Source organism: Salmo salar, chromosome 12 (assembly GCF_965601325.2).
Source record: "Salmo salar chromosome 12, fSalSal1, whole genome shotgun sequence".
Lineage (NCBI taxonomy): Eukaryota > Metazoa > Chordata > Actinopteri > Salmoniformes > Salmonidae > Salmo > Salmo salar.
Genome location: NC_138302.1, coordinates 70,195,640 through 70,328,007, shown reverse-complemented (window position 1 = coordinate 70,328,007; position 132,368 = coordinate 70,195,640). Strand labels below are relative to the sequence as shown.

The 132,368-nt window shown below is 44.8% G+C and overlaps 8 protein-coding genes, 1 long non-coding RNA gene and 1 pseudogene across 16 annotated transcripts; 6 read left to right on the top strand and 4 right to left on the bottom strand.

Moving 5' to 3' along the window:
* Positions 1–11,992: 11,992 nt before the first annotated feature.
* Positions 11,993–15,052, bottom strand: LOC106565689 (uncharacterized). Its single transcript, XR_001319715.3, has 3 exons — positions 14,950–15,052; positions 13,510–13,624; positions 11,993–13,080 (listed from the first exon to the last, which is right to left on the bottom strand). It is a non-coding gene; the product is annotated as an uncharacterized LOC106565689 (long non-coding RNA).
* Positions 15,053–15,380: 328 nt separating this feature from the next.
* c12h1orf50 (chromosome 12 C1orf50 homolog) lies at positions 15,381–19,798 on the top strand. The gene is given in 5 exon segments (NM_001141517.1): positions 15,381–15,489; positions 16,080–16,195; positions 17,973–18,059; positions 18,177–18,308; positions 18,944–19,798. Coding segments are annotated over 5 exon segments (570 nt in total). The 5' UTR covers positions 15,381–15,440; the 3' UTR covers positions 19,130–19,798.
* Positions 19,753–23,576, bottom strand: ap5b1 (adaptor related protein complex 5 subunit beta 1). 3 transcript variants are annotated; one of them, XM_014132962.3, is made up of 4 exons: positions 23,480–23,576; positions 23,068–23,223; positions 22,089–22,892; positions 19,753–21,932 (listed from the first exon to the last, which is right to left on the bottom strand). In XM_014132962.3, exons 2-4 carry the CDS (start codon positions 23,203–23,205, stop codon positions 19,980–19,982), a joined length of 2,895 nt encoding a protein of 964 aa, XP_013988437.3. In that variant the 5' UTR covers positions 23,206–23,223; positions 23,480–23,576; the 3' UTR covers positions 19,753–19,979. The 3 variants fall into 3 exon arrangements, with proteins under 3 accessions (XP_013988437.3, XP_013988435.3, XP_013988438.3); XM_014132960.3 differs by having other exon boundaries at positions 23,352–23,562; XM_014132963.3 differs by having other exon boundaries at positions 23,412–23,562.
* Positions 23,577–27,255: 3,679 nt separating this feature from the next.
* LOC145859543 (uncharacterized) lies at positions 27,256–30,015 on the top strand. The gene is made up of 3 exons (XM_082959272.1): positions 27,256–27,396; positions 27,536–27,577; positions 28,038–30,015. Exons 1-3 carry the CDS (start codon positions 27,308–27,310, stop codon positions 28,489–28,491), a joined length of 585 nt encoding a protein of 194 aa, XP_082815398.1. The 5' UTR covers positions 27,256–27,307; the 3' UTR covers positions 28,492–30,015.
* A 1,699-nt stretch (positions 30,016–31,714) lies between these two features.
* Positions 31,715–32,406, top strand: necp2 (Adaptin ear-binding coat-associated protein 2). The gene is given in 1 exon segment (NM_001146474.1): positions 31,715–32,406. A coding segment is annotated over 1 exon segment (105 nt). The 5' UTR covers positions 31,715–31,760; the 3' UTR covers positions 31,866–32,406.
* LOC106565639 (adaptin ear-binding coat-associated protein 2) lies at positions 31,734–45,525 on the top strand. Its single transcript, XM_014132964.3, has 9 exons — positions 31,734–31,861; positions 32,543–32,559; positions 39,090–39,190; positions 42,479–42,583; positions 42,730–42,811; positions 42,922–43,030; positions 43,127–43,268; positions 43,396–43,480; positions 44,413–45,525. The coding sequence occupies exons 2-9, from the start codon at positions 32,552–32,554 to the stop codon at positions 44,450–44,452; spliced, it is 672 nt and encodes a 223-aa protein (XP_013988439.3). The 5' UTR covers positions 31,734–31,861; positions 32,543–32,551; the 3' UTR covers positions 44,453–45,525.
* Positions 45,526–46,122: 597 nt separating this feature from the next.
* crocc (ciliary rootlet coiled-coil, rootletin) lies at positions 46,123–95,824 on the top strand. Of its 5 annotated transcripts, none has more exons than XM_014132968.3 (38): positions 46,123–46,296; positions 51,671–51,797; positions 52,469–52,614; positions 53,877–54,068; positions 54,428–54,511; positions 54,636–54,736; positions 54,832–54,997; positions 55,110–55,216; positions 55,320–55,571; positions 58,335–58,425; positions 58,527–58,613; positions 58,800–59,012; positions 59,261–59,460; positions 59,652–59,834; positions 60,015–60,159; positions 60,322–60,468; positions 62,239–62,469; positions 62,659–62,852; positions 62,947–63,074; positions 64,414–64,583; positions 64,825–65,004; positions 70,961–71,095; positions 71,188–71,331; positions 71,419–71,657; positions 71,796–71,955; positions 72,155–72,322; positions 72,497–72,938; positions 73,034–73,200; positions 73,433–73,553; positions 74,325–74,488; positions 75,370–75,585; positions 75,761–75,985; positions 76,143–76,292; positions 76,521–76,721; positions 79,615–79,746; positions 91,876–91,917; positions 94,396–94,569; positions 94,657–95,824. In XM_014132968.3, the coding sequence occupies exons 3-38, from the start codon at positions 52,480–52,482 to the stop codon at positions 94,741–94,743; spliced, it is 5,973 nt and encodes a 1,990-aa protein (XP_013988443.2). In that variant the 5' UTR covers positions 46,123–46,296; positions 51,671–51,797; positions 52,469–52,479; the 3' UTR covers positions 94,744–95,824. The 5 variants fall into 5 exon arrangements, with proteins under 5 accessions (XP_013988443.2, XP_013988441.2, XP_013988440.2 ...); XM_014132966.2 differs by lacking the exon at positions 46,123–46,296 and adding an exon at positions 50,709–51,047 and having other exon boundaries at positions 55,320–55,547; XM_014132965.2 differs by lacking the exon at positions 46,123–46,296 and adding an exon at positions 50,709–51,047.
* A 71-nt stretch (positions 95,825–95,895) lies between these two features.
* mfap2 (microfibril associated protein 2) lies at positions 95,896–100,673 on the bottom strand. Of its 2 annotated transcripts, none has more exons than XM_014132915.3 (9): positions 100,552–100,673; positions 98,516–98,595; positions 98,315–98,365; positions 97,774–97,800; positions 97,460–97,543; positions 97,288–97,323; positions 97,084–97,171; positions 96,909–96,982; positions 95,896–96,786 (listed from the first exon to the last, which is right to left on the bottom strand). In XM_014132915.3, the coding sequence occupies exons 2-9, from the start codon at positions 98,544–98,546 to the stop codon at positions 96,683–96,685; spliced, it is 495 nt and encodes a 164-aa protein (XP_013988390.1). In that variant the 5' UTR covers positions 98,547–98,595; positions 100,552–100,673; the 3' UTR covers positions 95,896–96,682.
* Positions 100,674–101,327: 654 nt separating this feature from the next.
* Positions 101,328–108,326, bottom strand: sdhb (succinate dehydrogenase complex, subunit B, iron sulfur (Ip)). Its single transcript, NM_001141694.1, is given in 8 exon segments — positions 101,328–101,825; positions 101,950–102,072; positions 102,215–102,316; positions 102,449–102,565; positions 102,689–102,825; positions 103,457–103,542; positions 105,513–105,646; positions 108,244–108,326. Coding segments are annotated over 8 exon segments (852 nt in total). The 5' UTR covers positions 108,316–108,326; the 3' UTR covers positions 101,328–101,744.
* Positions 108,327–114,454: 6,128 nt separating this feature from the next.
* LOC145859665 (uncharacterized) lies at positions 114,455–116,481 on the top strand (annotated as a pseudogene).
* Positions 116,482–132,368: the final 15,887 nt, after the last annotated feature.

Sequence of the window (132,368 nt, the reverse complement as noted above, 5' to 3'; positions counted from 1 at the left end):
TGATTTATCAGGGGGTGCACCCCTACTTCCCACAGCTATTACTATCCGTCCCAAACTTTAAATAGTATTTCGAGGCACTAGCATTTTGCCTCATCCTAAATTGATTTATACATGATTCTTCCACCCCCTGGCTGAGTATAGAGATAAATATGGTGTCTCCTATTGCCCTGGAAGAGGTTGTCTTCACAGATATATTTTAGAATAAGGCTGTAACTTAACAAAATGTGGAAAAAGTCAAGGCGTCTGAATACTTTCCGAATGCACTGTACGCATGTATAAGCCATATACCCACTTTTTTATCAGTGGGCATTGCATATACTCACTTCTTAATCCCTATTGATGCATACCAAAGTAGTGTAGTGTCGGTATAAGACTTATCAATTCTGTAGTACAATAGAGAAACCATGCGCAAAGTAGCCTACACATTTGCAAAGCACGTGAAATATATTCACATGCGCGCCGCACACTAGTCTCAGCAGAAAATCATCTGCAGGCAGCAAGAGTGTGCAGCTCTCGAATGGTTTTGTGATGGAGCAAATAAAATCAAATGTTATTAGTCACATGTGCTGAATACAACAGGTGTAGACCTTACAGTGAAATACTTACTTATGAGCCCCTAACCAATAATGCAGTCTTAAAAAATACGGATAAGAATAAGAAATAAAAGTAACAAGTAATTAAAGAGCAGCAGTAAATTAACAATAGCAAGACTATATACAGGGGGGTACCGGTACAGAGTCAATGTGCCGGGGTACCAGTTAGTTGAGGTATATGTACATGTAGGTAGAGTTATTAAAGTAACTATGCATAGATGATAACAACAGAGAGTAGCAGCAGCGTAAAAGCAAATAGTCTGGGTAGCCATTTGATTAGATGTTCAGGAGTCTTATGGCTTGGGGGTAGAAGCTGTTTAGAAGCCTCTTGGACCTAGACTTGGCGCTCCGATACCACTTGCCGTGCGGTAGCAGAAAGAACAGTCTATGACTTGGGTGGCTGGAGTCTTTCACCATTTTTAGGGCCTTCCTCTGACACCGCCTGGTATAGAGGTCCTGGATGGCAGGAAGCTTGGCCCCTGTGATGTACTGGGTCGTTCACACTACCATTTGTAGTGCCTTGAGGTCGGAGGCCGAGCAGTTGCCATACCAGGCAGTGATGCAACCAGTCAGGATGCTCTCGATGGTGCAGCTGTAGAACCTTTTGAGGATCTGAGGACCCATGCCAAATCTTTTCAGTCTCCTGAGGGGGAATAGGTTTTGTCGTGCCCTCTTCACAACTGTCTTGGTTTGCTTGGACCATGTTAGATTTTTGGTGATGTGGACACCAAGGAACTTGAAGCTCTCAACCTGCTCCACTGCAGCCCCGTCGATGAGAATGGAAGTGTGCTCTGTCCTCTTTTTCCTGTAGTCCACAATCATCTCCTTTGTCTTGATCACGTTGAGGGAGAGGTTGTTGTCCTGGCACCACACAGCCAGGCCTCTGACCTCCTCCCTATAGGCTGTCTCATCGTTGTTGGTGATCAGGCCTACCACTGTTGTGTCATTAGAAAACTTAATGATGGTGTTGGAGTCGTGCCTGGCCATGCAGTCATGAGTGAACAGGGAGTACAGGAGGGGACTGAGCACGCACCCCTGAGTGGCCCGTGTTGAGAATCAGCATGGCGGATGTGTTGTTACCTACCCTTACAAACTGGGGGCGGCCCATCAGGAAGTCCAGGATCCAATTGCAGAGGGAGGTGTTTAGTCCCAGGTTCCTTAGCTTATTGATGAGCTTTGAGGGCACTATGGTGTTGAATGCTGAACTGTAGTCAGTGAATAGCATTCTCACATAGGTGTTCCTTTTGTCCAGGTGGGAAGGGCAGTATGGAGTGCAATAAACATTGCATCATCTGTGGATTTGCTGGGGTGGTATGCAAATTGGAGTGGGTCTAGGGTTTCTGGTATAATGGTGTTGATGTGAGCCATGACCAGCCTTTCAAAGCACTTCATGGCCACAGACGTGAGTGCTACGGGTCGACAGTCATTTAGGCAGGTTACCTTAGTGTTCTTGGGCACAACTCTAGCCTTTAGCTTAGTGCGGATGTTGCCTGTAATCCATGGCTTCTGGTTGGGCTACTGTCACTGTGGGGACGACGTCATCGATGCACTTATTGATGAAGTCAATGATTGATGTGATGTACTCCTCAAAGTCATCGGAGGAATCCCGGAACATATTCCAGTCTGTGCTAGCAAAACAGTCCTGTAGCTTAGCATCTGCTTCATCTGATCACTTTTATATTGATCTATTCACTGGTGCTTCCTGCTTTCATTTTTGCTTCTAAGCAGGAATCAGGAGGATAGAATTATGGTCAGATTTGCCAAATGGAGGGTGAGGGAGAGCTTTGTATGCGTCTCTGTGTGTGGAGTAAACGTGTTCCAGATTTTTTTGCTTCTGGTTGCACATTTAGCATGCTGATAGCTCACAGAAGAATGACATCGGTAGCCGGTGGAACTATTACTTCCCATTGCAAAAAACATTTCACGTTTAGCACACAAAGTAACCGGTGACAGGCAACTGCCTGTAAACACACAGTCCAGTTCAAAGTGAATGATGGTAGGCTCGTGTAGTAAATTGCTTGTTTGTATAAAGGGCAACTGTTGGTCTGATTGGCTATAGCACATCGGTCTGTGTAGACTCCAGTCTTGGACAAAACAGGTGTTTTTATTTGGTTTTATTTACTGCAGTGTCTATTAAATTATCCAAATGGACTGCCACTTTCCCATTCTATAATGCTATAGAATTTTCACAAATGCCTTAGTATACGTAATTCCCAAACGTTCTAAGAATTTATGAAAAAGTTAAATTGACCATATCTAAGTGGTCGCTTGTCAAATATTTTTTTTTGAATGCCAAACACATATTACCAAGGAAATTCTTTTTTTCTATATTTACAATTTATGTCAGCAATGCTGGCCCGTTGTTTCCCTTGGGAAATCCAACTACCGAACCATGCAATGATGGGATTTATAAATAAATTATCTGGGCTCCCGAAACTGATCTCTATAATATATAAACACATTTTGAAAAGCCCATTTTGAGCTAGCCATTAAGAAAATATGGTCCACAGATCTAAGTGAATCTTATTAACCCTTTAACTGATAAAAGATGACCTTGGCATCCCGTAATCTGAACCATTAATTTGAAATGTGGTCACAGTCTGTATATAAAACCCAGCAATAGTTTTATGATGTAATTGGACCCAACTCATAGCTGTTCACTGTGTCCCCTAAATCCTTCATATGATGTAGGAGTGCCCCACAATTAAATGCATCTGGAACAAATTAACAAAATTAATTTCGAAGTGCATAAATGTAAATATTCAATGTGTTACATCTACTATGTTACTTAATGATGACCTCTCCTTGAATCTCTCAATCAATCAGAGATGATTACTTCTGGCAGACAGCACTGCCACAAAAATGATGTTGGCTCTTAGGTGGCAAACATCCCGCTCTGTCCCACAAGTGGACATAGCCGCAGGAAGTAGGGGTGCTGAGGGTGCTGCAGCACCCCCTGATAAATCAAAAAATATAATAATTAAAATATATATATATACACATACAATATACAGTTGAAGTCGGAAGTTTACATACACCTTAGCCAAATACATTTAAACTCAGTTTTTCACAATTCCTGACATTTAATCCTAGTAAAAATTACCTGTCTTTGGTCAGTTAGGATCACCACTTTATTTTAAGAATGTGAAATGTCAGAATAATAGTAGAGAGAATGATTTATTTCAGCTTTTTTCTTTCATCACATTCCCAGTTGGTTAGAAGTTTACATACACTCAATTAGTATTTGGTAGCATTGCCTTTAAATTGTTTAACTTGGGTCAAACGTTTTGGGTAGCCTTCCACAAGCTTCCCACAATAAGTTGGGTGAATTTTGGCCTATTCCTCCTGACAGAGCTGGTGTAACTGAGTCAGGTTTGTAGTTCTCCTTGCTCGCACACACTTTTTCAGTTCTGCCCACAAATGTTCTATGGTACTGAGGTCAGGGCTTTGTGATGGCCACTCCAATACCTTGAACTTGTTGTCCTTAAGCCATTTTGCCACAACTTTGGAAGTATATTTGGGGTCATTGTCCATTTGGAAGACCCATTTGCAACCAAGCTTTAACTTCCTGACTGATGTCTTGAGATGTTGCTTCAATATATCCACATAATTTTCCTACCTCATGATGCCATCTATTTTGTGAAGTGCACCAGTCCCTCCTGCAGCAAAGCACCCACACAACATGATGCTGCCACCCTGTCACAATGGGTGGCGTGTGGATTCAGGAGAGTCAGGCGCAGGAGACAGAATGATTCCGTGAATGAATTTAATAAAATATCAACACGGAAAATATGCAAAGGTATGGAGTGCAAAGTGTGCAAAAAGAAACGCACCACCCTTAAAAGAACGTAACCAGGGACGCAGCCCAAACGAATAGCGTGACTCCAAAAATACAGAACCTCATGACAAACACACCCTGACAACACGAACAATCCCGCACAAACAACAAACCTAACTAACTAGCCTAAATACCCCTCCCCACTAACAACTAACACAAAACAGGTGCGCAACTAACCTAGGCCTAACTAACAGAACGTGAAACATAAATTGATGGCAGCTAGTAGGCCGGCGGCGACGACGCCCGCCGAGCGCCGCCCGGGCGAGGAGGGGCGCCACCTTCCGTAGGTGTCGTGACACACCCCCGTGCTTCACGGTTGGGATGGTGTTCTTCGGCTTGCAAGCCTCCCCCTTTTTCCTCCAAACATAACAATGGTCATTATGGCCAAACATTTCTATTTTTGTTTCATCAGACCAGAGGACATTTCTCCAAAAAATACGATCTTTGTCCCCATGTGCAGTTGCAAACCGTAGTCTGGCTTTTTTATGGCGGGTTTGGAGCAGTGGCTTCTTCCTTGCTGAGCGGCCTTTCAGGTTATGTCGATATAGGACTTGTTTTACTGTGGATATAGATACTTTTGTACCTGTTTCCTCCAGCATCATCATAAGGTCCTTTGCTGTTGTTCGCGGATTGATTTGCACTTTTCACATCTCCAGGAGACAGAACGCGTCTCCTTCCTGAGCAGTATGACGGCTGCGTTACCCCATGATGTTTATACTTGTGTACTATTGTTTGTACAGATGAACGTAGTACCTTCAGGCGTTTGGAAATTGCTCTCAAGGATGAACCAGACTTGTGGAGGTCTACATTTTTTTCTGAGATCTTGGCTGATTTCCCTATGATGTCAAGCAAAGAGGCACTGAGTTTGAAGGTAGGCCTTGAAATACATCCACAGGTACACTACCAATTGACTCAAATGATGTCAATTAACCTATCAGAAGCTTCTAAAGCCATTACATCTTTTTCTGGAATTTTCCAAGCTGTTTAAAGGCACAGTCAACTTAGTGTATGTAAACTTCAGACCCACTGGAATTGTGACACAGTGAATTAATTATAAGCGAAATAATCTGTCTGTAAACAGTTGTTGGAAAAATGTCTTGTCTCATGCGCAAAGTAGATGTCCTAACCAACTTGCCAAAACTATAGTTTGTTAACAAGAAATTTGTGGAGTAGTTGAAAAACGAGTTTTAATGATTCCAACCTCAACTCTGTGTATATATAAACCGTGGGGTGTTGGGTTGAGCGTGCAGAGATTAACAGAGACAGGGAGGTTTTAGTCCGCAAACAGAACTTTACTTGGCCATAAAATAAACATAACAAAGAAAATCACATAGGTTTGGCTTGGTCCTTCTTCTCAGCTTTGGCTCTGTGTCGGTCTCTCCCGGTTCTCTCTCGCGGTGTGCTTACACGGCGGGTTGGCACTTTACCCTAATTACCTCCACTTGGAGCTATCCATGTCGGTGTGCCCAGCTCGTGTACCACCGGGGTAGTACTCCAGGGATACCACCCCCCCCCCCCCCCCCCCACCCCCCCATGCTCAGGGCTAGGTTTGCATCCCTCCTGGCATGCTCAGGGCTAGGTTTGCATCCCCCCCTTAGCCCTGACTGGGAGTGAGGCATGCTCAGGGCTAGGTTTGCATCCGCATTGCCGTGCTGGGCCCCCTGACAGAGAAAGATAATCGTTGTAAGAACAGGAACCAGCGGGTGACAGTCATTTGTGTCCTTACCTCTTGCCATCCACACAAGGGTGGCATGGTCAGTGATCAGGGTGAAACTTCTCCTGAGGGGGTAATACTTGAGGGTGTCCAGTGCCCACTTCACGGCGAGGCACTCCTTCTCGACAAACTTCAGTTAGTGCTAAATACGGCTGCTAGAATCCTGACTAGAACCAAAAAATGTGATCATATTACTCCAGTGCTAGCCTCCCTACACTGGCTTCCTGTTAAGGCAAGGGCTGATTTCAAGGTTTTACTGCTAACCTACAAAGCATTACATGGGCTTGCTCCTACCTATCTTTCCGATTTGGTCCTGCCGTACATACCTACACGTACGCTACGGTCACAAGACGCAGGCCTCCTAATTGTCCCTAGAATTTCTAAGCAAACGGCTGGAGGTAGGGCTTTCTCCTATAGAGCTCCATTTTTATGGAATGGTCTGCCTACCAATGTGAGAGACGCAGACTCAGTCTCAACCTTTAAGTCTTTACTGAAGACTTATCTCTTCAGTAGGTCCTATGATTAAGTATAGTCTGGCCCAGGAGTGTGAAGGTGAACGGAAAGGCTGGAGCAACGAACCGCTCTTGCTGTCTCTGCCTTGCCGGTTCCCCTCTTTCCACTGGGATTCTCTGCCTCTAACCCTTTTACAGGGGCTGAGTCACTGGCTTACTGGTGTTCTTCCATGCCGTCCATGGGAGGGGTGCGTCACTTGAGTGGGTTGAGTCACTGACGTGGTCTTCCTGTCTGGGTTGGCGCCCCCCCTTGGGTTGTGCCATGGCAGAGATCGTTGTGGGCTATACTCGGCCTTGTCTTAGTAAGTTAGTGGTTGGAGACATCCCTCTAGTGGTGTGGGGGATGTGCTTTGGCAAAGTGGGTGGGGTTATATCCTGCCTGTTTGGCCCTGTCCGGGGGTATCATCGGATGGGGCCACAGTGTCTTCTGATCCCTCCTGTCTCAGCCTCCAGTATTTATGCTGCAGTAGTTTATGTGTCGGGGGGCTAGGGTCAGTCTGTTACATCTGGAGTATTTCTCTTGTCTTATCCGGTGTCCTATGTGAATTTAAATATGCTCTCTCTAATTCTCTCTTTCTCTCTTTCTGTCTTTCTCTCGGAGGACCTGAGCCCTAGGACCATGCCTCAGGACTACCTGGTATGATGACTCCTTGCTGTCCCCAGTCCACCTGGCCGTGCTGCTGCTCCAGTTTCAACTGTTCTGCCTGCGGCTATGGAACCCTGACCTGTTCACCGGATGTGCTTGTTGCACCCTCGACAACTACTATGATTATTATTATTTGACCATGCTGGTCATTTATGAACATTTTAACATCTTGACCATGTTCTGTTATATTATCCACCCTGCACAGCCAGAAGAGGACTGGCCACCCCTCATAGCCTGGTTTCTTCCTAGGTTTTTGGCCTTTCTAGGGAGTTTTTCCTAGGGAGTTTTTCCTAGCCACCGTGCTTCTTTCACATGCTTTGCTTGCAGTTTGGGGTTTTAGGCTGGGTTTCTGTACAGCACTTTGAGATATCAGCTGATGTATGAAGGGCTATATAAATATATTTGATTTGATTTGATTTGACAATCGAGTACTTCTTCTCCCTCGGGAGGAGCTTCCTGCTGACATACATGATTGGGTGCTCCTCACCTTCCTGCTCTTGGGACAAAACGGCCCCTACCCCTGTGTCAGACGTGTCTGTCTGGACCAGGAGGTTTTTTGAGAAGTCTGGGGTGACAAGTACCGGGTGTGAACATGGTGCATCCTTCAGGGCCTGGAATGGCGTCTCTGTGTCCTCCGTCCATCGCACCGTCTGGGCTAGTCGTGCCTTCGTTAAGTCTGTGAGGGGAGAACTATTGTGGCAAAGTTAGGTACAAATCGACTGTAGTAGCCTGCTAACCCCAGGAATGACTTCACCTGCTTCTTGGTTCGGGGGACCTGCCATTCCCTAAGGGCAGCGATTTTTTTCTTCTTGGGGCTTCACATTTCCCCTCCCTATCAGATAGTCCAGGTACTCCACCTCGGCGTAGCCCAGCTTGCACTTGTGGGGGTTTGCGGTCAGACCTGCATCCGTTAGCGCATCCATCACTGCCTGTAACCTACAAAGATGGGACTCCCAACTGTCACTGTGCACAATTATGTCATCCAAATAAGCAGCCGCAAGACGTGGTACATGAGTCGCTGAATGGTCGCTGGTGCCCCGTGGAGCCAGAAAGGAAGAACCCGGTAGTGGTATAGCCCCCCCACCCCGAGGTGGAAAAGGCCGTCTTCTCCCGGGAGGCCGCTGCCAGCAGCACCTGCCAGTACCCCTTCGTCAGGTCCAATGTGCTGATGTATCTCGCCCTACCCAAGCGGTCGATCAGTTCGTCCACCCGGGGCATTGGGTAGGTGTCAAACTTAATGACCTCATTCAGGCCCCGGAAGTCATTGCAGAAGCGGACGGTTCCGTCCGGTTTCGGTACCAGCACTATAGGGCTAGACCACTTACTGTGGGACTCCTCCAGTACCCCCATCTCTAGCATTATCGTCACTTCCCGTTGGACCACCACCCTCCGGGCTTCTGGTATCCGGTATGGCCATTTACGCACTTTTTCTCCCGGACGTGTGTGGATAGAATGTTCCACGAGATCCGTGCGCCCCAGCACCTCTGAGAACACGACCGTATTCTGCTGGACAAACTCTCTGAGCTCTTGTCGTTGGGTGGGGCTGAGGTCTTCCCCCATTGCAACTTTGACAGAGGGCAGGCTCTGCTGTGGCCGGGTCTATTTCTTCAGCAAGTTCACATGGTAAAGCTGGAGGAGTTTTCTCCGCCCCGTTTGGTGGACCTTGTAATTGACGTCGCCTACCAGCGCAACAATGTCGTATGGCCCATGCCACGTAGCCAGGAATTTTACTCTCCATTGTAGGGATCAGCACCAAGACCTTCTCACCTGGGTGGAACTCTCATGGTTGGGCCCCCCAGTTGTAGACACGCTCCTGGGCGCGTTGCGCCTGGGCCATGTGCTCCCTCAACATTGGCCAAATTGCCGTCATCCTCTCCCTCATTTCCTCCACATGTTCTACTACGCTGCGAAGGGGGGGGTCGGCTGCTCTTCCCAGACCTCTTTGGCTAGGTCCAGCAGTCCGCGGGCCGACGGCCATACAGAAGCTCAGAGGGGGAGAACCCAGTGGATGCTTGGGGTACCTCGCGCACTGAGAACATCAGGTGGGGCAGCAGCTGGTCCCAGTTCCTCCCGTCTCTCTTGATGACCTTCTTCAACATCTGCTTTAGGTTCTTATTGAAGCATTCAACTAGCCCATCCGTTTGTGGATGGTACCCACTGGTCCTCACCTGTTTTATTCGTAATAGATTGCAGACATCTTTCATCACACGAGACATGAATGCGGTGCCCTGGTCCATCATGATTTCCCGTGGAATACACATCCGGCTAAATAAATGGAAGAGCTCCCGCGCAATACCTTTTGCTGCCACCGTGCATAACGGGATTGCCTCAGAATACCGGGTCGGATAATCCACGATTACCAGGATGTATTGGTGTCCCCTCGCGGTCTTCACCAATGGACCCACCAGATCCATTGCCACCCGCTCAAATGGCACTCCTATAATGGGCAAGGGAACCAAAGGGTTCCTTTCCTGTGGCTCAGTTGGTAGAGCATGGTGTTTGCAACGCCAGGGTTGTGGGTTCGATTCCCACGGGGGGCCAGTACAAAAAAAAAAAAATGCATGTAATTAAATGAAATGTATGCAATCACTACTGTAAGTCGCTCTGGATAAGAGCATCTGCTAAATGACTAAAATGTAAATGTATAATGTACCCTTGGAGCTGTGATCTGGCACTCCAGGCAACTACAGCAGTAGTCCTCCATGGTGCGCTTGAACCGGTTCCCGATCCGCTCCCTGGTTTTCTCCATCCCAAGGTGTGCCCCAAGCAGGTGGGTGTGGGCAAGCTGCAACACAGTCCTAACATACTGGCTGGGTATGAGTAACAAGTCTTTGTACAATACATTTTGCTTGATGGCGAAGTGGGGGTAGCGCCACTCACTTACCCCAGTTGGTAGAGCATGGTGTTTGCAACGCCAGCATGGTGTGTGCAACGCCAGGGTTGTGGGTTCGATTCCCATGGGGGGCCAGTACAAAAAAATTATTATAATAATAATAAAAATGCATGAAATGAAATGTATGCATTCACTACTGTAGGTCGCTCTGGATAAGAGCGTCTGCTAAATGACTAAAATGTAAATGCAAATGTATCAGCATGCCATCCACCACAATCACCTGGCCCCTAGCCTTCTGGAGATTGGGGTCTTCTAACTGGGCCGTCCTGAACTGACCCGTGAGGATTACCGTGTCGGGAGGTCCATCTGGGGCCTCCACCTCCATAAAGGGGAGCCTGAGGTCTTCCTCGCACAGTGGCTCGCTTGCCGGAGTGGGGTCGTCTCCCTCCTCCAGGTCCGACTCGGGCCCAGTGGACACCTCTCGAGGCGGGGAGTGGGTTGTGCAGGCCACTGTCCTTTTTCCTTTTCTTCCTACCTCACGTGCGCACCACCCCAGGTCCCTCCTCCACAGTGCCTGGAAGAGAGTGCAATCTCGACCGAGGAAAATGGACATAGGCAGGTTAGGAACAGCCCCCACGTGCATCTGGCACCCCCTTGGGGTGGTTATCCTCACCGGCACAGTTGGGTACCTCTTCATGTCCCTGTGTAGACAGGACACTCACCTCCTCGTCCTCTCTTTGTGTTGTTCGTCCCCCTCACCCCATCCCCTCTCTCCGCTCGGGCCCCTCTCAGCAGGTCCAGGGTGTTCTGGTGAGTTTCCACAGCGGTCAGCAATTCGTGCAGGCTCTGGGGGTTCTGCATGCACAATGTCTTCTTCATCTCGTATGGCAGGGCCGAAGGTATCGATCCAGGACGAGCTTGTCGATCATCGGGAGGGACGGTACTTCTGTCAGTAGCCAGCCCTTGGTCAGGCGCACCAGGTCACTCATCTGAGCACAGGGGAAAAGGGTGGGGTCAAAGGCCCCGTCGTGGACCAGTTGTGCACGGTGTGCGAGGCTGAATCTATAACGGCTCAGGATCTCACGTTTGAGTCCTTCATAATTCGCGGCCTGGTCAGCCTAATTTTAGGAACTAGGCCTTTATTACACTGGTCCAAGTAAAACTACTTTAAACTGCTACTTAAGTAGTTTTTTCGGGTATCTGTTCTTTACTATTTATATTTCTGACTACTTTTACTCCACTACATTCCTAAAGAAAATATGTACTTTTTACTCCCATACATTTTCCTTGACACCAAAAAGTACTTGTTATATTTAATGCTCAGGCAGGACAGAATTATTGTCCAATTCACGCACCTATCAATATAACTGTAATGGAAATTCTATGATTAAAGGTTTGACTAAATGATTTCACTCAGAAACCCTATAACCTGTTGAAATGTATTCGAAATAAGGCTATAATAATGGGTTAGAAACTATATTCTAATACTGTGTGTAAGTAAGACACTGTTACCACTTCAAAATGAGCAGGGCAGAGTTGATAAGATGACCTTGGGAAAGGAACAGGAGAAGAGGTCTCCCTAAGTTAGGGAGAGAAACAACGGCCTGGGAACAGCTAGGCTGGCAAAAGATAAGGAGACAGGTGGTCTGGGTACTGTGGAAAAATACAGCCGCCTAAAGCTGGGTGGAGTTCTCTACTGATGTAAGTTAGTGTGTGTGTGTGTGTGTGTGTGTGTGTGTGTGTGTGTGTGTGTGTGTGTGTGTGTGTGTGTGTGTGTGTGTTAATATAAAAGGCTTTGTACATTGTAAGGATTTTCAGAGCTGTCATAAATAAACATTTTGACCGTTGTGGGCTGGTTCTCCGTCTGCTTCATTCAACCAGAATCTTACACACTCTGGGGGGGCAGACTGAGTAGTTTAATTGAAGTTCAGTTTAAGAACATTGATAACTTAATTCACATAACAATAACGCATTGTCATTCCTACTGCCTATGATCTGTCAGATTCACTAAACACAAATACTACATGTCTAAATTATGTCTGAGTGTTGGAGTGTGCCCCAGTCTCTCTGTGAAAAAAGAATGAACATTGTGCCATCTGGTTTTGCTTAATATAAGGAATTTGATGTAAAGCATTTACTTTTACTCAAGTATGACAATTGAATACTTTTTCCAAATGTACTTAAGTACATTTAAAACAAGATACTTTTAGACTTTTACTCAAGTAGTATTTTACTGGGGGATTTTTACCTTTACTTGAGTCATTTTCTATTAATTTAAAGGTAAAGTATATTTACTTTTACTCAAGTATAACAATTGAGTACTTTTCACACCACTGCTCCAGTCGTTGTGTTTTTTTCCAACAGTATTAGTGAACTAGGCCTTTATTACTCCAGAAGACAGCACAGTCTGAGCGAAGAACCTTTCCTCAGCAGTTCCTTAAGTTTTCAAAAACGCACTTGAAAGACTCAGAGCATAAGGCAAAATATTCTGTGGTCTGATGAAACAAAATTTGAACTCTTTGGCCTGAATGGAAAGCGCTATGTCTGGAGAAACCAGGCACATCTCATCACCCGTCTAACACCATCCCTACCGTGAAAAATGATGGTGGCATCATCATGCTATGTGGATGCTTTTTAGCAGCAGGGACTGGGAGACTGGTAAGGATAGAGGGAACAATGAATGGAGCCAAATACAGGCAAATCCTTGATGAGAATCCGCTTCAGAGCGCAAACGACCTTATAGTGGGTTGAAGATTTAACTTCCAACAGGACAATGACTGCAAGCATACAGCCAAAACAACACTGGAATGGCTTTGGAACAAGAGTATGAAAGTCCTTGAGTGACCCAGCCAAAGTCCAGACTTGAATCCCATTGAAAATCTGTGGAAAGACTTGAAGATTGCTGTTCACTGCCACTCCCCATCTAATTTAACTAATTTAAAATCTGCAGGGAAGAATGAGAGAAAATCCCCAAATCAGTGCAAAGCAGATAGATATACCCAAGACGACTCAAAGCTGTAATTGCGGCCAAAGGTGCTTCTAAATAGTATTGACTCAGGGTGTGAGTCAATTAATTTGCAAACATTTCTAAAGACATGTTTTTCACTTTATCATTATGGGTAATGTATGTACATTTTGAATTCAGGCTGTAACACAAAATGTGGAATAAGTCAAGGGGTATAAATACTTTCTGAAGTCACAAGAGAGGAGGTAGGCCCACCTCTTTTTATTTCACTTTTCTTTACATAACAATTGTATTATTACAAAGTCCTGTGTGATCAATATGATAAATTCTCTGGATTTTTATATTTTTTATTTGTGGCAGTCTACAGATACATGTGGTATAAACTGTAAATTGACATTAATATTGTACCTGTAACTCTCCCTGTGAGGTTGACCATGCAGTTGGATTGGAACAGTGAGGAGGCATAAGAAGATGTATTTTTTCTTGACAAAGTTGGGCTTCTTATTAGCAGGTCTCATCTCGTCTAACAAACAAAGCAATGACAAGATTATTGTAGCAATACCCATAATGCATCACAAACCCTACCAATTACCCAATTGACAATACAACTTCAATAAAGGTATGAAAAGGTATACAAACACATTGAGGTAATATATTCCACATGATAAATATCCCACATTATTACTATAAATAAATGTGATACTCACCCAGTAAATCATGTCTGGACATTTATAATTGCAAGTCCTTACAACAAGTGACGGAGGACATAAGGACAATCCTCAATCCCCCCCCCCCCCCCCCCCCCCCAAAATGTTTTATTTATAATTATGTTCCGGTTATGTACCATCCGCTCAAGAATTATGTACCATCCGCTCAAGAAAAAGTCGTCCCACAGCTGGATCTAGTTAATGATCCCTGGTGTAGGTCATCAAGAGCTTTGTGGTTGAGAGGGGACATTTGCGGTCAGCTTATTGCTGTTACAAAGATTCTGGAGGTCGGAGTCAGTTACATATGATGTAGAGGGGCTTCCTCCTGACTAGGAGGTAGCTTAGTGGTTAAAGCATTGGGCCAGTAACCGTAAAGGTTGGTGGATCGAATCCCTGAGCTGGGAATGTATAAATCTGTCGTTCTGCCCCTGTAAATAAGAATTTGTTCTTAACTGACTTGCCTAGTTAAATAAAACATATTCTTTTCACAAAGCTGAAGCAACCAGAGGAGCATATACAACTGGGAATGTGTATATGGCAGGCCCCTCAGGTTCGACAGCAGCTCCCATCTATTTTTGTGCAGTATGACTAACCTCACCTAGACTTTTGACACTTGTTACTACCCACAACCAAAATAAATGTTGGTGTCCATGACCTGGACCCGAATCTGTCACAATACACCTATGGGTTTAAATGCATAATTTGGAATGTTTTGAGTTTGTGATAAGGTGACACCCATATTATGCCATACTCTTCTGTATAGCCATATAAAACCTTTTTGAAGGAAAAATAACAAAAACTAGCACAACCTCGTCAAGAGGCAAAGCTCCCTTATAGCCTATAGACCTATTGTCCAAAATGACTAATAGGCCTATATGTTCAGTTAGGCTACATGTGGCCTTCCTACAATAGGCTGAGAAATTAGGCCTGTCAGGATGTACCATCCCTAATATTTTACATTTCAATTTTAAAGTAGATTTCTACTACATGTGCATTGAAACCTAGGAGAGAAGAGGACAGCAAATATTTTTTTCCTGTCTGGGAACAGTTCACGTTTCCACGTTCTCCACACCAGTCTCAGTCATGAGTCTTGACCACACTCATGTCAGATCCTCATTCTGTGTTTTTATTGGTTGTTTACCTTGCAGGATTTCGGTCCCACACATGATATATTTCACTGAAATTGAATTTCGTAAGATCTTTCTCCACGTTCCTTCCAAAATAGCCTATGTATGTAACAATTTTGTTACACAAGTTACACCTTCCCCTGTGTTCTAAGCCCTACAATAAAAGCCTCACTTTCACTCAATAATGACAATAAACATCCGCCAGCATGGCAATTAATTATATCTAGCGTTTAATGTGATATTTAAATTATTATTATTATTATTATAATTGTTCAACAATTATACTGAAATAACGTATTGCAATAATTTTCAGACTGGCAACTAAATAGCCTACTATTGTAGGTAGGTGGAGACGCAAGACCTTAAAACAGCCCCTGCTGGCCAGTCAAACTTTCACACAGCACAGCACCCTGGTTACAAAACCTATTACTGAGCTCCAGTTGCAACTGGTTATTTCTGAGAGCATTTTGCTACATTGTACACCAAATTAGCTACTGTAAAGAAAATGGACAGGACAGTTAGCCTCCCGAATCAACCAGACAAAACAACCACAGGTAAGACTTCCTGCAGTGTAGCATTGATAGCTGTTTTTAATTGTTCACAATCAATGTCCTGTATAGGGTGTGAATGGAATGTTAACTTAAGTATAATTTGATACAATGTTGTAGTTGAACTCTTGAGTAGGCTTTTAATTTAGCTTGACTATTATTAGTTCTAACATTACTCCAGCTGTCCACATTCAAAGGGAATTTCTAATTACCACTAACTTTTTTTACATTACAGTTTCACATTTTACAATAGGATATTCCACAGTCCTACACCTCATTCGGTGTCAGCAATTTTGCCTACGTTTTAGCAGATGGCTTTTGCTAAACGTGAACAGAAAGTGCTTGCTTGAAGGTCAGGAAGCAAGGCACGAGTCACCCAAAGCATGAGATGTGGAGCCGGTTATGTATTCTAGTCAGTCTGGGTGAGATTATTTGGGGAGGAGAGGCCAGACATTTAAGACTTCAGGCCTACGTAAATGGGTGTTGCAATCAGTAAATCCATGTAGACTAGCAGAAAGCTTCACAAAAATGTCTAGCTTTGTCACCTTTCCTCAGTTTGTGTTATGCAAGTTTCAAGTGTCCCTGTGTGTTTGCAGTGCAGTTGGTGGAGAGCAGCAGCAATCCCAATGGGCTGGAACTAGTCAGCTCCTACCAGACGAACAGGGTGGGAGACCCCATGGACCTGGTTGCTCTGGCAACACAAGTACAGAGGGTAATTAAATGAATGGCATTGCAATGATCCTAATGGAATAATGATAAGGATGATCATAGTAAGCAGACTGTCATGTACAGTGGCCTGCGAAGGTATTCACCCCCTTGGCATTTTTCCTATTTTGTTGCCTTAAAATAAATGTTTTGGGGGGGGTTGTATCATTTGATTTACACAACATGCCTACCATTTTGAAGATGCAAAATATTTTTATTGTGTAACAATAAGACAAACAGAACTTGAGCGTGCATAACCATTCACCCCCCCAAAGTCAATACTTTGTAGAGCCACCTTTGGCAGTATTTACAGCTGCAAGTCTCTTGGGGTATGTCTAAGCTTGGCACATCTAGCCACTGGGATTCTTGCCCATTCTTCGAGGCAAAACTACTCCAAGTTGGATGCGTTCCGCTGGTCTACAGCAATCTTTAAGTCATACCACAGATTCTCAAATGGATTGAGGTCTGGGCTTTGACTAGGCCATTCCAAGACATTTAAATGTTTCCCCTTAAACCACTCAAGTGCTGCTTTAGCAGTATGCTTAGGGTCATTGTCCTGCTGGAAGGTGAACCTCCGTCCCAGTCTCAAATCTTTGGAAGACTGAAAGAGGTTTCCCTCAAGAATTTCTCTGTAGTTGGCGCCATCATCATTCCTTCAATTCTGACCAGTTTCCCAGTCCATGCTGATGGAAAAACATCCCCACAGCATGATGCTGCCACCACCATGCTTCACTTTTGGTATGATCTTCTCGGTGTGATGAGAGGTGTTGGGTTTGTGCCAGACAGTGTTTTCCTTGATGGCCAAAAAGCTCAAATTTAGTCTCATCTGACCAGAGTACCTTCTTCCATATGTTTGGGGAGTCTCCCACATGCCCTTTGGCGAACACCAAACGTGTTTGCTTATTTTTTTATTTTAAGCAATGGCTTTTTTTTCCTGGCCACTCTTCCGTAAAGCCCAGCTCTGTGGAGTGTACGGCTTATAGTGGTCTATGGAGAGATAGTTGAATCTCTGAGGTGGAGCTTTGCAGCTTCTTCACGGTTGTCTTTGGTCTCTTTGTTGCCTCTCTGATTAATGCCCTCCTTGCCTGGGCTATGAATTTTGGTGGACGGCCCTCTCTTGGCAGGTTTGTTGTGGTGCCATATTCTTTCCCTTTTTTAATAATGGATTTAAAGGTGCTCTGTGGTATGTTCGAAGATTCAGATTTTTTTTTTTAGAACCCATCCCTGATCTGTACTTCTCCACAACTTTGTCCCTGACCTGTTTGGAGAGCTCCTTGGTCTTCATGGTACTGCTAGCTTGGTGGTGTTACAGACTCTGGGGCCTTTCAGAACAGGTGTATATATATCACTGAGATCATATGACACTTAGATTGCACACAGGTCGACTTTATTTAACTAATTATGTGACTTCTGAAGGTAATTGGTTGCACTAGATCTTATTTAGGGGCTTCATAGCAAAGGGGGTGAATACCTATGACTTTTAAAAAATATATATATTTTTCACTTCACCAATTTGGACTATTATGTGTCCATTACACGAAATCCACATAAATCCATTTAAATTACAGGTTGTAATGCAACAAAATAGGAAAAATGCCAAGGTGGATGAATACTTTTGCAAGGCACTGTACAAACCCCTGGTGTTGCCAGTACCATTCCCCTGCCAACTGAGCCATTCTGAACCTTAACTTTGGTTTGATGTCGTCCCATAAAGAATGTATCATAATGATGAAGACATTCTGTTTGAGATTTACCTTGTTTGGTTACCTGTGTTTGGTTCCTAGGGAGATGACTTTGTCAGAGCCAACGCCTGCAACAGACTGACAGTCATTGCTGATCAAATTAGATATCTGCAGGAACAAGCCAGAAAGGTGATGGCTTATATTTGACTTTATGTAACCAATCTATGTAATTCATATAGGGAAAGAATTAAGTAGCATTAGTGATGCCAGTTGGTTTGATCTGAATGTTTTTGTTCTCTGGTGTAGGTTTTAGAGGATGCCAAGAAGGACGCTGAGCTGCACCACGCTGCATGTAATGTAGTCAAGAAGCCAGGGAACATGTATTACCTGTACAAGCGGCCCTCCGGACAGAAATACTTCTCTATCCTCTCGCCTCAGGTAAGCACATCACACCTGGGCGGCTTTCAGCAGGGCACAATACTTTGGAGCGTTCAGATATTGCAACACTTCTAAAATTCCAATCACCCGGGAAAGCCCCCCGCACATACAGCAGCTGAAAGACGAGTAACTGTTACAGAACGTCTACCACCATGTGGTGCATAATGATATGAGTTGGGACATTTAGATGCTCAAAGTCTGCATGTGACCCTGAAGGGAGTTGATAATATTCTCTTTAGCCGGTTAGAGGTGACGCTGACTGACCACTTGGGTGTTTGTGTGCACGCGCATTGGCCACAGCATGGTTGTGTAAGCACAGTAGCACACACAGGAGAACATTTCATGGATATAGGAAGATTAACATAGTCCCACTTTAATTTGAATATAGGAAAGAAACAGCCCATTGGGTGTCTGCCAAACCCATAACCCTTTTAGCAAAAGATGGTGCTAATATTTACTCTACTGGTCACTCAATGACTGGTGTAGGTCCACTACAATTTCTACTATCTCCTCAGAAAAGCCTAGTGGCGCAAGGCTGGAAGTACCTTTTTTATGCTGACCCAACACCACTACACTTCTTTTTGGCTTCTTTTATCAAATTGCGTAATGGCCTCTCACCCATCTCTCATTTGAAGGACTGGGGTGCCGGCTGCCCTCACCAGCCTTGTGGTGCGTTCAAGCTTCAATACGACATGTCCTGGACCCCTATAGATGACGTGGCGAAGAAGGACGCTGAAATCGCCATCATGGACAAAATCCTGAGCCAGCAGACAGCCCTGCCTCCTTGCTTAGAGCCCAACTTTGAGAACATCTCAAAGTAGAGCTGGAACAGGACTGTCTTAAATGGGCCACATTGAGTGGCATTCAATGGTCTTAATGGACATACAGGGACAGATTTAATAGCTTGAGAAACATTAGCTAACTTGGGGAAGGCAAAAATGTGTTTTGTAACAATTCATTTATCTGGTGCAAACTTTTAGGCAAGCTCAGTAAATCTGGTCCCATTAGGGATTTAATGTGAAACTTAAGTCATACAGAACTGTTTTATTGTGTGGAATCCTTCATTGTGTCAGACGGTTGAGTGCGGTCTTCAAACTGGCCAAATGGGAAATATCCCATGTACAATAGCATTAGGAACCAATTCAAGGTTCTAAATACTTTCTAGTTTTGCACCAAAGGTCTTTCAAGGAATGCATTTGATTTACTTAAATTAAAGCATATTCCTTTTCACACAATGTAAAAATGTTGTTCTGCTATTTCACTCAAATGACCAGCTCTAATAATAGATTTGTGTCCATGTCTTAATTCTATTTTCATGGGGGAACAGGCAACCTGTCATAATTTGGAGAAAATGCATTTTCGGTTTTTGGGACCTGCAAAATAATTGTAATAAAATATTTAAGTATGGAATGTTTGTGTTAAGCATGAGGTTAACAAGCAGAAGTCAGTCACGCATTGACTTTATTTAGAAGTTAAATTAAAATGTTTTCAAAAATCCATGATTCAAATGATCAGTTTACTGAGTGCAGCTTAGAAACATTGTCATAAGTAAATGCATCACGCAACATTTCAAAAGCAGACAAAAGGAAGCACTGAAATCAGACAAGTGTTAAAAGGGCATTATTTCATAAAAACAAGCCATCTCTTTTATGGAGCCCACCACTTTCAGAATCAGACATCACCATTGACGTGCTGTGTGCTGTGAATCTCTTTGGTAATGTCCTCTAGATAAGAGTTAATATAAGGCAGAAGCTTCCAGTTATCTGTAGCAATATGAACCTGGACGGCATCCTCCTCTGTGATAACCTTCAGCAGCACGTGAGACTGGGGTGGGAGGAAGAACAGCACTTTACACCTGCCTTTATCCAAGTCTGAGACCAGATATCTCTGAAAGTGCTTCTCCACCAGCTCACCCACAGCCGACTCCTCCAACTGATCACAGAACAGGCTAGTTGCAGCATTGGTCAAATCCCCCTCAGACTGCTCTGAGCATATTTCACCCCAGATCCCCTCAAACACCCTCTGCTTCTTTTCCCTGGCCCACCCTAGGGGTGCGAGGAGGGGCAGAAACACCTCAGGGAAGGCCACATGTAGGTCTGCCAGCGGGGAGTGCCAGGAGAGGCCGTCCTCCGTGGTGAAGATGGCGCTAGCTCTCAGGGTGGTGTGGTACGGCTGCTTGGGCTTCAGCCTCAGCCTCACTGTAGGGGGCTTCCTGGTCCTGAACAGGCAAGGCACGCTGATGTCACTCACTTCCTCATAGTGGCCATCCGTGAGGTCAAAGTGCAAGCGGATGCTGAAGAGCTTGTCAAAATGGGGGTCGTGAACTCCAGTGTGTGTGAGGTGGTATTGGAGGGTGATTTCAGAGGCGAAGCTGGAACTCTCGAACTGGGCTCTGTAGTCCTCTATCCCACCCTGTCCTGGGGAACTCTCAGTCTCACAGGCTGGTTCACTGTCTGGTTTATGCTCTGGTTTGCATTCATCTGGTTCATGTTTGTCCAGTTTGACCAGCCTCAGCAGCGGTCGCTCTGTCTGGTGCACGGTCAGACCGCTGGTCAGTTCCTCGGTCTCGCCCATGATGGCAGACAGCGAGCGCACTTTGGCCTGCCGCCCCCTTTCTGTTCCCCTCTGTGCCAACACCCCAGCCAGCTTCTCCTGGGAGAGAGTGGTGAGGAGGGTGTAGTACAAGCGGGCGTGGTCCTGGATGTCTGTTTCACCATAATGACAGGTGAGGTGCTGTAGGAGATCAGCCAGCGGTGTGAGAAGGGAGTCCAAGCTGGGGTGCAGGAGCAGGCGTCGACACACCCCCAGCACACCGTTCCCCAGACGCCAGTCCCCGCTCACACACAGCGCGGATGAAGAGGAAGTGATGACGCACAGCAGAAAGTTGAGAGTGGCCCTCTGGAGGACTTCCCCTTCCTCTGCCACGCGGGCCAGGATCCTGAGGTGCCAGCGGAGGTCTTGCAGGGTGAGCTGGGACAGCGGGGCCTCTGTGATGGTTCTTTGCAGGGCTCTAAGCAGTGCCACAGCCCAGCCTGACTCCTCCAGCCGGTCCTGGGTCCGGTCAGCCAGGTTGATGAAGTGAGGGGCCAGCTGAGTGCGTCTGAGGTACAGGTCACACAGCTTCTGAGACAGGTCCTCAGAGTAGCGCTCCACGTGGCAGAAGTGAAGGAGAAAGAGGAAGGAAGCCCTGAAGAAGGTCACCACCATCTCCCTACTGGCCTGGTTCTCCACGATACGGAGAAGGGAGGTCAGGTGATCGTACAGGTAGGCCAGGCCTCTCCCCCCCTGTCCCTCCCTGTCTTCTTCTCCTTCCTCCAGGTAGACCAGAGAGAGTAGGTTCAGTCTAGCCAGCATGCTGACACTATCATTGAACACAGTGGGCACTAGGGCTGCGGCCAGCCGAGGGGTCAAGAGCACAGGCAGGCTCTCGTCGCCACTGCTGATTGGTCGGTTCTCTGGGAAGTGCAGGATGCAGTCCATGTAGAAGAGCTTCTCAGGCGTGCTCAGTAGGGGGTGTTGGGACAGGCCGACGAGACGCTTTAGAAGGAAGGCTTCATCCTCTGCGCTGAACAGGCTGTCTGTGAAAGCAGCCTTCATCAGCAGAGTGGTATGCAGAAGACACACCTGCAACAACAAGAGAGATTAAACAATGCGGTCACAAATCTTAAGATTTTACAGCTAGGTTTGATAATGTTCTACCACAGCACAAGCATGGTTAGATCTGTGGATAATCTGCCATTTCTTCCATAACTCATCCTAGACAAGTCGACTGCTACTAACCTTGCATGTGCCCAATAGACGCAGCAGCTGTGCCCTGAATATCGTCGGGGAGACGGCGGGCACCATGGCAAGCACCTCCACCAGACATCGCAGCAGGGCAGCCTGGGATAGGGATGTGAGCAGGTAGGACTCCTCTAGGAGGGAGGAGAGTAGCGATCTCAGCTCTTTACAGTCTAGGCCCGTCTGCAGGGAAGGAACCTTTCCCATGGGGCCCAGAGTGAGGGGCGAGAAGAGGGCCAAGTCTGAGTGTGACACAGAGTTCGGGTGTGCGGAGTCTGCACCCTCCCCCCACACAAACCCCTCGTTGCTCCCCAGTGCAGCCTTCAGGTCTCCAGCCCCAGCCCCTTTCTGCTGGGTGAGTAGATACACAGCATTCCTCAGTGCCAGGGCATGGAGCCCCGTGTAGGCCTGGTGAAGCCTGGAGTTTTCCTGCTGCCTCAGGCTGCTCAGGAGCTCTAAGCGTTGGGATAGTAGGCCCGGGAGGCAAGCCTCCAGCTCCCTCAGGCAGTCGCAGGCTGTTGTCCTCAGGGGGTGTAATGCAGCCCCAGCCTGCGCGTCGTTGGTGTCCTGAGCCATCTGTAAGAGAAGGTCCAGGAAGTCTTGGGAGGCGCTGGTGTGAGAGCTAACACAGCAGGAGCAGAGGAGCACGGAGGTGAGGGCCAGGAGGACGTTGCAGCGGAGCGGGAGGGATTTGGGGGAGCACTGGGCAAACACAGACATGAGCTCCAGGGCGGTCTCCTCGCCCACAGAGACAGAGGGGCACAGCAGAGTAGGGTGCTCAAGTAGCGGGGACAACAGCAGGACCTGAGGCAGGCGGAACAGAGGACATAATGCAGTTTAGTGGTTTAACGTTTAAACACTTTAATAATGAAAGTGCCTCCCTCCATAGCAAATGCTCTGGAACTTCCTGTGGATACATACATAGGAAGGGACCCGGGAGGCTTCAATACAATAATTGTGCCCTGAAAACGTAATGTACCTTGATTTGGTCACTGGCCCTGTCATCTCGCAGCTCGTGCAGGACCTCAGCGAGGAAGATGTCCGATGTCGTGCTGCACAAGAACTGGGACGGGCTGCGCAAGAATGCGGAGATCCTCTCGGGCCAGTTCGCTGACATGGTTGAACCGAATATAGCCTACAGGTAAAAAAAATACTTACTTTATTGCACAACGTCTCTGTTTAGGTAAAGTTGGTAGCCTACGACCAGAGGTACCACTACAACTTTGATTACGGTCTGCGAAATCAGGCAACGTTTTTCTAGACCTTCAAAACAATGTGTTGTGATGTCTTCAAAGCGGTTGTCATCCGTATTTCACAGCATACATTTTTATGTGCAATCACACCACACCGACGGTTGTTATTATTATCACATAGCTAGCTTCTATACGTACTCATCTGCGTATGTTCACCTCATCGGCACAAACGGTCATCACACTTTTAGAGATGTTTCACTTCCTTGTCTTAGTAGTCATGTGATCAAATATCACATGGCGCTACGTGTGCTTCAAAATAAAGGTAGCCATTGACATGGCAGCGGCCCTTGGGCTAGATAATTCGTTTTAGCATGAACATTGAGGGCTTCATTTTAAAGTTAACTGGGTGGGGATTCCTATGGGTTGTGAGCGTTCCGCCAATGATAAGAGCGTTGTCTTCTTCAAATTGGGTTTCCTAAGGTTTGTAAATGGCTTTAAGATATTGCACTGTTGAGGAGAACTTGCAATATATACACACGTTTTACTTAACTAGGCAAGTCAGTTAAGAACACATTCTTATTTACAATGACGCCCTACCAAAAGGCAAACGGCCTCCTTTATAAATAAGCATCAACCAGTGGGTCTTGTGACGGGTATACAGAGATTACTAGTTTACAGAGTGCAGTGATGTGGCCGAATGGTAAAGAACATCTAGCCGCTCGAGAGCACCCTTACCTGCCGAACTATAAATTACGTCTCCATAATCTAGCATGGGTAGGATGGTCATCTGAATCCTGGTTAGTTTGGCTGCTGGGGTGAAAGAGGAGCAATTATGATATTTATTTATTTATTTATTTATTTATACAACCTTTATTTAACTAGGCAAGTCAGTTTTAAGAACAAATTCTTATTTACAATGACGCCTGGCAAAAGGCCTCCAGTGGGGACAGGGACAGGGCCTGGGATTAAAAATAAATAATAAAATACAATATAAATATTGGATGAGACAACACAACACTACATAAGACAACATTGCAAGGCAGCAACACATGACAACACAGCATGGTAGCAACACAACATGGCAGCAGCACAAAACATGATACAAACATCATTGGGCACAGCCAACAGCACAAAGGTCGAGAAGGTAGAGACAACAATAGAACACACAAAGCAGCCACAACTGTCAGCAAGAGTGTCCATGATTGAGTCCTTGAATGGAGGGAGATAAAACTGTCCCGCTTGAGTGTTCGTTGCAGCTCGTTGCAGTTGCAACGAACTGAAAAGAGGAGCGAACCAGGGATGTGTGTGCTTTGGGGACCCCCAACAGAATGTGACTGGCAGAACGGGTGTTGTACATGGAGGATGAGGGCTGCAGTAGACATCCCAGACAGGGGGAGTGAGACCTAGGATAGAGGAAACCAAGTCTAGATTAAATCTTATCCTGCAGCTTTGATATGTGCTGAGAGAAGGACAGTGTACTGTCTAGCCATACTCCCAAGTACTTGTATGAGGTGACAACCTCAAGCTCTAAACCCTCAGAGGTAGTAATCACACCTGTGGGGAGAGGGGCATTGCACTGTTGAGGAGAGCTTGCAAGTAAGCATTGCACTGTGCCGTTTACACCCTTTTGTAGGCCTCCCAAGTGGCACAGCGGTCTAAGACCCGGGTTCGATCCCGTACTGTATCACAACTGGCCGTGACGGAGAGTCACATAGTGCGGCACACAATTGGTCCAGCGTCTTCTGAGTTAGGGGAGGGTTTGGCCTGGTAGGCAGTCATTGTAAATAAGAACTTGTTCTTAACTGACTTGCCTGGTTAAATAAATTACCCTGTGCATGTGACCAATAAACTTTGATTTGAGGACTCCAGCACTGCAGGTGGCATGAAAATCACCAAAATTAGTTTTACTTTTATTTTATTTTAATGTATTTACTCGAAGGAAGAATAAAGCCAGCTACTATAAAATGGCGATAGAGGAAAAGTGGGGGTAACATTAGCTCTACTTACTTTCTGCATACATTGTTTGTTGTAGCTTATATCCCCATGTTTCTATTCCAGATAATTTGCTCTAAAAGTAATACATACTTGAGGAGCATAGATCTGTGCTGGGAAAGGTCTTATTATGCCCAACAGGTAAAATAGTAAACCTTGAAAGAGAATAAACAAAATGAAACTTGATTGCAAACAAAATATCATTATATGTTGCTTGTTTGTTTTTTGCTTAACCTCTATGCGTCCCACCTACGTAACAGCCACTGGCAGCCTGTGGCGCGATTTTCAAAACGTTAAAAATCCTATTACTTCAATTTCTCAAACATATGACTATTTTACAGCTATTTAAAGACAAGACTCTCGTTAATCTAACCACACTGTCCGATTTCAAAAAGGCTTTACAACGAAAGCAAAACATTAGATTATGTCAGCAGAGTACCAAGCCAGAAATAATCAGACACCCATTTTTCAAGCCAGCATATAATGTCACCAAAACCCAGAAGACAGCTAAATGCAGCACTCACCTTTGATGATCTTCATCAGATGACAACCCTAGGACATTATGTTATACAATACATGCATGTTTTGTTCAATCAAGTTCATATTTATATCAAAAACCAGCTTTTTACATTAGCATGTGACGTTCAGAACTAGCATACCCCCCGCAAACTTCCGGGGAATTCGCTAACATTTTACTAAATTACTCACGATAAACGTTCACAAAAAGCATAACAATTATTTTAAGAATTATAGATACAGACCTCCTCTATGCACTCGATATGTCCGATTTTAAAATAGCTTTTTGGTGAAAGCACATTTTGCAATATTCTAAGTACATAGCCCAGGCATCACGGGCTCGCTATTTAGACACCCGGCAAGTTTAGCACTCACCATAATCATATTTACTATTATAAAAGTTTGATTACCTTTTGTTGTCTTCGTCAGAATGCACACCCAGGACTGCTACTTCAATAACAAATGTTGGTTTGGTCCAAAATGATCCATCGTTATATCCGAATAGCGGCGTTTTGTTCGTGCGTTCCAGACACTATCCGAAATAGTAAAGAAGTGTCGCGCGCATGGCGCAATTCGTGACAATAAAATTCTAAATATTCCATTACCGTACTTCGAAGCATGTCAACCGCTGTTTGAAATCAATTTTTACGACATTTTTCTCGTAGAAAAGCGATAATATTCCGACAGGGAATCTCCTTTTCGGCAAACAGAGGAAAAAAATCACAAAGGCGGGGGCGGTCGGGTCACGCGCATAAGCCCAGTGTCCCTTGATCGGCCACTTGAGAAAGGCGATAATGTGTTTCAGCCTGGGGCTGGAATGACGACATTCTGTTTTTTCCCGGGCTCTGAGCGCCTATGGACGACGTGGGAAGTGTCACGTTCGAGCAGAGATCCTTAGTAAATGATAGAGATGGAAAAGAAGTTCAAGAAATGGTCAGACAGGCCACTTCCTGTAAAGGAATCTCTCAGGTTTTGACCTGCCATTTGAGTTCTGTTATACTCACAGACACCATTCAAACAGTTTTAGAAAATTTAGGGTGTTTTCTATCCATATGTAATAAGTATATGCATATTCTAGTTACTGGGTAGGAGTGGTAACCAGATTAAATCGGGTATGTTTTTTATCCAGCCGTGTCAATACTGCCCCCTAGCCCTAACAGGTTAAGAAACTTTGAGATTTCTATTCTGAAAGTGCTATAGAAGTTAATTATTAAAATATTGTTATATTTGTTTTACTGTCAGACTTCAGCCACACCTGTTGAGTGTGGCTGGTGGCCCCACTGCCCTGAGAAAAGCCCTGACTTCTGGAGATTAGGTTTTCAGGACTGTCATGACAGCTGTCACTCTAAGTGTGTCAGCTTGTCACATGTAACTGCGTGACTGGACCCTCCTCCTGCGTAAACTTCTGGTTTATCCAGAACTCTGAGTCATACTTTGACAGTCAGTTCCCTCTTCTTCATGGAGAACTTCTTGTGATCTGTTCTGCAGAAAAAGCCCCGATGGAGTTCATGGCTTTGCATGGCCCAGAACAAGCTTGCTCCTCATGTCACCATAGAGGACATGAAGCATTGCCTTACCTCACAGGTGAGAGGAGCCTTCATTGAGAGGTGAGTCTATAGCATTTCATAATCCCAATGTACATTGTGTGAGTATCAGTTATCAGGTGTAGTTTATTGGAAGGTGGAAGCAGTAAGACAGCTGAGAAGCAGTTAACATGATTACTTTTTTTGCATCTTCGGGTTTCAGAAATAAATCAGGGAAGACAGGGATCTCTGCATTGATGAGCTGGTAAGTTGAGCTTTTTAGCTGTTGAGCTCATTAGTCAGAGCCTGTTGCATTGACACATTGTGATAATAGGCTTGTCCAGGAGGGGGCTTGGGTGGAGTTGGTTTTAATTAAAATATTCTCTGATGTGATAGTGATTTTTTTTGATTTTTACTTTGGAGTCTCTCTTGCACAGTGTTGGGAGGTGAACACTCACCTGAAGCTTCATGAGATGGAGCTGGTACAGGATGAGGTGTTTGTAGTTTGCACTGCATCGCAAGGCGACAGCACATCCTTTCAGCCACTGCATGGCCTTGGAGGGTCACTATGTTCCTCCCTTTTCTCTCTTAACCTGAGTCGGTCACTTCACATGTGTTTATTAGCTAGTAATTTATGCACATTAGTTCCTTTGTTCCCTATTTGTAAGCCTCTGTAGTGTTCATAGTCTCTAAATGTGTTGCCTTTATTTTCTGTCTTGTTGTAGCATAAACGCTGCAAGTAGAGTGCAGACTGTGGCTCAAAAGGAACCTTCTGGGTTTGCGACCAGAATCATGCTCCAAGGGGCCATTGAGGACATCATTAGTGATTTGACCTACCATCCAGCCTCACGTCTACAGAGTGCATCTGAGGTAGTGGTGGAAATCGTGACCAGTCTGATTCTCAGCATTGGAGCCAACCCTGTAAACAAAGACGCCTCTGAGGGAGAGGGATCTACCAACATGGCACTGGTCGACCTGATAATGTGGGTGGGGATCTCTGTGCTGCAAGACCTTTCTGGTAGCCTGCAGATCACAGATGCGTTCAATGATATGAAGCAGCTACAGATCCTCTACTCCAGGCCTGTGGGCGTCAGGATTGTGCATGCCATACTTGATGACCTGCTGAGTGTGGCTGGTGGCCCCACTGCCCTGAGAAAAGCCCTGACTGCTGGAGATTAGGTTTTCGGGACTGTCATGACAGCTGTCACTCTAAGTGTGTCAGCTTGTCACATGTAACTGCGTGACTGGACCCTCCTCCTGCGTAAACTTCTGGTTTGTCCAAAACTCTTGAGTCGTAAGTTCCCTCTTCTTCTTGGAAAACGTCTTGCGATTGGTTCTACAACCCTGCACAGCATTGTGACCAAACTGCTAGGAAAAATATACTCTGATGCACCAAGTGAGGATGCCACACTCATCCTTAAGGACTGGCCCTTTCTGGATGATCTGGAGAACCACCTGTCTGCTGTCCTTGGAATATCAGTGGCCAGTGAAGAAACACAGGCCAACTTCCACTTGAAACCAGCAGAGGTGAAAGAGATTGTCTCCTCTAAGAGCCAAATGGTGTCCAGAGACATCACCTGTCTGATTGTGAGAGCTATGAAGGTCTTTCCCAGTGGCTACTGTGGAAGATACCCTGTGAGACATGGTGACTGGGGAGCCACTGCAGAGTGGATGAGCACAACGCTGTGAACGACTGGACCCTAATGTCCACTGGAACTGTTCCCAATGCCCTCTTTATGCACCTCATTGACACATTTGTGTATAACATCTTTGCAATTGACCCTGTCATGACAGTGAATGGTGAAGATGTGAGGAAGCACTTTTGTTGGCACGTCAACTTTGGGTTGTTACCCAAGACAAGTTCTCCAAAGCTCCAAAGAGCAAGGCTCTCCTGCGAGCCTTGAAAAAAATGACCAGATTGTGAAGAAAACATAGGCCAGGTTGACTGAGCTGGTAGATAAGCTCTATGTTGCAGCATTCCCTGCAAACCAACTTTCTATTGATGCCTTTATGGAGGACAAGGAGCTGTGCTGATGTCACCGAAATGGTTGTAGAAAAGTTGATGTCACTGGACCCAATCAGTGTTCTCCGATCCCATGGTTGTTGGATCAGAGTTCATCAGTGAAAGAGTAAGCTCTCTGTGAATACAATTAGTTTGTCACACAAATGCAGTGAGCTACAACTGTAGTGTAATTTGTCTGTTTACAGCGTGGAGGAGCAGACATTTCTGCCTCATCATGTACACTTTGTAGATCATTGACACAGGAGGACCTCTCAAGTGGGTAAACAAATCAATTGTACACCCTCTCGAAAGAGTATTGTAGATGGAGGTGTATGCTAAAAATACTTCTTCCTATCTTTTAGTTTACCATAAATTTACCAATAACTGAGGGTTCCTCCACCGTGTTTGGAGGGCAGGGAAGCGAGTCACCTGTGGCTGCTGTAGATGTGATAGCGCTAGACCAAGCCTGGACTAATAAACCGTCATGTGCAAGCCCTGCCTTTTTCAAAATGCCTATGTCGGTTATTTCTTCACTAAAAACATTGTATCGATATGACTACATTGTTTATTCATTAGACCTACCTGTCACTCATTATTTTCAGCTGTCATGTTTTGAGGTGAAACTTTGATTTGATACATATTGGCACAGTGTATAGTAGACCTATGCTGCTGACAAATAAAGCAACATTTCATGAAAACAACAGATAGCTAAGTGTGTGACTATTTTCATTAGCTCTAAAAGCATCACTACACACTACACAGCATGATAGAGGATCATCAACATCATAGTCATCGGGAGCATAAAAAGTGTTGGGGTCTTAGTGGAGACAATTGAGGAAGCGGCTATAAAGGCCATGAAGTGCGGGTAAGTTGGCGGACAGGAAAAAAGGAGAAAAGTGGAATATGTTTTGAGTGTTGGATCACACAGAACTTTTGTAAGAGCTATATAAGGAAATTGAAAGTGACGAGAATGAGGATGAATTAACTGCGGTGGCAGGTGCGGTGAAGACTGCCGAGTTTGAGCCTTGTCCGGATGATGACAAAGATGATTCTGGTCCACTGGGAGTGCAATTTTTGGAGAGAATGGATCTTTATCTTCTGGCAGATCCATTTGTGCTGTCAAGTTGGGTGGAGAAGAAGTGAGGAAACGTTGGGTCAGTGAAAGTGACTCAATGTAGAATCGTGTAGATTTTTAGCATTTCTGCTGTCCAGAGACAGCGGGCGCTCCACACCACGCGACTGGGGTCAAGAACTGTGATTTGCTTCCCTCTCCGGAGCATGGCGCTGTTAAAAGGAGTGATAACTGGAGAGTCATTAAGTGTTGAGAAGGACCAACTGAAGTTGAAGATTCCTGGTGTCTGTAACCCCCCCCCCCCCCCATTTGGTGCAACGCAGACCCGGTGAAGAGTGTGGTGAAACAGGTGCTGTGAAACACAGAAAACACTGTGTCTGTACCATGATGGTATTTTAGGTGTCAAGCTTATGCTCATGTGGCAGCAGTGAGTAGGAGGGAGATTCATAGATGTGAGAAGTGTGCAGGAGGACATGAGACAAAGGAATGTGAAGTATCGGTGGAAAAAGTTGTGTGTAAACTGTAGGGGTACCCATGGTGCTGGAGATCAGAGGTGGGTGAGATAAAGGCAGGTTGAGGTTGCCAGGATCAGAGTAGAACAGAAGGTGTCGTATGCTTAGGCAGTGAAGAGAATAGTAGAGGAAGATGAGTCCAGGGAATGGGATCCTAATAGGATCGCTGTGAGTAGGCCGAGGCCAATAGAGAGTGATAGGAATAACATCTGCTTCAGTAAGGTTGTTGTTTTGGCATTCATGGCCATGGTTGTCAATTGAACTTCAGGAATGGAACGTAAATCACAGAGAATAGATGTGGTGGCAAATGCAGAGAAGCACTTGGGTGTATGACATTTTGCTGCAGAAGTTACAAGATGTTTTGAACGATATTGTCCCATCCTCCCAGGCTGCTGGCCTGGAGTAGGATCAGATAGGAACAAAGTAGTGGAATAGTGGTGAGGTTAATGGGTGCAGGGTTAGTTGGAAGAGCATTTTTTTTTTCACAGTGTAATGACTGCATCCTGCGGAATAGTAGGCTGATATACAACCAATGCATACACCTATAACATTTGTTTGCAAACCGCCATAATACCAAAGAAGATGATATGCGTGTGTTTTTATGTACACGCAATGACATTTGGAATGTCTTTATTCTTTTGTAAGTGTAATGTTTACAGTACATTTTTTATTGTTTATTATCTATTTCACTTGCTTTGGCAATGTAAACATATGTTTATCATGCCAATAAACCCCTTAAATTGAGAAGGTGACTGTAGTAGTCATCCTTTCCAAGAGAGGCGCTCTTGAACTAACGTTACAGTGCAGTGGGTTCATTCTCCCCCCATAGCAGTTAGAAGTTTGGAAGTTTTTACTTGCCAAAATGGCACTGGCAGACGACAGTAGTTACGAGTCAGTGATCTGTGTAAAGCCAGAGGTTCATGTGTACAAGATCCCACCCCGTGCCACTAACCGTGGATATAGGTGAGTTTTTTTTATGGACCCCACTTTGTTGATGAACTTTCTTCTAACTACTCGTTATTAGCTAGCTTGCTAATGCGTTAGCAAATCAACATGAACAAGTGGAAACTGGAGATGATCCAGGAAGACAAGGTTGTTGCTAGCTAATCTTAATTTGAAATTCTTCAATTATTGAATGCATAAAATGGCGAGTAGATGAATATTGTTTCAGGGATAAAGTTTTGTATTCATTTAGTTTGCTAACTAGGCAGATAGTTAACTTTCAATATGCTATGAGGTGGCACCTTTGTTTGGCTAGCTAACTTGCTAGCTTCTAAATAATTCTAGCCAGGTGAGTTAAGTTACCAACTAACGTTAACGAGTTAGTTAACTATAAACCTGTAACTAGTAGTTAAACTGATATGGTTTGCTCATAGTTAACAAGTTCAAGTAGGCAAGTCTGCTTTATTTTCGAGCTGTGTGCAATGCTAAATAAATCGACAATCCCTAAAACATGCCACTCGTATCCGAAGTGTTTACTAGATATTTGACTAGTTGGCTAGCCTTCCATTAAAAAAAAAAAAAAACAGACTTGTCTATAAACTTTTCATTGCGTAGCCCGGTGTGCCCTCCTGTAGACTCTTAAATGGTTTTTCACCAACATCTTCAGTGTTGTAACCAAATAATGTCTCATTTGTTTTACAGATTAATCTTATGAGAAGGTAAATAACAGTTTACTACTAACATATAAATGAGTGAATAATTTAGGTAAAAAGTTGGATAAAAAAATGGTGTGGTCTGTCACAATATACAGTGTGTCCCACAAAATGTGTAATACATTTTGAGAGTTTTCAAAAAAGTTAACTTAAACTTCAACAACAAATTGGTGGTCAGCTAGCTAGAAGGGTGTCTTTAGTTGCAAAACATACAGGTATTTTCCAAGCCATTATAAATGTTGAGCTTGAGGTGATTTAATCCTCCAACTGCCAGAGTGTCTGAAATTAGGGGGTGTCTGATGTTGGGGGAAAATTAGCTAGGACAAGGTGACTTAACAATATATTTGCCAGTATTTACCCCCCAAAAATGAATTATCATAAAGAACTACGAATGCCAAATCAAGGCAAATATAATAATCTCTGGATTAACTATCCAATGATGGCTAAATGTAGTAATTAATTAAATGTCTTTAAATGGACAATTCTATCTTGTCTTGTGCAAGTTTTAAATTGACACAATACCTGTTAGCAAAGGTGTCAGCTAGGGATGTGTAGAAGCTTGCAGGGATTTGTAGTGTTGCATGTTGTCTACTTTGATGTTAGTTACAAGGATGCAAACTAGTCACCTTTTGATGAAATTTGCCATTTTGAATCCAAAATAGGTGACCTATGTGATTCGTGTAGATCCGATGAGAAAAGTTTGGGCGAGGGGGGGGCCTTTGGATGATTATTGGCTGTATGCGAACAAGTGATGCGCATTTGGACCAATACTGGCTGTATCCAAGGCTCAGCCAATCGTTCACACAACAACAGAATGCAGCACGAGACTGAAGAGAAGAGACAACCAATTTGATAGTTACATCATCAGTGCACGCTCTGGAAAGACAGCGGGGGAGTGGAAAAGAAGTTTGCCAGATAACTTACAGCAGCGCATCCCCTGAACGATAACGAAGAGGTAGGTGGACAGATGACGCGGATGCTACGCTACAGGTCTGTTTTGCTAGCACAGACTGGAATATGTTCTGGGATTCATCCAATGACATTGAGTATACCACCTCAGTCACCGGCTTCATCAATAAGTGCATCGACGACTTCGCCCCCACAGTGACCGTACGTACATTTCCCAACCAGAAGCCATGGATTACAGGCAACATCCGCACCAAGCTAAAAGCTAGAGCTGCCGCTTTCAAGGAGCGGGACACTAATCCAGACGCTTATAAGAAATTCCGCTATGTCCTCAGACAAACAAACAGGCAAAGCGTCAATACAGGACTAAGATTGAGCTCTGATGCTCGTCTGATGTGGCAGGGCTTGAAAAATATTACGGACTACAAATGGAAAGCCAGCCGCGAGCTGCCCAGTGATGCGAGCTTACCAGATGGAGGTAAATGCCTTTTATGCTCGCCTCGAGGCAAGCAACGCTGAAGCATGTATGAGATCACCAGCTCTTCCGGGCGACTGTGTGATCACGGTCTCCGTAGGCGATGTGAGCAAGACCTTTAAACAGGTCAACATTCACAAAGCTGCGGGGCCAGATGTATTACCAGGACATGTACTCAAAGCATGCGCAGACCAACTGGCAAGTGTCTTCACTGACATTTTCAACCTCTCTCTTGCCGAGTCTGTAATACCCAATTCGCATACCACCCCAACAGATCCACAGTCTCAATCGCACTCCACACTGCCCTTTCCCACCTGGACAAAAGGAGCACTTATGTGAGAATGCTGTTAATTGACTACAGCTCAGCGTTCAACAACATAGTGCCCACAAAGCTCATTACTAAGCTAAGGACCCAGGTACTAAACACCTCCCCCTACAACTGGATCCTGGAGTTACTGACGGGCCGCCCCCGGCTGGTAAAGGTAGGCAAAAACACAGGTCAGAGACCTGGGAGTGTGGTGCCAGGACAACAACCTCTCCCTCAATGTGAGCAAGACGAAAAGGAGCTGATCTTGGACTATAGGAAAAGGAGGGCCGAACAGGCCCCCATTAACATTTAAAGGGCTGAAGTGGTGCTATCATGGTCCAAACAACAAGACAGTTGTGAAGAGGGCACGACATCAGCTTTTCCCCTTCAGGAGACTGAAAAGATTTGGCATGGGTCCCTAGATCCTCAAGTTCTACAGCTGCACCATTGAGAGCATCCTAACCGGTTGCATCACCACCTGGTGTGGCAACTGCTCGGCATCCAACCATAAGGCGCTACAGAGGGTAGTGCGTACAGCCCAGTACATCACTGGGGCCAAGCTTCCTGACACCCAGGACCTATATACAAGGCGGTGTCAGAGGAAGGCCCCAAATTGTCCGACTCCAGTCACCCATCATACTGTTCTCTCTGCTACCGCATGGCAAGCGGTACCGGAGCGCGATGTCTAGGACCAAAAGGCTCCTTAACCTCTATGGGATCAGTGTCCCCCCTTGCGGGACGGTTGAGGTAATGTGATTAGCGTGAGGTAACTAAACAAAACAAAATCCCAGGACATAGACATCTAAAGGCTAGGGCAGAAAGATTAACAAGAATTTAAGCTAACTACAATGTCCAATTTACAGTAGCTATTACAGTGAAAGAATACCATGCTATTGTTTGAGGAGAGTCAACAATTATGAACTTACATGTATTTATAAACCAAATAGGCACATTTGGGCAGTCTTGATACAACATTTTGAACAGATGTGCAATGGTTCATTGGATCAGTCTAGAACTTTGCATATACACTGCTGCAATCTAGTGGCCAAAATCTAAGTTGCACCTGGGCTGAAATAATACATTATGGCCTTTCTCTTGCATTTCAAAGACTGTACAAAAAAAAATTATATTTCTTATCTTTATCAGATCTGTGTTATTCTCCTACATTAATTTCACATTTCCAAAAACTTCAGTGTTTCCTTTCAAATAATATCAAGATGCATATCCTTGCTCCATGTCCTGAGCTACAGGCAGTTAGATTTGTAACAAGAAAATTGCATAATAATAGAGGCTATATACAGGTAGTACCGAGTCAATATGCAGGGGTACAGGTTAGATGTCGACCGATTATGATTTTTCAACGCCGATACCGATTATTGGAGGACCAAAAAAGCCGCTACCGATTAATCGGACGATTTTTTTTTGGTTTTGACAATGACAATTACAACAATACTGAATGAACACTTATTTTAACTTGATATAATACATCAATAAAATCAATTTCGCCTCAAATAAATAATGAAACATGTTCAATTTGATTTAAATAATGCAAAAACAAAGTGTTGGAGAAGAAAGTAAAAGTGCAATATGTGCCATGTAAAAAAAGCTAACGTTTAAGTTCCTTGCTCAGAACATGAGAACATATAAAAGCTGGTGGTTCCTTTTAACATGAGTCTTCAATATTCCCAGGTAAGATGTTTTAGGTTGTACTTATTATAGGAATTATAGGACTATTTCTCTCTATACGATTTGTATTTCATATACCTTTGACTATTGGATGTTCTTATAGGCACTTTAGTATTGCTAGTGTAACAGTATAGCTTCCGTCCCTCTCCTCGCTCCTACCTGGGCTCGAACCAGGAACACATCGACAACAGCCACCCTCGAAGCAGCGTTACCCATGTAGAGGAAGGGAAAAACCTACTCCAAGTCTAAGAGTGAGTGACATTTGAAACGCTATTAGCGCGCACCCGGCTAACTAGCTAGCCATTTCACATCGGTTACACCAGCCTAATCTCGGGAGTTGATAGGCTTGAAGTCATAAACAGCGCAATGCCTGAAGCATTGCGTAGAGCTGCTGGCAAAATGCACGAAAGTGCAATTTTGAATGAATGCTTACGAGCCTGCTGGTGCCTACCACCACTCAGTCAGACAGCTCTATCAAATCATAGACTTAATTATAACATATTCACACAGAAACACGAGCCGTCGGTCATTAATATGGTCGAATCCGGAAACTATCATCTCGAAAACAAAACGTTATTCCTGTTACATTGCACAACCTTCAGTGTTATGTCATAATTACGTAAAATTCTGACAAATTACCCAAAGTGTTGCATATACCCTGACTGCGTGCAATGAACGCAAAATGACACAATTTCACCTGGTTAATATTGCCTGCTAACCTGGATTTCATTTAGCTAAATATGCAGGTTTAAAAATATATACTTCTGTGTATTGATTTTAAGGCATTGATGTTTATGGTTATGTACAGTCGTGCAACAATTGTGTTTTTTTCGCAAATGAGCTTTTGTTAAATCATCCCCGTTTGGCGAAGTCGGCTGTCTTTGTAAGGAAGAAATAGTCTTCACAGTTCGCAACGAGCCAGGCGGCCCAAACTGCTGCATATACCCTGACTCTGTTTGCAAGAGAACTGACACATTTTCCCTAGTTAAAATAAATTCATGTTAGCAGGCAATATTAACTAAATATGCAGGTTTAAAAATATATACTTGTGTATTGATTTTAAGAAAGGCATTGATGTTTATGGTTGGAGCAACGTGTACCTAAGCGATTACATGCAACGCAGGACAGGCTAGATAAACTAGTAATATCATCAACCATGTATAGTTAACTAGTGATTATGATTGATTGTTTTTTTATAAGTTTAATGCTAGCTAGCAACTTACCTTAGCTTCCTACTGCATTTACGTAACCTCATGGAGTGCAATGTAAAGCAGGTGGTTAGAGAGTTGGACTAGTTAACCGTAAGGTTGCAAGATTGAAACCCTGAGCTGACAAGGTAAAAATCTGTCTTTCTGCCCCTGAACAAGGCAGTTAACCCACCGTTCCTAGGCCGTCATTGAAAATAAGAATGTGTTCTTAACTGACTTGCCTAGTTAAATAAAGTAAAAAAATAATAATAATAATAAAATCGGCCAAATCGGTTTCCAACAATACCGATTTCCGATTGTTATGAAAACTTGAAATCGGCCCTAATTAATCAGCCATTCCGATTAATCGGTCGACCTCTAGTACAGGTTAGTCGAGGTAATTTGTAAAGTGACTATGCATAGATAAACAGCGAGTAGCAGCAGTGTAAACGGGGGGGGTGTCAATGTAAATAGTCCGGGTGGCCATTTGAGTAATTGTTCAGCAGTCTTATGGATTGGGGGTGGAAGCTGTAAGTAAGTATTTCACAGTGAGGTCTACACCTGTTGTATTTGGCGCATGTGACATAAGATTTTATACATTTGGGGTTTACAGTTGGGACAATTAGTGAACAGTTGGGTGAAACTCTCAACATTGAAATTAATAAAGGTGACTGTGTACTCTAGAGAATATAGATCTAGCTAAAATGGTATTACATATCTTACATAAGAACCAAAATTGCTTTTCACAAGAAACACTTTCCCACCTTCCTCTGTAATGTTGCATGACTGTACCAACAGTACCAACCATGACTGTCTGCATGTTTGAGCCTCTGTAGAATGTCATGTGCTCCCAGCTAACGCTAACATTTCCTGTCACATTATTTGAGAGCAGATTTGTTTGAGGTTCCTTAAAAGCATGCCATTTCGATACAGCTACGACTTTTTCATATCAGGTTAGTATAATTAATGTAGCAGGTAAAGTTAATTAGGTTAAGGAGTTGCCCTATTTCCCAGGGCAAATTACCAAGTTCAGCCTGCTTTGTGGTTACTCCATTGGGCAGGTGATTTTTAGATAATTTTTTCTCCTGATAACCAATATACAAAGAATTCCAGTAGGTTAGTCATTTTGTCAGTTTTGGAAAAAGGTACCCAATTGTCATACTTGAGTAAAAGTAAAGATACCTTCATAGAAAATGACTCGAGTAAAAGTAAGTCACCCAGTAAAATACTTTTAGACCTTTACTCAAGTAGTATAAAAGTAAATGTAATTGCTCAAATATATTTAAGTATAAAAAGTACAAGTATAAATCATTTCAATTTCCTTATATTAAGCAAACCAGGCGGCCACTTAAAAAAAATAAAACAATTTTTACGTATTGCCAGGGGCATGATCCAACTCTGACATCCATTTACGAACGCAGCATGTTTCGTGAGTCCGCCAGATCAGAGGCAGTAGGGATGACCAGGGATGTTGTCTTGATAAGTGTGTGAATTATACAATTTCTGTCCTGCTAAGCATTCAAAATGTAATGAGTACTTTTTGGTGTCAGGGAAATGTATGGTGTAAAAAGTACATTATTTTCTTTGGGAATGTTGTGAAGTAAAAGTTGTCAAAAATAGTAGTAGTAAAGTACAGATGCCCCCAAAAACTACTTAAGTAGTACTTTATACCACTGCTTTTTGGTTTCTCCCCTGTGTGTAGGTGAAAGGGGTACATAACATTTTCGTCCAAGTGATCATAATCGTTAAGAAACCAAAAAAATACTCCTGACTTGACCTTCATGTCAATCCCTGCATCCCATGCTCTTTAGAAAGAGCAAGCTACTGATGTTCTTTATGTAGCCTAAGACTCCCATTCTGTTGCATGGTTTGAGATTGCAATTATTGCATTACACATGGGTTTTAGTAAGCCCAAAAGCTCTGTAGCAAAGCAGAGTCATGACATGCAGGAATGGTGCTTCACTTTGTTTTTCAGAGCTGCTGACTGGAAGCTGGATGAGCCAGCATGGACTGGCAGGATGAAAATTATCTCCATTGGAAAGCTTGCCTATATCAAGCTAGAGGATAAAAACTCAGGTAAGGTAACTACTAGCTATCAGACTGTCATGGCTACATCTGTCAATACAGCTGTTGCGCTCATGTCTGTCACCTTGCCTGCTTCATATATACATGCATACATACAGTTGAAGTCAAAGTTTACATACACCTTAGCCAAATACATTTAAACTCAATTTCACAATTTCTGACATTTAATGCTAGTAAACATTTCCTGTCTTAGGTCAGTTAGGATCACAAATTCATTTAAAGAATGTGAAATGTCAGAATAATAGTAGTGATTTATTTCAGCTTTTCTTTCTTGCATCACATTCCCAGTGGGTCAGAAGTTTACATACACTCATTTACATTTACATTTAAGTCATTTAGCAGACGCTCTTATCCAGAGCGACTTACAAATTGGTGGATTCACCTTATAATATCCAGTGGAACAACCACTTTACAAAAGTGCATCTAAATCTTTTAAGGGGGGGGGGTTAGAAGGATTACTTTATCCTATCCCAGGTATTCCTTGAAGAGGTGGGGTTTCAGGTGTCTCCGGAAGGTGGTGATTGACTCCGCTGTCCTGGCGTCGTGAGGGAGCTTGTTCCACCATTGGGGTGCCAGAGCAGCGAACAGTTTTGACTGGGCTGAGCGGGAACTGTGCTTCCTCAGAGGTAGGGAGGCGAGCAGGCCAGAGGTGGATGAACGGAGTGCCCTTGTTTGGGTGTAGGGCCTGATCAGAGCCTGAAGGTACGGGGGTGCTGTTCCCCTCACAGCTCCGTAGGCAAGCACCATGGTCTTGTAGCGGATGCGAGCTTCGACTGGAAGCCAGTGGAGAGAGCGGAGGAGCGGGGTGACGTGAGAGAACTTGGGAAGGTTGAACACCAGACGGGCTGCGGCGTTCTGGATGAGTTGTAGGGGTTTAATGGCACAGGCAGGGAGCCCAGCCAACAGCGAGTTGCAATAATCCAGACGGGAGATGACAAGTGCCTGGATTAGGACCTGCGCCGCTTCCTGTGTGAGGCAGGGTCGTACTCTGCGAATGTTGTAGAGCATGAACCTACAGGATCGGGTCACCGCCTTGATGTTGGTGGAGAACGACAGGGTGTTGTCCAGGGTCACGCCAAGGCTCTTAGCACGCTGGGAGGAGGACACAAGGGAGTTGTCAACCGTGATGGCGAGATCATGGAACGGGCAGTCCTTCCCCGGGAGAAAGAGCAGCTCCGTCTTGCCGAGGTTCAGCTTGAGGTGGTGATCCGTCATCCACACTGATATGTCTGCCAGACATGCAGTGATGCGATTCGCCACCTGGTTGTCAGAAGGGGGAAAGGAGAAGATTAATTGTGTGTCATCTGCATAGCAATGATATGAGAGACCATGTGAGGATATGACAGAGCCAAGTGACTTGGTGTATAGCGAGAATAGGAGTGGGCCAAGAACAGAGCCCTGGGGGACACCAGTGGTGAGAGCACGTGGTGCGGAGACAGATTCTCGCCACGCCACCTAGTAGGAGCGACCTGTCAGGTAGGACGCAATCCAAGCGTGGGCGGCGCCGGAGATGCTCGGAGAGGCTGGAGAGGAGGATCTGATGGTTCACGGTATCAAAGGCAGCAGATAGGTCTAGAAGGATGAGAGCAGAGGAGAGAGAGTTAGCTTTAGCAGTGCGGAGAGCCTCCGTGACACAGAGAAGAGCAGTCTCAGTTGAATGCCCAGTCTTGAAACCTGACTGATTAGGATCAAGAAGGTCATTCTGAGAGAGATAGCAAGAGAGCTGGCCAAGGACGGCACGTTCAAGAGTTTTGGAGAGAAAGGAAAGAAGGGATACTGGTCTGTAGTTGTTGACATCGGAGGGATCGAGTGTAGGTTTTTTCACTCAATTTGTATTTTGTAGCATTGCCTTTACATTGTTTAACTTGGGTCAAATGTTTCGGGTAGCCTTCCACAAGCTTCCCACAATAAGTTGGGTGAATTTTGGCCCATTTCTCCTGACAGAGCTGGCGTGACTGAGTCAGGTTTGTAGGACTCCTTGCTCGCACACGCTTTTTCAGTTCTGCCCACAAATGTTCTATAGGATTGAGGTCAGGGCTTTGTGATGGCCAGTCCAATACCTTGACTTTGTTGTCCTTAAGCCATTTTGCCACAACTTTGGAAGTATGCTTGGGGTCATTGTCCATTTGGAAGACCCATTTGCGACCAAGCTTTAACTTCCTGACTGATGTTTTGAGATGTTGCTTCAATATATCCACATCATTTTCCCGCCTTATGATGCCATCTATTTTGTGAAGTGCACCAGTCCCTCCTGCAGCAAAGCACCCTCACAACATGATGTTGCCACCCCCGTGCTTCACGGTTGGGATGGTGTTCTTCGGCTTGCAAGCATCCCCCTTTTTCCTCCAAACATAGCGATGGTCATTATGGCCAAACAGTTCTATTTTTGTTTCATCAGACCAGAGGAGATTTCTCCAAAAAATACGATATTTGTCCCCATGTGCAGTTGCAAACCATAGTCTGGCTTTTTATGACGGTTTTGGAGCAGTAGCTTCTTCATTGCTGAGCGGCCTTTCAGGTTATGTCGATATAGGACTCGTTTGACTGTGGATATAGATACTTTTGTACCTGTTTCCTCCAGCATCTTCACAAAGTCCTTTGCTGTTGTTCTGGAATTGATTTGCACTTTTCGCACCAAAGTACGTTCATCTCTAGGAGACAGAACACGTCTTCTTCCTGAGCAGTATGACGGCTGCATGGTCCCATGGTGTTATACTTGCGTACTATTGTTTGTACAGATGAACATGGTACCTTCAGGCATTTGGAAATTGCTCCCAAGGATTAACCAGACTTGTGGAGGTCCACAATTTCTTTCTGAGGTCTTCGCTGATTTATTTTCATGTTCCTATGATGTCAAGCAAAGAGGCACTGAGTTTGAAGGTAAGCCTTGAAATGCATCCACAGGTACACCTCCAATTGACTCAAATTATGTCAATTAGCGTAACAGAAGCTTCTAACGCCATGACATCATTTTCTGGAATTTTCCAAGTTGTTTAAAAGCACAATCAACTTAATGTATGTAAACTTCTGACCCACTGGAGTTGTGATACAGTGAAATAATCTGTCTGTAAACAATTGTTGTAAAAATTACTTGTGTCATGCACAAAGTAGATGACCTAACCGACTTGCCAAAACTATAGTTTGTTAACAAGAAGTTTGTGGGGTGGTTGAAAAACGAGTTTTAATGACTCCAACCTAAGTGTATGTAAACTTCTGACTTCAACTGTATATATCTCATGATTTCCAGATTTTAGTCTAACTGAATTCTGTATTTCTTAGGAGAGTTGTTTGCCCAAGCCCCAGTGGAGCAGTATCCTGGATGTGTGGTGGAGGCAGTCACAGATTCCAGCAGATACTTTGTGGTGCGGATAGAGGACGGCAATGGTAAGATGCCATCACAAAGACACCAGCAGAAATACGTCACCATGCAAACTGATATGCTGAAAATATATATTTTGGGCAAAAAATCCGTTGCCTATAAAGTATTCTAGCTAGTACATCTGTCTTCTCATGCACTTCTGTTTTTAAAGGACGACATGCATTTATCGGCCTGGGGTTTGCTGATCGTGGGGACTCCTTTGACTTCAATGTAGCTCTTCAAGACCACTTCAAGTGAGTCAACCTCTCATGTCTATCCTCTCTTTTGTTTGGGCATCAACTTCCATTTTGAAATTGGAACATTAAGTACAATCTAACAAATCTATCTGCCCCTTTTTCTACAGGTGGGTAAAACAGGAAGGTGAGCTGGCGAAAGAGGAAGCGTCTCAGAGCACAGCACCCAAACTGGACCTAGGCTTTAAAGACGGCCAGACTATCAAGATCAGCATTGGGGTGAGCATAGATGGTGGAATGAGGAGAAACAAAGATGGGATGAAGAAAAGGTGATACAGACATGCTAAGAAGGGATAGGGATTTTCTTTGTCTTAGAACATAAAGAAGAAGGATCCAGGTGCCAAGTCTAGGCCCATGGGTAGTGGCCTTCTCCTTCCTCCACCAATGGCTAAGGGCGCAGTCCTTGTATCCCCTCCTGGAGGCCAACAATCACCTCCACCTACGCAGTCTAACACAGGTAACCTCATTAGGCTATCGAGCTCAATGACCCAATGTTCCATTAACACTGCTCAAGCACATGTTAACATGGATAACCTACCTGCCTGCATTCTAAATCGACTCTGTTTTTATCCCACCCCCTCCAGCCTCTCTTTTAGATTTTGGAGGCCCGGTCCCTGCAGCCCAGCCCACTGCAGACCTGTGGGGAGACTTCACAGCAGCTGGCGCCAGGTCAGTCTTGGAGCTAATGGTTTAGACCAGAGATGGGCAACTTTGATGGTGGTGGGGGCCACACAAATCAGAACTCATCATGAGGGGCTGCAGTTGCCCGCAATTCTGCGTACACAAACGGCTCATTTCCTGTAATTATACACATTTTGCCATAGGGTGAAGGGAAATGTTTGCAGTTTTTAATATTATATCTGAGTGAGACTAACAAAATCAATGGGGTTTCCCGATGGTAATTCGACTATGATAACACGTTTAGATAGCTGGATGCAAAATTCACTTAGCAATCGGACATTTTTTTTAGCTGACATGGGCTAATTGACTGACTCTCATAACAAGAGAAACTGCTGATGCACATCCAAATTTCGAAATTGCACTTTGTGTATTCTACTATTCCGTTCCTATTTTTGTATTTATTTAACTAGGCAAGTACATTAAGAACAAATTCTTATTTACAAATGACGGCCTACCCTGACCTCCCCTAACCCGGTTGATGCTGGGCCAATTGTGCGCCAGCCTATGGGACTCCCGATCATGACCGGTTGTAATACAGCCCGGAATCGAACCAGGGTCTGCAGTTACGCCTCTAGCACTTAGATCACTGCGTCACTCGGGAGCCATAAATTACTTGGCAGCCGCTATTGCTATACTCTATTACTCTACTCCTCTACTATTTTGTATTCTACTATTCTAACTGGCAACAGTAAGTTGAGACCCTGACTGAGGAAGTTGGCAGGCCTTATGCATGGTGTTGTGGCAAGGGAAACCGACTAGAGATCACAGGGTTACTAGCTCAAATCCCTGATGAGTTTAACTCATCCCGTTGGGTGAAGCTTTTAAACAGTTTGATGGGGGGGCCCTATATCAACATTTTGTCATCCATCCATGTTGTTAACCTTCTCACATTCACACTCATCCTCTCCCCCTCTCCACAGCTCCAGTCAAGACACTGCTAAAGGATGGGTGCAGTTTTAGCTGTGAGATGGACTACACGCACACAAGCTCCTAACATTCCCTGGACAGAATGATTGTGAGAAATGAAATGTGGGGAGCTCTGTCAACTGACAGGTTGCTTGGCACAAATGATGCTCCACATTACGTACACATTGTTTGCCTACACAAATGTATAGATTCAAACTGTCACAAGTCAGTGATTGACCAGCACATCCTTTTTAGATACAAAGACAATATTACTAATTTTAGATACTTTAACTATGCAGTCAGAAGTGACCCTTCATTTTGTTGCTGATCAAGTATTTATTCCTCTTTTGCTGTCACTCTGACCACCTGAAAATTATGCATTCCATGTTAATGACACCTTGAGGTGGAGGTCTACTCATCTCTATATGTCCATCCCTCAATTTCTCTCCATTTTACACAAATCTGGATGTCAACCTTTCTCCTCTTAACCATCATCTGCCCCTTCACCTTACACTACTCCTCGCTCCAGCCCAGTACCATCATCTCTTTGAGTCATCCAACATGATTAGGTGTAAAGTTTAGTATTTGTATGCCTTATTTGTTGTTGAATAGGGTGAATATTTTTTTTTTTTTTATGTTCAAGTATAACTTGTCACTCTTATGAAGGACAGGTGCATGTCTGTCTTTTCACAAGGTTGGACGTTGTCTACTTCAATGTTGCTTTCCAACCTCCTTCAAACTGGACTCTTGGCTTAAGAGAAAGTATAGTATCTGTTCATATCAGTCTATCTGGAGCCTTCAGTATAGCAGCCAGATCAAACCAATGTCTAGTTTGGATTTTGGTTAGTATGTGGTGGTAGGTTGGAGAAAGGCAAAATAGACCATTTTTTTTATTTGTTTACATAGCATATCATGTATTTTTAGCCACCTTTCCTGTTCCTTTTTGTTGAGTGGCCTTTGTCAACCCATACTTTACCCTAGTAGTGTCTTTCAGCGAATGGGCAGTTATTGATGTTTTGGCTTTAATTTGCGACAAATATTTGCTCAAAGTGCCTTTTACGCAAATCAAAATCACCTGTATAAAATGTAAAGCAACACTTTATTGTAAATAAACCATTTGTTGTTCATTTTTTCCTTTTCTGTTTTCATTGTCAGGTTGACTTCCCACTACACAGGTAAGGAAACGGTGGTAAGCGTGTTTAACAGGTAGTTATTTTGCTTTAGACTAGGAGGCCTGTCTCCTTGGTTTCGTCTCCATGACTGGTGTTTGTTTGGTGTAGTATGACTGACACAAGCCTCTCCGCAAACGTTTTGCTTCAGTGTACAAGAGAAGGAAATATGCCAGTGTATGTCATCTGACACCAGAATTCAGGATTATAGTTTTATTAAGGTGTTAAGACTGCTTAGACTAAAACTGTCACTTTGGTAACTTTGGAGAAGGTGTCAGGGTGAGTAGAGTGGGTATTTCAATATATATATATTTTGGATAGTTTAAATTTACCATATTATACGCATTTACTTTTAGATAAAGTTGGTATCCTAATGACATTTCAAGGTGGATTGAAGGCTACATGTGTCGAATACAACTGAGTACTTTGCTACAAAACATTGGGCTATCACTCTTGATCTTTGCTTGCCCATAGAAGACATTGCCCATGATTTGCTGGACTTAGACTTTCATGCTTATGGTACAGTACAGTGCCGATCTCGGGTATCAAGTCCCTCCCCGGAAAGGGTTTGGAGGAGAGCTGGAAGCAAATCGGCGTCAGCAGCATATTGCTGCAAGTTGACTGACTTGTCTAGTAAAACATTTAAAATTCGCAACGGTTGTCCCAAGTATCCTGCTCTCGAATACGAATGGAGTTGACAACTATGCACTCAACCCGTATTCATTCTAGGTAAGGTAATGGCACTCGTTTGAATGGGCTGTGATTTTTGGAAAGGAAGTGGTGAATGTCCTTCGCAGAGTATAGGCTACTCTGTTTATTACGGGAAACGAAAGGAAATACTATCTATTTTCACTGGATGTCCGCGTTTAATTGGGACCATGGTCAATAAATTATCTAATTCAGAGAAGCGTTAAATATGGCCTCCATGAAGGCAGGCAGATGCAACAGCATCGGTGATGTGATCTTAATGCACGACGTGTTTACGTACCCGTCGTGCACGCAGGGACATCACATTTGTCACTGAAATGGTGTGTTTTGCTCTGTTTTGGCAATACATGTATTCTGCAACAATGTTGCCGATTAACAAGTAATAGGCGGGTTTTGCAAATGCGATGATTGTAACATCAGTAGGCTGGCGTTACTCTGGCTGACCTAACTTCTCGCTTTGCAACATTGTTTCCAAGTTTTTGAAACGTTGATTGGGCGCGTCAGTGGTGGGCCATTGTGGTGGTTGGTCACGGAAGTCTGGGTTTCATCAAATCAAACGTTTATTGGTCGCGTACACAGATTTGCAGGTGCTGCGAAATGCTTGGGTTTTCTAGCTCCAACAGTGCAGTAATATCTACCAATACACACAATCCCATTAAATAAATATTAACGTCATAGTCAACATAGCTACAATAACTAACGCTAAAATCGTGCAGTACACTCAGCAGCAAGCAGTTTGGCAATTACACCGGCAGGCCCCAGTGGCAATAAATTAATAAAACCAGAAGCTTACCTTGACTTGGAAGAGTTCCAGTGTTGGATGGCCATAGCCAGCTCGCTAACATAGCATCCCTCTGTGACAAAACTGCATATTTTAGAGTGGCCTGTTATCATCCCCAGCCCAAGGTGCTCTTGTGTAATGATCATGCTGTTAAATCAGCTTCTGGATATGCCACACCCGTCAGGTGGATGGATTAACTTGGCAAAAGAGAAATTCTCACTAACAGGGATGTAAACAAATTTGTGCATGAAATGTGCTTTTAGTGCGTATGGAAAATGTATCGAATCTGTGACCAACACTTTACATGTTGCGTTTATATTTTTGTTCAGGGATATAATGCTATGTGTATAGACAGTATATTAATAGAAAAGGTGTGTACAGCAGTAGTTATAGGATGAGCCATCACTACAATACAATATATACATATAAAGTGGGTAAAACAGTGTGTGTGTGTGTGTGTGTGTGTGTGTATATATATATATATATCCTTTTTTTTTTTTTATTGGGTGGATCAGCTTAATATAGTGGAAAGATTGTTGCTTCCATCAGTGTAATTGTCTGCATCATTTCCAATCCCCCATATCTTTTTTTGGTGTATATATATATATATATATATATATATATATATATACGTACATACCCATACATATGCATAGGTAAACATTCATACGTGTACACATACGTACATACACATACCTATATACATACTTTTTTTAGAATATACCTTTATTATTCCCCGCAAACCCTACCACCCTTCCCCCAATTGGAGTAAACTAATAAACAATAACACTTAGGCTTCTACCTTCAGTTTATACATCTTATACACATTTTACAGACACAATCTATTTTACAATAGTTATATTTGGTTTTTAGTCCTTCCTCTATTTCTGATGTCCATCCAGTTTGATTTCTATTTGTAACGGTGCTATTTCACAAAATTTCTGAACCTATATATAAAACAGTATGTTAACATTATTAAAGTGACCAGTGTTCAATGACTATGTACATAGGGCAGCAGATACTAAGGTGCAGGGTAGTGACAGTGTCAGGGCAGGGTACTGGGCATGGGTGGCTAGTGATGACTGTTTAGCAGTCTGATGGTCTGTAAATAGAAGCAATTTAACAGTCTCTCGGTCCCATCTTTGATGCACCTGAACTGTCTCCGACTTCTAGATGTTAGTGGGGTAAACAGGCCGGGGCTCGGAAGGGGTCAAGCAGAATTTCTTCAGCTTCCTGAGGTTGAAGAGGCGCTATTGCGCCTTGTTCGCCGGTGTGGAGGGACCATTAAGGGGGAAGCCTAGTCAGTTGTACAACTGAAATGTGTCTTCCACATTTAACCCAACCACCCTGAATCAGAGAGGCTGCCTTAATCGACATCCACGTCATCGGCGCCCGGGGAACAGTGGGGTAACTGCCTTGCTCAGGGACACAACGACAGATTTTTACCTTGTCAGCTTGGGGATTCGATTGGTTACTGGCCCAACGCTCACAACGCGCAGTGATGTGAAAGCCAAGTAACTTGAAGCTTTTGACAATACACCCTAACCGTAGCCTATAACAATGCAATATTCCGCAATATTCCCCAAAATACTATCTTAATTTATATATTCACAATAATAGTAGTTATTATTAGTTGTTTGTAATTCTGCCTGACCGATTTATATATCCTTTATAGTAGAACAGCTTACATTTGTAGAATGCAAAGACTACTCTTGCTGGCTCTAGTATAGATACCACTGTACAGTATTACATAGACATTTCAGGGGTTACAGCAGAGAGTTTGGCTATAACTGACAAATGAATGAATCCTTGTAGCCTATACATGCTTTACCAGAGGACAGAAAACAGACCCACACCCAGATTCATTACCCAGATTAAACCTGTCTGAGCTATAATAGGCTAGGCCTAGTTGGCTAACTTGCTTATTATTACAGTACCGGTAATTGCATGGTAATAGGATCACTTAGGGCCTGGAGTTTTTACTCTCATGGCCTGACCAGGAAAAATGGTGGGCCCTTTGTTGTAGACCTTAAGATATGCTTTATGATTAACCTAAGGTTTTGTTTCCAAGTTAACTTATTCACAAAGATTCAAATGCTGATCTTGCATGCTCAAAAAAGTATCTATTACCCTTGCCTCTATACAATGCAGCTCTGCCAGGACACCACAAGAGGGCCCTTAACCCAAAACAAACCCCAAAAAATGAATGTTGGGCTGTAATATTGTATAATATTTAACATTGTCCAAATATACAGTAGTTATTTGGCAGAATAAAATGGCTCAATATTTTATGCACACCTTTCAAAATGACAACATGCTGAAGGTTGTGGAGGTGTGGTTAAGGCTGAGCTTTGTGAATAGAGGGGTCTGTTATTGACATTCTGAGTCCCTCTCTTTTGTAGGCATGTCTGTTACCATGGTAATTCAAGCATTGAAGTGGTGTGGCAGGCACAGTGATCAAGCTGGGCCCCCAGATACTGAAAAGGGGAACACATTTGTTCTGCTTTTCCTTCCTTGTTGGTCATGTGTGTGTTAATATATTGCAACATTATAAACAGTGACCGAGATGTAGTCACTGTCACCAAATTTCCCATTTACAGAGGGGTGTAGGGATCATGGATGCCCCTTAACGTGGCCCCCCTCATCATTATTCATACTGTGTAGCCTAACAACTCTTCCTTGTCTAATTCTATTCTATATGACAGAAGAAACTGCTGTATGTCACTAATAGGCCTGATGAATGGACACACAGACTTCTTAAAGGTCCAATGCAGCTGTTTTTATCTCAATACAAATCATTTCTGTGTAACAAGTATGTACCTTACTGTGATTGTGTCTTTTTGACCATTTTAATTTTAAACAAAAATAGCTTCTTCTTTAAAAATCCCAGAAAGGTTCTGAGGAGTATTTCTGTCTGGGAATAAATCCCCTTTGTGGGGAAAGACTAATTCTGATTGGCCCAGTGGGGAGCCTGGCCCAGCCAATCAGAATTCGTATTTTTTTGCGAAGCTATTTTTGTGTCTTTTTGACCATTTTAATTGGCTTCACCCCTGCACAGTCATGTTAAATCAATAGATTAGGGTCTAATGAATTTATTTCAGTTGACTGATTTCCTTATCTGAACTGTAACTCAGTAAAATCTTTAATTGTTTCATTTATATTTTTGTACAGTATAGCTGTTATTGGCAGAGAAGTCTCTTTCTTATTGATCTATTAACTAATTCACCCCCTACTGATGTCACCAGGCAGGCCAAAACTCCATCCCACCAAAACTTTTCAAACGGCTTTTACACTAAGGGCATTATAATCAATTTCACAGTATTATTCCAACCTCATAGTTTGGAAATATATCACGTTTTTGTCTGCACTGGGCCTTGAAAAACCTGTACCAAGCACATCCTACAGGCACTGTGAAATTTGTGCGGCCTACAAATTTCCTCAACATTTTGTTGATAACCACTAACATTTGCAGCAGATTTAATCAAAAAATGTATTTAGTTAGCCCTACACTCAACTGCAAAAAAAAATATCTAATTAAACTGCATGGGTGGCCAGGCAAAGAATGCAAACGGAAGCGCTCCTCGGGAGGGAGGGAGGGAGGGGGATTTTAAATCTGCTAATCCCCCTGTCCTCAATCTTTCCGACAGTCCTGGAGAGAAGGACCGAGCAGGGCAGTCACCTGTGGGACGTGTAAGAAATCCTGAGATTCCAGCAAACTATCACAACTTTCTGGACTGTCTGTACAGCGTACATATGCTTTTATTTTTATAGTTGCTAATGTATCGTTCATTTAGATAAGCATTTACTCGCGTGCATCCGTTAATTGCGATCTACATCGAACGGTTAATCCTATTTGATAACGCTTCCAGAGCACCGGACTGGAGCGACAAAAGTTTATTTTTCAGGCCTGAAGATATTGCTGTTGAGATATTCCTCAATGAGCGACACAGAGAATTCCAACACGGATTCCAAATTGGAATCTGTCATACAGGTGATGTCATGACCAGTGCATGATTACACTTTGATTTATCGTTCTTTTTTTTAATGGTGTATTGGTATTCTCCTGTAAATAATTGATTTACAGAAATATCAATAGGCCACCCAATATGTTATAATTATGTAGGCTAGTTGTAATTACAATAGACTTCTTCACTGGGGATGCTGATGGTTTAACACTTCGACAGAGAATCCATACATTCTGCTCTATGTTGTGTGCTGAAAATGTGTGTGTGTGTGTGTGTGTGCACTCTGCAGAGTGTGAGGTCAGTGTTCTATTCTGAACACAGCTCTGTGGTAGACAGGAGTGACTGCTGAGACACCACCTGTCCTCATGGCACTGTGCACTGCAGGGCCCTGAGCTTTAGTCTCTAGTCTCTGAGGACATGAACTCACAAATAAGATAAGGATTGCAGAAAGGGTAATCATATGGAAGTTGGAGATTTTATTTGTCAAAAGTGTCCACATTCAACAGGATAATCAAAGTAGCCTCACACAATACTAGTAGGTGGCTGCAACAGCTGTTATCCTATCTTCAATGTACATGCTCTGTCGCTGTCTCTCCCCCTAACTCTCCTTTCTCCAATATAAATGCTTCTGTGTCTGTCTTCCTACCAGAGGCTGGAGGAGAGTGTGTTGTCTGAAGAGAAGAGGCTGACAGTCCGAGGCGCCTCCCCTGAAGACCCTCCTACGTGTTTACCTGCACGAGTCCGAGAGATCGTCACCAAGAACCTCAACGAGAGCCGTGAGTGGGATAGCGATAAAACTGCTGAACAGTTAATCAAATGGCTACCCTGACTATTTGCATTGACCCCCTTTTTATTTGCACTGACTCTCTTGCACCGGCTCTATGCACACTCACTGGACTCTACCCACACACTCACACATACTATACAGTCACAGTTCAACACACACACACACACACACACACTACATACTCTCACACACACAAAACACACACACACTCACACATAGACACACTTTCACACTCTTCACATATGCTGCTGCTACTCTGTTTATTATCTATACTGATCGCCTAGTCACTTTACCCCTACCTACATGTACATATTACCTCATCTACTTTGTACCCCTGCACATTGACTCGGTACCGGTCCTCCTTGTATATGGTCTCGTTATTGTGTTACTATTTCCAATACATTTTTTACACATTTCTCGTAATTTTTAACTCTGCATTGTTGGGAAAGGGCTCGTAAGTAAGCATTTCATGGTAAAGTCTACACTTGTTGTATTCGGCGCATGTGACAAATACGATTTGAATTGAGTGTATAACCACCTGATTATTCCAAAAAATCACAGATGTTTTCAAAATAGTGTCCTGAATATTGAATGAAGCGCTGTGCTCTTCATTAACACAAGTGGTTGTCTGCGCCTCTCTCTTTCCCCTCCCTACCCCAGCACCAGGAGCCATGTCCTCAGTGATGTCAGTCCAGGAGGAGAACCGGGTGCTGCAGGTAGAGCTGGGAAGGCTGGAGGATCTGCTGGCCCATAGCAGGGCGGACCGAGATGAGCTGGCTATCAAATACAGCGCCATCAGCGAGAGGGTAAGAGACAGAGAAGAGAAGGCAGGAAAAAGAGATTGATTGTGAGATGAGTGGAGGGAGAGAGACATAAGACAGGGAACAGTAAGTAAAAGATAAAATGAGATTATCCAGGAAAAGATAACAGGATTAGATGTGAAGTACATAAGTAAATGGAGGTTGAGAGAGGGAGAATGAATGCATTTGTTGGCGATTAGTTAGAGTTCTCTTCTTAATTATTCATTTGGGCTGGTTGTAGTACTACACTAACCTGGTTGCTAGAGGAAAATATGTGGTGGGTTTAAATTCTTGATCCACAAATGTAGTCTGAAATCTTTCCCATAGAGGACTAGTAGGAGGGTTGCCATACACCAAACACTAAAGACAAAGTAGCCCACAGAGGGGCATTTGACAGACACATATAAGGAATACCAATGTACCCCTATCTCAATTCTCCCTTTACTATTTTCTTTGTCTGCTTGGAAGAGTTTTGTCCGTCTCCTTGGTTACGGGACTGGAATGAAGTGAAGTGGCATGTTGCTATGGCGTTCGTCACCCCTGGTGATTGTAAACAGAGGGGAGGAGGGGGGGGGGGGGGAGATCAGGCCAGAGTGGGGGGGCTCAGTAGTATGGCGTTAGAATTTAGCCTAACTAAATGTGGTTGTACATGCAAGATTGTCAGCTCTAAAACAAACCGGAAATATCTCTTATGTTACCTTTGATCTTCAAATGTTCTTCAAATGGTGATTCAGATAACCTGCAGTTAAAATGACTCTTCTGACAAATGAGACTAATGTAAATGTAATGCTAAAATCCAACATCCAGGCTACTATAACATGAATCCACGTCAGTACTTTATGTAAATGTAGAATACAGAGAGGCTTATCTGTATAGACCCAATTGTTGAGACCTACAGAGGTTCCTATGGAGACAGGTTTGTGTTTACTGCTAGACTGAACTGTGGTGTTCTCCATGGAGGCCCTGAACATTCATTACAGTGCTGCTTACAGCTCCTCAATCACAGAGCCCTCGGAGAAACCATTTTGGTCAGATAGGGGTGGGTAGATGCAAATGTACTACCTTGCACCATGCAATAATTCAGAATTTTTAACATAGAATAATGGTAAAACATTTCAGCATATTTAAATATATTTATTTTCTATAGCATACCTGGCAAACCTGAAGAAAGACAGTGGTTACATATCAGTCTGAGTTCTAGTGCTCTGAAGCGTAAGGCCGCGACTCCCCCTGTGCATCATCCCCCCCATGTGTTCTCATCCACATAGCTCGAGCAGGCGCTCCGCCTGGAGACAGGTGACGGGGAGCGGGATTCACCAGAGTCTCGCAGCCAGGCTCAGCAGAACATGGACCTGCGCCGGCGTCTGGACGAGGAACAGGCAGCCTACAAGCGTAAACTCACAGCCTACCAGGAGGGCCAGCAAAGACAGGCTCAGCTGGTGCAGAAATTGCAGGCCAAGGTATCACACTATGATGCATCTGTTTCCATTCACCTCCCATTTATTTGGAGGTTAAAGGGTGTTTTACTAGTTCATTTATAGGCCAGTAATTGTCTGTCAACCCTCTCAGTTGTCAACAGAAGAACACACACATGAACGTAAAGCAGGTGATGGCAGTGTTTTCTTTTCATGGTTGTAATACGGGATGTAAGTTCATGAACCTCATAGATGTCTTTCTGTATGACATCACTGTCCTACAGACTCTCCTACTAAGAATGAAAACATTTGATGGTGACAAATGGGAACCTGATGCTGATTAGCTATTCTATGTTATGTCACCAGTCAGAGAGCAGATCACCTCACTGTGTCCTCCCCTCCAGGTCCTGCAGTACAAGAAGAGGTGTGGAGATCTAGAGCAGACTCTAGTGGAGAAGTCCTCGGAGCTGGAGCAGCACAGACTGAGTGTTCGTACTGCTCTACACCACTATGGAGACATTCTGAATCAACTAACCATGCCATTTAGTAACAACATTGAGTTAATCTACAATTCACATCTGATGCATAGCTGTCATTCTTATTTCCCTTTAGGGTCGTTGTGATATGTCCAACAACAGCCACCATCGAGACGAGGAGGATCCATGCGGCGACCTGGAAAATGCTCTCATCCGGTTGGAGGAGGAGCAGCAAAGGTTAGTGATTGGAATCTGCCTGGGCCAATCAGCAATGAAACTAATGACGTACAGAATTCAATGCAATTGATGCAATGCCGTGTTACGCTCCACAGGAGCAGCAGTCTGTCTGCAGTGAACGCCATGCTGAGAGAGCAGTTGGAGCAGGCAGGACTGGCCAATGAGGCACTCAGCCAGGACATACGCAGACTCACTGCTGATTGGTCCAAATCCAGGGAGGAGCTGGAGCAGAGGGAGTCTGATTGGAGGAGGGAGGAGGAAGTGTGTATTATAGTTTTTGTGGATGGCTGTTTTCATTTTTCTGTTTTCATTAGAAGCACTTCTCTTATTTTCTGTCACGTGACATTGACATTTCACAATTTCTATCTCTTAGTCTTTCCACAGTTATTTCAGCAGTGAGCACAGTCGTCTGCTATCCGTATGGCGACAGGTGGTGGGCTTCCGTAGACAGGTCTGTGAGCTGAAGAGCGCCACAGAGAGGTCCGAACAACTAACTCACAACACACTGCATAAATGCACTCCATTATATAGTTGCATGCTTGTGTCTTTGAATTCTTTCATATTTCCCCTTTTCCCCTGCCAGGGACTTGTCAGACATGCGTAACGAGCTGGCCCGGGCCTCCCACTCTGTCCAGTCGTCCTGCTCCAGCCTGTCCTCCACGCTGCGCAGCCGGGAGGGAGGGGCGACTCTGGCTCTGGAGCGGGAGGTGGTGCTGCGAGGGCAGCTGGAGCTGCAGCTCAGAGAACGGGTGGCTGAAATGATGAGCCTGCAGACCAGGACTGATGCTGAAAGGGCTGAGCTCAACGCCAGGTCAGAGAGAGAACTGAACACCAGGTCAGAGAGAGAACTGAACACCAGGTCAGAGAGAGAACTGAACACCAGGTCAGAGAGAGAACTGAACACCAGGTCAGGGAGAGAACTGAACACCAGGTCAGAGAGAGAACTGAACACCAGGTCAGAGAGAGAACTGAACACCAGGTCAGAGAGAGAACTGAACACCAGGTCAGGGAGAGAACTGAACACCAGGTCAGGGAGAGAACTGAACACCAGGTCAGGGAGAGAACTGAACACCAGGTCAGAGAGAGAACTGAACACCAGGTCAGAGAGAGAACTGAACACCAGGTCAGGGAGAGAACTGAACACCAGGTCAGAGAGAGAACTGAACACCAGGTCAGGGAGAGAACTGAACACCAGGTCAGGGAGAGAACTGAACACCAGGTCAGAGAGAGAACTGAACACCAGGTCAGGGAGAGAACTGAACACCAGGTCAGGGAGAGAACTGAACACCAGGTCAGGGAGAGAACTGAACACCAGGTCAGGGAGAGAACTGAACACCAGGTCAGGGAGAGAACTGAACACCAGGTCAGGGAGAGAACTGAACACCAGGTCAGAGAGAGAACTGAACACCAGGTCAGGGAGAGAACTGAACACCAGGTCAGAGAGAGAACTGAACACCAGGTCAGGGAGAGAACTGAACACCAGGTCAGGGAGAGAACTGAACACCAGGTCAGGGAGAGAACTGAACACCAGGTCAGGGAGAGAACTGAACACCAGGTCAGGGAGAGAACTGAACACCAGGTCAGGGAGAGAACTGAACACCAGGTCAGAGAGAGAACTGAACACCAGGGGTCTCATTTATAAACGTTGCGTAGGCACAAAAGAAGGTGTACGCCAATTTCGAAGCAAACATTGGGATATAAAAAACCAACTTGACGGGAGTATGTGTGGTCCTCCATGACCCATACGTACACACATAAACTGGAGAAATGAGAAACTACGACTCTGATGGAGAAACGCTTTGAAATTGATACCATTGTGTAAAATAAATGTAAAATATTACCTCTCACGTATTATATATGAAGAGTTCCCTGGAGTGCACACAACAACAACAAAAAAACTCAAATATGTTGTCTAGTTTAATCGGGAATCATATTTAATTGGATCTGTAATTACTAAACAATACTTGCATGTTATGAAATGTATTCTCGTAAATAATAAGGTGAACAGTAAGACAAATTACGTTTAAACTGATGCCGTTTTCGATGCCTCAGTCGGGCAGATACGAGTATACAGTTTCATATATTATTATCACATGTTGCGCAGAACTGTCAATGTGATGGCCCTGTCACTGTCAGTTACAATCAGGGTAATTACCATACCTGAAGGTGTTACGCAATTGGGTAGCTTTGACAATCAAATGGGTGGGTATAAAACGGCATGCAATTACAATGCATAATGACGCACAATGGCTGCTTTGGCACTGTTGGAATATTTGGCCGTGCCTGCCCCACTTCAACTCCTTGGCAACCTCGTTAATAGCGTCGATGGTGTCTCTTTGCGTTTGCAGGACTGCATCTGTGAGGACATGGCCGCTGGAGGGTTGTGAAGCACGAGGTGCAGTGGAGACGCTGGGGCTGGGCGCACTCAGCTCCTGCTCAGCTGCAGCACCACCACCCCCGTAGAACACGCAGCAACTAAAAACTATAGAAAATGTCACAATTGTTTGTGTAAATACATTTTAAAACACAACTTGAATGCATTTGGTTTACTCTTTTCAAACGAGGGAATACTAATTACGTATGTGGATCATCCGGTGCATCTTGCATGTCCGTGTCCCCCTCCACCTCCGTCACTACTCCACTCAGGAGGGATTCCCCGACAATACCGGCAAGTCGCTCATCAAGGGGGTTGAGCTCCGGTGTCCCCTTTCCCCCGTCCGTGGCACAAACACGTTGTCTGTGTGCGGCTATGCGCCTTTTGGCCTCCACTTTTGTCGGACCACTTGTTTTTTATTTCTGAGAGGGTCTGACCTGAGCCAGCAGCATTCACAGCGTCCGCCACATGCTGCCACTAACGCCTTATTAGCATTTGTAATGCTCACACTGTGTCCACCAAACAGTATATGTTTTCTTGCTTCAACCTACAAGAACTTCCATTTCACACTGGGTGAAATTTCTTTTTTCAGCCTTTCTGTCAGGATTTGTCGTCATTGTCGTCAAATCCCAATGAAAATTAATTAGGGGCGTGAAAATTAATTAGGGGCGTCTCGTTGACTGTTCATAGGCAACAATGGGCGTTAAAAGGGTGGGACAAGACGCTCGCTCACGTGCGCCAATTTTCGAGTTGATTGTGATTCATAAAGGGAAACTGGCATGGGACTTGTGTTATAGATCAGAATAGTTTTGTGCGTAAGCACTTTCTGCGTTTTGTCCGTACCCCACCTTTTGATGTGAATCCTCCGCACAGTTTTATAAATGAGGCCCCGGGTCAGAGAGAACTGAACACTGCTCAGTCACTGTCTGCGTCCAAAATGGCACCCTACATAGTACAATAGTTTTGAGCAGAGCCCTATGGGATTCAGACTCTTGTCTGTCTGTCTGTCTGTCTGTCTGTCTGTCTGTCTGTCTGTCTGTCTGTCTGTCTGTCTGTCTGTCTGTCTGTCTGTCTGTCTGTCTGTCTGTCTGTCTGTCTGTCTCTGTGTCTTTGTGTTTAGTAACTGGCAGCCTGATCTGCCTGGTGGTGGTAGACAAATCAGGAGTGTAACGTGCATCGCAGAGATTCCATGGTATGCTAAGGGGTCTGTGTGTTTATGGTCAGGCTGTCAGATGCAGTGCGAGAGGTGGAGAGGCTGAAGGGCCAGAGTGAGGAGAGAGACAGAGACGTGGCCTCACTGACCAGGAGACTGGAGGTGAGAGACTGGCCTGTGTGAACCCAGCAGAGATACTTCCTGTAGCCATTAGCCCTCCTTAGCCTTCATACCCCTCCCTTCTCACTATTGTTCTTCTGCAGGAGCAGAGTGGCAACGATGAGACAGACATGCAGGTGATGAGGGCTCATACTGAAACACTACTGGACACACTGAGAGACATTGCCCAGGTACAACTCACTCACTCACTCAGTCACTCACTCAGTCACTCACTCAGTCACTCACTCACTCAGTCACTCACTCACTCACTCACTCACTCACTCACTCACTCACTCACTCACTCACTCACACACACACACACACACACAAATAAACGGAAACTTTGACCAAAACCCTTTATTGAATCCTCTTCCCAGACTGTCTTATCCGATGGGGACTCGTCATCAGAAGCAGACCAGGAGAACACTGGGGCTCCTCTATTGGCTCTTCTCCGTGTCTCCTCCCCTCACCGCTCCTCATCACCATGGGGATCCACCTCTCCCAGGCGTTACTCCTCGTTGGCCACCGTCCCAGAGGCCAGCCTGTCAGCCCTGCGGTCTGCTGTCAACAGCAGACATCTCCAGCTGCAGGTACCCCCTCCACACTGTCCCTCTGCTGCAGCTGGACACATTAACACATCTACTACTATCTATATGGGTTTACTATATTTATTCACTGGGATTGGAAATTGAGGTTGCTTTATTCCAATGTTACATTGTCAAACTTTCCTATACAAACTTCTTCTATAAAAGTTATCTTGAGTTTCTTTGTTCCTCTGTATCACTTTCAGTGTTCAGTGTCCCACTGTCTCATCTGCCTCTGTCTCTCTGGTCCACAGGAGGTCCGTGGTCGTCTGTCCTCTGCCCAGTCATCAGTACAATTGCTGCGCAGGCAGCTAGCAGAGGCGGAGTCAGCCAAGCGGGAGGCGGAACAGCGCAGTCAGACCCTGCATGGAGAGAGGGATGGAGTTCAGAGAGAGAAGGACACCACACAGAGAGAGAGAGACCGTCTGAAACAAGACAGGGACACACTGGCTAGGTAAAACCAGGAGGGCTCAGGCAGACTTCTAACACAACTTGGGTGATGGTAAACCATTTAGGACCAGGAAGTGTCTGCTCTCAGTGCCCTGGTTAAAGAACACTTACTCTATGCATGTTAATGGTTATATTTCAGTAGATATTTCTAATGTATCCATTGTCCTGTTGTGTTCTTTGTCTCTATCCTGTCAGTGAGAAGGTGGCTGTGGAGAAGGCAGCCCAGGCAGCTCTGATCAAGGCCCAGATTCTGCAGATGGACTGTGAGAAGCTGCAACAGGCCGTGACGTCGGCCCAGAGAGAGAGGGATCACGAGAGAGAGGAGAAGGTGGACGCGCTGCAGGAGAGAGACCGGGCCAAGGCAGAGACCGACAGAGTGTGAGTGAGAGTGTGTGAAAATAAAGGTGGAAGGGAGAGAGTGATGAGGGAAATTATGAAATTATGAGAAAGGAGGAGACGAGGGTAGTAAATTATGAGAATTAGAAGGAGGAGATTGCAAGTATACTGTACATAACTATTCCTACCCTTGTCCTCTGTCCCTGGTACCTGTCCCCACAGTCAGAAACAGTGGGAGCAGAGTGAGAGCCGGGCGTCTGTCCAGAGAGGGGAGCTGTCTACAGTGAGAGAGACTCACCACCAGGCAGAGGTGGAGAGGCAGCTGCTGAAAGGAGAGAAGACCCAGCTCACTGAGGCTTTGGCCCGGGTATGACGCACACACAGATACAGATGTCACGATAACTCTCTGGCTCCTCTTGTGTTTGCTTGTCATACTTTTGGTCCCTTTAACTTCCTCTCTGTTCTATGTTGAAAGGTTACCTATCCTCTGTGTTACATATCCTTGTATGTTTTGTCCCCGGTCCCCCAGGCTGAGAGCAGTAATGCAGAGCTCTCTCTGCTGGTCAACAAGCTTCACTCTGAGGAGGCAGCCCTCCGAGACTCTCTGGCCAAGATGGGCAGCATGAATGAGGGCCTGGCCCAGGACAAGTCTGACCTCAACTCCATCATCAGCCAGGTGGGACCAACACCTTGATCAACATTTGACTGACACTTGTGGTGGATGTCATATACACTGCTCAAAAAAATAAAGGGAACACTTAAACAACACAATGTAACTCCAAGTCAATCACACTTCTGTGAAATCAAACTGTCCACTTAGGAAGCAACACTGATTGACAATACATTTCACATGCTGTTGTGCAAATGGAATAGACAACAGGTGGAAATTATAGGCAATTAGCAAGACACCCCCAATAAAGGAGTGGTTCTGCAGGTGGTGACCACAGACCACTTCTCAGTTCCTATGCTTCCTGGCTGATGTTTTGGTCACTTTTGAATGCTGGCGGTGCTTTGACTCTAGTGGTAGCATGAGACGGAGTCTACAACCCACACAAGTGGCTCAGGTAGTGCAGCTCATCCAGGATGGCACATCAATGCGAGCTGTGGCAAGAAGGTTTGCTGTGTCTGTCAGCGTAGTGTCCAGAGCATGGAGGCGCTACCAGGAGACAGGCCAGTACATCAGGAGACGTGGAGGAGGCCGTAGGAGGGCAACAACCCAGCAGCAGGACCGCTACCTCCGCCTTTGTGCAAGGAGGAGCAGGAGAAGCACTGCCAGAGCCCTGCAAAATGACCTCCAGCAGGCCACAAATGTGCATGTGTCTGCTCAAACGGTCAGAAACAGACTCCATGAGGGTGGTGTGAGGGCCCGACGTCCACAGGTGGGGGTTGTGCTTACAGCCCAACACCGTGCAGGACGTTTGGCATTTGCCAGAGAACACCAAGATTGGCAAATTCGCCACTGGCGCCCTGTGCTCTTCACAGTTGAAAGCAGGTTCACACTGAGCACATGTGACAGACGTGACAGAGTCTGGAGACGCCGTGGAGAACGTTCTGCTGCCTGCAACATCCTCCAGCATGACCGGTTTGGCAGTGGGTCAGTCATGGTGTGGGGTGGCATTTCTTTGGGGGGCCGCACAGTCCTCCATGTGCTCGCCAGAGGTAGCATGACTGCCATTAGGTACCGAGATGAGATCCTCAGACCCCTTGTGAGACCATATGCTGGTGCGGTTGGCCCTGGGTTCCTCCTAATGCAAGACAATGCTAGACCTCATGTGGCTGGAGTATGTCAGCAGTTCCTGCAAGAGGAAGGCATTGATGCTATGGACTGGCCCGCCCGTTCCCCAGACCTGAATCCAATTGAGCACATCTGGGACATCATGTCTCGCTCCATCCACCAACGCCACGTTGCACCACAGACCTGTCCAGGAGTCCGCCACCTCATCAGGAGCATGCCCAGGCATTGTAGGGAGGACATACAGGCACCTGGAGGCCACACACACTACTGAGCCTCATTTTGACTTGTTTTAAGGACATTACATCAAAGTTGGATCAGCCTGTAGTGTGGTTTTCCACTTTAATTTTGAGTGTGACTCCAAATCCAGACCTCCATGGGTTGATAAATTGGATTTCCATTGATTATTTTTGTGTGATTTTGTTGTCAGCACATTCAACTATGTAAAGAAAGAAGTATTTAATAAGATTATTTCATTCATTCAGATCTAGGATGTGTTATTTTAGTGTTCCCTTTATTTATTTGAGCAGTGTAGAACTGATGCATGAGTAACCATGTCATCTTCATCAAAACAAAGCATTGACCTTGCTAATATGTTTTCTGTAAGCCATGGTATCATGGTATGCCTATTGCCTATCAGGATCGCTTGTAGTTTTAAATGTAAGCTTTGCACACCTGTCCTGTCTCTCATATGTGTCTATGTTTCTCTCTCAGCTTGAAGAGGAGAAGGCCCACCTGCAGGCCCAGAAACATGAAGCGGAGCAGGAGAAGATGACCATCAGAGATGAGCTCGTCCGATTGGAGCAGGACAGGCTAGAGTTGGACTCCGCCCGCCTCGCCCTCCACCAATCCCTGCAGGAGTCTGAGCTGAGCAGGGTGGGGATGGAGGCGGAGCTTCAGAGCCTCAGGGCCGAAAGAGTGAAGCTGCAGGACAAAGTCACTCAGGTAAATAATGAGGGTCCTCTTCACTCTGAATGGGAATCTGGCAAGAAAGAGTGTCTGTCACTCTGGACTAATCAGTAATTAACAGTGCATGAAAATCGCTGGGTTCTGAAACCTTGTTGTTCCAGTGAACCTTTGTCTGTAAATGTGTACAGTTTTACTGCATGTACCTGTGTGTCTCTCTGCTGACAGCTGTGTGGCGAGGTGAGCTCTCTGGGGGCGGAATTGGGCATGGCCCGCGGTGAGGAACAGAGACAGGGCGTGGCTCTGGAGGAAGTAGGGCGGGGCCGGGCGGAGCTGGTCAGGGAGAGGGCGGGGCTGGTGGTCCAGCTGACTGCATCGGAGAGAGAGAACGCCACACTAACAGAGGAGTTGGCCTCATTCAGGTGAGAGATCTGTGTGTGTCTGACCGACGGTGTGTGTATTTCTGTGTGTGTGTTGACGAATTGGTCCCTAATATTAGTGTCCATGCCCCTGCAGGTCGGAACGGGAGGCCTTGGAGACCAGCCTGTTTGAGGTGCAGCAGCAGCTGGTTCAGCTCGAGTTTCGCAGAGAGCAGCTAGAAGCAGAGAACCAGAGCCTGCGGCTACTCCGGGAGACCACCACCGGTGAGAGATGGAGAGAGACAGAGAGGAGGATGAGAAATAAATGACCATTTAGAGAGAAATGAAATAAATGGGTGAGAAGAGGAGAATAGGTAGGAGAGAAAGTCTGTGAGAGTAAGAAAGGAAGAGGGGAGGATGGATATGTTGGAATGGAAGAAAATGGTTAAGGAACATTGAGGGAGAGAGCCATAGATCAGGAAATAGAAACCTGTGTTTAACCCCTTACACTCGTGGAAATTGGGCTATATGGATATGGCCAAATTGAAAAGGTTCTAACAGAACTATAAAAAGCATATGCATGACCAGGGTAGCAATTGAAAGAAAACACTTTGGAGATTATGGGGAAAGGACACAACAGTTCACCTGACACAAGACTGAATCCAAACATTATACTGTTGATTTTATGTGCATTTTACATTTACTGCACTTTTCACAGCATTTGTTAATAATGAAATCTGAAAATACATTCAGTAACATAATAACAATATTCATTGACATTTTGGAATAGGTGCAAAATAAGACAAAACGCAATCCCAAAATGTTCCATTATACTGTAAATCCCAATCTGGGGCAGTTGGGCATGATTTGAAAGCTTATTCTATTGCCAACGTGGCTAGCTAAGTTATAAAATACGATCTTACAGTGTTAGGCTTTCCAAGGCCACTTCCTACAAACAGATTGTAATTTTGTGGAGTCATGAGTGCATTCAAGTGCTTGTTCTGTGGCAAATGTTCAACACAATGCGACAAACAGGCTCATTCTGTTCAGGACAACCCGGGGTGGAGCACATGCCATAGCGATCATAAACGATGATACTGTAAATTACATGCGTTTTCTAATACGGAAATGTGAAGTAAACATTTGGACTCACGGGTGTGTGGTTTGCTTGTATGACATCAAAGCGGTATTTATTATAATTCTCAACGTCTCATCTTTCAAAACACATAGACTCCTCTCAATTTACAGCATTTCCCTCACTCGGACAACAACAAATGTGCAAAAGTAGCCGATTAGTCGGAGGGATGGGCCTCTTCAAGTCGCGCACAGTGCTCAAGTTTATAAAGGCTGTCAGCCAAAACCCATTCAGCTCTGTGAAGTGGAGAACCGGGGCTCTGGTGTCATGTATAGCATGTTACTCTACAGCCACTGTGATCCAAATGAGGTGTTTACAATGACAAAATCTGCCATTTTCAACCCATATATGAACGGGGCTGTGAGTGAAGAGGGTTACAACCCTTAGTAGAAAACTGTTGCTGCGTTTGATGGTGTATCTGCTGTATGACTGAGACTGTATGAACACAGGTGTAAAACTGGTCATCATGTTTGATATTGTCCTGTGTAGCGGAGCTGAGGCGTGTGCGTGCGGATGGGGAGAATGTGCTGGCGCAGAGTGAGAGGGAGAGAGAGGCTTTGAGCCAGGCCCTGACAACCACCCAGCAGGAGTACCAGCAGGCCCTCCACACCGCCATCACTGACCACCAGGAGGAGGCAGAGAGACTGACCGCTGAGAAGGTGAGGAGGGCTTAGGCTGGATTGTGTTTGTCTGTCTAGTCCTGTTTGGAGAGGTGTTTGTGCTAGCAGTAAGAGCACTATTTGGATGGTTTTACTGTAAAGAAATGTGTTCTTGTTTTTTCTTGCTTTGCCCAAGGTGTCTCACTGTAGGTCTTGACTCTACTCAGTTGTTCATGTTCTTTATTTGGGCTGGTTTAACCCATACAATGAACATGAACAACTGAGTGTGTTTGTTCTCCAGGAGGCCCTGCGTCGCAGTCTGGAGTTTGAACAGGAGGGGGCACTGCGACAGGTCAGACAGGAGGCAGAGGAGCAGCTCCTCAGAGCCGAGAGAGACCAAGAGGACCTGAAAGATGAAGTGAGGAGTCTGCAGCACGACAGAGACCAGAGTCTGCTACAGGCAGAGACAGAGAAACAACAGGTCAGGCACATCTGAGAGACCATACAAACACAATGCGGGCTCTATATTCAGCTAGCGCTAAGGTCTGAGGGGCAAGTGTCATGTAAAACCTGTGCACTGGCATTTTCCAGCCCTAACGCCAGGTTTGGCAATTAACCTGTCTTACATCAACTCGTTTGCACTGAGGTGGGAGGGATGGCAATATTTGAGGTGTGTCCTTAAAACCAAGCGCAAAAGTTACCATTTTATGCAGCGCTAATGGGAAGTTGTAAGACCCACAAAAAGCAGGTCTTAACGCTAACGCAGTTAAAAATGGCATGAATTATGAGAGCGGAAGCGCAGCCTATCCAGCCACGACGCACATTGCCCATGGAAGAGAGACGTGCATTCTGTGCTGGTGAATCTTGTATTTATACAGAAAAAAAATATTAACGCAACATGTTAAGTGTTGGTCCATGTTTCATGAGCTGAAATAAAAAATTCCAGAAATGTTCCATACACACACAAAGCGTATTTCTCCCAAATGTTGTGCCTAGATTTGTTTACATACCTGTTAGTGGGCATTTTTCCTTTGCCAAGATAATCCATCCACCTGACAGGTGTGGCATATCAAGAAGCTGATTAAACAGCATGATCACTACACAGGACATACCTTCTGCTGGGAACAATAAATGGCCACTCGAAAATGTGCAGTTTTGTCACACAACACAATGCCACAGATGTCTCAAGTTTTGAGGGAGTGTGCAATTGGCATGCTGACTGCAGGAATGTCCACCAGAGCTGTTGCCAGATAACATCATTTTTATTTCTCTACCATAAGCCGCCTCCAACATCGTTTTAGAGAATTTGGCAGTGCGTCCATCTGGCCTCACAGCCACAGACCACGTGTAACCACACCAGCCCAGGACCTCCACATCCAGCTTCTTAACCTGTGGGATCATCTGAGACCAGCCACCCGGAAAGCTGATGAAACTGTTGGTTTACACAATAATTTCTGCACAAACTGTCAGAAACCATCTCAAAAAGCTCATCTGCGTGCTCGTCGTCCTCACCAGGGTCTTGACCCAACTGCAGTTAGGCGTCGTAACCGAGTTCAGTGGGCAAATGCTCACCTTCGATGGCCACTGGCATGCTGGGGAAGTGTGCTTTTCACAGATGAATCCTGGTTTAAACAGTACCGGGCAGATGGCAGACAGCGTGTATGGCATCGTGTGGGCGAGTTGCTGATGTCAACGTTGAGAACATAGTGCCCCATGCTGGCGGTGGGGTTATGGTATCGGCCGACATAAGCTATGGACAACAAACACAATTGCATTTTATCGATGGCAATTTGAATGCACAGAGATACTGTGAGAAGATCCTGAGGCCCATTGTCGTGCCATTCATCCGCCGCCATCACCTCATGTTTCAGCATGAATATGCACAGCACCATGTCGCAAGGATCTGTACACAATTCCTGGAAGCTGAAAATGTCCCAGTTCTTCCATGGCCTGCATACTCTCCAGACATGTCACCCATTGAGCATGTTTGGGATGCTCTGGATCGACTTGTATGACAGCGTGTTCCAGTTCCCACCAATATCCAGAAACTTCGCACAGCCATTGAAGAGGAGAGGGACAACATTCCACAGGCCACAATCAACAGCCTGATCAACTCTATGCGAAGGAGAGGTGTCGCGCTGCATGAGGCAAATGGTGGTCACACCAGATACTGACTGGATTTCTGATTCACGTCCCTACCTTTTTTTAAAGTATCTGTGACCAACCGATGCATACTGTATCTGTATGTATCTATAAGTCGTGAAATTCATAGATTAGGGCTTAATGAATTTATTTCAATTGATTGATTGATTTCCTAATATGAACTGTAAAATCGTATAAATTGTTGCATGTTGCGTTTTTAATATTTTTGTTCAGTGTAGAAACATAAAAAAATTATTGGTTTCCATCCCGTTTAAATTGATTAAAAACCAAGCATTGCCTACCTTCCCCTTAATCAAGGCTGGTTTAGAAGCATCACATACAGTGGGGAGAACAAGTATTTGATACACTGCCAAAAGCATGTAGAGGTCTGTAATTTTTAACATAGGTACACTTCAACTGTGAGAGACGGAATCTAAAACAAAAATCCAGAAAATCACATTGTATGATTTTTAAGTAATTAATTTGCATTTTATTGCATGACACAAGTATTTGATCACCTACCAACCAGTAAGAATTCTGGCTCTCACAGACCTGTTAGTTTTTCTTTAAGAAGCCCTCCTGTTCTCCACTCATTACCTGTATTAACTGCACCTGTTTGAACTCGTTACCTGTATAAAAGACACCTGTCCACACACTCAATCAAACAGACTCCAACCTCTCCACAATGGCCAAGACCAGAGAGCTGTGTAAGGACATCAGGGATAAAATTGTAGACCTGCACAAGGCTGGGATGGGCTACAGGACAATAGGCAAGCAGCTTGATGAGAAGGCAACAACTGTTGGCGCAATTATTAGAAAATGGAAGAAGTTCAAGATGACGGTCAATCACCCTCGGTCTGGGGCTCCATACAAGATCTCACCTCGTGGGGCATCAATGATCATGAGGAAGGTGAGGGATCAGCCCAGAACTACACGGCAGGACCTGGTCAATGAGCTGAAGAGAGCTGGGACCACAGTCTCAAAGAAAACCATTAGTAACACACTACGCCGTCATGGATTAAAATCCTGCAGCGCACGCAAGATCCCCCTGCTCAATCCAGCGCATGTCCAGGCCCGTCTGAAGTTTGCCAATGACCATCTGGATGATCCAGAGGAGGAATGGGAGAAGGTCATGTGGTCTGATGAGACAAAAATAGAGCTTTTTGGTTTAAACTCCATTCGCCGTGTTTGGAGGAAGAAGAAGGATGAGTACAACCCCAAGAACACCATCCCAACCGTGAAGCATGGAGGTGGAAACATAATTCTTTGGGGATGCTTTTCTGCAAAGGGGACAGGACGACTGCACCGTATTGAGGGGAGGATGGATGGGGCCATGTATCACGAGATCTTGGCCAACAACCTCCTTCCCTCAGTAAGAGCATTGAAGATGGGTCGTGGCTGGGTCTTCCAGCATGACAACGACCCACAGCCAGGGCAACTAAGGAGTGGCTCCGTAAGAAGCATCTCAAGGTCCTGGAGTGGCCTAGTCAGTCTCCAGACCTGAACCCAATAGAAAATCTTTGGAGGGAGCTGAAAGTCCGTATTGCCCAGCGACAGCCCCGAAACCTGAAGGATCTGGAGAAGATCTGTATGGAGGAGTGGACCAAAATCCCTGCTGCAGTGTGTGCAAACCTGGTCAAGAACTACAGGAAACGTATGATCTCTGTAATTGCAAACAAAGGTTTCTGTACCAAATATTTAGTTCTGCTTTTCTGATGTATCAAATACTTATGTCATGCAATAAAATACAAATTAATTACTTAAAAATCATACAATGTGATTTTCTGGATTTTTTTGATTTTTTAGATTCCGTCTCTCACAGTTGAAGTGTACCTATGTTAAAAATTACAGACCTCTACATGCTTTGTAAGTAGGAAAATCGGCAGTGTATCAAATACTTGTTCTCCCCACTGTAGGTGCATATTGTTATCCTAGCCATTAGCCAAGTATATAAATAAATAAATTAGGTTTTAAATGGTCTACTGAAATGTTCTGAAATATTGTAGTAAAATATGCAAATGAGGCAATAACTCATTAAATATGCACATATTTGTCAATCCATTTTTCTGGACACTGGATTAAGTCACCCTAAATATTTTGGTTTCATTTTATTAAGACACTCCAGGACAGGACTGACTCAGAGCAGATTGTGGATACATATTTTTTTTTCATATTTCTAGCTGTAAAATACTAAAGCCATGTTTATAAAATGCATTTTATATTATATATTATCGAGAGATAATTTATTTTTTACAACATATCAACAATTCCCTCTGGGCAAGTCTCGAGAATATATCTAAGTATTACCACACACAATTTGGTGAAAGCAGATGCTTCTGAAGCTGAGGAAAGGAGTTGGCATGTGGGAAGAGTCTGACTCTCAGTAAATGGCAGTTAAAGACAAGTACACTGAATTTAGACTACCAAACACCTTTTTAGATCCAATCACCATCTCTTCAAACTAAGTTACTATATATATTTTCCAATTTGTTACATTCTCTATGAAAAGGGCTTTTAACTTAAGTGTAATTAAAAATTGTGAGTTTTGAAATTATGGATGTATGACCATTTTAAAGTGGTTAAGATTCATGAAACTTTGATGGTAAGATAAATAAAAGAAAATATACATTTTCATCAAGATTTTGATCATTTTATGTGTTTAAATACTAATATTAGTGAGCCAAAATACCAACAAATCTCAAAATGTATAGGTATTTGCAAAAATGTAATTTCAGCCTGTAGTGCCGGCTTTAAATCGTCTATTCGTCAGAGTGTCTTGATTTGAAAATATACAGTACTGCACATCCTTAAACATACACACATATGCCTACCTGCATACATCATTTTGCTTGTTCAAGTATCCATCCCCATCTTCAAAGAGCGCCTCTCATCCGGTTACCAAAGACGGAAAAGTGCGATGCGTAAAGACATGTAGGCTAGGCTAAGCTCGTTGATGCCGAACATAGGGCATTAAGCAAACACTGTTGCTATTAGCCTACACGTTACTGTAGTGTATGCTATTTAATAAACTGTAGTATATCAATACACAATGGACCAGGATGAAAATAATCCATGCCCCCAGCCTAATTGAAGTTGGGGGCAATGTAAATACCATCAGTAACCTACAGAACTTGAGACAAGCACATGCAGTATTAAGCCATGGAATGTGTTGATTAAAACCTCTAAAAGTCTAAGCCGTTGGGGAATGCTAAAATATGTCATTGTTTTAAGATGGTCATACCTTGGATCATTTAGCTATTTGATTTGGAATTTTAGGACCCTTTAGGTATCAACAATTATATAAAAATAGAAACACTTTGAATAACACATTCATAAATGGCCAAAAAAAAGACAGTAAAAGGCTTTGAAGTGTCTATGCTATATCTAGGAGATTTAAGAAAGCTCAGGAATATATATATTTTTTGGGACACATATTTAACCCCTTATTTTTGTTGGAACAAACTACCTCCATACATCCATTCATTTGCATGGGCAACTTTTTGGGCGGTTGTAGAGCAAAACAGAGAAGACTATCGTGAGTGTCTCATTAGTTTGTATGCCAAATCGTTCCGACACTTTCATGAGAAGACCGATTTTTGGGATGTCTCATGGTCTGACAAACACCGTTGTAGCTCAGCCACCTTCCACTGCAGATGCGGAAAGCCAATATGTGGTGGATTGAGACGTAGCCGATGCAACAACAAAAAAAATCTCTAGCTTAAATTGGTGGATTTTTTAAATTATGTTACTTAGATTGACGCACGGGTGCATCAATAGATTCTTAGGGATTTTAACCAGAGAATGGCCAAGCCCTTTTTTAATTTTTAATTTGACCTTTATTTAACTAGGCAAGTCAGTTAATAACAAATTCTTATTTTCAATGACGGCCTAGGAACATTGGGTTAACTGCCTTGTTCAGAGGCAGAACGACAGATTTTTACCTTGTCAGCTCAGGGATTCGATCTTGCAACCTTTCGGTTACTAGTCCAATGCTCTAACCACTAGGCTACCTGCCGCTAAGCCGTTCTCACACCTACAACTTGTTTATTAATCAAAACCTAGCCATTTTGAGCCACCTGCAGCTATTGCACTCTTAATTACAGCTGTGAAAATAGCAAAAATATTTCTTACACCCCTGGACCTATAGCACTACCGCCAGTGCTTGGATTTACCATTGCGTTACATTTGTCTGTAATGAAGTGCAGAGCAAATGTCAATAAGAGATGACTACTCTCATGAGGTTGTGATCCATATCCCCAGTTCTAGAGGCCCTTTCTATTTTCTCCCTCTCTCAGATGCTGTCCCAGAAGGAGGCAGAGAAGGCGGTGCTGTCTGAGAGAGTGTCCATCCTGCAGGCAGAGCTGGGTACTGCAACCCTGGAGCTGGACAGACTGGCCAGAGAGGCAGCGCATTACAAAGAACAGGAGAGGGTAATTATAGACCTTTTTAGAACTCTGTTCCCATTCTGTACTACCATGAACTTTTTTTAAAGACATTAAAGTTTCCCTGACTTTGTCGGCAGGCCACAGTGGGAGCTCTGACCAGTGAGTTAATGGAGCTTCGCTCTCAGCTGGAGGAGGCTGGCAGTGTTCATGAGCGGGAGCTGCACCGGTTGCAGGAGAACAGCTCTGACCTGCAGACACACACTGATGCTGCCCTCAAAGAGGTAAGAGGCGGTTAGAGTCAGGGATGGAGCCGGTGACCATTTCTGGTTCAACATTTCTTCACCACTCTCCCTAACTTCCTCTTCCAGTTGGAGGAGTGCAGAGCTTCTCTCTCAGCCAGTGAGGAGAGCCGAGACCAGGTGAGGCGGGACATGCTGGAAATGGACAGGCGCCTCAACCAAACCCGTGACACCGGGGAGGGGTACAGAAGGGATGGGGTAGAGCTACGGCGCACCCTCACTGATGTCACCAAGGAGAGAGACACTCTCAGCCTATCAAATGCCCAGCTGAGGGAGACTCTGAGAAGTGCAGAGACTGAGAGAATCAGGTAGTACTTAGCTGCATACCTCTGACTCTGATTGTCACCTTTCAAAAGTTAATATACTAGTATCACTCTCTGTTAGGTAGTAAAAATTCTACAGAAAGCATCTACTGTATACAAAAGGAGGAAATATGTGTGTGTCAGTGTGAAGCGTCAGTGTGAGGAGAAGGAGCAGCGGCTGGCTGTTCTGGAGGAGAGCCTGTCATCTGCACAGAGAGAGGTGACGGAGCTCCGCAGCTGTCTGAGAGAGGTGGAGAGGTCACGGCTGGAGGCCCGGAGAGAGCTGCAGGAGCTACGCAGACAGGTCAGTCACACATACCCTCACATCTCTGAAACACTTTGTTTATTCTTTTACACTTATTGGTTTACCTTACCTGCTGTAGAGAACTCAAACTTGACTAGGGCATTGAGTTCTTGCTATCCACTGGATCTTACCAGGAAAAACTCCAGGCCTGGTCTTAGACATATTGTAGAACTTGTCCTCCGTTCGATCACTCCATCAGGTGAAGGTACTGGATGGCGAGAAGGAACAGAAAGGGAGGGAGGTGGCTGAGCTGCAGACGCGTCTCTCCCTGGAGGAGCAGAGAGAGGAGGAGAGAGGGCGGGAGATCTTCTCTCTCAAACAGAAGCTGGCCGAGGCTGACACAGCCAGGACTTCCATCAAGAAAGAGGTGAGGAGGGAGGGAGAGCTTTGGGTGTAGTAGAATGAGAGGTTAGATTGTATTTATGCTTGGTTAAACATAAAACGTAATCAACTGCCCTCTACACATCCCTCTCTACTGTACTTCTCTTCCCATCTCTATCCTCCCCCCTCCTCCTCTTCCCTCCCTCCCTCCTCCCTCCAGCTGTCCATCCTCCAGAGGCGTCTGATAGAGTCAGAGTCAGGCTGGCGGGGCTGTGAGAGGGAGCTGACGGCCCAGCTGCAGGATGCCCGGGGCTGTGAGAAGAAGCTCCAGGATGAGGCCAGGAACCTGTCCCTGCGGGCCCAGACAGCCCAGGACTCCCTCACCCAATCCAGCCTGCATCTCAGCGAGGCCCAGGGCCGCCTGGCTGCCACCGAGCTAGAGCTGGCCCGGGCCGAGGCCGGACGCAGGGAGCTGGAGTTCCGCCTGGGCAGCTTGCAGTCGGCACTGACCCGTACGCTGGGCATTGGGGCGGGGGGCCGAAGAAGTGCCAGCGGGGGCAGGGGCAGGAGCCCCAGAGGGAGTCCCCCAGCAGCATCCTACAGCAGCATTACACGTCCCCGCAGCCTCTCGCCCCTACGCTGCTCACTTTCACCCCCAAAAGGTGAGGGTGAAACGCTCACATATCACAAAACATGTCAATGTGAAAGTGGGACATAAATTGCGAGGAGTTATACTGTATATATTATTTTCTTCCAGATTTTGGAGGCTCGACCCCTGACAACACATTGGGCTGCTCCAGGCCGATCTCCCCAGAGCAGGGGGACACCCCCCTCCCCATGCCCCTGCCTGAGCTGGACCCTGAGACGCTGCGCTGCGGCCTCAGAGACTTCCTCCAGGAGCTCCGAGAAGCTCAAAGAGACCGGGTACTACAGCCACACTACACGGGCAGAGCAGTACACATATTTAGATTTTATACACCTTCTCCTATTCTAACAGACTGAAGTCCATTTTCACTCTTTACTTTTAGATAAATGATCTCAACATTGTGCTGTAAACATCTCTGCAGCACTGATATGTGACTGTAGGAAATGCTAAAAGTCTGTCAGATTGTCTGAAGGCATGTTGTTGAAATGTGTTCCTGGTGTTGGTTTTCAGGACGAGGCTCGCTGCCAGTTGGGGACGCTACAGAGGGAGTTGGAGGAGGTGACAGGGGAGAGAGACTCCGCCCAGAACCGCCTCTCTCAGCTACACAACACACTGCAGGAGTGCCAGGAGGGTGAGACACATACACAACACACTGCAGGAGTGCCAGGAGGGTGAGACACATACACAACACACTGCAGGAGTGCCAGGAGGGTGAGACACATACACAACACACTGCAGGAGTGCCAGGAGGGTGAGACACATACACAACACACTGCAGGAGTGCCAGGAGGGTGAGACACATACACAACACACTGCAGGAGTGCCAGGAGGGTGAGACACATACACAACACACTGCAGGAGTGCCAGGAGGGTGAGACACATACACAACACACTGCAGGAGTGCCAGGAGGGTGAGACACATACACAACACACTGCAGGAGTGCCAGGAGGGTGAGACACATACACAACACACTGCAGGAGTGCCAGGAGGGTGAGACACATACACAACACACTGCAGGAGTGCCAGGAGGGTGAGACACATACACAACACACTGCAGGAGTGCCAGGAGGGTGAGACACATACACAACACACTGCAGGAGTGCCAGGAGGGTGAGACACATACACAACACACTGCAGGAGTGCCAGGAGGGTGAGACACATACACAACACACTGCAGGAGTGCCAGGAGGGTGAGACACATACACAACACACTGCAGGAGTGCCAGGAGGGTGAGACACATACACACGTCGCACGCACGCAAACCATAAGAAGGGCAAGAGAATCATTTACACAGTGAAGTCATTGACAGACATACAAAGACCCGGGGAGAGCATACATTAGCATAAAGACCTTGTCTGTGAATGCTTCAGTGTTGTGACTGTCTGTGTGTTTCCGTCCAGGTAAGCGTGGCGTTGACGGGCGTCTGAGCTCGACCCAGGCCATGCTCCAGCAGCAGGAGGAGACTGTGAGGAGGGGAGAGAGGGAGAGGAGAGCCCTCACTGACAGAGTCAAGGAGCTGGAGAGAGCCCTGCAGACTGCCGAGACGGAGAAAAAACACACACAGGTAGACATACATGCACACGAACACATACTTACTGTAGAATATCTTCCCTGACAAGGATTCTAGTGTCTGCTAACACACAGAGCTGACCACTGACCTGCCAACACTGCCATATGGTGACCCTGCAGGAAGCACTAGGTGGAAGCAGAAGTCATAACAACAGATGCCACAGAATAATGAGTCATTAAACAAAACTCCATGTCATATTTCTGGGCAAAGCAACTGTCCATATGTCCAGTCCTCTAAGTCCAACCCTCACACCACCCTAGAAAACACTACCCATATCCGACAACAGAGGGAGCATGGGGAAAGAGGGAGAGAGAAATGGACTGGCTGAGTGTGAAGGAAATAGAGAGATTGAGAGGGTTAGTGGGATAAAGTGCAATGGAAAAGACGAATGAAGGGAAAGGAGGGTAGGTATTTATGATTATAGAGATTATAGTTAGGAGCCACAGAATCAAATAGTAGATAATTTAATAGACTGTATTCCTGGGAAGAGACTCAAATGATTTATGTTGCTGGAAAGAGAGGGGAGGAAGTTCGGGAGCAAGGGGGGGATTTCAGCATTATGGAGAGTTGAGAGAAGGAAGAAGGGATGTGGCCATCTGTGGATCAACTGTCTATCTGTGTGTTTATGTCTATCTGGCCTGGCCTCTCTGAGAGTGGGTTTGTGGAGTGTCTCTGTTTTCCCCTCGTGTCTACTTCTATATCTCTACAGAGCAGCTGTATGGACTGGCTGGCTGGCTGGCTTGGACATGTGACTGCCAGTCTGCCAGTTTCATCTCTTTTAGCTCTCTCCTTCTCTTTTTGTCACTCTCTCATTCTCTACCTCTGTCTCCCTTTCTCTCACCTCACTCTCCCCTCCTCCCCCTCCCTACCTGTAGGACCAGTTGAGTAAGCAGCGTGCGGGCGAGGTGCGTCTGGAGGCTGAGCGGAGGCGACTGCGGGAGGCCCTGGAGGCTGCCGAGGCCCGGGGGACCAGGGTGGAGCTGGGGAGACGCAGCCTGGAAGGGGAGCTGCAGAGACTCAAACTGAGCCTGGGGGACAGGGAGGCCGAGAACCAGGCCACCCAGGAGCGCCATGATGCACTAGTCAAACAGGTAGCACACTGAATGAACACTCAATCAATCTACTATAGAGGAACAAGTACACCCTCGATAGAGGCACGTCATGCTGAGATTTAACCAGATTTAAACGGAAACACACTTGCACAATATACACACTAAGACACACTGACTTAAACCACTCACACACTGTGTTGTGCATCTGTCCCAGGTGGCAGAGGGGGAGAGCTGTGTGACGTCGCTCCAGAGAGAGTTGGACAGGCTGACCCAGGCTTTGTCTAAAGCCCAGGAGGGAGAGGTCTGTCTCAGAGAGAAGAACCAGAGCCTTTCCCAGAGCCTCCAGGAGGCCACCGTTGCCCACAGCGCCACCCAGGGGCGCCTTGTCGCACTGCAGAAGACCCTGGGGCTGGCCGAGCAGGACCGCAGGCATCTACAGGTAGGTGGAGGAGGAATCATTGATAGGACAGTGGGCTGAAATTCAAGTGTTTGTTTTTGTCAAGGTTCATCCTTGTAATTTAAATAGGATTAGAGCAAATTGTAATGAGTAGTCTAGGTTGAACCCATGAAACTGAATGTAGTGTTGCTGTTTTCAGGAGCGAGTGGATGGAGCGCGGGCGTCCCTGACGGACGGGAAGAGAGGCATGACGACCCTCACTGAGCGCGTCCAGAGCCTACAGAGTGAGCTGACTCAGAGCGACCTGAGACGAGGAGAGCTGGAGGCAGAGTTGGCTCACACACAGGAGGTGAGAGGGAGGGAGAGAAAGAACGAGAATGAAAGAGAGAGACTTTTACTCATACATAATCATTTCCTCAACACTAACCTTATACACACACACAGGAGGAGAGTGGTAAGGACATAGCCGGGGGGCATGTGAAGAATTTACATTTAAAAAAATGTAACGAAAAAGAGCGGGAGACATAGGCCTGTATCTCATCTGTATAGCTGTTCCCTCACCCTGTCTCTCCTTTAGGCCCTGCGTCAGCGGTCTGACAGTCTAACAGAAGCCCAGCGCAGTGCCCAGTCTGCCCAGACAGAGAGGGTGTCTGCAGAGGAGAGGCTGCGGGGGCTGCAGAGGGCCGTGGCCATGCTGGAGACAGAGAAGAAGGACGCAGAGAGACAGGCCGTCCGCCTGGAGAAGGACAAAAACGCACTGAGAAATACACTGGACAAGGTGAGACAGGAGTGAGAGAAAAATGAACCACACACAGAACATTAGGAATATCAAATCAAATTTTATTAGTCACATGCGCCAAATACAACAGATGTAGACCTTACATTGAAATGCTTACTTACAAGCCCCTATGATGAATATGACTGTCGAAAAAAGTTGGGAGTATTGATTTTCAAACAGTTCAATCCAGGAAGTGAATTTAAATGCAGTTCATGAATGAAAAAAATCCTCTGAAAATAATGGCCGGTTTTCAATTAACTTCCTCAATTAACTGGATTAAACATGGAAATCAAATCAAAGTTTATTTGTTACAAGCAGTTCAAGAAATAGAGTTAAGAAAATATTTACTAAATAAACTAAAGTAAAAAATACAATTTGGGTAACTGGAGTGTTTGACCATTTTTTGGGCCTTCCTCTGACACCGCCTGGTATATAGGGCCTGGATGGCAGGAAGCTTGGCCCCAGTGATGTACTGGGCCATTCACACTACCCTCTGTAGCGCCTTACGGTCTGATGCTGAGCAGTTGCCATACCAGGCGGTGATGCAACCGGTCAGGATGCTGAGGGGGAAGAGGTGTTGTTGTGCCCTCTTCATGACTGTCTTGGTGTGTTTGGACCATGATAGTTTGTTGATGATGTGGACACCAAGGAACTTGAAACTCTCGGCCCGTTCCACTACAGCCCAATTGATGTTATAGTCCACAATCAGCTCCTTTGTCTTGCTCACATTGAGGGAGAGGTTGTTGTCCTGGCACCACACTGCCAGGTTTCTGACCTCCTCCCTATAGGCTGTCTCATCGTTGTCGGTGATCACTGTTGTTTCATCAGCAAACTTAGTGATGGTGTTGGAGTCGTGCTAGGCCACGCAGTCGTGGGTGAACAGGGAGTACAGGAGGGGACTAAGCATGCACCCCTGAGGAGACCCCATTGTTGAGGATCAGCGTGGCAGATGTGTTTGTGCCTACCCTTACAACCATCAGGAAGTCCAGGATCCAGTTGCAGATGGAGGTGTTTAGCTTAGTGATGAGCTTTGTGGGCACTATGGTGTTGATCGCTGAACTGTAGTCAATGAACAGCATTCTCACATAGGTGTTCCTTTTGTCCAGGTGGGAAAGGGCAGTGTGGAGTGCAGTTGAGATTGCGTCATCTGTGGATCTGTTTAGGCGGTAGGCGAATTGGAGTGGGTCAAGGGTTTCCAGGATGATGGTGTTGATGTTTTTATTTCATTTTTTAAAAAGTAATCTTTATTTAACTAGGCAAGTCAGTTAAGAACACATTCTTATTTACAATGACAGCCTAGGAACAGTGGGTTAACTGCCTTGTTCAGGGGCAGAATGGCAGATCTTTTAACCTTGTCAGCTCGGGGATTTGATCTTTCGGTTACTGGCCCAACGCTCTAACCACTAGGCAACCTGCCGTCGTGAGCCATGACCAGCCTTTCAAAGCACTTCATGGCTACCAATTTGAGTGCTATGGGGCAGTAGTCATTTTACCTTCACTTTCTTTGGCACATGGACTATGGTGGTCTGCTTGACATGTAGGTATTACAGACTCGTGCAGGGAGAGGTTGAAAATGTCAGTGAAGACACTTGCCAGTTGGTTCGTGCATACTCTGAGTACAGCTGGTGCTCTCATGCATGCTTCAGTGTTGCTTGCCTCGAAGCGAGCATAAAAGGCATTTAACTTGTCTGGTATACTCGCGTCACTGGGCAGCTCACGGCTGGGTTTCCCTTTGTAGTCCTCAATGCCATCCTGGAACATATTCCAGTCTGTGCTAGCAAAACAGTCCTGTAGCATCCGCGTCATCTGACCACTTCCGTATTGAGCGAGTCATTGGTACTTCCTGCTTTAGTTTTTGCTTGTAAGCAGGAATCAGGAGGATAGATTTATGGACAGATTTGCCAAATGGAGGGCGAGGGAGAGCTTTGTATGCGCCTCTGTGTGTGGCGTAAAGGTGGTCTAGAGTTTTTTTCCCCCTCTGGTTGCACATGTGACATGCTGGTAGAAATGTAAGTTTGCCTGCATTAAAGTCCCCGGCCACTGGAAGCGCCGATTCTGGATGAGCATTTTCTTGTTTGCTTATGGACTTATACAGCTTGTTGAGTGCGGCCTTAGTGCCAGCATCGGTTTGTGATGGTAAATAGACGGCTACGAATAATATGAATGACAACTCTCTCGCTAGTTAGTGTGGTCTACAGTTTATCATTGGGTACTCTACCTCAGGCGAGCAATACCTTGAGACTGTTATTGACAAATAGACACACACCCCTGCCCCTTGTCTTACCAGACGTATATATGCTCTGTCCTGCCGATGCATGGAAACCCCAGCCAGCTCTATATTATCCGTGTCGTCGTTCGGCCACGACTCGGTGAAACATAAACTATTTCAGTTTTTATGTCCGGTTGCTAGGATAGTCTTGAACGTAGATCATCCAGTTTTTTTCCCCAGTGATTTCACATTGGCCAATAGGACGGATGGTAGTGTGTGTTTACCCACTTGCCGACGAATTCTCACAAGGCACCACAAACTCTGCCCCCGGTATCTCCGTCTTTTTTTCACGCGAATGACATGGATTTGGGCCTGGTCTCGGGGAAGCAGTATATCCTTTGCGTCGGACTCATTAAAGAAAAGATCTTTGTCTTGTTTGAGGTGAGTAATCTCTTCTGATGTCTAGAAGCTATTTTCAGTCATAAGAGACAGTAGCAGCAGCATTATGTGCAAAATAAGTTACAAACAATGCGAAAAAACAAACTAAATAGCAGAGGTGGTTAGGAGCCCGTAAAACGTCAGCCATCCCCGCCGGCGCCATTGGGGAAGGCTGCTGTTTTGACCCCAATATCTACTGTTGATTGATATTGAGGTGATTCTGACCATGTATGACTGTTTCTCCAGGTGGAGCGTCAGAAGCTAAAGACAGAGGAGGGCAGCATGCGTCTGTCTGCAGAGAAAGGCCGTCTGGATCGCGCCCTCACCACCGCAGAGCAGGAACTGCAGGACGCACAGAGACAGATAGCACTGCTACAGGTAGGCAGGAGACACAGAGACACATAGCACTGCTACAGGTAGACAGAGATACAGAGACACATAGCACTGCTACAGGTAGGCAGGAGACACAGAGACACATAGCACTGCTACAGGTAGACAGAGATACAGAGACAGATAGCACTGTTACAGGTAGACAGAGATACAGAGACACATAGCACTGCTACAGGTAGACAGAGATACAGAGACACATGGCCATGCTACAGGTAGGCAGGAGACACAGAGACACATAGCACTGCTACAGGTAGTCAGAGTTACAGAGACACATAGCACTGTTACAGGTAGACAGAGATACAGAGACACATGGCCACTGCTACAGGTAGGCAGAGACACAGAGACACATAGCACTGCTACAGGTAGACAGAGATACAGAGACACATAGCACTGATACAGAGATACAGAGACACATAGCACTGCTACAGGTAGACAGAGATACAGAGACACATAGCACTGCTACAGGTAGACAGAGATACAGAGACACATAGCACTGCTACAGGTAGGCAGAGATACAGAGACAGATAGCACTGTTACAAGTAGACAGAGAGATGCAGAGAGACAGCACTGATACAGGTAGGCAGGAGACACAGAGACAGATAGCACTGCTACAGGTAGACAGGGATACAGAGACACATAGCACTGCTACAGGTAGACAGGGATACAGAGACACATAGCACTGCTACAGGTAGACAGAGAGATGCAGAGAGACATAGCACTGCTACAGGTAGACAGAGACATGCAGAGAGACATAGCACTGTTACAGGTCGGCAGGAGACACAGAGACACATAGCACTGCTACAGGTAGACAGAGATACAGAGACACATAGCACTGCTACAGGTAGACAGAGATACAGAGACACATAGCACTGCTACAGGTAGACAGAGATACAGAGACACATAGCACTGCTACAGGTAGACAGAGAGATGCAGAGAGACATAGCATTGCTACAGGTAGGCAGAGAGATGCAGAGACACATAGCACTGATACAGGTAGACAGAGAGATGCTTAGAGACATAGCACTGCTACAGGTAGGCAGGAGACACAGAGAGACATAGCACTGTTACAGGTAGACAGAGAGATACAGAGACACATAGCACTGATACAGGTAGACAGAGAGATACAGAGACACATAGCACTGATACAGAGATACAGAGACACATAGCACTGCTACAGGTAGACAGAGAGATGCAGAGAGACATAGCACTGCTACAGGTAGACAGAGATACAGAGACACATAGCACTGCTACAGGTAGACAGAGAGATGCAGAGACACATAGCACTGATACAGGTAGACAGAGATACAGAGACACATAGCACTGTTACAGGTAGACAGAGATACAGAGACACATAGCACTGATACAGGTAGACAGAGATACAGAGACACATGGCCATGCTACAGGTAGGCAGGAGACACAGAGACACATAGCACTGCTACAGGTAGTCAGAGTTACAGAGACAGATAGCACTGTTACAGGTAGACAGAGATACAGAGACACATAGCACTGATACAGGTAGACAGAGATACAGAGACACATAGCACTGCTACAGGTAGACAGAGATACAGAGACACATAGCACTGATACAGAGATACAGAGACACATAGCACTGCTACAGGTAGACAGAGATACAGAGACACATAGCACTGCTACAGGTAGACAGAGATACAGAGACACATAGCACTGCTACAGGTAGGCAGAGATACAGAGACACATAGCACTGCTACAGGTAGACAGAGAGATGCAGAGAGACAGCACTGATACAGGTAGGCAGGAGACACAGAGACAGATAGCACTGCTACAGGTAGACAGGGATACATAGACACATAGCACTGCTACAGGTAGACAGGGATACAGAGACACATAGCACTGCTACAGGTAGACAGAGAGATGCAGAGAGACATAGCACTGCTACAGGTAGACAGAGACATGCAGAGAGACATAGCACTGTTACAGGTCGGCAGGAGACACAGAGACACATAGCACTGCTACAGGTAGACAGAGATACAGAGACACATAGCACTGCTACAGGTAGACAGAGATACAGAGACACATAGCACTGCTACAGGTAGACAGAGATACAGAGACACATAGCACTGCTACAGGTAGACAGAGAGATGCAGAGAGACATAGCATTGCTACAGGTAGGCAGAGAGATGCAGAGACACATAGCACTGCTACAGGTAGACAGGGATACAGAGACACATAGCACTGCTACAGGTAGACAGAGAGATGCAGAGACACATAGCACTGATACAGGTAGACAGAGATACAGAGACACATAGCACTGTTACAGGTAGACAGAGATACAGAGACACATAGCACTGCTACAGGTAGACAGAGATACAGAGACATATAGCACTGATACAGAGATACAGAGACACATAGCACTGCTACAGGTAGACAGAGATACAGAGACACATAGCACTGCTACAGGTAGGCAGAGATACAGAGACAGATAGCACTGTTACAAGTAGACAGAGAGATGCAGAGAGACAGCACTGATACAGAGATACAGAGACACATAGCACTGATACAGAGATACAGAGACACATAGCACTGCTACAGGTAGACAGAGATACAGAGACACATAGCACTGCTACAGGTAGACAGAGATACAGAGACACATAGCACTGATACAGGTAGGCAGGAGACACAGAGACAGATAGCACTGCTACAGGTAGACAGTGATACAGAGACACATAGCACTGCTACAGGTAGACAGAGATACAGAGACACATAGCACTGCTACAGGTAGACAGAGAGATGCAGAGAGACATAGCACTGCTACAGGTAGACAGAGACATGCAGAGAGACATAGCACTGCTACAGGTAGACAGAGACATGCAGAGAGACATAGCGGTGTTACAGGTCGGCAGGAGACACAGAGACACAGCACTGCTACAGGTAGACAGAGATACATAGACACATAGCACTGCTACAGGTAGACAGAGAGATGCAGAGAGACATAGCACTGCTACAGGTAGACAGAGACATGCAGAGAGACATAGCGGTGTTACAGGTCGGCAGGAGACACAGAGACACAGCACTGCTACAGGTAGACAGAGATACATAGACACATAGCACTGCTACAGGTAGACAGGGATACATAGACACATAGCACTGCTACAGGTAGGCTTGGATACATAGACACATAGCACTGCTACAGGTAGACAGAGATACAGAGACACATAGCACTGCTACAGGTAGACAGAGAGATGCAGAGAGACATAGCACTGCTACAGGTAGACAGAGAGATGCAGAGAGACATAGCGGTGTTACAGGTCGGCAGGAGACACAGAGACACAGCACTGCTACAGGTAGACAGAGATACAGAGACACATAGCACTGCTACAGGTAGACAGAGAGATGCAGAGACATAGCACTGCTACAGGTAGGCAGAGAGATGCAGAGACACATAGCACTGATACAGGTAGACAGAGAGATGCTTAGAGACATAGCACTGCTACAGGTAGGCAGGAGACACAGAGAGACATAGCACTGTTACAGGTAGACAGAGAGATACAGAGACACATAGCACTGATACAGAGATACAGAGACACATAGCACTGCTACAGGTAGACAGAGAGATGCAGAGAGACATAGCACTGCTACAGGTAGACAGAGATACAGAGACACATAGCACTGCTACAGGTAGACAGAGATACAGAGACACATAGCACTGCTACAGGTAGACAGAGATACAGAGACACATAGCACTGCTACAGGTAGACAGAGATACAGAGACACATAGCACTGCTACAGGTAGACAGAGATACAGAGACACATAGCACTGATACAGAGATACAGAGACACTTAGCACTGCTACAGGTAGACAGAGATACAGAGACACATAGCACTGCTACAGGTAGACAGAGATACAGAGACACATAGCACTGATACAGGTAGGCAGGAGACACAGAGACACATAGCACTGATACAGAGATACAGAGACACATAGCACTGTTACAGGTAGACAGAGATACAGAGATACATAGCACTGCTACAGGTAGACAGAGATACAGAGACACATAGCACTGATACAGAGATACAGAGACACTTAGCACTGCTACAGGTAGACAGAGATACAGAGACACATAGCACTGCTACAGGTAGACAGAGATACAGAGACACATAGCACTGATACAGGTAGGCAGGAGACACAGAGACACATAGCACTGATACAGAGATACAGAGACACATAGCACTGCTACAGGTAGACAGAGAGATGCAGAGAGACATAGCAGTGCTACAGGTAGACAGAGACACATAGCATTGCTACAGGTAGACAGAGATACAGAGACACATAGCACTGCTACAGGTAGACAGAGATACAGAGACACATAGCACTGCTACAGGTAGACAGAGATACAGAGACACATAGCACTGCTACAGGTAGACAGAGATACAGAGAGACATAGCACTGCTACATGTAGACAGAGAGATACAGAGATACATAGCACTGCTACAGGTAGACAGAGAGACATAGCACTGCTACATGTAGACAGAGAGATACAGAGATACATAGCACTGCTACAGGTAGACAGAGATACAGAGACACATAGCACTGCTACAGGTAGACAGAGATACAGAGACACATAGCACTGATACAGGTAGACAGAGATACAGAGACACATAGCACTGATACCGGTAGACAGAGATACAGAGACACATAGCACTGATACAGGTAGACAGAGATACAGAGACACATAGCACTGATACAGGTAGACAGAGATACAGAGACACATAGCACTGCTACAGGTAGACAGAGATACAGAGACACATAGCACTGCTACAGGTAGACAGAGATACAGAGACAGATAGCACTGATACAGGTAGACAGAGATACAGAGACAGATAGCACTGTTACAGGTAGACAGAGATACAGAGATACATAGCACTGCTACAGGTAGACAGAGATACAGAGACACATAGCAGTGATACAGAGATACAGAGATACAGAGACACATAGCACTGCTACAGGTAGACAGAGATACAGAGACACATAGCACTGCTACAGGTAGACAGAGAGACATAGCACTGCTACAGGTAGACAGAGATACAGAAACACATAGCACTGCTACAGGTAGACAGAGATACAGAGACACATAGCACTGATACAGGTAGACAGAGATACAGAGACACATAGCACTGCTACAGGTAGACAGAGATACAGAGACACATAGCACTGCTACAGGTAGACAGAGATACAGAGACACATAGCACTGATACAGAGATACAGAGACACATAGCACTGCTACAGGTAGACAGAGAGATACAGAGACACATAGCACTGATACAGGTAGACAGAGATACAGAGACACATAGCACTGCTACAGGTAGACAGAGATACAGAGACACATAGCACTGATACAGGTAGACAGAGAGATGCAGAGACACATAGCACTGCTACAGAGACACATAGCACTGCTACAGGTAGACAGAGATACAGAGACACATAGCACTGCTACAGGTAGACAGAGATACGGAGACACATAGCACTGTTACAGGTAGACAGAGATACAGAGACACATAGCACTGATACAGGTAGGCAGGAGACACAGAGACACATAGCACTGATACAGAGATACAGAGACACATAGCACTGCTACAGGTAGACAGAGAGATGCAGAGAGACATAGCACTGCTACAGGTAGACAGAGACACATAGCATTGCTACAGGTAGACAGAGATACAGAGACACATAGCACTGCTACAGGTAGACAGAGATACAGAGACACATAGCACTGCTACAGGTAGACAGAGATACAGAGACACATAGCACTGCTACAGGTAGACAGAGAGTACAGAGATACATAGCACTGCTACAGGTAGACAGAGAGACATAGCACTGCTACATGTAGACAGAGAGATACAGAGACACATAGCACTGCTACAGGTAGACAGAGATACAGAGATACATAGCACTGCTACAGGTAGACAGAGATACAGAGACACATAGCACTGATACAGGTAGACAGAGATACAGAGACACATAGCACTGATACAGGTAGACAGAGATACAGAGATACATAGCACTGCTACAGGTAGACAGAGATACAGAGACACATAGCACTGCTACAGGTAGACAGAGATACAGAGACAGATAGCACTGATACAGGTAGACAGAGATACAGAGACAGATAGCACTGATACAGAGATACAGAGACACATAGCACTGTTACAGGTAGACAGAGATACAGAGATACATAGCACTGCTACAGGTAGACAGAGATACAGAGACACATAGCACTGATACAGAGATACAGAGATACAGAGACACTTAGCACTGCTACAGGTAGACAGAGATACAGAGACACATAGCACTGCTACAGGTAGACAGAGAGACATAGCACTGCTACAGGTAGACAGAGATACAGAGACACATAGCACTGCTACAGGTAGACAGAGATACAGAGACACATAGCACTGCTACAGGTAGACAGAGATACAGAGACACATAGCACTGATACAGGTAGACAGAGATACAGAGACACATAGCACTGCTACAGGTAGACAGAGATACAGAGACACATAGCACTGCTACAGGTAGACAGAGATACAGAGACACATAGCACTGATACAGAGACACATAGCACTGCTACAGGTAGACAGAGAGATACAGAGACACATAGCACTGCTACAGGTAGACAGAGAGATACAGAGACACATAGCACTGCTACAGGTAGACAGAGATACAGAGACACATAGCACTGCTACAGGTAGACAGAGATACAGAGACACATAGCACTGATACAGAGATACAGAGACACATAGCACTGCTACATGTAGACAGAGATACAGAGACAGATAGCACTGTTACAGGTAGACAGAGATACAGAGACACATAGCACTGCTACAGGTAGACAGAGATACAGAGACACATAGCACTGCTACAGGTAGACAGAGATACAGAGACACATAGCAGAGATACAGAGACACATAGCACTGCTACGGGTAGACAGAGAAACAGAGACACATAGCACTGCTACAGGTAGACAGAGATACAGAGACACATAGCACTGCTACAGGTAGACAGAGATACAGAGACACATAGCACTGCTACAGGTAGACAGAGATACAGAGACACATAGCACTGATACAGGTAGACAGAGATACAGAGACACATAGCACTGCTACAGGTAGACAGAGATACAGAGACACATAGCACTGCTACAGGTAGACAGAGATACAGAGACACATAGCACTGATACAGAGATACAGAGACACATAGCACTGCTACAGGTAGACAGAGATACAGAGACACATAGCACTGCTACAGGTAGACAGAGATACAGAGACACATAGCACTGATACAGGTAGACAGAGATACAGAGACACATAGCACTGCTACAGGTAGACAGAGATACAGAGACAGATAGCACTGTTACAGGTAGACAGAGATACAGAGACACATAGCACTGCTACAGGTAGACAGAGATACAGAGACACATAGCACTGCTACAGGTAGACAGAGATACAGAGACACATAGCAGAGATACAGAGACACATAGCACTGCTACGGGTAGACAGAGAAACAGAGACACATAGCACTGCTACAGGTAGACAGAGATACAGAGACACATAGCACTGATACAGAGATACAGAGACACATAGCACTGCTACAGGTAGACAGAGAGATACAGAGACACATAGCACTGCTACAGGTAGACAGAGATACGGAGACACATAGCACTGATACAGGTAGGCAGAGATACAGAGATACATAGCACTGCTACAGGTAGACAGAGATACAGAGACACATAGCACTGATACAGAGACACATAGCACTGCTACAGGTAGACAGAGAGATACAGAGACACATAGCACTGATACAGGTAGACAGAGATACAGAGACACATAGCACTGCTACAGGTAGACAGAGATACAGAGACACATAGCACTGATACAGGTAGACAGAGAGATGCAGAGACACATAGCACTGCTACAGAGACACATAGCACTGCTACAGGTAGACAGAGATACAGAGACACATAGCACTGCTACAGGTAGACAGAGACACGGAGACACATAGCACTGTTACAGGTAGACAGAGATACAGAGACACATAGCACTGATACAGGTAGGCGTGAGACACAGAGACACATAGCACTGATACAGAGATACAGAGACACATAGCACTGCTACAGGTAGACAGAGAGATGCAGAGAGACATAGCACTGATACAGGTAGACAGAGACACATAGCATTGCTACAGGTAGACAGAGATACAGAGACACATAGCACTGCTACAGGTAGACAGAGATACAGAGACACATAGCACTGCTACAGGTAGACAGAGAGATGCAGAGAGACATAGCACTGCTACAGGTAGACAGAGACACATAGCATTGCTACAGGTAGACAGAGATACAGAGACACATAGCACTGCTACAGGTAGACAGAGATACAGAGACACATAGCACTGCTACAGGTAGACAGAGATACAGAGAGACATAGCACTGCTACATGTAGACAGAGAGATACAGAGATACATAGCACTGCTACAGGTAGACAGAGAGACATAGCACTGCTACATGTAGACAGAGAGATACAGAGATACATAGCACTGCTACAGGTAGACAGAGATACAGAGATACATAGCACTGCTACAGGTAGACAGAGATACAGAGACACATAGCACTGATACAGGTAGACAGAGATACAGAGACACATAGCACTGATACAGGTAGACAGAGATACAGAGACACATAGCACTGCTACAGGTAGACAGAGATACAGAGACACATAGCACTGATACAGGTAGACAGAGATACAGAGACAGATAGCACTGATACAGGTAGACAGAGATACAGAGACAGATAGCACTGACGGTACAGAGATACAGAGACACATAGCACTGCTACAGGTAGACAGAGATACAGAGACACATAGCACTGCTACAGGTAGACAGAGAGACATAGCACTGCTACAGGTAGACAGAGATACAGAGACACATAGCACTGCTACAGGTAGACAGAGATACAGAGACACATAGCACTGCTACAGGTAGACAGAGATACAGAGACACATAGCACTGATACAGGTAGACAGAGATACAGAGACACATAGCACTGCTACAGGTAGACAGAGATACAGAGACACATAGCACTGCTACAGGTAGACAGAGATACAGAGACACATAGCACTGATACAGAGATACAGAGACACATAGCACTGCTACAGGTAGACAGAGAGATACAGAGACACATAGCACTGCTACAGGTAGACAGAGAGATACAGAGACACATAGCACTGCTACAGGTAGACAGAGATACAGAGACACATAGCACTGCTACAGGTAGACAGAGATACAGAGACACATAGCACTGCTACAGGTAGACAGAGATACAGAGACACATAGCACTGCTACAGGTAGACAGAGATACAGAGACACATAGCACTGTTACAGGTAGACAGAGATACAGAGACACATAGCACTGCTACAGGTAGACAGAGATACAGAGACACATAGCACTGATACAGGTAGGCAGGAGACACAGAGACACATAGCACTGATACAGAGATACAGAGACACATAGCACTGTTACAGGTAGACAGAGATACAGAGACAGATAGCACTGCTACAGGTAGACAGAGATACGGAGACACATAGCACTGCTACAGGTAGGCAGAGAGATGCTTAGAGACACATAGCACTGCTACGGGTAGACAGAGATACAGAGACACATAGCACTGCTACAGGTAGACAGAAATACAGAGACACATAGCACTGCTACAGAAATACAGAGACACATAGCACTGATACAGGTAGGCAGAGCGATACAGGCATTGGAGAAACACTGAGACTCCCTAACCTTCAGCAAGTGGGACAACCCCAACTGTTAAGACTTGGAAACTTTTATGTGGAGACCATTGGGTCAGACAAAGGAAGGCTAACTTTAAGATAATAGTGAGGTGACATTGACCATGTTGAGCACTACCAGTGAGTGTATTTCCTCAGCTGCTGTTGATTTCACGCTTGTCTGAAAGGTGACAGGAGAGAAAATGTGGATTCAGTTTAGAGCTAGGTGGTATATCATAAATACCGTTATTGATCCACATACCGGTATGGATTCTATAACAATATTTGTATACATTGCTAAATTAAATGACAAGTTGCACTACTCATAAAACATATTTAGAACTTGTGAACTCAGCAAAAAAAGAAACGTCCTCTCACTGTCAACTGTGTTTATTTTCAGCAAACTTAACATGTGGAAATATTTGTATGAACATAAGATTCAACAACTGAGACAAACTGAACAAGTTCCACAGACATGTGACTAACAGAAATGGAATAATGTGTCCCTGAACAAAGGGGGGGTCAAAATCAAAAGTAACAGTCAGTATCTGGTGTGGCCACCAGCTGCATTAAGTCCTGCAGTGCATCTCCTTCTCATGGACTGCACCAGATTTGCCAATTCTTGCTGTGAGATGTTACCCTACTCTTCCACCAAGGCACCTGCAAGTTCCCGGACATTTCTGGGGGATTGGCCCTAGCCTTCACCCTCCGATCCAACAGGTCCCAGACGTGCTCAATGGGATTGAGATCCAGGCTCTTTGCTGACCATAGCAGAACACTGACATTCCTGTCTTGCAGGAAATCACGCACAAAACGAGCAGAATGGCTGGTGGCATTGTCATGCTGGAGGTTATGTCAGGATGAGCCTGCAGGAAGTGTACCACATGAGGGAGGAGGATGTCTTCCCTGTAACGCACAGCGTTGAGATTGCCTGCAAAAACAACAAACTCAGTCCGATGATGCTGTGACACACCGCCCCAGACCATGACGGACCCTCCACCTCCAAATCGATCCCCCTCCAGAGTACAGGCCTCGGTGTAACGCTCATTCCTTCGACGATAAACGTGAATCTGACCATCACCCCTGGTGAGACAAAACCACGACTCGTCAGTGAAGAGCACTTTTTGCCAGTTCTGTCTGGTCCAGTGAAAGTGGGTTTGTGCCCATAGACAACATTGTTGTCGGTGATGCCTGGTGAGGACCTGCCTTACAACAGGCCTACAAGCCCTCAGTCCAGCCTCTCTCAGCCTTTTGCAGACAGTCTGAGCACTGATGGAGGGATTGTGCGTTCCTGGTGTAATTCAGGCAGTTGTTGTTGCCATCCTGTACCTGTCCCGCACGTGTGACGTTCGGATGTACCGATCCTGTGCAGGTGTTGTTACACATGGTCTGCCACTGCGAGGATGATCAGCTGTCCGTCCTGTCTCTCTGTAGTGCTGTCTTAGGCGTCTCAGTACAGACATTGCAATTTATTGCCCTGGCCACATCTGCAGTCCTCATGCCTCCTTGCAGCATGCCTAAGGCACGTTCACGCAGATGAGCAGGGACCCTGGGCATCTTTATTTTGGTGTTTTTCAGAGTCAGTAGAAAGGCCTCTTTAGTGTCCTAAGTTTTCATAACTGTGACCTTAATTGCCTACCGTCTGTAAGCTGTTAGTGTCTTAACGACCGTTCCACAGGTGCATGTTCATTAATTGTTTGTGGTTCATTGAACAAGCATGGGAAACAGTGTTTAAACCCTTTACAATGACGATCTGTGAAGTTATTTGGATTTTTACAAATTATCTTTGAAAGACAGGGTGCTGAAAAAGGGACATTTCTTTTTTTGCTGATTTTATTATTCATAAACATCATATACCTCCATACCATCACCCAGCCCTAGTTCAGTTTCAGCATTTGAGTTTGTCATTCTGCTTATTTCCCCTTTGGCAGAATTATCAAAGGAGTCAAGATTGAGTTATTCATTCAGCCTTTAGTTAATTGTCAGTCAGTTGGTTTTCTGTGTGGGTCAGTATCACAACAAATTCAGTTTGAGACCAAAAAGGCCATGAACTGTATCTGGAATATGGTAATGAGATACTCATTATTTATATTACCATTTTCCCTAGTCACCCGCCAGTCTTTTTCTGGGGTCAAACTCAGAATAGCAATTTGAATCATTTGATAATGCCCAGCATTCATCAAAGTCAGGTCCAATAGACTTAACCTCTCCCCCACTTATCTCATAGTCAAACCACAATAACAAACCTCATTTACTGACGTGATTGGCTGATGTTGGAGGTGTTTATTCTTTATTTGGCTGCTTTGTGGAAGGAGGAGTTGGTGGATGTAAGAAAGAAGATCACTTTTTCTATGGTGAGTGTCTATTTCTCCAGTGATTGTTATACAGTCAGTGCACTCCTCTTTGAGTGATCAAATCCATGCAGAACAATTTTAACACTATAAGCAGTTGATCACCATAACCTCTATCACTATAAGCAGAATGTCCTGTAATAGAAGACGAGGCTAGTGTGTTCTTCTTGGTAGTTTTTACTCTGAAATTCTCAGTTCAGGTAAGTGAGGGGTTAGTCAGGCGAGACAGTGCTTTTGTTGCAGATTATTGTACATTCTTTTTCATTAGTTTAACCCTCCCACAGCGCCTTTCTGTTGTTCCCTGAGCTCCCTTTAAAGGCAGCCAAATGAAACCTCATGCAGGCTTAAGTGAGTTGGGATCAGTACAAAATGGCTGTAGCCCCGGGCCCTCTGGCTCTGAATGCATCTGCTGCTAGTTAGACACCTAATGTTGAGCAGAATTGTTTGGCTTGTTTGTTCTTGATCTGGACCCCTATGGTTTCTGTTACGGAGGAAGTTAAGAAAGTTTTACAAGAACGTGCACAGCTTGTTGAAAATACATTTAGTATGAAAACTACATGATATAGCCTAGCTAGGAGGGCACTGTTGAATAGTGTTCTGTGGGTTTTCATTTACTTTTGATTTCATTTTTAAGAGGCTACTATTCAGCATACGATGCCTTTGGAAAGTATTCAGACCCATTTACTTTTTCCACATTTTGGTAGGTTACAGCCTTATTCTAAAATGGATTAAATCGTTTTTTTCCCTCATCGGTTTACACACAATAACCCATAATGACAAAGCAAATACATGATTTGAGAAATGTTTGCTTATTTTTTCCAAATAAAAAACGGATACATACATTTACATAAGTATTCAGACCCTTAACTCAGTACTTTGTTGAAGCACCTTTGGCAGTGATTACAGCCTAGAGTCTTCTTGGGTATGATGCTACAAGCTTGGCACACCTGTATTTGGGGAGTTTCTCCCATTCTTCTCTGCAGATCCTCTCAAAGTATGTCAGGTTGGAAGGGGAGCGTTGCTGCACAGCTATTTTCAGGTCTCTCCAGAGATGTTTTATCGGGTTCAAGTCCGGACTCTGGTTGGGCCACTCAAGGACATTCAGAGATTTGTCCCAAAGCTACTCCTGTGTAGTCTTGTCTGTGTGCTTAGGGTCGTTGTCCTGTTAGAAGGTGAACCTTCACCCCAGTCTGAGGTCCTGAGCGCTCTGGAGCAGGCTTTCATCAAGGATCTCTCTGTACTTTATCCATTCATCTTTGCCTCGATCCTGACTAGTCTCCCAGTCCCTTCCGCTGAAAAACATCCCCATAGCAGGATGCTGTCACCACCATGCTTCACCGTAGGGATGGTGCCAGGTTTCCTCCAGAAGTGACGCTTGGCATTCAGGTCAAAGAGTTCCATCCTGGTTTCATCGGACCAGAGAATCTTGTTTCTCATGGTCTGAGAGTCTTTAGGTGCCTTTCGGGAAACTCCAAGCAGGCTGTCATGTGCCTTTTACTGAGGAGTGGCTTCCGTCTGGCCACTCTACCATAAAGGCCTGATTGGTGGAGTGCTGCAGAGATGGTTGTCCTTCTGGAAGGTCCTCCCATCTCCACAAAGGAACTCTAGAGCTCTGTCAGAGTGACCATCGGGTTCTTGGTCACCTCCCTGACCAAGGCCCTTCTCCCCTGATTGCTCAGTTTGGCCAGGCGGCCAGCTCTAGGAAGAGTCTTGGTGGTTCCAAACGTCTTGCATTTAAGAATGATGGAGGCCACTGTGTTCTTGGGGACCTTCAATGCTGTAGACATTTGTTGGTACCCTTCCCCAGATCTGTACCTGGATGATCAATGGAAACAGGAGGCACCTGAGCTCAATTTTGAGTCTCATAGCAAAGGGTCTGAATACTTATGTAAATAATGTATTTTTGTTTTTTATTTTCAAATACATTTGCAAAAATGTCTAAAAACCTGTTTTTGCTTTGTCATTATGGGGTATTGTGTGTCGATTGCTGAGGATTTTTTTTAAATCCATTTTAGAATAAGGCTGTAACATAACAAAATGTGGAAAAAGTCTTAGGGTTTGAATACTTTCCGAAGGCACTGTTTATTACTGATTAGTCCATTTTAAATTCTCTTTCAATCCTTCGTCAACAGATTAATTTATCAAGGTCATGCATGTGAACCATGAGAATAGCTTTTCCTTTTATTGTGTCAGCCAATCAAGAAGCAGACGTCAAGTGACCACCACAGACGGGCTATTAACCATTTGTCGTCAGACCTCTCCCAGCCCCACCAGCTGTGTGTTTATGGTATCCCATGTAGTGTTGACATACCTCTTGTTAGTGTCTAGAAAACAACCCCAACCCTGTGTTGTTAACACTGAGACATGTCTCTGTCTGGGATTTGAGTTTGTCAGTGTGAAACCATGTCACTAACACTGTGACTTGCTGTGGCCCAGTGACTAACACTTTATCTGTGTATATTTATTTCTCTGTATATCCAGGCCCAGCTGGCTGAGATGGAGCAGTCCCACAATGTGAGTGAGAGCTCTGTGAGGCAGCGTGACGAGGTGATGCGTGAGGCGGAGAGACTGAGGGTCGCCCAGAGGGAGGCAGAGAGGACCCTGGCCGCCCGGGAGAGAGCCCACCGCCACCGGGTCAAAGGGCTGGAGGAGCAGGTAGATACAGCCATGAGGTCAAAGGGCAAGAAGACATACCCTTAATGTCTGTCCCTGACCTCGTCTGTCTGTTTGTCCGTCCCACAGGTATCCACTCTGAAGGAGCAGCTGCAGCAGGAGATGAGGCGGAGGCAGCCATCTCTACCCACCTCCCTGATGTCTGGGGGGAACTGAGCAGTTCACCTGTGTCCCTCCATGGGTACTACAGCCCACTAACAGCTCCAAGAACCAATATCCAATCATCATCTCCTATGATTTGACACACGCCTCTCCTACTCAGGGAGAAAGTCAGCGATACCACAGGAGGAGACTGGATGATAGAAGTGTAATCCAGTACAACAGAGGAGGAATGAGATCCTCAGCTGCCAGTATACAGTTGGCCTGGATTCCCTCCCACACACACACACCAGCAGAACAGAATACAAAGGGAGAACTGAGTCTGAGTCACTGTTTGAGCACTAGGCAACAAATTGATCGGCCATATGAAGGAACTACTGTACTGTCCATCTTGCTAGTATTTGGTTGAGATTGAACCAACTATTTTGTCTGGACAAATAGACACTATTATATGTAGAGCAAATGATGTGACATTTATGTATATCAGTTTGTGATATACAAACACACAGGATCTATCATGGTCCACACGCACCAAGTCGTGAAGAGGGCACGACGACGCGTCTTCCCCTCAGGAGGCTGAGAAAATGTGGCTTGGGCCCTCAGATCCTCAGAAAGTTGTACAGCTGAGCCATTGAGAGCATCTTGACTGGCTGCATCACCGCTTGGTATGGCAACTGCTTGGCATCTGACCGCAAGGCGCTACACAGAGCAGTGTGGATCGCCCAGTAAATCACTGGGGCCAAGCTCCCTGCTATCTAGGACCTCTATACCAGGCGGTGTCAGAGGAAGGCCCCAAAAAATTGTCAAACAATTCAGCCAGCCAAGTCAAACGGTTCTCTCTGCTACCACATGACAAGCAGTACCGATGCACAAAGTCTGGACGCAACAGGACCCTGAACAGATTCTACTCCCAAGCCATAAGACTGTTAAATAGTTATGTATATCAGTTTGTGAATTTAGATTGATATACTTGTAACTAACTAGGAATAGCACATATCGAGGTACATTTATGATAGTTATCAGGATGATGTTTAGAGGATGGAAGCACATGCATCAATCATGTTTGTAAGGGAATTGAAACGAGAGAACAGTTGTGTATCTGTAAGAAATTAATGTTGATAAAGAATCTTTGACTACACTGCTTGTTTGTTTGATCCACATAAAGCACAAACAATCCAACTCATCAGAATTAGTCACACCAAGGTAAAGTTGTAGTAAAAAAAACATTTATTTTTTTCTCCAGTATAATGAAAGGGTTTTACAAAGCAGTAGTACAGTAACAATTTGTGAGCAGCCTTTTCAAAGCACTTCTTGCCACTGAGATGTGAACCTATGCAAGGTCACCAGCCAATGTAGCTCTAGTCACGTTGACCATGTTACACAATAACACTCGAGAGGTCAGGGGTCAGCACCCGTCTCTTCAAGTCTGATTGTCGCTGCTTGCCACCCAGTCAGTGCCAAGGCAGTGGGATGGTTATGGATGACTGAGTTTTGCTAATGCCTCTGTTGTTGAGGTCAGTAAGCAGTAGCTGTCACTCTGGCTGTCCCGTCATTACTATGACTGCTTTTCAACACAGGTATAGTAAACAACAAACATCACACAATGATTTAGAATATAGGGTAAAATTAGGCAGAAAAAACAAGATACAAATGTTGCTTTTTTATGTGCCTCTCTGATTGCTGATTTCCATTCCTTAGCACCAGTGTGGTAGTGATTTTATAGCACCAGTGACGTTATACAGTCATCAATGTTCTGTTGAGTATAAAAGAATATATATATTTATCCATACACACGTTCTACTGATCCCACTTCTCATTATGTATGTAATTCTGAAAGGGAGGAGAGACGAGAAGAAACATGGGAGTTCTTTGGTACCAAAAAGTATGTGGAATACAGTCAAAGATTAAACAGAAAATGGGATGGGAAGGAGGTGGGATGTGGACCCTAGAGATGTGGCAGTATTTGGGCTGGTGTTCTCTGATGTGCCCCATGTTCTCAACACCCTCCACAGCTCTTCCCACAGCTGCTCCCCAGTGACCCACACTGGCCACTCACCGCAGCTACACCACAACGAGAGAACTGGTCACGGCACATGTCAGCTACAGAGAGAGAGAAGTGTTACAGGTTTTGTCCTTCACAGAGGTGAATACAAAACTGAACGGGTGTGTGTGTTTCTTTAGTGGGGACAGCTGGATGTGCATCGTATACAAGAACACCTCACCTCTTAGCAGCTCTTCATGCGCACACACAGTCCTGACACACACCTCCTTGTTGATCACATACACCCTTCGCAAGCTGAGGAGAGAGGAACGGTGTGATGTTGAACACTTTATAATCCATGTTCAATGCTATCATGATAACAAGATAAGTTAAGGGTTTGGTGTGCAATATCAGACCTGTAGAAGCAGAGGCTATTCAGACACTGTTTGCATGGTTTGTGAACAGAGTAGAGTCTGGTACAGGGGTACTGCTCCTCTCGACAATCTACACAACACAAAACATATGAGCCATCCAACACAATCATCTACACACAGCATAATAGTCCAAGTCAGTCATCCATCAACAACTATACACACGGACCCTCCCTCGCTGTTTTTTACCTAGGGGGCCAGGTTCTGTGGGCTCTGTCTCTTGCGCTGAAACAAATCAGAAACTAACATTTGAATGGAATAACCCTGCTAATACGACAGAAGAACAGGACAGCGGATATAGATGTTGAACATACCAGTTGATAATAAATGTTGAATAGTAGATAATGAAAGGTGTGAGTACCAAACAGACCAGGACGTTCGGGACCAGGCAACGTTTGGGGAACCTTTAACAGAACCTGCTGCTGGACATCCGTGTCAGGATTATCTGATAGGGAGGGGTGAAGAGAGAAGAAGAGGGAGAAAAAGAGAGCAAGAAGAAGAGGGAGAGAGAGATGGAGAGCAACAAGGGAATTGCTGAATTCTCTCAAGGAAAATGAGGTACTGAGCGGGACTTTCAGTACATCACCAATGGGCAAAGAAGCTCTCTACATCAGTCTATCAAAACTAATGATACTACAGGAGTAGAATAGGTAACAAGATCACACAGTATCTTACCTGGGAAATAATCAGGGCCATAGTCCTCTGTGAAGCAAAATTAAAGGCACAGTATGAGATATTCCGTTTTTACATTGACTGATAAATGCTGATAAATACATTGTGATAAATGTACAGCAGGCAGGCTGACAGACAGGCAAGCAACCCTTTATGTGTGACAGATGAATAACAGATCTTCTCAAGCACAGTGGGGATTTCGCATAAAACGTTGCAAGTCTTGCAAGAATATAACATCGACCACCTGCTTTTAAAATTGGGAGGAAATGTACGGTAGATTGTCTTTGTGCATGACTTCATATTCAAGATGTTAGCAAATGCTGACATAGTAAGTGGTCATTGAAGTATTTACAATAGACAAATTACAATACACAGGACATTCAATGTTTCCATCTACCGGGTAAAATGGTAAATTTGACATGGAATACTCTTGGGGTGGGTAGGCAAAAGACATGAAATAATGCCCACGTGAAGAGACAGTACTGAGTCACGGTGTGTTTGTACACGTGGACAAACAGTGTAATAATGACATGGATGAACTCACCCAGGAAAGGAAATGGTTCTTGGTAGAGGGGGGGCTGAGCTAGCAGGAGGACTGTTGAGGCAAAGTTGCCTAAATGTTTAGGCAAAGGTGCTGGACAAGTGTTTTGTTGTATAGAATGTTTATTGGGTTAGTCTACTGTTTTGTGTACATTCGAGTGTTGTGTATATTATGCAGTGTTCAGTGTGACTGTGCTGGACTCACCTGGCATGGAGAGCAGTAGGAGGACTCTCATGATCGCTGTCTGTGTGGAGGTAGACTGACACTGAGGAGGAGAGAGAAGACTGTATACATTTTCAAAGGGTTACTGATTCCAAGTGATACAGAAACACACATCTGTTACATAGTCTACGCAGTGTCATAGATGTATTTCTGTGTCGTTTTTCAGACTCCCAACTGTGACAGTCTTTTACCCATGGGACTCTTGTCTTTTCCCTTCCATCTCTCTGCTATCCTGCATTCTGACCTCACCTCTTCCCTCTCTCTTTTACCCTCCACTCTGCCCTCCCCTGGCCCCAAACAGTCAGGGGAAAAAAGGAAAACTTTGACAGCAAGAATGTGTCTGTCTTTCTTAACAATCCCTCTGTTTTTCTCCTTTTCTCCATTCCACTACGAAACACTCTAAAGCAGACAGACCAGGGGCTAAATTCCAGGAAAAGAACCACTGAGCCCCTCCACCCCACCCCTCCTTCTCTCCCCATCTTCCATATTCCTCTCTCCACGTCTCTCATTTCCTCTATGTCGCCCTCTCTTGTCATTTCCCTGAACCCCTCCCCCTCTCTACTCCTCTCTCTCTAACAAGCAGAGAGCTGGCCAGGTTGAGTTCGTACAGTATGACCACTGTATGCCACGCCAAAAAGACAGAGAGAGAGAGAGAGTGAGGAAGGGGGCATTAGTGAAGAGAGAGAGAGGACTGTATTCTCAGAGGATAGCAGTACTCTGCTGCAATAAGACCCCCCTCCAATGCTTATTACAGTTTTCAAGTACATGACAATGGCACGGTAAAGTTCATAAACCATTTATAAACGGCAACAACTCACATTCAGTTGGGAACAATTGGCACAGAGAACAGTTTTTCTAACTAGACTGCTTATAAGTAACTGTGCAGACCACAATATTAGGCTACTTTCCTTGTGGAATGAACAAATACTTCTCCCCTTCTGTACTGCACACAATCAGACAGTCTAGCTTGTGTGTTTTTTGTGCACTGAGTGTGCCATCATGTGATCATCAGTGTGTGTATGTGTGAGTATCATCACATTTAAGGTTTCATACTATGAGGTCTGGCTGTAGTGTTTCAGAGTGTACGTGTATGTATGAAGGTATATGTCACCAAAGTGTGTGTGTGTTCAGATATTCCTCTTGTGCATCCCAGTGGCTATCGGAAACCATATGTTTTCACAGCACACATCTGGGAGCTATTACACCCTCCTCCTCAACCCCATTTCCCCCCCCCCCCTCCCCAGCCCTAACTGACCCCCTCCCCCAAAGAATGGGGACTTGGGAACAATGCAAACATGAAGAGGGAGAGCTCCCTCTCTTCATGCCTCCTCCTACTAAACACAGTTTGTGTTTTCAAGCACTATGTAAAAACATTTGATTTCTCTCTCCATCTCTTCCCCTGCCTCCAATCTCCTCCCCCTCTCCTCTTAACAACCCCCCATTAGTCCGCATTCTTTTTCTCCCTTGTCCTCTCATTTTATTTATGTTGGCCAGCCCCTCTCCATTGTATTGTCATTGCCCCCAGCTATAACCCCACCCCCTGGATTGCAGATTGCCCCATTCTCCACAACTGTGTAAACAGACAACAGACAACCTCATGTCAACCTATAACAATCTGAATAAATGAAAGATTTAAGTACCTGTTGAATAACTACATATGAGGCCCAATCATGTCGTGAATTGTAAAAGACAATCAGTTTAGTTGACAGGTCACCACTGCTTGCATGCTATTATTGAACTTGTAGACTTTGTATTTTATAGTTTTCTTTAGGTAGGCCTATAACGCGATACTGATGATGGATACAAATATGCATATTTCAAATAATTGATAAGTGATCAAAAATCCACACCACTCTGACACATGGTAAACGTTAAGAAATGTAGCCCAACTCCCTGGTCTTTGATTAATGGTCAAAATTCAAAGTAATCAAAATAAGCTGACATGCTTACAAATACATGTGAATACTGCAATTATTTCATATTTAAATATATTAATTTAAACAACTTGCAGTTCTTACCTCTATTTGAATTTAGCTCCGGCGATCCGCAAGTCTCATGCATCCGTCTTCAGCAACTTCTGACCGAACGCCACATTGTAGCGCCCCGCCTTCAAGCCCCCTCTCCCGCCTCTGTCGGTCACCTCGCCGACCCCCACCAACCAGACAGAAGACCATGGCACTGACTGCACATAAACCCCCTAACCCTCAATGATGGATAAATAGGGATGTTTTAAAGCAGTAGACCGTAGACACACAATTGATCTCAAGGCATATCATTTTTCGTGTATGATTTTGATTGTCCACGTCATTGTTCATGATAGGGGACAATCAATTAGCAGGGCAGTACCGTGTGACAACTTGTGCCATTTAAAAATAGTAGATACATTCATGATTCTATTTTATTGACTAATTTTCCATGGTGCATTTATGGCATGCCCAACAATAGGCTTCGGGAGACTCGCCAAATTGCGTACACTGAAGGGGCTTTTTTTGGACAGCGTCCTTGTTCTTCCTTTTCACTCAACTCCAGTTAAGTATGTGAAAGACTGACACCTAGAGGATATAGATTGAAATTACGGCGCTACCCACTGTAGCACACGTTCAGTATTTTTTTTATTTTGAGTATTTAGCTGATCCTAAAAACCCATCACCATTCAAATGCTGTACAAAGAATCCCACCACTCAATGAAGGTGCTGATAAAGCCGAGAGGTGATAACTATTACTAAAGAAATAAAGTGAAAGAGACATCTGTTCAGAAGCAGGCGTAACAACAAGGCAAACAATGACAAGCATTAAAGCATTTGATTTATTACAAGCAGAGTCCTGATAGATATAGGTATGACGGAAGAGCTGCAGATCATATACATATTTAATATCTGTGAATCCATCACATTCTGAACTCAAACCCACCCCCACACACACACACCTACGAGACCAAACAATGGGTATATGAACTAAGGAATGCACCATTTTAAGTCAGTGGGTCAAGTCTCACATACAGTATGCACCCATGCATTCTCTCTTACACACAAACACACGCTAGTGTACACACACACACCAATCCGGTGTGGACCATGCACCCATTGCCCTTGGAGTCCAGTGTCAGTCAGTAGTGCTAGAGTGTGGAGGTGTTGAAGTTAACAGGTGTGCAGGCCCAGCAGAACCCACTGGTAGGGAATCTTAATTATAGTATAATTTATAAGGGGGGGGTTCAAGCAGTAGCTGATTTCTTCTCCTTGTAAGTGGCCATCATCTTCTTAATCTCTGCAATCGCCTTCCCTGGGTTAAGGCCCTGTAAGGGTAGGAGAGAGGTGGTGCATTTGAGTACAATGAGAAAGAAGAAGTGTGCTAGTAAGCAGTGAAGTTTACTGTTAGCCCTTGGAAGGGAGTAGTGCTGTTTATTAGACTGAAGTTACCTTGGGGCAGGTCTTAGTGCAGTTCATGATGGTGTGACAGCGGTAGAGGGAGAAAGGATCCTGCAGCTTGGACAAACGCTCCTCTGTGAACTCGTCTCGCGAGTCGATCATCCAGCGGTAGGCCTGGAGGGAGGACGGACGTGTGAGCTCACAAACAGGCCAAGGTGCATACACACATTCACCCATCAGTGTCCCGTTGATCAAAATACAACAACTCTAAACAAAAAAAGTTCCCTCAGACTAGTCTAAACTCAAATACACAGACCTGCATGAGGACAGCAGGTCCCAGGTACTTGTCTCCATTCCACCAGTAGCTGGGACAGCTGGTGCTGCAGCACGCGCACAGGATACATTCATACAGCCCGTCCTGGGAGGGACAGAAACATCAAGTCATGAGGAGGAAAGGGAGAAGAGTGCAGAATGGACACAATAGCAGCCCTCAGTTCATATGTCTAAATTATGCTCAATGCTAATTGAACAAAGGTCATTTTGGGTGTACCAGTTTTTGTCTGTCCTCCACAGTCTGATGGTATTGTTCCTTTCCCTCATTTGTCTCATCTTTCTTCTTCAGGTAGGGCTCGATCGACTTGTACTGAGCATAGAAATTACTCATATCCTGCAACCAAAACAGAACTCGATCACAAAACCCACTCCAATTTTTACCATTGAAAGCCATGATGGTGGATAAAGGAATCCAGCCAGGTTGTGAAGAGCTTGTATGGAATGTCATGATACTCACAGGCACCAGATCCTTGACCACGTACATGTGTGGCAGAGGGTAGATCTTGGTAGCCTTGCCGGTGTTGGTGTCAATCTTGTTGAGGCAGGCCAGTGTGTTGCCTCCATTGATGTTCATTGCACAGGATCCGCAGATACCTGATCCATAGCAAACCCACATACACACTGTATTACTCACCTTGGACATTATATGAAGTTGTAGAAGGAACTGGCACGTGTTGAGTTCCCTAGGCTACAGCATATCCATCTGAGGATAGTCACTAGGACTAAGCTGCCCTAGTATCATCCCTGGACATCCTGTTCTTAGATAATTCCATCCTGGACACACTTTCCAACCTCAGTAGCCTTGGTGTGTGTGAGCCGGAACGGCTCAGAGGAGCAGGAGCCCATCTCCTGTTTCTGTAGCATGAGGCAACTTGATGTACAAGTTACACCCTCTGGACAGGACGCTAGTCTATTGCAGGGCCTTACCCCCAATCCATCTCCTTAATGCCGAGTGCCAAGCAGACACATCGGGTCCCATTTTTACAGTCTTTGGTATGACTCGCCCAGGGATCAAACTCCCAACCTCTTCTCCAATCTTTTTCCAACCTTGATGCTACCTAAAATCCCCTCGCATAACAGAAATACAGTAAGTCAACCTTTAAGAACACTAATCCCAGCTCTTCTCTCACTCCCCACAGAACATTTAGTGATTCATTACTAGAATCATTCCAACAATTTAATCTATTCATCAGTGTCCCAAACTAACCCCACTTCCCACACTGACCCTCTCTGCAGGAGCGACGGAAAGTCAGAGTGCCGTCCATCTCATTCTTGATCTTGATGAGGGCGTCTAATACCATGGGGCCACAGCTGTGGAAAGGAGGGAAGCAGACAGTCAACTTATTGTTTCCTAAGACACACAGGACCTATCATGGTCCGCACACACACACACACAGGACCTATCAGGGTCCGCACACACACACACAGGACCTATCAGGGTCCGCACACACACACACAGGACCTATCAGGGTCCGCACACACACACCAGGACCTATCAGGGTCCGCACACACACACACACAGGACCTATCAGGGTCCGCACACACACACACAGGACCTATCAGGGTCCGCACACACACCAACAGTCGTCAGGTGGCTGGGGGGAAAAAATGTGGCTTGGGCCCTCAGATCCTCAGAAAGTTGTACAACTGAGCCATTGAGAGCATCTTGACTGGCTGCATCACCGCTTGGTATGGCAACTGCTTGGCATCTGACCGCAAGACACTAGTAATGCGGATCACCCAGTAAATCACTGGGGCCGAGCTCCCTGCCATCCAGGACCTCTATACCAGGCAGTGTCAGAGGAAGGCCCCCCCCAAAAAAATTGTCAAACAATCCAGCCACCCAAGTCATAGACTGTTCTCTCTGCCCCATGTATATAGCCAAGTTATCGTTACTCTTTGTATATTTATTATTACTTTTCTATTATTTCTCTATTTTCTTTCTCCCTGCATGTTGGCATGGGCCTGTAAGTAAGCATTTCACTGTTAGTCTACACCAGTTTATGAAGCATGTGACAAATAAAATTAGATTTGACAGCTGTACACTGAAGAAATATGACAACAGGATTGACACATACTATACATATCCATGCTGTGATCTTGTGATAGTACACCAAGGTATTTTTGTCACGATGCCTCATTGCCAGAGGTGAGCCAATCAGGCTGGACAGATAAAGAACAGGAGGAGGACTGGGAACCTGTCCAGAGTATCAGGGTTATCTTCCTTAATTCCATATGAAGGGTGCCCATGATTCGCTCTAACAGTGTCATCATCTGAGTTAATACGCAATGCCCTGAACGCCACTGCAACATGATCTTCTGTTTCTGAGAACTATATCCAGAGATATAGTTGGCCGCCTTGAGACATGTGAAGTCTGTAACTCCCAAGTCGCAAACTCCTAAATGAAAGAGGATGAACGTCAACAGAACATGCCACTGTCCAGGACCAGCCAGTCTAATCTAGAGGAGGGGTAGTCTTCCATCACCACCATATACAAGGGGAGGTCGGTACTGAACAGATCTAGCACAGTAGCTAGGTTTCCATCCAATTTGCGACAGATTCAAATATGATAAAATGTGCATTTAATTTTTTTTGCATTTCCACACCAGAGGCATAAAAGGCTGTGAGTGGTGAAGTTAAGCAAATAAAATAAAAACACTTTCGCTCTTAAGTTCTCATGTACCAAATAAATAAAATAGGAGTTAAATGGGTTTCCATTGCATTTTTTTGCTCTACCGATAGAGTTGTCAGACAAACTGTTGTGACAAACGGCAAACTTGACCAATCTGCTTTTCGTGCATGCTCTCGAGACAACAGTTCGCTGATAAATTGGGCACTGGACAGGTTAGGTTATATGATGACATGGATAAGAGCAAGATCATTTTTGTTTCTTGGCAGCTTAAGCACCAGTCATCATGTCACTAGCATACAAATTAACACCCACGACTGTATTGGAAAGGAGCATCAAGTTCATCACCCTGTAGCCTAAACTGTGCATACTTTTCCAAGAAATTGTACAATAAATAATTTCCACCTCAATTTGTTGCATAATTAATTTTACTGACAAAAATATCCCACCATGTCGAATTAACAAAATTGTCTGTCGACATTTATTAAAATTCTACCAACACTTCCTGTTTCCATCATACTTTTATACGGCATGACTTTACTCACAAAGTGTGGATGGAAACGTGGTTTGTGATAACGTTCAATAAATGACAAAGTCCTTGTTCCAACAACCTAATGGAAGTGTGCAGTTGATAAGGCGGGCTGTACTTACGTGTTGAGGTCAATCTCAAAGGTCTGCATGCGGGGCTTGTCCCCAACCGTGTCTGGGTCCCAGCGGTACACCTGGAACTTCTTGATTCTAGGCTGTGGGGCTGTGGCCGCTGCTGTCTGGGCATACCGAACCGCCTAACAGTAAGACAGGTGAGTGAGGACTGCTTCTACCATGCGTGTCATAACAAACCACATGAATGACAACACAATGTTCCTGGTATGATGATTGTAGAAACAGTGTTGAGTGAATAGTTTAACGTTAGTCCATCACAGAGAGTAGGTGTATAGAAGGTATTTGAGGGAGTTGGGTGAAGTTGCCCCACCTAGACAATGATCTGAGGTCAGGATATGGGGAAGGGTAAGCTGATGCTACATCAGAGGAAACGTAATACCCGGTGGAGCAAGGTCAGACATTGTGCCATTCCCATACCGTCCCCCTACAGATCACATAACATCAAGTTACAGGATCATCTAACCTTACACCACTAACCCAACTCATTACGCACATAATGTATTTACTTCATTTTAAACATGTGAACAATACCACTATCTCCAATGGACACAATATGAAATATTGACAAAAAAAGAGATGAAGCAAGATCAAACAATAGCGCAAAAGTGCCTTTAAAAGGACTAAGCAAAGTCGGCCATCCTGTTAACATTACCGTACTATTTTGGCAGCGGCTGCTAAAACATTCACAAGTCTTTGCTTACTGTCAGCTCTGACACTAGCCGATTAAACTTAACGATTTACAATGGAGTTGACCAGTGACTGGTGTGTGAGGACTGGAGCTCAGTCGTTGTTTTATCAAAACTACAGATTTTTCCATCCAAAGAATCGCCAGCAACTGCACGCAATTACACACATGGCATTCTCTTAACCAACTTCACCTGGAATGCTTTTCCAACAGTCTTGAAGGAGTTTCCACATATGCTGAGCACTTGTTGGCTGCTTTTCCTTCACTCTGTGGTCCAACTCATCCCAAATCATCTCAATTGGGTTGAGGTCGGTGGATTGTGGAGGCCATTGTCTTGTTGAAAAACAAATGATAGTCCCACTAAGTGCAAACCAGATGGGATGGTGTATCGCTGCAGAATGCTGTGGTAGCCTTCCTGGTTAAGTGTGCCATGAATTCTAAATAAATCACTAAGTGTCACCAGCAAAGCACCCCCACACCACCTCCTCCACGCTTCACTGTGGGAACCACACATGTGGACATCATCCGTTCACCTACTCTGCGTCTCATAAAGACACGGCGGTTGGAACCAAAAATCTAAAACTTGGAATCAGACCAAAGGAATCAGACTAATGTCCATTGCTCGTGTTTCTTGGCCCAAGCAAGTCTCTTCTTCTTACGGTTGTCCTTTAGTAATGGTTTGTTTGCAGCAATTCGACCATGAAGGCCTGATTCACGCAGTCTCCTCTGAACAGTTGATGTTGAAATGTGTATTACTTGAACTCTGAAGCATTTATTTGGGATGCAATTTCTGAGGCTGGTAACTAATGAACTTATCCTCTGCAGCAGAGGTAACTCTGGGTCTTCCTTTCCTGTGACGGTCCTCATGAGCCAGTTTCATCATAGCGCTTGATGTTTTTGCGACTGTACTTGAAGAAACTTTCAAAGTTCTTGAAATGTTCCACATTGACTGACCTTCATGTCTTAAAGTAATGATGGAATGTTGTTTCTCTTTACTTATTTGAGCTGTTCTTGCCATAATATGGAAAAAATACCATCTTCTGTATACCACCCCTACCTTATCACAATACAGCTGATTGGCTCAAACGCATTAAGGAAAGAAATTCCACAAATTAACTTAAGGCACACCTGTTAATTGAAATGCATTCCAGGTAACTACCTCATGAAGCTGGTTGAGAGAATGCCAAGAGTGTGCAAAGCTGTCATTAAGGCAAAGGGTGGCTACTTTCAAAAATCTCAAATATAAAATACATTTTGATTTGTTTAACACTTTTTTGGTTACTACATGATTCCATGTGTTACTTCAGAGTTTTGATATCTTCACTATTATTCTACAATGTAGAATAGTATTTTTTTTTTTAAACCTGGAATGAGTAGGTGTGTCAACTTTTGACTGGTACCGTATCTATGCTGCATACTATTTTGTGCTATTATGCTGTAGGTGTGATCAACCCTTGATTAACTAAATCTAAACTATTCGGTTTCACAAAAATATCGTTTCCAGTCAGAGGCATATTCAACAGGAACAACACTTACGATTCAATGTGTCCTTCGCTATCAAATAAGCGTTTAAAACACGTTATCACGGGTCTCCCATTTTCCGGCTGTAGAAGTGGGAGATTTTGTTGTAGTTTACTCTCGCGTGACTTCATGGTCTAAAATGGACTACAATGACAGCCCACCCACCACAGGCGGCAAATGGGACACTCTGGATAAAAGCGTGTTTAAAACGCTTATTTGATAGCGAATGACACGTTCCACACAATCGTACGTTTTGTTCCTGGAGATACTGAATATGCCCGTTGACTGGAAACGTTATATTGGTGAAACCGAATAGTTTAGATTTGGTTGATCAAGTACGCCAGGCTACGGCAGCTTCCGCAACGAGCGGTCAGTAAACAATAGTTCGTTGAGGGACGAAGCAAGCAGCTAGATAACTAGCTGACAAGCGCATGTCGTTCGAAACGATCAACATAGCACATTCAGTTTAGGTAATCGTTAAAATGGACACAGACATATTTAACACAGCCTTACCACCATTCCGGCGGAAGAACGGAATGCCACGGCGCTACAGCGACCCAAGGACGAGAGACAAACAACCGACATCTTGAGGATTCTGACGTTCCTCTGACCTCTCGCTGTATATGCTATACCAGAATGCACTGCGGTATTTCCTTTACGCCTCGATCACACGGACAGTGTATTTGCATTTTGTTACACCAGAAGGCCATATGGCGCTAATAGAGGGCGATTAGGTTGGGTAAATTGACACCTAGGTAAAGAGTTTCAGGTTGGATTTCCGACGGATATTCGCGCTTTCAAACCACTTGAGCCAGACTCCAAATAAGTGCCATGATGTTGGAAAGTTTGCGCACAACATTGCACAGGTCTTATTTTCACGATTTGGACATTAATTCGCTTTGCAAAGCTAATAAACGTGGAAACACGTGGAAATGTATCAAGATGGCGCAAAAGAACATGGCTAACGTTTTACCTTCTCCCAAACAATTGTGCTATTTTGTTAGTTTTTTTGTTTAGCTGTTTTTTTTTTTTTTTTTTACTTATTGTGTACATAATGTTTCTGCTACTGTCTCTTATGACCAAAAATAACTTCTGGACATCAGAACTGCGATTACTCATCGCGGACTGGAAGAAACCTTTTCCTTTAACGAGTTCGACGAGAAGGATATCCTGCTTTCACTGGAACAGGCCCATATCCACGTCTTTTGCGTGACGAAAGACGCCGGAAAATGGGCCTCAGATCGGGCAGCCTTCTGAGAATCTTGGATAATCTAGGATTAAGATTATCCTACCAACGGGACATCAAAAACTGTAACATTTTATGTTTCACGAAACGTGGCTGAACGACGATACGGACAATATAGAGCTAGCAGGATTTTCCATGCACCGGCAGAACAGAGATGCTGCCTCTGGTAAAACAAGGGGTGGGGGTGTGTGTCTATTTGTCAATAACAGCTGATATGCGATGTCTAATATTAAAGAAGTCTCGAGGTATTGCCCGCCTGAGGTTGAGTACCTTATGATAAGTTGTAGACCACACTATCTACCAAGATATCATCCCAACCAGAAGCCATGGATTACAGGCAACATCAGAATCGAGCTAAAGGCTAGAGCTGTCGCTTTCAAGGAGCGGGAGACTAATCCCGACGCTTATAAGAAATCCCGCTATGCCCTCAGACAAACCGTCAAACAATCAAAGCATCAATACAGGATTAAGATTTTTTATTTTATTTATTTTTATTTCACCTTTATTTAACCAGGTAGACAAGTTAAGAACAAGTTCTCATTTACAATTGCGACCTGGCCAAGATAAAGCAAAGCAGTTTGACACATACAACAACACATGGAGTAAAACAAACATACAGTCAATAATACAGTAGAAAAATAAGTCTATATACAATGTGAGCAAATTAGGTGAGATAAGGGAGGTAAAGGCAAAAAAGGCCATGGTGGCAAAGTAAATACAATATAGCAAGTAAAACACTGGAATGGTAGATTTGTAGTGGAAGAAAGTGCAAAGTAGAAATAGAAATAATGGGGTGCAAAGGAGCTAAATAAATACAGTAGGGGAAGAGGGAGATATATGGGCTAAATTATAGATGGGCTATGTACAGGTGCAGTGATCTGTGAGCTGCTCTGACAGCTGGTGCTTAAAGCTAGTGAGGGAGATGTGTTTCCAGTTTTAGAGATTTTTGTAGTTCGTTCCAGTCATTGGCAGCAGTGAACTGGAAGGAGAGACGGCCAAAGGAGGAATTGGCTTTGGGGGTGACCAGAGAGATATACCTGCTGGAGCGCGTGCTACGGGTGGGTGCTTCTATGGTGACCAGTGAGCGGAGATAAGGGTGGACTTTACCTAGCAGGGCCTTGTAGATGACCTGGAGCCAGTGGGTTTGGCGACGAGTATGAAGCGAGGGCCAGCCAACGAGAGCGTACAGGTCGCAGTGGTGGGTAGTATATGGGGCTTTGGTGACAAAACGGATGGCACTGTGATAGACTGCATCCAATTTATTGAGTAGGGTATTGGAGGCTATTTTGTAAATGACATCGCCGAAGACGAGGATCGGTAGGATGGTCAGTTTTATGAGGGTATGTTTGGCAGCATGAGTGAAGGATGCTTTGTTGCGAAATAGGAATCCAATTCTAGATTTAACTTTGGATTGGAGATGTTTGATGTGAGTCTGGAAGGAGAGCTTACAGTCTAACCAGACACCTAGGTATTTGTAGTTGTCCACATATTCTAAGTCAGAACCGTCCAGAGTAGTGATGCTGGACGGGCGGGCAGGTGCAGGCAGCGATCGGTTGAAGAGCATGCATTTAGTTTTACTTGTATTTAAGAGCAGTTGGAGGCCACGGAAGGAGAGTTGTATGGCATTGAAGCTCGTCTGGAGGGTTGTTAAAACACAGTGTCCGAAGAAGGGCCAGAAGTATACAGAATGGTGTCGTCTGCGTAGAGGTGGATCAGAGACTCACCAGCAGCAAGAGCGACATCATTGATGTATACAGAGAAAAGACTTGGCCCAAAAATTGAACCCTGTGGCACCCCCATAGAGACTACCAGAGGCCCGGACAACAGGCCATCCGATTTGACACATTGAACTCTATCAGAGAAGTAGTTGGTGAACCAGGCGAGGCAATCATTTGAGAAACCAAGACTATCGAGTCTGCCGATGAGGATGTGGTGATTGACAGAGTCGAAAGCCTTGGCCAGGTCAATGAATACGGCAGCACAGTATTGTTTCTTATCAATGGCGGTTACGATATCGTTTAGGACCTTGAGCGTGGCTGAGGTACACCCATGACCAGCTCTGAAACCAGATTGCATAGCGGAGAAGGTGCGGTGGGATTCGAAATGGTCGGTAATCTGTTTGTTGACTCGGCTTTCGAAGACCTTAGAAAGGCAGGGTAGTATAGATACAGGTCTGTAGCAGTTTGGGTCAAGAGTGTCCCCTCCTTTGAAGAGGGGGATGACAGCAGCTGCTTTCCAATATTTTGGAATCTCAGACGACACGAAAGAGAGGTTGAACAGGCTAGTAATAGGGGTTGCAACAATTTCTGCAGATAATTTTAGAGAGAAAGGGTCCAGATTGTCTAGCCCGGCTGATTTGTAGGGGTCCAGATTTTGCAGCTCTTTCAGAACATCAGCTGACTGGATTTGGGAGAAGGAGAAATGGGGAAGGCTTGGGCGAGCAGCTGTGGGGGGGTGCAGTGCTGTTGACTGCGGTAGGGGTAGCCAGGTGGAAAGCATGGCCAGCCGAAGAAAAATGCTTATTGAAATTCTCAATTATAGTGGATTTATCAGAGGTGACAAAGTTTCCTATCCTCAGTGCAGTGGGCAGCTGGGAGTAGGTGTTCTTATTCTCCATGGACTTTACAGTGTCCCAGAACTTTTTTGAGTTTGTGTTGCAGGAAGCAAATTTCTGCTTGAAAAAGCTAGCCTTGGCTCTTCTAACTGCCTGTGTATATTGGTTTCTAACTTCCCTGAAAAGTTGCATAGCACGGGGGATGTTCGATGCTAATGCAGAACGCCACAGGATGTTTTTGTGTTGGTTAAGGGCAGTCAGGTCTGGAGAGAATCAAGGGCTATATCTGTTCCTGGTTCTAAATTTCTTGAATGGGGCATGCTTATTTAAGATGGCGAGGAAGGCATTTTTTTAAAATAACCAGGCATCCTCTACTGACGGGATGAGGTCAATATCCTTCCAGGCTACCCGGGCCAGGTCGATTAGAAAGGCTTGCTCGCTGAAATGTTTCAGGGAGCATTTGACAGTGATTGAATCCTACTACATGGCTCTGACGCTCTTCGGATGTGGCAGGGCTTGAAAACTATTACAGAATACAAAGGGAAACCCAGACGCGAGCTGCCCAGTGACGCGAGCCTACCAGACGAGCTAAATGCCATTTATGCTCGCTTCAAGGCAAGCAACACTGAAGCATGCACAAGAGCACCAGTTGTTCTGGATGACTGTGTGATAACGCTCTCGGTAGCCGACTTGAACAAAACCTTTGAACAGGTCAACATTCACAAAGCCGCTGGGCCAGACAGATTACCAGGACGTGTACTCAAAGCATGTGCGGACCAACTGTCAAGTGTCTTCACTGACATTTTCAAACTCTCCCTGACCGAGTCTGTAATACCTACATGTTTCAAGCAGACCACCATAGTCTCTGTGCCCAAGGAAGCGAAGGTAACCTGCCTAAATTATTACCGCCCTGTGGCACTCACGTCGGTAGCCATGAAGTGCTTGGAAAGGCTAGTCATGGCATCAACAGCATCCTCCCGGACACCCTAGACCCACTCCAATTCACATACCGCCCCAACAGATCCACTGAGGACGCAATCTCAATCGCACTCCACACTGCCCTTTCTCACCTGCACAAAAGGAACACCTATGTGAGAATGCTGTTCATTGACTACAGCTCAGCGTTCAACACCATAGTTCTGACAAAGCTCATGACTAAGCTAAGGACTCTGGGACTAAACACCTCCCTCTGCAACTGGATCTTGGACTTCCTGATGGGCCGCCCCCAGGTGGTAAGAGTAGGCAACAACACGTCTGCCACGCTGATCCTTAACACTGGGGCCCCTCAGGGGTGTGTACTTTGTCCCCTCCTTTATTCCCTGTTCACCCACTACTCCAACACCATCATTAAGTTTGCTGACGACAAAACAGTGGTAGGCCTGATCACCGACAATGATGAGACGGCCTATAGGGAGGAGGTCAGAGAACTGGCAGTGTGGTGCAAGGACAACAACCTCTCCCTCAATGTGAGCAAGACAAAGGAGCGGATCGTGGACTACAGGAAAAGGCGGGCCGAACAGCTCCCCATTAACGTCCATGGGGCTCTGTGGAGTGGGTCGAGAGTTTCAAGTTCCTTGTGTCCACATCAACAAACTATCATGGTCCAAACATAGAGGAGGCATGACAAAACCTTTTCCCCCTCAGGAGACTGGAAAGATTTGGCATGGGTCCCCAGATCCTCAAAAGGTTCTACAGCTGCACCATCGAGAGCATCCTGACCGGTTGCATCACCGCCTGGTGTGGCAACTGCTCGGCATCTGACCGTAAGGTGCTACAGAGAGTAGTGTGAACGGCCCAGTACATCACTGGGGCCAAGCTCCCTGCCATCCAGAACCTATACAATAGGCGGTGTCAGAGGAAAGCCCATAAAATTGTCAGAGACTGGGTCGTCCAAGTTCTTTTCTCTGCTACCGCATGGCAAGCGGTACCGGAGCGCCAAGTCTAGGACCAAAAGGCTCCTCAACAGCTTCTACCCCCAAGCCATAAGAATGCTTAACAATTAATAAAATCGCCACCGGATAATTTACATTGACCCCCCCCCCCTTTTGTACACTGCTGCTACTCACTGTTTATTATCTATGCATAGTCACTTCACCCCCACCTACATGTACAAATTACCTCAACTAACCTGTACCCCCGCACACTGACTTGGTAGCGGTGCCCCCTGTATATAGCCTTGTAATTGTTATTCTTATTGTGTTACTTTTTATTGTTACTTTTTATTTTAGTCTGCTTGGTAAATATTTTCTTAACTCTTCTTGAACTGCACTGTTGGTTAAGGGCTTGTAAGTAAGCATTTCACGGTAAAGTCTACACTTGTTGTATTTGGGGCATGTGACAAAGTTTGATTTGATTTGAAATGTGAGCAGCATTTTGTATTTCTAGTTGAATTAGTTAGGGAGCGTAAACAAAGTACACACTTTTTTTGCATTCGAATTTCAATAGCTCCTTGATCATGTGACCTACTGACTTCAAACAAGGTTCAGAATGTACACTCAGTGGGCCTTCACATTGCACACCCTTTAATTTGTAAATTTTCATCTCACGCAATTTTACATAAATGTTCAATGTTTCTCATTTCAATAGCTGCTTTGTAATGTGACCTACTGACCTCAAACTACTTTCAGAATGCCCACGGACTTGCGGAGACGGGCGCCGCGAGGCTTCCAGTGCGGTAACGCGACCGATCCTTGAGAAGCTGGCGGGAGCCCCGGGGAGAGTTCTCTTTTCTTTGTGAAGGGCAGGGCGCCCTGGAATGGGTTCGCCCTGAGAGAGGGGCCCAAGCCCTGGAAAGCGTTGCAGTTTCGGCGGTGTCCAGTGAGCTCTCCCTGGCCCTTGAAAATCCGGGGGAGAGGGTGTAAATCTCATGCCGGGCTGTACCCATATCCACAGCAGGTCTCCAAGGTGAACAGCCTCTGTCATGTTATAGCAATGTAGGTAAGGGGAGTTGGCAAAAAAAGATCCCTAACTTCGGGATAAGGATTGGCTCTAAGAGCTGGGTCGGTCGGACTGGGGTGCGAAGCGGGGCTGGGCTCGAGCCGCTGCTGGGGGAGCAGTCGCTCCGTCGCCCTCCTCTCGCCACCATTGGAAGTTAATTGTGTGGCCCATCTCACGGTCTTGCAAGGGGCTGCGTGCGAGGGTTTGTTGGGGTGGTGTCCATCGGTGGGCCGAAGGCGGACCAGTGGGGGGTTGGGTCCGGCAGTTGGCGGCGGAAACTCTGGACGCACGCCGGGCCCTTCTCGCGGATCTCCTCAGCTACAGCGCTCGCCGGCCCCACACATTGTAGGTGGGGAGGTCTCCTCTACACTCACTAGACTTGAGGCAGAGACTTAACCTATTGGCCCCGCAGTGATAGGGCATTGCATGGATCTGGTTCATGCCCTACAAAGTGGGGAGAGATATCTCCAGCTTGTCTGGGTAGGGAGGCCTACATCTGATGTGGGTAGTACCATCCACGCCCATTGATTTGCCGCGGAACCATAAAACGGACGGAAGAAGCCTAGGTTTCTACTGGGCACGGATCACTGAATTTCAACTTGATGAAATTCAAAGGAGCATACCCACTTGTCGCCATCGCACTCAAATCACCCCCTCATTTCAAAGTGAGGAATATCGATGAAGCGCTGGTAAAGGTGGTTTCTATGGCTCTGTCCCGGAGAGCTGTCTGGGCAAGCAAATGATTGAAAGACGATTATTCTTTTCTGCTGCTGTTGCTTCTTCTGACACCCGGTCGATGGTGCCGCTAGATACTGCGATGGGTATTTGGTTCTCAAGTCTATAAGTATTGCGCTGGCACTTGATGTCGATTGGGTGTAAAAACCCAGTTAAAGTCCGCTGAAGGTTAGTAGCGGCAACTGATGTCCAGTTTGTAAGACAGAAAAGCCTCTGACAATACCATTGGGCGTGACTCGAATGGATGTCAATTTGATGATATCTGACCGTAGCATGCTACCCTTAGCAGTCGTACTCAAACCATCTTCGTGGGTGGCTGTTACCCCCTCATGTCAAAGTAAGGAAATTCGATGAAGCGGGGGTAAACGGCGGGACTTAATTAAGTCTCTTGAGGTAGCCAAATGCCTCGTCATCTAATTAATGACGCACATGAATGAAGGAAAGTGATTCCCACTGTCCCTACCTACTATCTAGGGAAACCACAGCCCAGGGAACGGGCTTGACGGAATCAGCGGGGAAAGAAAGACTGGGGCGGTTCACCTGTCAAACGGTCAGAAACTTCCCGTGGAGCAGAAGGGAAAAAGCTCGCTTGATCTTGATTTTCAGTATGAATACAGACCGTGAAGCAGGGCCTCACAATCCTTCTGAATTTTTGGCTTTTAAGCAGGAGGTGTTAGAAAAATTACCATAACGATAACTGGCTTGTAGCGGCCAAGCGTTCATAGCGACGTCGCTTTTTGATCCTTCGCTGTCCGTTCTTCCTATCACTGTGAAGCAGAATTCACCAAGCGTTGGATTGTTCACCCACTAATAGGGAACGTGAGCTGGGTTTAGACCGTCGTGAGACCGGTTAGTTTTACCCTATTGATGATTTGTTGTTGCAATAGTAATCCTGCTCAGTACGCGAGGATAAGCAGGTTCAGACATTTGGTGTATTTGCTTGGTTGAGGAGCCAATGGTGTGAAGCTATCATCTGTGGGATTATGACTGAACGCCTCTAAGTCAGAATCCCCCTAAACATAACGATACCGTAGCGCTGCAGATCTTCTGTTGGCCCAGGATAGCCTGCATCTTTTGGCAGGTGAGTAGAGCCGTTCGTGACAGGGTTGGGGTGCGGCCAGATGGGTTGCCGCCCCTCTCCTGATGCGCACCGTATGTTTGTGGGGAACCTTGTGCTAAATCACTCGTAGACGACCTGATTCTGGGTCATGGTTTCGTACGTAGCAGAGCAGCTCACTCGCTGCGATCTATTGAAAGTCAGCCCTCGATCCAAGCTTTTGTCGGGGACGGAAGGCGTCTTCCTCCACCATCCTCCTCCTTTACTTACGGGTTACCAGGTGCACGGAGAAGGACCAGAGGCCAGAGGCCAGACACAGAATGTGAGGGAGCCCAGGCAGGCAGGTAGAAGGCAAGGGTAGAAGGTAAGACATTGACATTGGGCTCTGGATAGGTATGGGGCTAGATGGTGGTTGTCCATCTGCCCGGGCCCATCCTTCGGGTTACCAGGTGCACAGAGCCTGTTTCGGGTTACCAGGTGCACATCGTTCGTGACAGCAGGACTATAGACATCTTAGCAATTCCAGGGAGTAAGCTAAATTCTAAAGCCAAGGTAGAGGGGTGTTGAGGGGGTAGGGAGAGTAGGTGTGGAGGTCTGTAGTTCCAGGGAGTAAGCTATACACTCTCTGGCCCAGGGAGAGGGCAGGCAGGCGAGCAGGGAGTGTAGGGCTTGAGGCAATGTGCAATGTGTAGGCCCACTGAGTGTACATTCTGAACATTGTTTGAAGTCAGTAGGTCACATGACCAAGGAGCTATTGAAATTCTAAAGTTTACAAAATTAATGTAAAATCGTGTGAGATGGATATGGACAAACTAAAGGGTGTGCAATATACAAGGGTAGTCAGTGGACATTCTGAACCTTGTTTGAAGTCAGTAGGTCACATGACCAAGGAGCTATTGAATTTCAAACATTTAAATAAACAATTTAAAATGGAGTGAGATGTAAACCGACCAACGAAAGTGTGTGCAATGTGTGTCTATGCCATTTGGTTAGCTAGAACTAGTTTTGAAAGTTTTAGGAGTAATGGTTAAAGAGCTATTGAAATTGGAAAAATATGATTTGTCACTATGTTGACGGTCCCTAACTGCTGTTGGTGGACGTAAGGAAAACTACAGGCGAATATCTGTGGAAAATCCAACCTGAAACTGGCTTTACCTCGGTTAAATTAACCTACTCTTGGTGCGCTAGCACACACTTTTCTTCCGTGATACATTTGATTTTTGCACTATTTGTATTAGTTAGTTAGTCAGTCAGTCAAATATGTGTCTCTGCACACTCTCTCTGACAAATGCAGTTGAAAAGGAGAGCTGTGAAATCTCCTCACCAGAGTTCTGTTAGGCTGTAATGCACTTCACTTTATTGCTGAGTGACAACTGTAATAGCTAGCTAGTGATATTATTGTCATACCAGTGGCATTACTGTAAACTGTTATAGTTTTTACAATATATGTTGCCATGCCAAGGCGTTTTGCTTTTTTTTCACAGACCAGCATGGTGTTGGTGGGCTTTTACACAAGGTATGTCATGTAACAGTTGGGTCTTTGCATAGCTGATGTTAAAACATAAAATACATTTGAAGAATTTTCATTCCAAAATACTATATATCCACTGGGGGGAGGGTCTTTAACTTTCAGAATGATCCGATACGTATATAGATACATGTTTATACATGGGGAAAAAACTATTGAATTTGGTTATCTTTCACTGACAAGCTCTAAACTTTGCCATTATACTTGTTTGATTATGGGGGGGACTAAGCATTTAATTGGCTTTTATAAACAGCCTTAGACTGCTCTGGAGAGAATCTGTCAGGCTCAGGGGTTTGTTTGTCCATGCAGAGGATAGTAATTATTTCATGCTGTATAGTGCATTCTGGTTAAGGGCCCATTTATGTCTGTTTTAACTTTTAACTGTCTACATTGATGTATGTTATTGTGTGTCACTCACTATCAATACACTGTGTTGTTACCAGATGGAAAAAGACTGCTCCCTGACTTTTGAGGCCCATGCGCTGGGGAAGGCTGGTGTTCAGGGACACCGTGGTAAGCAAGGCTGCATTCAACATGTGTTCCCCCTGCATTGATGATTGTCAACTGCTACACTTTTCCATTCATCAGAAGAGTTACATAATTGTGTCTCTTTCTGCTGGGCTAGTGTTTGAGGTGCTGGCCCCACGCTTCTCCATCTTTGATGTCTAATGATCACGACCCTCATGTCCTTTCCCCTTTCATAGCTACTGTAGTTCATGCTGGGAGGGCTGCAGAAACAACCTGGACAGTAGCATAGTGCGTGTGAGGGGCGTGGTGGTGGTGGAGTGTGTCCTGTCCTGCATGCACATCAATGTAGTCAAGCTCAAATTTGGGGTACAGTATGGAGCTGACCCAGACTCAAAGCTGGATAGGTAAGAGATAGCATTATCATAATCAAATTCATAACACTCTGTAATACCTCTTGTTATACACTATTAACATGTTGTCTGTGAGACTGAAGTTTTAGATTTCATTTAAATCACAACAACTTAATGAATATTCCCACGGACAGTTAAGAAGGCATGGTATAGAGCTCGCCAGCTTGTATTCCTAAAAAACAGAAATGCGTTACCATAAAATAAAGTCTGAAGTTAACACAGGCTTAGGAGATCTTATACGTTTTGTTCTATGTATTAATATCAGTCAGTTAACATGACCTTTATGAATTATGAAGCCTTTATGTTATTTGTATGATTACATAAATGCTTCAAAATTTACAGAAGTCAAATTTTCTGATGATGATTATCTCATAGATCAAAACATACAAGATCTCCTAAGCCTGTGTTTACCTCAGACCTTATTTTCTGCATGTACAGAAAGGATGCACATAACTCTGCAATGTTGGGTTGGGTTGTATTGGAGAGAGGATGTCTTAAATCATTTCCCACACACAGTCTGTGCCTGTATTTAGTTTTCATGCTAGTGAGGGCCGAGAATCCACTCTCACATACAGTTGAAGTCGGAAGTTTACATACACCTTAGCCAAATACATTTAAACTCAGTTTTTCACAATTCCTGACATTTAATCCTAGTAAAAATTCCCTGTCTTAGGTCAGTTAGGATCACCACTTTATTTTAAGATTGTGAAATGTCAGAATAATAGTAGAGGGAATGATTTATTTCAGCTTTAATTTCTTTCATCACATTTCCAGTGGGTCAGAAGTTTACATACAGTAAATTAGCATTTGATAGCATTGCCTTTACATTGTTTAACTTGGGTCAAACGTTTCGGGTAGCCTTCCAGAAGCTTCCCACAATAAGTTGGGGGAATTCTGGCCCATTCCTCCTGACAGAGCTGGTGTAACTGAGTCAGCTTTGTAGGCCTCCTTGCTCGCACACGCTTTTTCAGTTTTGCCCATAAATTTTCTATGGATTAAGGTCAGGGCTTTTTGATGGCCACTCCAATACCTTGATTTTGTTGTCCTTAAGCCATTTTGCCACAACTTTGGAAGTATGCTTGGGGTCATTGTCCATTTGGAAGACCCATTTGCAACCAGCTTTAACTTCCTGACTGATGTCTTGAGATTCAATATGCTCTGGATAAGAGCGTCTGCTAAATGACTTAAATGTAAATGTAATATATCCACATAATTTTCCTTCCTCACGATGCCATCTATTTTGTGAAGTGCACCAGTCCTGCAGCAAAGCAACCCCACAACATGATGCTGCCACCCCTGTGCTTCACGGTTGCGATGGTGTTTTTCGGCTTGCGAGCCTCCCCCTTTTTCCTCCAAACATAACGATGGTCATTATGGCCAAACAGTTCTATTTTTGTTTCATCAGACCAGAGACATTTCTCCAAAAAGTATGATCTTTGTCCCCATATGCAGTGGCAAACCGTAGTCTGGCTTTTTTATGGCGGGTTTGGAGTAGTGGCTTCTTCCTTGCTGAACGGACTTTCAGCTTATGTCGATATAGGACTTGTTTTACTGTGGCTATAGATACTTTTGTACCTGTTTCCTCCAGCATCTTCACAAGGTCCTTTGCTGTTGTACATGGATTGATTTGCACTTTTCGCACCAAAGTAAGTTCATCTCTAGGAGAAAGAACGCGTCTTCTTCCTGAGCGCTATGACAGCTGCGTGGTCCCATGGTGTTTATACTTGCGTACTATTGTTTGTACAGAACGTGGTACCTTCAGGCATTAGGAAATTGCTCCCAAGGATGAACCAGACTTGTGGAGGTCTGCAATATTTATTCTGAGGTCTTGGCTGATTTCTTTTGATTTTCCCATGATGTCAAGCAAAGACGCACAGAGTTTGAAGGTAGGCCTTGAAATGCATCCACAGGTACACCTCCAATTGACTCAAATTATGTCAATTAACCTATCAGAAGCTTCTAACGCCATGACATAATTTTTTTTAATTTTCCAAGCTGTTTAAAGGCACAATCAACTTCATGTATGTAAACTTCTGACCCACTGGAATTGTGATACAGCGAATTATAAGTGAAATAATCTGTCTGTGCACAATTGGTGGAAAAATTACTTGTGTCATGCATAGAGTAGATGTCCTAACCGACTTGCCAAAACTATAGTTTGTTAACAAGAAATTTGTGGAGTGGTTGAAAAACTAGTTTTAATGACTCCAACCTAACTGTATGTAAACTTCCGACTTCAACTGTATCTAACAACCCTACCTGTATGCTTTGTCCAACGGACCATGGCGGAGTCAGTGTCTACAAAAAGACGGCATTTCTATTTCTCTTTATAGTAGTGTTGTATTAACTAAGCTTTATGTCGCTTATCAATGCTTAAATCCCTTGACGTATTATTTTTTTTTTTCTATAAAAATGCACTGGATTGGTTGAAAAGTGGTACTAAACTTACACTGAGTGTACAAAACATTAAGAATACCTTCCTAATATTGGGTTGCATCCCCCTTTTGCCCTCAGAACTGCCTCAATTCATCACAGCATGGACTCTACAAGGTGTCGAAAGCGTTCCACAGGGCCCATGTAGACTCTAATGCTTCCCACGGTTGTGTCAAGTTGGTTAGATGTCCTTTGGGTGGTGGACCATTTTTGATACACACAGAAAATAGTTGTGTGAAAAACCCAACAGTGTTGCAGTTCTTGACACAAACCGGTACGCGTGGCACCTACTACTATACCTCGGTCAAAGGCTCTTCAACCTGTGTCCTCCCCTTCATCTATACTGATTGAAGTGGATTTAACAAGTTACATCCATAAGGGATCATAGCTGGATTCACCTGGTCAGTCTCTCATGTAAAGAGCAGGTGTACCTAACGTTTTGTACACTAAGTGTACATCCTGTACCATGCACAATTTTGACAAGGTGGAAGATACATACTGAATTTATACTGTTTTTGATACTAAGATGGACCAAGATATGTGTTTCTTTTTCACATACTTGTTCATTGGTTTTTGCAAGAGTTCCTTGGATTTCCAATATGTTGATGCCATTGATTAAAAGAGAAAGAATAGGATGCAATGTCCAACCCAAAATATAAGCTTGTTTTACTCCATTGTTTATAAATATAATTGTTCAAATAAATTCTGTTGGTTGCATAAATAATGATGATTACTAAAAGTTACATGAACTGTAAATATGAACCATCAAAACCAAATGGAAACCCCTTTTGTTAATATGTATTGGCAATAATAATGGTGAGGCATGGAGTAATTAAACATGTATCTTTTGGATGTTTGAAATATGAGTAGGATGTTTGAAATATGAGTAGGATGTTTGAAATACAGCATGAGTAGGTGATTTGAGTCATGCTTCTTCAGTAGTGGAATAAAGACATTTAGCACTTGAATGTTGTCAATAAATACTCTGTGTAAGTACTGCAGTGCTGTATGATTGTTAATAAAATTGTTCGTAGACCAATTATTGATACTGTGTCTCTGTATGCAAGTACGTTGAAACAGTGACCTGAAAAATACATATTTTCACTTTCAACCAAAAGCGAACGTAGACGGACGTCTTTGTATAGTTATCTTTTAAAAGACATAAAATATGTATTTTCAACAACATGAAAAAGACGTCCTTTCAACTTTCAACATCAACCGAACGTAGATTCGACGTCGGGCATAGTCGTCTTTTCAACTACATTTTGCTTGGTGGGACTCCTTGCTCCAGCCAAACGCTAAGCCAAGCCAACAGACGTTAGTTTCTTCCGAAGTATGTAGCGAACAGAGTAACGGAAGAATTACGTTTGAGTAGGCAAGATACTGTAGTTACAGTAATATCATATATTTCACAAATTATTGTCTGTCGGTTTAAATCTATTCTTCTGTATATACACATGCACGTACTGTGCACATGATATTCCTCATGTAGTGGTGAAGGTAGGCAACAACACCACCATGCTGACCCACAAAACAGGGGCCCCCATTGTGATCCGTGCTCAGCCCCCTCCTGTACTCACTTTTCACCCATGAATGAGTGGCCAAGCACGTCTCCAAGTCAATCATCAAGTTTGCTGAGGACAACAGTGGTAGGCCTGACTTTAGAGACAGCACACCCCCATCCACATCAACGACAAGGCTGCAGTGGAGAGGGTCAAAAGCTTCAAGTTCCTTGGCGTGGACATCACTGACAACCTGAAATGGTCCCTTCATACAGACAGCGTGGTGAAGAAGGTGCAACAGCGCCTCTTCAACCTCAGGAGGCTAAGAAATTTGGCTTGGCCCCTAAGATCCTCACAAACTTCTACAGATGCACCATTGAGAGCATCCTGTCAGGCTATATCCCCGCCTGGTAAGGCAATTGCACCGCCCTCAACCACAGGGCTCTCCAGAGCGTGGTGCGGACAGCCCAACGCACATTGCCTGCCCTCCAGGACATCTACTGCACCAATTGTCACAGGAAGGCCAAGAAAATCATCAAGGACCTCAGCCACCTGAGCCACGGCCTGTTCAACCCACTACCAACTGTCAGAGACAGTACTGGTGCATCAAAGCTGGGACCGAGACAGTGGCGTGTATTCATGGATGCCAAGGGAAGCCAGGCTTCCCCAAATATTTGACTAGCATTTAGCCTCCCTTGATAAAATAAATAATAATTAGCCAATCAGTGTTGAGCTGAGCTCAACTGTGGGTGGTCCTGTTGAAGCATCATGGATAGCCACATGATAATTAGAACATTGATTAGACTAAATTGTTTTTGGTATCTTAAAGTTTGTTTTAAGTGTATTAAACTAAGCATATACAGTGGGGGGGGAAAGTATTTAGTCAGCCACCAATTGTGCAAGTTCTCCCACTTAAAAAGATGAGTGAGGCCTGTAATTTTCATCATAGGTACACTTCAACTATGACAGACAAAATGAGAGAAAAAAAATCCAGAAAATCACATTGTAGGATTTTTTATGAATTTTTGCAAATTATGGTGGAAAATAAGTATTTGGTCAATAACAAAAGTTTCTCAATACTTTGTTATATACCCTTTATTGGCAATGACACAAGTCAAACGTTTTCTGTAAGTCTTCACAAGGTTTTCACACACTGTTGCTGGTATTTTGGCCCATTCCTCCATGCAGATCTCCTCTAGAGCAGTGATGTTTTGGGGCTGTCGCTGGGCAACACAGACTTTCAACTCCCTCCAAAGATTTTCTATGGGGTTGAGATCTGGAGACTGGCTAGGCCACTCCAGGACCTTGAAATGCTTCTTACGAAGCCACTCCTTCGTTGCCCGGGCGGTGTGTTTGGGATCATTGTCATGCTGAAAGACCCAGCCACGTTTCATCTTCAATGCCCTTGCTGATGGAAGGAGGTTTTCACTCAAAATCTCACGATACATGGCCCCATTCATTCTTTCCTTTACACGGATCAGTCGTCCTGGTCCCTTTGCAGAAAAACAGCCCCAAAGCATGATGTTTCCACCCCCATGCTTCACAGTAGGTATGGTGTTCTTTGGATGCAACTCAGCATTCTTTGTTCTCCAAACACGACGAGTTGAGTTTTTACCAAAAAGTTATATTTTGGTTTCATCTGACATTCTCCCAATCCTCTTCTGGATCATCCAAATTCTCTCTAGCAAACTTCAGACGGGCCTGGACATGTACTGGCTTAAGCAGGGGGACACGTCTGGCACTGCAGGATTTGAGTCCCTGGCGGTGTAGTGTGTTACTGGTGGTAAGCTTTGTTACTTTGGTCCCAGCTCTCTGCAGGTCATTCACTAGGTCCCCCCGTGTGGTTCTGGGATTTTTGCTCACCGTTCTTGTGATAATTTTGACCCCACGGGGTGAGATCTTGCGTGGAGCCCCAGATCGAGGGAGATTATCAGTGGTCTTGTATGTCTTCCATTTCCTAATAATTGCTCCCACAGTTGATTTCTTCAAACCAAGCTGCTTACCTATTGCAGATTCAGTCTTCCCAGCCTGGTGCAGGTCTACAATTTTGTTTCTGGTGTCCTTTGACAGCTCTTTGGTCTTGGCCATAGTGGAGTTTGGAGTGTGACTGTTTGAGGTTGTGGACAGGTGTCTTTTATACTGATAACAAGTTCAAACAGGTGCCATTAATACAGGTAACGAGTGGAGGACAGAGGAGCCTCTTAAAGAAGAAGTTACAGGTCTGTGAGAGCCAGAAATCTTGCTTGTTTGTAGGTGACCAAATACTTATTTTCCACCATAATTTGCAAATAAATTCATTAAAAATCCTACAATGTGATTTTCTGGATTTTTTTTCTCCAAATTTTGTCTGTCATGGTTGACGTGTACCTATGATGAAAATTACAGGCCTCTCTCATCTTTTTAAGTGGGAGAACTTGCACAATTGGTGGCTGACTAAATACTTTTTTGCCCCACTGTATAGCCTTGTTGATTTGATGATGTTTAAGTTGAAATGGTGCTGGAATAGCAGAAGCAGTTCTCCTGTTGTCTTTGTGCTGACTTGCGGTAACTCCATGGTTCTAAATTGGTAGATGTTCAGTAAACTGTCCAAAACATTAACTATGCACAGACATCCCTTTAGTGGTGTGGGGTCTGTGCTTAGGAAATTGGTTGGGGTTATATCCTGCCAGGTTGGCACTGTCCGGGGGTATCGTCGGACGGGACCACAGTGTCTCCAGACCCCTCCTGTCTCAGCCTCCAGTATTTATGCTGCAATAGTTTATGTGTCGGGGGGCTAGGATCAGTCTGTTATATCTGGAGTTTTTCGCCTGTCTTATCCAGTGTCCTGTGTGAATTTAAGTATGCTCTCTCTCTCTCACTCTCTCTTCTCTCTTTTCTCTCTTCTCTCAGAGGACCTGAGCCCTAGGACCATGCCTCAGGACTAGCTGGCCTGATGACTCCTTGCTGTCCCCAGTCCACCTGGTTGTGCTGCCTGCGGCTATGGAACCCTGACCTGTTCAATGGACGTGCTACCTTGTCCCGGACCTGCTGTTTTCGACTCTCTCTCTCTCTTTCTACCGCGCCTGCTGTCTCTAACTGAATGATTGGCTATGAAAAGCCAACTGACATTTACTCCTGAGGTGCTGACCTGTTGCACCCTCTACAACCACTGTGATTATTATTGTTTGACCCTGCTGGTCATCTATGAATATTTGAACATCTTGGCCATGTACTGTTGTAATCTCCACCCGGCACAGCCAGAAGAGGACTGGCCACCCCTCAGAGCCTGGTTCCTCTCTAGGTTTCTTCCTAGGTTCCTTCTTTTTTAGGGAGTTTTTCCTAGCCACCGTGCTTCTATATCTGCATTGCTTTCTGTTTGGGGTTTTAGGCTGGGTTTCTGTATAGCACTTTGTGACATCGGTTGACGTAAAAAGGTCTTCATAAATACATTTGATTGATTGAAATACATTTGATTGATATAACTGTTTTTTACATTTTGTGAACTTCACCAGACAGATGTTGCTCTCTGGTTTTGTGATGAAACTAATGTATGTGTAGTTTAATTTATTACGCCACTGTGTGACTTGTCTTTTTGTTGTCACAGCCTTATATCACAGTGGCATATGAATGAATGGGTTTTAGAGCAAACGCCGCAATTATCACAACTATCACAACATAGGTTGAAATATGGCTTTTTTGCTGGCTTGGCTTGACTTCCTTAGTGATTTTACCCAAGCACCGCTACTGGACTGGGAGGCTGAGAAACAGCTTCTATCTCCAGGCCATCAGACTGTTAAACAGTCACTACTAGCTGGCCTCTGTCCAGTACCCTGCCCTGCACCTTAGACTGCTGCCATATGTACATAGTCATTGAACACTGGTCACTTTAATAATGTTAACACACTGTTTTACCCACTTATATAAGCTAGGAAGACAAGCATTTCGCTGCACCTGCGAAATCTGTGTATGCAATCAATAAACTTTGATTTGATGAGAGTTTATGTAACACAGTTGTTAGTAAGCTAACAGAGTTTTACTTTATTTGTTGCTCAAATAAATGTGGGACCACTACTTGCGTGTGTAGTCAGTGAAGCTTTCACCAGATGCTCATTGCATCAACAATAGATTGGGTGCGTTTGAGTGGTAAGCCGAAAGTAGCCAACTGTAGACGGAAGTGAACGAGTAAAGTCGGGGAAGGTACATATGCACAGACAGCTAGTCGGACAACATGGAATTCACCTTTGTTAATGCTGATAAAGTGGATGCTATCGAAATCCCACTTCTCCTACACAAAGCTGAACATGATCAACATGGTCCAAGGAATGAATATTCTGATGATAAGGAAATTAGATATCAGCCCAAGTTCTTTCTAACATTCACAAGACTTGTTTTGTATTTTTGTGATGGTTTTCTCAAAATATAACCAGCTAGTGAGTGCATAGGCTACTAGAATGAGAACATATAGGTGTTTTTGCAGCATATGGAATATGCTCTGTTGTTTGCCATTACTTCATGCCCTTGTACCTTCCTCATTATTGTTTGTGATTGTGCAACATGGAATTGTAACAGATGTGATTAAATGAGTCCACACAGATTCTTACTGTATGGTAATTGTTTGCATTTCAGCATCACTACAGTCTGGAGTGTATTTCTTAATTTCTCAACCTTTATGTTGCTTTTGTCAGTCAGCATGTAAAGAATATAATTTGATTCAGTCACATTAAGGACAAAACACTTCACTGTACAGAAAATTATTAGACTACATGTACATCAGTTCACATAAATTACTGGGTAAACACTATGAAAAGGATTAGACTACATGTACATCAGTTCACATAAATTACTGGGTAAACACTATGAAAAGGATTAGACTACATGTACATCAGTTCACATACTGGGTAAACACTATGAAAAGGATTAGACTACATGTACATCAGTTCACATAAATTACTGGGTAAACACTATGAAAATGATTAGACTACATGTACATCAGTTCACATACTGGGTAAACACTATGAAAAGGATTAGACTACATGTACATCAGTTCACATAAATTACTGGGTAAACACTATGAAAAGGATTAGACTACATGTACATCAGTTCACATAAATTACTGGGTAAACACTATGAAAAGGATTAGACTACATGTACATCAGTTCACATAAATTACTGGGTAAACACTGGGTAAACACTATGAAAAGGATTAGACTACATGTACATCAGTTCACATACTGGGTAAACAAAATGCCAAGCAGATACACTTTGTATTGACCCCACGACTGGTGTCTGGGGTACTTGCTCATTAAGGGCCGGTTTCCCAGACACAGATTAAGCCTCTAAAATTGGCAGTGTAGATATCCCCTACAATAACCCATATATAGCCTACAATATGTATTACATTTTATTCACACTTAATAGACAATCAACAAATTTGAATTTGTTTGGTGACAACAATAATACAGACGAGACAAATTGTAGGCTATAACATGGGACACAACATTACAACATTACAGTAACATCGAGATAAATACATTAGCTATATTGTCGCAAGTAGGATATTTCATTTATTTATGTTATAAATTTGGATCACATGAGGGCCTATTGTAAGGATGTATGGATGAAGATGTATTTAAGCTCTAAATAGTTATCCACCCAAAACAGTGAACATGCATTGTTAATAACCAATGATAGGTGGCGGCATCAACCATTTATGAGCATGTAGTGCCTTCTGCTTCCAAGAAAGAAGGTTGTCTCCCACAATGCTTTGGTTCCGACTTCAAGTTACAGTTGGTGAGGAGAAACTAGACATTTTCAGTCAACTGCAGTGGAAAGTTCATAACCTTTGATCACATGGTTGTTGTAAAGGTCATGCAATCAACGTGTCATCGCAAGTCTGACAATTTTCTTAACCAAAATGCAACACACTTTGAATGGTGGTGATCAACGTCTTGACAAAAGTGATCTGCTGGAACGCTCCCATTGCCACAGATAAAACGATGTTTCAGATGTTTCACCGGTTGTATGAATCTGATGCATCTGGTTGGCGTTTCCACTCACCACCAATATGCCTAGCGGCAGTGGGAGAAGATGGTGCGAGATGGATTTTGACTGATATTCTTTACATTTTCTAATAGATGAAACATTTGAACTCAATACTGTGTTCTGTTCCCAACACTTAAATCTGTTATGAACAGACTGGAGTAAGATCTGTAGACTTTACTATTTGCCCAAGTTTTAAAATATGTAGAAGGAGTGCAAGGGCGAAAGAAGTTATTGCACCCGCGCACTTCAAATAGTAGTATTTCCCTAACGGAAATATGCAAATACATGCTGATAGGATCTCGCTAACTCGTGCATGGCTCTGACCACCTCCTTGCTTATTCTGCCCGCTATGAGTCGTTTGGTCCCGTTGGAAAAGACAGGCGGTGGTCTATCTTGGGTTAGTTATAAAAATCTTTGACAATACCGCTCTCCTAGCAGCAGGATATTATGCTGGCAGCACGATCTCGGATTTCTTTCTTCAAAACAAGAGTCCACCTGCAAAGACATGCTAATTAAACATCAGGAAAATCTAAATGTTTTGCACTCTAGTGCAGTACAACTGTTTTTCACAGCACTGCTATCACTTTTTTTTTTTTGGGGGGGGGGGGGGTCTAATATAATATATATATACAAATATATATATATATACAAAAATGATATGATGAAACATTGAATTTGGCCTTACTGCTATTAGCCCACAGAAACACATTGAATAACAGCATAATACATGGATAAACATATATATTTTTTTACTATCTAAATGAAGTTTGTTCTGAATTGTCTGTCCTATATCTGAGAGATATATGATAGATCAGGAAACTATATATATACAGTACCAGTCAAAAGTGTGGACACACCTACTTATTCAAGGGTTTTTCTTTATTATTACTATTTTCTACTTTGTAGAATAATAGTGAAGACATCAAAACTATGAAATAACACATATGGAATCATGAAGTAACCAAAAAAAGTGTTTAAAAAATCAAAATATGTATTTTAGATTTTAGATTCTTCAAAGTATAATAGTGACAAAATTATAAATTCTGTTTTGCACGTCATTTGTATAAGCCTTAAACCTGTACATTTCCACTGTCTGTTTCTCTCATGTAAGAAGAAGCCAGTGTTGTTCCTCTCTTGTTTTGAGTAACTTAGTCATCCTGTTCTTTTCGTATCTTTCAATGGCACCGCTGTGTGGCGATATGAAGAGAACAGGCTAGCTTGAGCAGCAGCGACAATTCTATCAGCAGAAAGGAGTAACAAAGCGGGTGTTATCACTTGTTTGTGCGCAATGCTCCCACCATGATCTCACACACCTGCTAAACTGTCACATAGACAAAAGAGGTTGTATTTTCCTATAAAGGCTGAGGCCCAACTCTTGTTTGTTGGCCTCTTGTCTGTTGCACCTGTTGTGCGATTGTTAACCAGTTCCATTTTTGCAAATCTTATAATAAAATAAGTTGTTTTGAGGAATCTACAGTCTCTCTCTTCTTTTCTGGTTATCATTTCCATGACAATAGCCACCCTTCACCTTGATGACAGCTTTGCACAGTCTTGGCATGTTCATAACCAGCTTAATGTGGTAGTCACCTGGAATGCATTTCTATTAACAGGTGTGCCTTGTTAAAAGTTAATGGGCCCCGCGTTTGAGCCAATCAGTTGTATTGTGACAAGGTAGGGGTGGTATACAGAAGATAGCCCTATTTGGTAAAAGACCAAGTCCATATTATAGCAAGAACAGCTCAAATAAGCAAAGAGAAATGACAGTCCATCATTACTTTAAGACACGAAGGTCAGTCAATCTGGAAAATGTCAAGAACTTTGAAAGTTTCAAAGTGCAGTCGCAAAAACCATCAAGCGCTATGATGAAACTGGCTGTTGTGAGGACCGCCACAGGAAAGGAAGACCCAGAGTTACCTCTGCTGCAGATGATAAGTTCATTAGAGTTACCAGCCAAAATAAATGCTTCACAGAGTTCAAGTAACAGACACATCTCAACATTAACTTTTTAGAGGAGTGTGTGAATCAGGCTTTCATGGTCGAATTGCTGCAAACAAACCACTACCAAAGGACACCAATAAGAAGAAGAGACTTGGTTGGGCCAAGAAACACAAGCAATGGACATTAGACCGGTGGAAAATAATCCTTTGTTCTGATGAGTCCAAATTTGAGATATTTCGTTCCAACCGCTGTGTCTTTTTGAGACGCAGAGTAGGTGAACGGATGATCTCCGCATGTGTGGTTCCCACCGTGAAGCATGGAGGAGGAGTTGTAGAAAGGCCCATGGAGTTGGTGGAATCGTTCTTTAATTCATGGCTACTTGCTCAGCTGGGCCAGCTTCCCTGAGGAGCTAAAAGCTCTGAAAGCCGGTAGGAAAGTGGCTAAGGACAGCCGTATTCTCTCTCTTGCCCCAGATTACGACCAAATCCTCGGATTGATCAGAGTCGGAGGGAGGCTGCGCCAAGCAGAAGTCTTGGATCCCAATGCTATCCACCAAATTATCCTTGATAATTTGACACCTTCTCACCAGCCTCCTCATCAAGAGTTATGATGAGAGGCTTCTCCACCCAGGGCCAGAGAGCGTCTATGGGAAGATGAGGCGGAAGTACTGGATACTTGGAGGACGAGGAGCCATTTGTCAGCACCAATACGACTGCATGCAATGTCAGAGATGGCGGGCCGGAGCAACTGTGCCCAAAATGGCGGATTTGCCCCCTGCTCGCTTTTGCGTTCTCAAACTCCCCTTCGGATCAACAGGAGTAGATTGCTTTGGCCCCTTTACAATCAAGCTAGGTCGTCAAGTGGAGAAGCGCTGGGGCATTCTGTTCAAGTGTTTGACAACTAGATGTGTCCACCTGGACCTACAGGAGAGTTTGGATACTGAAGCCTTCCTCATGGCCCTACGGAGGTTTATCTCCCGACGGGGGAAACCCTACGAGATTCTGGCTGACGGGCACAAACTTCAAGGCAGGAGAAGCCAGGTTGAAGGAAGCCTTTCAAGCAATGGAACCAAGCCTCCAGGATCAACTGATGGACCAACAAATCTCCTTCAAATTTAACCCTCCAGGAGCTCCTCATTTTGGAGGAACATGGGAGCGAAAGATCAAATCTGTGAAGCCAGCCTTATGAGTTGTCCTGGGGGACCAAACTGTCACTGAAACTGTCTTGCGGACCGTCCTGATAGAGGTGGAAGGGATACTGAACTCCAAACCCTTGGAATATCTCTCTGCAGACATCGCTGACCCAGATCCGGTTACACCAAATCTGCTCCCGATGAAGCGCCGAGATGCGTCACTTCCTCAAGCCTTGTATGCTGATACCAACCTTGTTGGCAGACGCCGGTGGCAACACAGTCAGATCTTGGTTGACCATTTCTGGACACGATTAATTCGGGATTACCTACCAACAGCACAGAGGGAAATGGCGGAAAGAAAAGTAGTACTGATAGTGGACCCTCAAGTGCCTCGAGCCTACTGGCTGGTGGGTCATATCACCAAGACCATGCCTGGGACCGACGGTTGTGTTAGATCAGTGGAGATCCAGGTAAAGAACCGGACATATATCCGATCAGTTGCCCAACTAATTCCTCTCCCTGAGATGACAGAGGACGTGGAGCGATGAGCCTTTTGAGGAGTGTGGAATTTAACAAATTTCCGGGATGGCTGTAGAAAGGCCAACGGAGTTGGTGGAATCATCCTTTAATTCATGGCCACTTGCTCAGCTGGGCCAGGGGCACTTTAATTAGGTCAG

What these genes read in the sequence shown, in the direction of transcription:
- crocc (XM_014132965.2), top strand. Translation starts at nt 50,994, where the DNA reads ATGAGCGACACAGAGAATTCCAACACGGATTCCAAATTGGAATCTGTC. An exon ending in AAGGCAGAGACCGACAGAGT is followed by an intron (nt 59,835 to 60,014) that starts GTGAGTGAGAGT and finishes CTGTCCCCACAG; the next exon opens with TCAGAAACAGTGGGAGCAGA. An exon ending in AGTTGGCTCACACACAGGAG is followed by an intron (nt 76,293 to 76,520) that starts GTGAGAGGGAGG and finishes TCTCTCCTTTAG; the next exon opens with GCCCTGCGTCAGCGGTCTGA.
- ap5b1 (XM_014132960.3), bottom strand. Translation starts at nt 23,393, where the DNA reads ATGACAACCGCTTTGAAGACATCACAACACATTGTTTTGAAG. An exon ending in CACAACACATTGTTTTGAAG is followed by an intron (nt 23,224 to 23,351) that starts GTCTAGAAAAAC and finishes TTTTACCTGTAG; the next exon opens with GCTATATTCGGTTCAACCAT. An exon ending in GTCTATTGGGCACATGCAAG is followed by an intron (nt 21,933 to 22,088) that starts GTTAGTAGCAGT and finishes TTGTTGTTGCAG; the next exon opens with GTGTGTCTTCTGCATACCAC.
- LOC145859543 (XM_082959272.1), top strand. Translation starts at nt 27,308, where the DNA reads ATGGCCCAGAACAAGCTTGCTCCTCATGTCACCATAGAGGACATGAAG. An exon ending in AGAGGAGCCTTCATTGAGAG is followed by an intron (nt 27,397 to 27,535) that starts GTGAGTCTATAG and finishes TTCGGGTTTCAG; the next exon opens with AAATAAATCAGGGAAGACAG. An exon ending in ATCTCTGCATTGATGAGCTG is followed by an intron (nt 27,578 to 28,037) that starts GTAAGTTGAGCT and finishes GTCTTGTTGTAG; the next exon opens with CATAAACGCTGCAAGTAGAG.
- LOC106565639 (XM_014132964.3), top strand. An exon ending in GCGGATAGAGGACGGCAATG is followed by an intron (nt 42,584 to 42,729) that starts GTAAGATGCCAT and finishes CTGTTTTTAAAG; the next exon opens with GACGACATGCATTTATCGGC. An exon ending in TTCACAGCAGCTGGCGCCAG is followed by an intron (nt 43,481 to 44,412) that starts GTCAGTCTTGGA and finishes CCCTCTCCACAG; the next exon opens with CTCCAGTCAAGACACTGCTA.
- mfap2 (XM_014132915.3), bottom strand. Translation starts at nt 98,546, where the DNA reads ATGAGAGTCCTCCTACTGCTCTCCATGCCAG. An exon ending in TGGCCCTGATTATTTCCCAG is followed by an intron (nt 97,544 to 97,773) that starts GTAAGATACTGT and finishes CCTCCCTATCAG; the next exon opens with ATAATCCTGACACGGATGTC. An exon ending in CACAGAACCTGGCCCCCTAG is followed by an intron (nt 97,172 to 97,287) that starts GTAAAAAACAGC and finishes TGTGTTGTGTAG; the next exon opens with ATTGTCGAGAGGAGCAGTAC.